Below are 142,127 nucleotides of genomic sequence, written 5' to 3'. Positions count from 1 at the left end.
AAAAGCATGAGTCGACTCCCGCTACAGCCGAGTCGACTCCTGATCGCGCGAGTCGACTCCAACCCACCAACGGACACATTGTCAGGCTGCGCAGAGTGTGCAGAACGGGCAGTAAAAGGTCTCTAACGGCTAGATTCCATGGGGGTTGGTTTAAATAGCCACAGAGGACTGTAGCAAGGCAGAGAACAACCATTCCACTCCAAGTAATCAAGCATTCAATCTCTGCAACCTGTTCTTCAACGAAAAAGAGGGAAGAGCTGCATTAACTGCATCCACCTACATCTTTCCAGCAATTAAAGAAGCCTCCTCCTGCATTCAAGTCGACTACACATTCAAGAGGAGACCCGGAGTTCAAGAAGCCATTCCTTCACTCCAACTCAAAGCGTTTGAGGGCTTCTAAACTCTTTCCAGATTATATTGTTTTTCATCTGCTTTTGAGAAGCTTAGTTTTCTGTTTGTCTATTTTATTTACAACTTGTATTTGCTTGGTTCAATCGGAGGATTGAATCAAGGGTATTGAGGTTAGTTGGTGAGCCGAGTGTAAAACCAACGTGTGTAAGGGTTCGATTGTGATCCCGGGAAAACAATCGGGGTGGTTCTAGTCGGTGAGCCTGGAAAAACCGACCGAGTTCGTTGTGAGCTCGTAAAACAACAAGTTAGGTTGTGAGCTTGGAAAACAACTGGCTGTAATCCAAGGGGTTATACTGAATTCCCAAGTGAGACTTGGGGAGTGGACGTAGGAGCAAGGGTTAGCTCCGAACCACTATAAAACTTGGTGTTTGTGTTTGATTGTCTCTCTTCTTCTTCCTCTCATATCACTCACAGCACATAGCATTTAATTAAACAACTTGCAATAGTTTTAATTAGTCATCCACAATGTTTTAAATATCTAAATTATTTTAAAACCCAATTCACCCCCCCCCCCCCTCTTGGGTTGTCTATCTGGGCAACATAACCTAATGTCTTAAAAAATAGTGATAATTTTGATTTGGGTTTTTTGTATGGATACCCTTCTAAATATTGGATTTTACGTGAATACCCTTCCAAAATTGATATTTGCATGTATACCCTTGTAAAATACTTGTTTTGCTATTCTATCTGTTTTTATTCTTATTTTTGCATATATACCCATGCTATCTAACGCCGTTAAAAATTAACGATTTTAAATTAAAATGACTAAAATACCCTTAATGGGTAGACGTGCAAATAGAAATTCTTATAAGGGTATACAAGCAAATAGTAACTTTATAAGGATATTCATACAATTTTCTATATTTAGAAGGGTATTTACGTAAAAAAATCCTAATAGATGGAAAGAATTTAGATACATTAATTAATGTGATAGCCTTTATAATCCTGTATTTATTAGTAAATGTATTTGGTCCTATGACCAAAGGTTTGTTTTTTTATCATGAATATAACAAAAATATACAATAGGATTTGCAAATTGGCTGTATCTAGATTTACCTCCAGCAATTGATCTGATGATGGGATTAATATCATAAGGGGAGTAGGGTTCAAGCATCGAAGGATGGCAACAAGCATAGGTTCACAGGATCCAAAGGAACCTCGGCCCGTCAGGATTCTCTCTCGTTCTATTACACTATTGGTCTGGTGTCTCGGCAGCTGGGTATTCGTGCAAATACCAATTTTCAAAGGGTATTCGTGCAAAATCTGATATTTAGAAGGGTATCTATGCAAAAAACCCTTCTGATTTTACTAAAACTTTTGATGGTTAAATGTTATGGTTTTGATAAATATCTGCGAAGATCCGAGTTCGAACATCTTGACCTTTCCATGTCTTTACCAACTTACTATTCAACCGAGATCTCAGTTCATCTTGGTGCCACCTATCCATTTAGATTGCTAAGATGTCAAAGTTTTAAGAACCTTGTTCTAAATTATTGTTTTTTTCTTCTTTTGCTTGCTAATTATCTGGATTCATCTTGCTTCATTTATTGTAGATGACCCTATAAAAGATTTAGCCTATATGTCTGGACCTTTCTTTTATATACTTCTTGATTGGCATGAAAACAAGATCTTTAAAACATAAAACCTGAATTTTTGTTCCCAATCAAACTCTTTTAGACCTAAAACCTAAAACCCCTTTCTAAACCTGAATTTGCAATCTTGCATCCACAAGTTAGCTGTTTGGACTTCTACGTCAATGGCCAGCTGAGGAGAAATTACCAATTTAAAGTTAAGCTCACTGTTAGCAACTTAGCACTTTTGTCTTGCTTGGTGTTTGGAAATGGTTGCATTAGTTTGATTGGTAGCCTTGATGAGGAAGTCAAAAGATATAACATTTGGTTGTTATAGAATGAATTAAGGTGGTGAAGCTCTCATGTACTGTCATCAGGTAGTTCCTAATATCCAATACGTCAATGGAAAGTATAATAGGACTTGGAATTGCTTCGTTTACAAATTAAATTCAAATGAATACATCTAGTTAGCAGCACTACATTGTCATGATGGATGGTCTCGTAATTATTTTAGTTGGTAATTTTGTACTCGTTTTCTTGTCATCCTTCCTGGATTTGGAAGCGTATAAACTTTTGAGTCAAGGTATATCTTTCATAATGATCGCGCAATTGGCCCACTCTTTTGTCTAGAGGTAGATTGTTTTTTTTGTTGATTCTGTACTTAAGAGGGGAAAAAAAAATAAGGGAGAGTTGAAGACAGAAAATTTTAGACTTGGAATTGCACTCAAGATTTTAAATACTATGGAATAAAGCTGTTTCGATTTTTTTATAAAACGGAATGCACCATCATCTCGTCCTGTTCCGACATTTGGAATAGAGAATGTCCAAAGATGTACCGATTAGGATGTTTGGATAATAGCAGGATGGTCCTGTCCTGATACTTAGGACGATACCCTATTCCAGTGTCCTGCAGAATATTCCGTCGGGACTTGAGTCTTTAATCGCACTAACGATATTTGGTTCCCGGTTCTACTTGGATGTGTCTATGAAGAAAGATAAGCTAAGAAAATGTACTATAATGACACAGTTCATGTTTTGAGGGTTCTATGATCTATCATAGAATGGCATGATGCTAAGTAATAGGGCTGGCCAATGCCCAGAACCTCAAGAACAAGCAACAATAATGAGAAAGAAACAAAATTAAGGGAGAATAAATTTGAAGAGAGTGGACTAAAAATTTTACTAATAAAAAAAAAATAACAAAACTCATGTTCAATATCAAAACATGCCTCACAATACTTTCTCCACGATAACCATGGAAATTATGAACTGTTCCCTAACTCACAAAAAAAGAAGCAAGACACAAATCCTCTTTGGACTCCAACAGGCATTCCATACTCAAGCTACTCACAATGCCTCACCACTCTCATATTCTTAAAGACCAAATACAAAACCACTCGGACTCGGTCACCAATTCTAGTCACCAAACAATTTCAGGAACTATTATTTCTTTTTCAATCTGAAGGCTGTACAGTCATATAGTACACAAATGCTACTCATGGTAAGGAATGCCCTAACTAAACCCACAAGTAATTAGATGCACAGTTTAACATATATCCTAATATAATTAAGATTCACAATTGACATGATAACCAACTCAACTGCAATAAAAATCCCAATAGGACCAGGACAAACCATTGTTTGATGCAACCTTAGTAGATGCCACCTTAGTAGTTTGATGGTTGAGGTGTCTCCTTCATGTCAAAACAATAACCTACCCTCCTTAAACAATGGAATTTTAGGACAGCAGTTGGACCACAAGGTGCTGCCAATGCGAAAACCCTTTAATTTACAATAACTCGATTGTTCCAAACGAGTGCAAGATTGATGATTCTGATATTTGCTAAGATGAGAGAAAGAATTTTTTTTTTTTTTTTGTGTATCATAACATTTATAATGGACTTGTATATATGAAGCCAAACTTCAAAAGTACATCTCTTCTGTGCCAAAACATTTCTTTAGCATAATAATCACCGTTAGTTCCATAAATTAATGAGTACTAGCATAATAAGCATGAATTTCTAAAAATCTCTAATTGACTAAAGAGCTCTTATATTAATAATTTGACAAACAATATTGCTGAATAATATATTTTTATTCGGTCCTTCTTATCAAAAGCACAAGAATTTTGTCAAAACAGAAGCTTGTAGTCAATATTATATGAGCAATATATTATTTTTGTGAGTTTCATTTCTATAAAAGAATATAATGGCTATGTTACTGTTGTTGTACCACTTGTTGCCAATATATAGAAAAGTCCCTTTCCTCTATAATTTTAAGTAAAGGTCCCTCTTTCAAAATGCCCCGCGCCATGGTCAAACACTGGATTACTTACAACTAGAAACGGCTGCATTGCTAAATGAACGGCCCAGATCAAGTGGCAATATCTGGGACAGGACAGTATCTACATGGGGTATTCCCTCCCAAGCACCGCCCCCTAACTCAAGCGAAGCATCTAAAACCTTACAGTGGGCCCCACTCCGCTTTTTTTTTTAAACTCCGCTTCACATGCTCGCCACCGCCGTCCATAAAAGTTTAAGAAGCCGAACCACGTGCTCCCCCCCCCCCCCCCCCCCCCGGGGACATCAAATTTACCCCAAATCTAACCCCAGTAAGACAAAGGCAGTTGGTCCCTTTTGTCCTCCTCTGTTTCCCTTCTCCTCTTGGAGCCCCTCCCTCTATATAGATTCCAAGCTTTGTGTACCAACCTATTCCACCTTCGGGTAAGAAGGCATTATAGTATTTATATGGTGGTGCTGGGAGGTATTCTCTTCTTATATTGCCCCTAAAGGCCTCACCTTTCTCTCTATTCTCCTTCTGTTTCTCTCTGAAGGCCTCTGGGAGATGGGTGGAGCTCTTCTGCGGCTCCTAGGCTTCTGCTTCTGGGCATTTCTATGGCTCTCCAGCTTCGTCGCAGTGGACGCTGTTGGGGCTTCTCCGCCTGCTGGGGCCAGCAAGGGGACCGCCGTCGTCGATGGGACAACTGCCATTGCGGTCACTGACGATGACTTCGTTTGCGCTACGCTGGATTGGTGGCCGCCGGAGAAGTGTGATTACGGGACTTGTAGCTGGGGCCTCGCATCCGTGCTCAATCTGGTAAAAAGTTTGGTTTTTTTGGCTTAGTGCTGTTATATTTTGCAATGTGGAGCTCGTCAAAATCTGAACTTTTATTCATATGGATTTTCTCAGAATTGTTTTTTTTTTTTTTTGGGGGGGGGGGGGGGGGGGGGGGGGGGTTCAGTTTGGTAGCAATGCTCAATTTGGTCAAAAGTTCGGATGTTTGCTCTGTATTGTGTTATAATTTGTAATGTGGAGCTTGTCAAAAACTGAACTTTTTCTTTTTTGGTCGAATTTGGCAATTGTTTGTGTTGTTTCTAGATTTTTTTTTCTTAGCATTGTCTATGTAAAAATTTATATTTTTGTCAGTATTTGGCAATGGTTTTCTATGATTTGGAGCTTAATTAAAATGAAGAATTTATATTTTTGCCTCTATTTGGAGAGTTTTTTTTGTCTATGTGTTGTTTCCAGATTGTTTCCCTTTTTTCATTTCGAGTGAAAACTATTTGTAGTTTTCATTAATATGCTAATTTTATTTGTTTCACTCTTCTTGATATCATAGGTTTGTTGAATGGAAATTGAAAATGAGGATCGAGTACTTCTGATAAAGTTCACTCCATCATCATTTATATTTCCTCATAATGTCTAAATCCTGTGAGGTCCCATTTTACATTTTGAAGATGGTTTCCTTGACATGGTTTCTGATATTAGTAGTAGTATATAGTCTTAAGAAAAAAACGATCTTCTTCTTCTTCTTCCTCTGAAAAGAAATGAAGGGCTATTTGGTTTACTATGCTTCGTTCCCTTCTATAATTCAATTGTTTATTTGGTGTGTTCATTTGTCCATCTCATGTTAGTGTGTGTGATCCAGACTTTTTTTTTTTCAAAACAAATATTACTTTCTGAATGTGAAGGTAAAATGATTGAAAATGGTGATTGACACAGGTGTTTCATTTTTTCCTTCCTGCAGAATCTTTCCAACAAGATTTTATTGAATGCTGTTAAAGGTAAGTGCTTTCCTAGTATTTTATTTTAAAAAATTAATCTATGCCTATGCTTTTAATATCAAATGGCCAATCTAGTTTTTTTTTTTTTCCTCTGAACTAATTTTTGTGACCTTTCAGAATTTTCTCCATTGAAACTCCGCATTGGGGGCTCCTTGCAAGATAAGGTCATATATGGCGTGGATCCTCAACAGCCATGTACTCCTTTTATTAAGAAAAAATCTGAGATGTTTGGTTTTTCTCAAGGCTGCCTACCCATGCATAGATGGGATGAACTCAATGGTTTCTTCAAAAAAGCCGGGTACTTTGATTATTTAAACTTCCTATAAATGCCTCATGGACTAGTTTTTCCCTTGATCCCACTAGAAAAATTCTGTTAGGATAGTATGCTTTCATAATGAATGCTTTCGTGGTAGGCGTATCCTGCATTTCTCATTGCTCTCTTCATAAATTCTGTCTAATCCGATGCATTCTTGCTTCAGAGCTGTAATCATTTTTGGGCTGAATGCCCTTAATGGAAGGGTTCATTTGCCGGGTGGTTCTTTAGGAGGACCCTGGAACTCCACCAACGCTGCATCTTTTATTCACTACACTGTCAATAAGGGTTACACTATCCATGGTTGGGAGCTTGGTAAGAGTCATGTCCCATTTAGATTCCTCACTTCATAAAGATTTTGCTCAATAGAGATAGTACTGAAGTTAGAATAAACAATGACAAAAGATTAACAAACAGCTGATCTAATTCAATGGGATGTTAAAAATCTTTTATATTTAATTTACATCGATTTCTGTTAAGATAAGGATGCGTATGAATTTTTGCTTCTAACTAATATCATCCGGATGCACAACCAAAACCGGTTTCAGCCTGGGGAAGAGATGGTGATCTCCAAGCTATGGATCACTGCCGCGTGTCGTCTCCGAGACGAGGGATGAGAAGGAATCTTTTTTGGTCCCTGTATCCGTTTATGCGATATAAGTATTTCAGTTGGATGCTTGCCCACGCTGGGCCCTTTCTTGACCCCTTAGAAAAAGAAATGGGACCCACCCACAAGTTTTACCTATTTTTGACTATTTTTTATATCCACTAATGCTAGGAATGAGAGCTTAGTACTAAAGTAGGGTGACATTTCGGCTAAGATCCATGGGCTCATCTCATAGGCAAATATATATATATATATATGTATATATATAGACTAATGGAACAGCAGATTGAGTGGCTTCATATGTAATCAACTATTTTAAAAATATTTTGCGGATGAAAGAGATCTATCTAGTGCACTCCAAAATTTATTATTTTTTAATTTTTTTACTGTATAATATATCCATACACCATAATATATATATATATATTATTGTAATAAGTTTAGTAATAGAGGAGGGAGGGACATTTTAGTAATAGGATTAGGCATCCGGCCCCGCATTTAATCGACGCTCACGCGTTTTGAACCTGAGCCACTTCGGTGAAATCTTAGCCCCATTCCAACTGTGCTATCATCTTAGGGCTCGTTTGGTTCGCGGGAAGTATTTTTCCTCCTAGGAATATAATTCCTGGAAATCAGATTCCTAGGAAGAGGATACCTAGGAAAGTACTTTTGGCATGTTTGGTTAACCATGGGAAAGTGACAAATTTCCAAAGTGCTTATGTTTGGTTGACCATGGGAAAGTTATGTAGAATTTCTATTATGCCTTTAATAAAAAATAGGTTTTTAATGCCTCTTTAATGCTTCTTTAATTCTGAAGGGTCTTTTTGGAAAAAAATAAAAAAGGAGTGATTCCCACCTCATGGGAAAGTAACTTTTCCATGTTTCTCATGGGAAAGACTTTCCCATGAAATGTGGGAATCATATTCCCATAGGAATACAACTTTTCTATCTCTCTCCTTTGAAAATATGTTCTTTTTGGAAAAAAATAAAAAAGGAGTGATTTCCACCTCATGGGAAAGTAACTTTCCCATGTTTCTCATGGGAAAGTCTTTCCCATGAAATGTGGGAATCATATTCCCATGGGAATACAACTTTTCTATCTCTCTCCTTTGAAAATAGGTTCTTTTTGGAAAAAAATAAAAAAGGAGTGATTCCCACCTCATGGGAAAGTAACTTTCCCATGTTTCTCATGGGAAAGACTTTCCTATGAAATGTGGGAATCATATTCCCATGGGAATACAACTTTCCTATCTCTCTCCTTTGAAAACTCCAACCAAACAAGAGGCATTTCATTACTTTTCCGTTGACCACACTTTTCCCCCTCCTTTTCCTGCGAACCAAACGAGCCCTTAATCATAAATAATATTTTCTGGCTAGTTTTCTTGGGTGATGTTATGGATTATATCACGTACAGATAGACAGCCATTTCTGATAATATATCACATAACTGGATTATTATTACTTTCTAAAAAGGCATGTGAAGCAATTACAGCACACACGGATCATTATTCATGAGGACAAGTGCATATTTCGAATCTTGAACTCATGGAGTCTGGTAAAGGTTTCCTGCAGGGGGGTTGCAGTCGGCCACGCATTCCGCTCGCGTATTATAACAACGTGACCCGCGTCCATGGGCTGGGCAGCAGTAGCAGGGACGCCCAGAAATGCAAACGTCAATATAGCACGGCTCTGGGCCTTGACCTATCCAAAAGACGTTCAAGGTTAGAAACTATATTAGCCTAGTTTGGCCATAATTTAAAATTGACGATCAAATATTATGATACAAAGATTTAAAACTAGTAAAGAAATACAAGTTGCAAGAACATGATTTAGCTTTTTCTACACCAAAAAAATCATAACTGTGTTTTTAATGAATGAATACTGGTTAAGGTACTATTTTCTTTCAGTGTTGCCAGTCTTCTTCATCTTTTCTCACGAAAAGAGATAGACACTGTTGGGGGAAAACCCAAGTCATGCCATCTCAGAAGCGCCCGACCAAAGAGCGCCGACCAGAGAGGCGCCCGACCAAAGAGCGCCGACCAGAGAGGCGCTCGACTAGAAAGTACCGACCAGAAGCAATCCCGCCACAGGACACTCCGCTAGGCGACCAGCTCGGCTCGGCACCCGTGCCAGGCCCATGCCTTAGCCGAATACCCAATTTCCGTCTAACCCTTTAAAGGATCTGACAACTAAATACATGACTCCACTACAACCTGCCACCATCCCTAAGCCATCAAGGCACGAGATCTCCGCAGGTATTCGGCACGGCCTATCATTAATGCATGAGACCCCCTCAGGCCTCTGATGCACTCAGTCATTAAATGAACACGACTCAAGATGATCTCCGGATCACTGAACCATCAAAGCGTATGGCTCTCCCTGACCGCCGGTTCACTCAGCAATTAATGCACTTACCATCTACGAACCCCAGGCCCACCACGGCCGGCGGTTCAACCACCCCAATGGGTCCGATCAACCGCGACAACTCCCTGACTCCGGTCTGATCCAGCCTTATTCTCCACTACGCCATTAATGAGCAAAATCGTGCCTAATTATCACAAAAGAGGACAAATCTCCCTGTCACCTCCCAGGTAACATAATATCTTCCTATAAAAGGGAACCTGGGGGAAGGAGGGAAGGGACGACACAGAACGGACACAAATATACACAAAAAAGAACAAACATTCCTCCTCCTTTACTCCCTCCACATATTAGCCTCCTCTGACTTAAGCTTCGGAGGGCCGGCGCCGGAAAGCCCGGCCACCGGCTTTTTTGCAGGACTCTCCGGGAGGACGCCACCAGTCGACGCACCGTCATCCACCGTCCCGGCAGCGGAGCTCCTCCCCTCTTGGTTCGCGGCAGCCCCCGGGTCCAATTTCCAGCAACAGACATAGATAGCGGAAGAGAGGGAGGAAGGCAAACGAACAGAGTAACCTAATACTTACATTGATTCTGAGCAAAGAGTCCTGCAAGGACGAAGAAAACCAAAGCCAAACGCATGGTCTTCATGGCGAACGTACCCAAGGGAATTGAAGAAGATAATCACAAGGCTACCTTTACACTATCAAACGGGAGGTAACACCGAGGCTTTTAAAAGCCATCAAACGGTGTAAATGAGGAAACTAAATATCTTATGGAAATTATTTTGGCTGGGAGTTTTCTTTAAAAATGTTGCTATATATCGATGCCGAATGGAATTGGAAGACAATTATAAGGCTGCTTTTTTTGGCCAATCAAACAAGGACTTTTAAACCATATGGAAACTAAATATCTTCTCTTTAGTTATGGTGACAAAATCTTTCATGGTGGGAATCAGTATATATATATATATTCTTTAAAAAGGTTGTGACAGATACATATAATGAATCGAATTAAACAAGGCAATCAATCACAAGGCTGTCATTTCCCATAAAACAAGAGACAGGCCGTCCAAGGTGTAGGTAAGGAAACTCAATATCCTCTCTCTAATTGAGCATATCCTCAAAAACTTGGTGAGAAAACCTTTCATAATCAATCTCAGTAAATATATATATAATATGTGCGCACTGAATTAAATTAAAAAATATGATAACTTTTTTTCAATCAAATAAAGGATCGGAGCAAGAACCTAAGTCTATGTGTCTAAATAAGATTGCTTCACTATCGTTCCAGCATCTTGATCAGCATATTTTAAGAACATTTTCTATCTTAAGTATTTATTTTTAATATATAAAAAATAAGGTAGATAAAAGTTCATTTTTCTTAAAAAAATTATATTAGAAATCAGTAAATATATTTTTTTAATAAAAAGTTGCTACAGATATATATAATGAATCAAATTAAAGAAGACAATTAATTACAAGGCTGTCATTTCCAAACAGGAGACAAGTCGTCCAACGTGTAAATAAGGAAACTAAATATCTTCTCTTTCATTAAGCAGATCTTTACAGATTCGGCGAGAAAAACTTTAATGGTTTCAGCAAAAAAAGAAGAACTTTAATGGTGAGAATCAATACATGACTTTTATATTTGTATATATACCGAATTGAATTAAAAAAATATAGACACAAGCCTTTTTTTTATCTAAAAATAATTTAGATCCATGCGTCTAGATAGAATCGCCCCACTACCATCCCAGCATCCCGATCGGCATCTCTTGAAATATTTTCTATCCTAAGTACCTTTCTAAATATTGGAATAGGGTGGAATAAAGGTACATTTCTTTTTATGAAAAAACCATGACAATCTTTACAAGTGCGATATATTGCTATACTTTAAATTGAGCATCCGCCCTCGTTTAGATCTTATTGGCTAGTCCGTGCGATTTTTGGAAAATAGACACCATGAGGAACGTAGCATATGAGAACAATGGCCTCTAACAAAATTTGTTGTCGACACTCAGTACGCTTCGCCATTTCATACCATACCATATATCAATATTGTAATAGATGGTACCGATATAGGGTCTGATACGAAGATGGTAAACCTTGGTCTCCGACATAGCCTGCCATTTTTGATGGGTTAGCTGGGCAAGATGGAGCCCATGAGCATACGGGCTTTGTAGGATATTAACATGGAGAACCACAAAGCCTCTTGCTTCTAGCGCTATCCCTTTGGAAAACTTTGTTTGAAGCATGGGGCATTGTAACTCTTGGTTTGTATCGGTATTAGGTTCACAACAATATGATGTTTTATGTTTTTGAAATTTCAACCCTTAATAACCGCAGCTGGTTTAAACTGATATATTATTGATGGAGATTTTCTAATCTATTTTTTTTCAATTTTAAACACATATTTTAATTATTATATTCTAACCTAATGTCTTAAAAAATAGTGATAATTTTGATTTGGGTTTTTTGTATGGATACCCTTCTAAATATTGGATTTTACGTGAATACCCTTCCAAAATTGATATTTGCATGTATACCCTTGTAAAATACTTGTTTTGCTATTCTATCTGTTTTTATTCTTATTTTTGCATATATACCCATGCTATCTAACGCCGTTAAAAAATTAACGATTTTAAATTAAAATGACTAAAATACCCTTAATGGGTAGACGTGCAAATAGAAATTCTTATAAGGGTATACAAGCAAATAGTAACTTTATAAGGATATTCATACAATTTTCTATATTTAGAAGGGTATTTACGTAAAAAAATCCTAGTAGATGGAAAGAATTTAGATACATTAATTAATGTGATAGCCTTTATAATCCTGTATTTATTAGTAAATGTATTTGGTCCTATGACCAAAGGTTTGTTTTTTTATCATGAATATAACAAAAATATACAATAGGATTTGCAAATTGGCTGTATCTAGATTTACCTCCAGCAATTGATCTGATGATGGGATTAATATCATAAGGGGAGTAGGGTTCAAGCATCGAAGGATGGCAACAAGCATAGGTTCACAGGATCCAAAGGAACCTCGGCCCGTCAGGATTCTCTCTCGTTCTATTACACTATTGGTCTGGTGTCTCGGCAGCTGGGTATTCGTGCAAATACCAATTTTCAAAGGGTATTCGTGCAAAATCTGATATTTAGAAGGGTATCTATGCAAAAAACCCTTCTGATTTTACTAAAACTTTTGATGGTTAAATGTTATGGTTTTGATAAATATCTGCGAAGATCCGAGTTCGAACATCTTGACCTTTCCATGTCTTTACCAACTTACTATTCAACCGAGATCTCAGTTGATCTTGGTGCCACCTATCCATTTAGATTGCTAAGATGTCAAAGTTTTAAGAACCTTGTTCTAAATTATTGTTTTTTTCTTCTTTTGCTTGCTAATTATCTGGATTCATCTTGCTTCATTTATTGTAGATGACCCTATAAAAGATTTAGCCTATATGTCTGGACCTTTCTTTTATATACTTCTTGATTGGCATGAAAACAAGATCTTTAAAACATAAAACCTGAATTTTTGTTCTCAATCAAACTCTTTTAGACCTAAAACCTAAAACCTCTTTCTAAACCTGAATTTGCAATCTTGCATCCACAAGTTAGCTGTTTGGACTTCTACGTCAATGGCCAGCTGAGGAGAAATTACCAATTTAAAGTTAAGCTCACTGTTAGCAACTTAGCACTTTTGTCTTGCTTGGTGTTTGGAAATGGTTGCATTAGTTTGATTAGTAGCCTTGATGAGGAAGTCAAAAGATATAACATTTGGTTGTTATAGAATGAATTAAGGTGGTGAAGCTCTCATGTACTGTCATCAGGTAGTTCCTAATATCCAATACGTCAATGGATAGTATAATAGGACTTGGAATTGCTTCGTTTACAAATTAAATTCAAATGAATACATCTAGTTAGCAGCACTGCATTGTCATGATGGATGGTCTTGTAATTATTTTAGTTGGTAATTTTGTACTCGTTTTCTTGTCATCCTTCCTGGATTTGGAAGCGTATAAACTTTTGAGTCAAGGTATATCTTTCATAATGATCGCGCAATTGGCCCACTCTTTTGTCTAGAGGTAGATTGTTTTTTTTTGTTGATTCTGTACTTAAGAGGGGAAAAAAAAATAAGGGAGAGTTGAAGACAGAAAATTTTAGACTTGGAATTGCACTCAAGATTTTAAATACTATGGAATAAAGCTGTTTCGATTTTTTTATAAAACGGAATGCACCATCATCTCGTCCTGTTCCGACATTTGGAATAGAGAATGTCCAAAGATGTACCGATTAGGATGTTTGGATAATAGCAGGATGGTCCTGTCCTGATACTTAGGACGATACCCTATTCCAGTGTCCTGCAGAATATTCCGTCGGGACTTGAGTCTTTAATCGCACTAACGATATTTGGCTCCCGGTTCTACTTGGATGTGTCTATGAAGAAAGATAAGCTAAGAAAATGTACTATAATGACACAGTTCATGTTTTGAGGGTTCTATGATCTATCATAGAATGGCATGATGCTAAGTAATAGGGCTGGCCAATGCCCAGAACCTCAAGAACAAGCAACAATAATGAGAAAGAAACAAAATTAAGGGAGAATAAATTTGAAGAGAGTGGACTAAAAATTTTACTAATAAAAAAAAAATAACAAAACTCATGTTCAATATCAAAACATGCCTCACAATACTTTCTCCACGATAACCATGGAAATTATGAACTGTTCCCTAACTCACAAAAAAAGAAGCAAGACACAAATCCTCTTTGGACTCCAACAGGCATTCCATACTCAAGCTACTCACAATGCCTCACCACTCTCATATTCTTAAAGACCAAATACAAAACCACTCGGACTCGGTCACCAATTCTAGTCACCAAACAATTTCAGGAACTATTATTTCTTTTTCAATCTGAAGGCTGTACAGTCATATAGTACACAAATGCTACTCATGGTAAGGAATGCCCTAACTAAACCCACAAGTAATTAGATGCACAGTTTAACATATATCCTAATATAATTAAGATTCACAATTGACATGATAACCAACTCAACTGCAATAAAAATCCCAATAGGACCAGGACAAACCATTGTTTGATGCAACCTTAGTAGATGCCACCTTAGTAGTTTGATGGTTGAGGTGTCTCCTTCATGTCAAAACAATAACCTACCCTCCTTCCACAACAAGCCCACAAAAGAGATGAAACCATTCAACTTGCATTATTGGAAGGTCATTAATTGAGTGTACCCTAGACTCCACTTAAACAATGGAATTTTAGGACAGCAGTTGGACCACAAGGTGCTGACAATGCGAAAACCCTTTAATTTACAATAACTCGATTGTTCCAAACGAGTGCAAGATTGATGATTCTGATATTTGATAAGATGAGAGAAAGATTTTTTTTTTTTTTGTGTATCATAACATTTATAATGGACTTGTATATATGAAGCCAAACTTCAAAAGTACATCTCTTCTGTGCCAAAACATTTCTTTAGCATAATAATCACCGTTAGTTCCATAAATTAATGAGTACTAGCGTAATAAGCATGGATTTCTAAAAATCTCTAATTGACTAAAGAGCTCTTATATTAATAATTTGACAAACAATATTGCTGAATAATATATTTTTATTCGGTCCTTCTTATCAAAAGCACAAGAATTTTGTCAAAACAGAAGCTTGTAGTCAATATTATATGAGCAATATATTATTTTTCTGAGTTTCATTTCTATAAAAGAATATAATGGCTATGTTACTGTTGTTGTACCACTTGTTGCCAATATATAGAAAAGTCCCTTTACTCTATAATTTTAAGTAAAGGTCCCTCTTTCAAAATGCCCCGCACCATGGTCAAACACTGGATTACTTACAACTAGAAACGGCTGCATTGCTAAATGAACGGCCCAGATCAAGTGGCAATATCTGGGACAGGACAGTATCTACATGGGGTATTCCCTCCCAAGCACCGCCCCCTAACTCAAGCGAAGCATCTAAAACCTTACAGTGGGCCCCACTCCGCTTTTTTTTTTAAACTCCGCTTCACATGCTCGCCACCGCCGTCCATAAAAGTTTAAGAAGCCGAACCACGTGCTCCCCCCCCCCCCCGCGGGGACATCAAATTTACCCCAAATCTAACCCCAGTAAGACAAAGGCAGTTGGTCCCTTTTGTCTTTATAGGCTCGTTCCAGCCGCACTAAACTGTCCCGGAGGAATACCTGCACTCAACTGGATAGGATAACCGCATCAGCTGACCGCTCTCCGTTCAGAAAATTGTCGGTGACGGTGAAAACAGTGCGCATGGGAAGCGGAGTCCGGTCCCCGTTCATCTTTCATGGAGCCAACTTTTGATAAGGCCGTTAATTCACAATAACGGAGCCCCTCCAAAATTTTTACGATGCTTATGGCATTTTTTGGTTTTCATTTCTCATCAAGTTTACTTATTTTTAGGTGATTTAGAGATTTAAATCTAGAAACATAATTTTATTTATAAAATAAATAAAGGAACAAGAGGTCTCCAAAGTTGTTGCATAACAGCTGTTATCTCAAACGTTGCGTGGTGGAGTCCGATCACCTCCCATGCTTCTTGGACTAAAAGACACCCCTTCCTCCTCTGTTTCCCTTCTCCTCTTGGAGCCCCTCCCTCTATATAGATTCCAAGCTTTGTGTACCAACCTATTCCACCCTCGGGTAAGAAGGCATTATAGTATTTATATGGTGGTGCTGGGAGGTATTCTCTTCTTATATTGCCCCTAAAGGCCTCACCTTTCTCTCTATTCTCCTTCTGTTTCTCTCTGAAGGCCTCTGGGAGATGGGTGGAGCTCTTCTGCGGCTCCTGGGCTTCTGCTTCTGGGCATTTCTATGGCTCTCCAGCTTCGTCGCAGTGGACGCTGTTGGGGCTTCTCCGCCTGCTGGGGCCAGCAAGGGGACCGCCGTCGTCGATGGGACAACTGCCATTGCGGTCACTGACGATGACTTCGTTTGCGCTACGCTGGATTGGTGGCCGCCGGAGAAGTGTGATTACGGGACTTGTAGCTGGGGCCTCGCATCCGTGCTCAATCTGGTAAAAAGTTTGGTTTTTTTGGCTTAGTGCTGATATATTTTGCAATGTGGAGCTCGTCAAAATCTGAACTTTTATTCATATGGATTTTCTCAGAATTGTTTTTTTTTTTTTGTGTGTGTGTGTGGGGGGGGGGGGGGGGGGGGGGGGGGGTTCAGTTTGGTAGCAATGCTCAATTTGGTCAAAAGTTCGGATGTTTGCTCTGTATTGTGTTATAATTTGTAATGTGGAGCTTGTCAAAAACTGAACTTTTTCTTTTTTGGTCGAATTTGGCAATTGTTTGTGTTGTTTCTAGATTTTTTTTTCTTAGCATTGTCTATGTAAAAATTTATATTTTTGTCAGTATTTGGCAATGGTTTTCTATGATTTGGAGCTTAATTAAAATGAAGAATTTATATTTTTGCCTCTATTTGGAGAGTTTTTTTTGTCTATGTGTTGTTTCCAGATTGTTTCCCTTTTTTCATTTCGAGTGAAAACTATTTGTAGTTTTCATTAATATGCTAATTTTATTTGTTTCACTCTTCTTGATATCATAGGTTTGTTGAATGGAAATTGAAAATGAGGATCCAGTACTTCTGATAAAGTTCACTCCATCATCATTTATATTTCCTCATAATGTCTAAATCCTGTGAGGTCCCATTTTACATTTTGAAGATGGTTTCCTTGACATGGTTTCTGATATTAGTAGTAGTATATAGTCTTAAGAAAAAAACGATCTTCTTCTTCTTCTTCCTCTATAATTCCCTTCTATAATTCAATTGTTTATTTGGTGTGTTCATTTGTCCATCTCATGTTAGTGTGTGTGATCCAGACTTTTTTTTTTTCAAAACAAATATTACTTTCTGAATGTGAAGGTAAAATGATTGAAAATGGTGATTGACACAGGTGTTTCATTTTTTCCTTCCTGTAGAATCTTTCCAACAAGATTTTATTGAATGCTGTTAAAGGTAAGTGCTTTCCTAGTATTTTATTTTAAAAAATTAATCTATGCCTATGCTTTTAATATCAAATGGCCAATCTAGTTTTTTTTTTCCTCTGAACTAATTTTTGTGACTGTTGCTGGAAATTGGACCCGGGGGCCGCCGCGAAGCCGGGGAAGGAGGGGCTCCGCCGCAGGGACGGTGGGCGACCGCGCGCCGGCTGCTGACGTCCTTCGGAAGGGGTGGAGCTCCGCCTCAGAAGCGGTGGTCGACGGTGCGCCGGCGGGGTGGTGTCCTCCTGGGGGGCGCAGGTCCTGCAAGAAAACCGGTGGCCGGGCTCCCCGGCGCCGGCCCTCCGATGCTTAAGTCAGAGGGGGCAGATATGTGGAGAGAGCGGGGGAGAGAGTATGTGGAGAAGACAGTGTCAATATGGGGATAAGGTGAAGGAGATTGATGTCATCAATGGTGTTTGTGCTGTTTACTTCTATCTTCTCTCCTCTTTTTCGGTCCCTCTTTCGGGGTTTTCCGGTCCTTCCGTCCCCCTTCTCTTTCCCCCCAGGTTCCCTTTTATAGTGGAATTTTGTGTTACCTGGGAGGTGACGGGAAATTTGTCCCTTTCCGTCATAATTGGGCACGATTTGGCCCATTAATGGCGTAGTGGAGAACGGGACCGAATCAGACCGGAACCAGGAAGTTGTCACGGTCGATCGGACCCGTTGGAGTGGTTGAACCGTCAGCCGTAGTGGGCCTGGGGTTCGTGGATGGTAAGTGCATTTATTACTGAATAAACCGGCGGTCAGGAAGAGCCATATGCTCTGATGGTTCAGTGATCCGGAGATCGTCTTGAGCCGTGTTCATTAAATGACTGAGTGCATCGGAGACTTGAGGAGGTCTCGTGCATTAATGACATGTCGTGCCAAATACCCACGAAGATCTTATGCCTTGATGGCTTGGAGATGGGGCAGGTTGAACATTTGGTTGAGGCGTGGGCTCGGCAGGGGTGCCGAGCCGAGCTGGTCGCCCAATAGGGCGCCCTGTGGCGGGGTCGGCGCCCTTTGGGCGAGCACCTTCTAGCCGAGCGCCTCTATTTGGCGCTGTCTCTGGTCGGCGCTTTCTAGTTCGAGCGCTTCTCTGGTCGGCGTCCTCTGGTCGGCTCTTCTAGCCGAGCAGCTTTACTTGGTTATTTTGGTTGGGCGCCTCTTCTTGGCGCTCTCTCTGGTCGGCGCTCCTTAATCGAGCGCCTTCTGGTCGGTGCCCTTTGGCCGAGCGCCTTTTCGGTCGGCGCTCTTTAGTCGAGCGCCTCCGTGGCGGTATGACTTGGGGTTTTTTCCCCAACACTACCCCCCGACTTCCGAGTTCCAGTTGGCTACCAGCTGGAGCGCGGGAAGTAGCTTTGGTTGGGTCATTTCGGTTTCCAAAAATTTTAATTTACTGCGCATTTTGAATTATCGGAAGCTTCGAGGTGCCTTTAATAGGCGGCGTCTCTTGTTTTCCGAAAAGTCTCATTATTGGGACACTTTTTGCGAAGCGTCCTCGCGTCGTGGGCTCATGATGGGGCCGCACGATCTTCGATTGCGGACGCCTTTCCGCACGATCCGATGGGGCGCTTCGGCGTTCGAAGCGCTGGCCCTAATTAAATGCGTCGTTCTGTCTTTTAGACCGACACGCGTCGCCATCCAAACAGGATACAGCGTCTCTCGCTGATCCGGGCCGTTGGGGAGGTCTATTTAAACTCTCCCCCGGCCTTCTGTCCTCTTTCTATTACTTCCTGCTTCCAGCTTTTCTTTCTTCTAGTCTTCCTCAGACCGAAGTTCCTTTTCTCCGGCATCTTCCCCAGGTTGTCCTTTTTTTCTTTTTTAATCCCTTTCTTCCTCTACAATGGGTTCTCTCCCCAGTGAAGTCGTATCCACCATGAGCACCCTGGAGGTCGAAATGACCGAAGAGTGGTTTTTCCCTCTTCAGGGGTTCCGTTTGGAACCCGCCAGGCGAAGGGATCGGGTAATCGATCCTCCGGTAGGCCGGATTGGAGTGCACCTGGAGTCACTCTGGGTCGACCTCCGATTTCCTCTTCACAGCTTCGTGAATGAGCTGCTAACCGTATGCCGGTTGGTTCCGGCGCAGCTCACTCCGAATGCCTGGAGGACAGTGATGGGCTTCCTGTCACTGTGTTTACTGCAGGGGATTCCGACCTCTGTTAACGTTTTCCGACGACTTTTTATTTTTAAGTCGAATCCGGGAGACGGAGAGTGGCTTTACATCGCCCTTCAGGCGGGTCGGCCACTCTTTCATGGTGCCCCCTCGTCCATTCATGGCTGGAAGGAGAAGTTCTTCTTCCTTGGCTCTGAACGGTCCTGGGGGTTTGACCCCAGGTGGGGGCCAGCCCAGCTTAAGTCCATCAACAGGCCTCCCCAGCTTTCTCCGCGTGAGCAGGAGACCCTCGATACCATCCGCAGCCTTGGGGACGGGATTTTGCTGAACGGCCTTATTAGTGAGGACGCTCTGGTGAACGTGGGCCTGAGCTCGGCACGTCCTCAGGGTAAGGATAGTTAAACAGCTTTTTATTTCCTTGTTGTTCTATTGTTCTAATTTTGTTCATCTTTGCAGACATCGCAAAGATGGTGACGAAAAGCGAAGTCCTCTACGCCCGCTTCCAGAAGAGGGCAGCCGAGCTCTCGGGCGAGCCTACCGAGCCGAGGAAGAAGCAAAAGGTCTCGGCGACCTCGACTCCCTCGGCGGCAGCAGTGGCCGAGGCGGGTCCTTCCCGCCCCGCGCATCCCGAGGCGGGCCCTTCTCGCCCCGCTTACTCCGGGGCGGGTCCTTCTCAGCCCGCGCGCCCCGAAGCTGGTCAGAGGGAGGGCGCGGATTCCGGGGGCTCGGGCTCCAGGGCAGCCTCGGTGGTGCCCCCATGCCCGGCGCCCGTGCAAAGTCCTGGTCGGCGGGACGCTTCAGTCGCCGACCAGGGGAGGAGTTCCGCGGGTCCCGGGCTTGCACGCCCCGCCATAGTTGTGCGGCGGTCAGATCGGCCGCTCGTCCGACCCCAGCCCCCTAGCTCCGAGCCGGAGAGCAGTCAGGGAGCCTCGGGGTCGGTTCTACCTAGGCCAGCCGATGCTGGCCTTCCGGGTCCATCAAGCTCGGAGGAATGGGTGCCCTTTGCGCCCACCTGGTCGGTGTTCGAGGGCGATTCAGCCCTCGAGAGCCCTCGAGTAGCGCGCGAAGTATTTCGGCTCGCGCTGCTCCCGGCCGACCGGGCCATGATGCAGTCCATGAGCTATAATGCTTTCATGGACTTCACCCGCTGCAACGCCGTCCGGATAAGTAAAATTTTCCTCCTGTGTAATTTGTATAGATTTTTTTTCCTAGTGGCGCCTTATGTTTTTTTTTCGCCTCTTTTACAGCATTTGCACGAGACGGAAATGCTGACGCACCTAGTCCAAGAATATCGGGAGAAGGCCCGGAGGTGCCAGCGCGGGTTTGACGAGGCCCAGGCGAGGTACTTAGCCACCGAGGCGAAGTACCAAGCCGCCGAGGCCGAGCGTCAGGTGCTCCAGAAAAAAGTTGGAGCATCCGAGGAGGGAGTCCGAGCTCTTACCGCAGAGCTCGAGGAAGAGAAGGGCGCGCACGCGTTGGCGAGGTCCGAGCTGCGCGCCGCAGAAAGTCGCCTGGCGAAGGCCGAGCAGGCGCTGGCCTCCCGCGGGCAGGAGGTGGAGAGTGCCCGCGCTCGCCACTTAGAGCTCGAGCGGGGGCTAAGGAACCTCAAGCGGAAGGCCACCTATCATGAGGCCCGGGAGCTCGAGGCTCGAGAGCAGGCCCAGAACGCGGCGAGGCTCTTCCGCGAGTCGGAGGAGTTTCGCGACCTCCTAGAAGAGGAGGGCGTGAATGGGCTGATCCAAGGCTTCCGGGATTTCCGCAACCAACTGCGGCGGCTCCTCCCGAATTTTGACGTGAACCTGCTCCAATCGGGAGCAGGGGTCGAGAGGCCGGCTGCGGAGGCAGAAACTCCGGGGACCGAGGCGGCCGTAGCCGTCCCCAAAGTGACCGAGGTCGCCTCCGAGGCTACTCCTATCGCTGCCGAGGCCACCGAAGAGGTCCCGGCTGCTGAGCCAACCACTCCTGGCACTGCCGAAGCCGAAGTGGTCGAGCTCGAATCTTAGTGTAATTTTTGCTTTATTTGGTTTAAGTCGGGATGGCCCCCCATACTTGTAAGGGCCAAACCCGAATTTTTGTACTTTGCCTACGGGCCTTTTGAAATGAATATACTTTTTTGGAAACTTGTCTATTGTAGTCCAAGTTTCTCTGCTCGGGTCCGTTTTAGGTTCCGAGGATATGGGCTCTAGGGCCTCAGCTTTTACCCGCCACAGGGTTTTAGGTTTGGCTTGCCGAGCTCCGCTGCTCGGTCCTTCGACCACCGGCATAACGCTTATGCTAAGAGGAATTTGGGCTCGGAGAGTCTTTCCGAGCTTAGTCCAGGATTCGACCGAGCCCTAAGGCGGTCTCTAGGACTTAAAATTTTAGCGAAGTTAGTGAACTTTGGGTCCGAGCCTCGAGTTATCGGGGCGGACCGAATTTTTTCCCAACAATTGGGTTGAATACTTGTCAGCTCGTGACAAGGATTCACCATAGTATAATAGTTTGGTGTCGTGAGCATTCTTTCGCCGAGGCGATTGAAAATGCTCTTCTGCTCGGAGTCCATTCTTTGAGGACGTCAGCAGAGATCCGAGGACAATAGATAACGTAAAAACATTAATGTAGAAGCACAAATGGGTACCTTGTACCGTGTGCGTCCATGCGCCGAGGCGACTGAAGACGCTCCTCTGCTCGGAGTCCGTTCCTCGAGGACGTCGGCAGAGAGAAATCCAAGAATGAAATAATGTAAAGACATTAAGTAAATGGGTACCTGGTACCAAGTGCGTCCCTGCGCCGAGGCGACTGAAGACGCTCCTCTGCTCGGAGTCCGTTCCTCGAGGACGTCGGCAGAGAGAAATCCAAGAATGAAATAATGTAAAGACATTAAGTAAATGGGTACCTGGTACCAAGTGCGTCCCTGCGCCGAGGCGACTGAAGACGCTCCTCTGCTCGGAGTCCGTTCCTCGAGGACGTCGGCAGAGAGAAATCCAAGAATGAAATAATGTAAAGACATTAAGTAAATGGGTACCTGGTACCAAGTGCGTCCCTGCGCCGAGGCGACTGAAGACGCTCCTCTGCTCGGAGTCCGTTCCTCGAGGACGTCGGCAGAGAGAAATCCAAGAATGAAATAATGTAAAGACATTAAGTAAATGGGTACCTGGTACCAAGTGCGTCCCTGCGCCGAGGCGACTGAAGACGCTCCTCTGCTCGGAGTCCGTTCATCGAGGACGTCGGCAGAGAGAAATCCAAGAATGAAATAATGTAAAGACATTAAGTAAATGGGTACCTGGTACCAAGTGCGTCCCTGCGCCGAGGCGACTGAAGACGCTCCTCTGCTCGGAGTCCGTTCCTCGAGGACGTTGGCAGAGAGAAATCCAAGAATGAAATAATGTAAAGACATTAAGTAAATGGGTACCTGGTACCAAGTGTGTCCCTGCGCCGAGGCGACTGAAGACGCTCCTCTGCTCGGAGTCCCTTCCTCTAGCGCCAACTGTTGCTGGAAATTGGACCCGAGGGCCGCCGCGAAGCCGGAGAAGGAGGGGCTCCGCCGCAGGGACGGTGGGCGACCGCGCGCCGACTGCTGACGTCCTCCGGAAGGGGTGGAGCTCCGCCTCAGAAGCGGTGGTCGACGGTGCGCCGGCGAGGTGGTGTCCTCCTGGGGGGCGCAGGTCCTGCAAGAAAATCGGTGGCCGGGCTCCCCGGCGCCGGCCCTCCGATGCTTAAGTCAGAGGGGGCAGATATGTGGAGAGAGCGGGGGAGAGAGTATGTGGAGAAGACAGTGTCAATATGTGGATAAGGTGAAGGAGATTGATGTCATCAATGGTGTCTGTGCTGTTTACTTCTATCTTCTCTCCACTTTTTCGGTCCCTCTTTCGGGGTTTTCCGGTCCTTCCGTCCCCCTTCTCTTTCCCCCCAGGTTCCCTTTTATAGTGGGATTTTGTGTTACCTGGGAGGTGACGGGGAATTTGTCCCTTTCCGTCATAATTGGGCACGATTTGGCCCATTAATGGCGTAGTGGAGAACGGGACCGAATCAGACCGGAACCAGGAAGTTGTCACGGTCGATCGGACCCGTTGGAGTGGTTGAACCGTCAGCCGTAGTGGGCCTGGGGTTCGTGGATGGTAAGTGCATTTATTACTGAATGAACCGGCGGTCAGGAAGAGCCATACGCTCTGATGGTTCAGTGATCCGGAGATCGTCTTGAGCCGTGTTCATTAAATGACTGAGTGCATCGGACACTTGAGGAGGTCTCATGCATTAATGACATGTCGTGCCGAATACCCGCGAAGATCTTATGCCTTGATGGCTTGGAGATGGCGGCAGGTTGAACATTTGGTTGAGGCGTCGGCTCGGCAGGGGTGCCGAGCCGAGCTGGTCGCCCAATAGGGCGCCCTGTGGCGGGGTCGGCGCCCTTTGGGCGAGCACCTTCTAGCCGAGCGCCTCTATTTGGCGCTGTCTCTGGTCGGCGCTTTCTAGTTCGAGCGTTTCTCTGGTCGGCGTCCTCTGGTCGGCTCTTCTAGCCGAGCAGCTTTACTTGGTTATTTTGGTTGGGCGCCTCTTCTTGGCGCTCTCTCTGGTCGGCGCTCCTAAGTCGAGCGCCTTCTGGTCGGTGCCCTTTGGCCGAGCGCCTTTCCGGTCGGCGCTCTTTAGTCGAGCGCCTCCGTGGCGGTATGACTTGGGGTTTTTCCCCCAACAGTGACCTTTCAGAATTTTCTCCATTGAAACTCCGCATTGGGGGCTCCTTGCAAGATAAGGTCATATATGGCGTGGATCCTCAACAGCCATGTACTCCTTTTGTTAAGAAAAAATCTGAGATGTTTGGTTTTTCTCAAGGCTGCCTACCCATGCATAGATGGGATGAACTCAATGGTTTCTTCAAAAAAGCCGGGTACTTTGATTATTTAAACTTCCTATAAATGCCTCATGGACTAGTTTTTCCCTTGATCCCACTAGAAAAATTCTGTTAGGATAGTATGCTTTCATAATGAATGCTTTCGTGGTAGGCGTATCCTGCATTTCTCATTGCTCTCTTCATAAATTTTGTCTAATCCGATGCATTCTTGCTTCAGAGCTGTAATCATTTTTGGGCTGAATGCCCTTAATGGAAGGGTTCATTTGCCGGGTGGTTCTTTAGGAGGACCCTGGAACTCCACCAATGCTGCATCTTTTATTCACTACACTGTCAATAAGGGTTACACTATCCATGGTTGGGAGCTTGGTAAGAGTCATGTCCCATTTAGATTCCTCACTTCATAAAGATTTTGCTCAATAGAGATAGTACTGAAGTTAGAATAAACAATGACAAAAGATTAACAAACAGCTGATCTAATTCAATGGGATGTTAAAAATCTTTTATATTTAATTTACATCGATTTCTGTTAAGATAAGGATGCGTATGAATTTTTGCTTCTAACTAATATCATCCGGATGCACAACCAAAACCGGTTTCAGCCTGGGGAAGAGATGGTGATCTCCAAGCTATGGATCACTGCCGCGTGTCGTCTCCGAGACGAGGGATGAGAAGGAATCTTTTTTAGTCCCTGTATCCGTTTATGCGATATAAGTATTTCAGTTGGATGCTTGCCCACGCTGGGCCCTTTCTTGACCCCTTAGAAAAAGAAATGGGACCCACCCACAAGTTTTACCTATTTTTGACTATTTTTTATATCCAGTAATGCTAGGAATGAGAGCTTAGTACTAAAGTAGGGTGACATTTCGGCTAAGATCCATGGGCTCATCTCATAGGCAAATATATATATATATATATATATAGACTAATGGAACAGCAGATTGAGTGGCTTCATATGTGATCAACTATTTTAAAAATATTTTGCAGATGAAAGAGATCTATCTAGTGCACTCCAAAATTTATTATTTTTTAATTTTTTTACTGTATAATATATCCATACACCATAATATATATATATATTATTGTAATAAGTTTAGTAATAGAGGAGGGAGGGACATTTTAGTAATAGGATTAGGCATCCGGCCCCGCATTTAATCGACGCTCACGCGTTTTGAACCTGAGCCACTTCGGTGAAATCTTAGCCCCATTCCAACTGTGCTATCATCTTAGGGCTCGTTTGGTTCGCGGGAAGTATTTTCCCTCCTAGGAATATAATTCCTGGAAATCAGATTCCTAGGAAGAGGATACCTAGGAAAGTACTTTTGGCATGTTTGGTTAATTATGGGAAAGTGACAAATTTCCAAAGTGCTTATGTTTGGTTGACCATCCACTTTCTTAGGAAAGTTATGTATAATTCCTATTATGCCCTTAATAAAAAATAGGTTTTTAATGCCTCTTTAATGCTTCTTTAATTCTGAAGGGTCTTTTTGGAAAAAAATAAAAAAGGAGTGATTCTCACCTCATGGGAAAGTAACTTTCCCATGTTTCTCATGGGAAAGACTTTCCCATGAAATGTGGGAATCATATTCCCATGGGAATACAACTTTTCTATCTCTCTCCTTTGAAAATAGGTTCTTTTTGGAAAAAAATAAAAAAGGAGTGATTCCCACCTCATGGGAAAGTAACTTTCCCATGTTTCTCATGGGAAAGACTTTCCTATGAAATGTGGGAATCATATTCCCATGGAAATACAATTTTCCTATCTCTCTCCTTTGAAAACTCCAACCAAACAAGAGGCATTTCATTACTTTTCCGTTGACCACACTTTCCCCCCTCCTTTTCCTGCGAACCGAACGAGCCCTTAATCATAAATAATATTTTCTGGCTAGTTTTGTTGGGTGATGTTATGGATTATATCACGTACAGATAGACAGCCATTTCTGATAATATATGACATAACTGGATTATTATTACTTTCTAAAAAGGCATGTGAAGCAATTACAGCACACATGGATCATTATTCATGAGGACAAGTGCATATTTCGAATCTTGAACTCATGGAGTCTGGTAAAGGTTTCCTGCAGGGGGGTTGCAGTCGGCCACGCATTCCGCTCGCGTATTATAACAACGTGACCCGCGTCCATGGGCTGGGCAGCAGTAGCAGGGACGCCCAGAAATGCAAACGTCAATATAGCACGGCTCTGGGCCTTGACCTATCCAAAAGACGTTCAAGGTTAGAAACTATATTAGCCTAGTTTGGCCATAATTTAAAATTGACGATCAAATATTATGATACAAAGATTTAAAACTAGTAAAGAAATACAAGTTGCAAGAATAGGATTTAGCTTTTTCTACACCAAAAAAATCATAACTGTGTTTTTAATGAATGAATACTGGTTAAGGTACTATTTTCTTTCAGTGTTGCCAGTCTTCTTCATCTTTTCTCACGAAAAGAGATAGACACTGTTGGGGGAAAACCCAAGTCATGCCATCTCAGAAGCGCCCGACCAGAGAGGCGCCCGACCAAAGAGCGCCGACCAGAGAGGCGCCCGACCAAAGAGCGCCGACCAGAAGCAATCCCGCCACAGGACACTCCGCTAGGCGACCAGCTCGGCTCGGCACCCGTGCCAGGCCCATGCCTTAGCCGAATACCCAATTTCCGTCTAACCCTTTAAAGGATCTGACAACTAAATACATGACTCCACTACAACCTGCCACCATCCCTAAGCCATCAAGGCACGAGATCTCCGCAGGTATTCGGCACGGCCTATCATCAATGCATGAGACCCCCTCAGGCCTCTGATGCACTCAGTCATTAAATGAACACGGCTCAAGATTATCTCCGGATCACTGAACCATCAAAGCGTATGGCTCTTCCTGACCGCCGGTTCACTCAGCAATTAATGCACTTACCATCCACGAACCCCAGGCCCACCACGGCCGGCGGTTCAACCACCCCAATGGGTCCGATCAACCGCGACAACTCCCTGACTCCGGTCTGATCCAGCCTTATTCTCCACTACGCCATTAATGAGCAAAATCGTGCCTAATTATCACAAAAGAGGACAAATCCCCCTGTCACCTCCCAGGTAACATAATATCTTCTTATAAAAGGGAACCTGGAGGAAGGAGGGAAGGGACGACACAGAACGGACACAAATATACACAAAAAAGAACAAACATTCCTCCTCCTTTACTCCCTCCACATATTAGCCTCCTCTGACTTAAGCTTCGGAGGGCCGGCGCCGGAAAGCCCGGCCACCGGCTTTTTTGTAGGACTCTCCGGGAGGACGCCACCAGTCGACGCACCGTCATCCACCGTCCCGGCAGCGGAGCTCCTCCCCTCTTGGTTCGCGGCAGCCCTCGGGTCCAATTTCCAGCAACAGACATAGATAGCGGAAGAGAGGGAGGAAGGCAAACGAACAGAGTAACCTAATACTTACATTGATTCTGAGCAAAGAGTCCTGCAAGGACGAAGAAAACCAAAGCCAAACGCATGGTCTTCATGGCGAACGTACCCAAGGGAATTGAAGAAGATAATCACAAGGCTACCTTTACACTATCAAACGGGAGGTAACACCGAGGCTTTTAAAAGCCATTATGGAAATTATTTTGGGTGGGAGTTACTAAATATATTTTCTTTAAAAAGGTTGCTATATATCGATGCCGAATGGAATTGGAAGACAATTATAAGGCTGCTTTTTTTGGCCAATCAAACAAGGACTTTTAAACCATATGGAAACTAAATATCTTCTCTTTAGTTATGGTGACAAAATCTTTCATGGTGGGAATCAGTATATATATATATATTCTTTAAAAAGGTTGTGACAGATACATATAATGAATCGAATTAAACAAGGCAATCAATCACAAGGCTGTCATTTCCCATAAAACAAGAGACAGGCCGTCCAAGGTGTAGGTAAGGTGTAGGTCCAAGGTGGAGATAAGGATGCGTATGAATTTTTGCTTCTAACTAATATCATCCGGATGCACAACCAAAATCGGTTTCAGCCTAGGGAAGAGATGGTGATCTCCAAGCTATGGATCACTACCGCGTGTCGTCTCCGAGACGAGGGATGAGAAGGAATCTTTTTTGGTCTCTGTATCCGTTTATGCGATATAAGTATTTCAGTTGGATGCTTGCCCACGCTGGGCCCTTTCTTGACCCCTTAGAAAAAGAAATTGGACCCACCCAAAATAAGTTTCCTTACCTACACCTTGGACGGCCTGTCTCTTGTTTTATGGGAAATGACAGCCTTGTGATTGATTGCCTTGTTTAATTCGATTCATTATATGTATCTGTCACAACCTTTTTAAAGAATATATATATATATATATATACTGATTCCCACCATGAAAGATTTTGTCACCATAACTAAAGAGAAGATATTTAGTTTCCATATGGTTTAAAAGTCCTTGTTTGATTGGCCAAAAAAAGCAGCCTTATAATTGTCTTCCAATTCCATTCGGCATCGATATATAGCAACCTTTTTAAAGAAAATATATTTAGTAACTCCCACCCAAAATAATTTCCATAATGGCTTTTAAAAGCCTCGGTGTTACCTCCCGTTTGATAGTGTAAAGGTAGCCTTGTGATTATCTTCTTCAATTCCCTTGGGTACGTTCGCCATGAAGACCATGCGTTTGGTTTTGGTTTTCTTCATCCTTGCAGGACTCTTTGCTCAGAATCAATGTAAGTATTAGGTTACTCTGTTCGTTTGCCTTCCTCCCTCTCTTCCGCTATCTATGTCTGTTGCTGGAAATTGGACCCGGGGGCTGCCGCGAACCAAGAGGGGAGGAGCTCCGCTGCCGGGACGGTGGATGACGGTGCGTCGACTGGTGGCGTCCTCCCGGAGAGTCCTACAAAAAAACCGGTGGCCGGGCTTTCCGGCGCCGGCCCTCCGAAGCTTAAGTCAGAGGAGGCTAATATGTGGAGGGAGTAAAGGAGGAGGAATGTTTGTTCTTTTTTGTGTATATTTGTGTCCGTTCTGTGTCGTCCCTTCCCTCCTTCCCCCAGGTTCCCTTTTATAGGAAGATATTATGTTACCTGGGAGGTGACAGGGGGATTTGTCCTCTTTTGTGATAATTAGGCACGATTTTGCTCATTAATGGCGTAGTGGAGAATAAGGCTGGATCAGACCGGAGTCAGGGAGTTGTCGCGGTTGATCGGACCCATTGGGGTGGTTGAACCGCCGACCGTGGTGGGCCTGGGGTTCGTAGATGGTAAGTGCATTAATTGCTGAGTGAACCGGCGGTCAGGGAGAGCCATACGCTTTGATGGTTCAGTGATCCGGAGATAATCTTGAGCCGTGTTCATTTAATTACTGAGTGCATCAGAGGCCTGAGGGGGTCTCATGCATTGATGATAGGCCGTGCCGAATACCTGCGGAGATCTCGTGCCTTGATGGCTTAGGGATGGTGGCAGGTTGTAGTGGAGTCATGTATTTAGTTGTCAGATCCTTTAAAGGGTTAGACGGAAATTGGGTATTCGGCTAAGGCATGGGCCTGGCACGGGTGCCGAGCCGAGCTGGTCGCCTAGCGGAGTGTCCTGTGGCGGGATTGCTTCTGGTCGGCGCTCTTTGGTCGGGCGCCTCTCTTGTCGGCGCTCTTTGGTCGGGCGCCTCTCTAGTCTGCTCTCTTTGGTCGGGCGCTTCTGAGACGGCATGACTTGGGTTTTTCCCCAACAGTGTCTATCTCTTTTCGTGAGAAAAGATGAAGAAGACTGGCAACACTGAAAGAAAATAGTACCTTAACCAGTATTCATTCATTAAAAACACAGTTATGATTTTTTTGGTGTAGAAAAAGCTAAATCCTGTTCTTGCAACTTGTATTTCTTTACTAGTTTTAAATCTTTGTATCATAATATTTGATCGTCAATTTTAAATTATGGCCAAACTAGGCTAATATAGTTTCTAACCTTGAACGTCTTTTGGATAGGTCAAGGCCCAGAGCCGTGCTATATTGACGTTTGCATTTCTGGACGTCCCTGCTACTGCTGCCCAGCCCATGGACGCGGGTCACGTTGTTATAATACGCGAGCGGAATGCGTGGCCGACTGCAACCCCCCTGCAGGAAACCTTTACCAGACTCCATGAGTTCAAGATTCGAAATATGCACTTGTCCTCATGAATAATGATCCATGTGTGCTGTAATTGCTTCACATGCCTTTTTAGAAAGTAATAATAATCGAGTTATGTGATATATTATCAGAAATGGCTGTCTATCTGTACGTGATATAATCCATAACATCACCCAACAAAACTAGCCAGAAAATATTATTTATGATTAAGGGCTCGTTCGGTTCGCAGGAAAAGGAGGGGGGAAAGTGTGGTCAACGAAAAAGTAATGAAATGCCTCTTGTTTGGTTGGAGTTTTCAAAGGAGAGAGATAGAAAAATTGTATTCCCATGGGAATATGATTCCCACATTTCATAGGAAAGTCTTTCCCATGAGAAACATGGGAAAGTTACTTTCCCATGAGGTGAGAATCACTCCTTTTTTATTTTTTTCCAAAAAGAACCTATTTTCAAAGGAGAGAGATAGAAAAGTTGTATTCCCATGGGAATATGATTCCCACATTTCATGGAAAAGTCTTTCCCATGAGAAACATGGAAAAGTTACTTTTCCATGAGGTGGGAATCACTCCTTTTTTATTTTTTTCCAAAAAGACCCTTCAGAATTAAAGAAGCATTAAAGAGGCATTAAAAACCTATTTTTTATTAAGGGCATAATAGGAATTATACATAACTTTCCTAAGAAAGTGGATGGTCAACCAAACATAAGCACTTTGGAAATTTGTCACTTTCCCATGGTTAACCAAACATGCCAAAAGTACTTTCCTAGGTATCCTCTTCCTAGGAATCTGATTTTCAGAAATTATATTCCTAGGAGGAAAAATACTTTTCGCGAACCAAACGAGCCCTAAGATGATAGCACAGTTGGAATGGGGCTAAGATTTCACCGAAGTGGCTCAGGTTCAAAACGCGTGAGCGTCGATTAAATGCGGGGCCGGATGCCTAATCCTATTACTAAAATGTCCCTCCCTCCTCTATTACTAAACTTATTACAATAATATATATATATATATATATATATATATATATATATATATATATTATGGTGTATGGATATATTATACAGTAAAAAAATTAAAAAATAATAAATTTTGGAGTGCACTAGATAGATCTCTTTCATCCGCAAAATATTTTTAAAATAGTTGATCACATATGAAGCCACTCAATCTGCTGTTCCATTAGTCTATATATATATATATATATATATATATATATATATTTGCCTATGAGATGAGCCCATGGATCTTAGCCGAAATGTCACCCTACTTTAGTACTAAGCTCTCATTCCTAGCATTAGTGGTGGATATAAAAAATAGTCAAAAATAGGTAAAACTTGTGGGTGGGTCCCATTTCTTTTTCTAAGGGGTCAAGAAAGGGCCCAGCGTGGGCAAGCATCCAACTGAAATACTTATATCGCATAAACGGATACAGGGACCAAAAAAGATTCCTTCTCATCCCTCGTCTCGGAGACGACACGCGGCAGTGATCCATAGCTTGGAGATCACCATCTCTTCCCCAGGCTGAAACCGGTTTTGGTTGTGCATCCGGATGATATTAGTTAGAAGCAAAAATTCATACGCATCCTTATCTTAACAGAAATCGATGTAAATTAAATATAAAAGATTTTTAACATCCCATTGAATTAGATCAGCTGTTTGTTAATCTTTTGTCATTGTTTATTCTAACTTCAGTACTATCTCTATTGAGCAAAATCTTTATGAAGTGAGGAATCTAAATGGGACATGACTCTTACCAAGCTCCCAACCATGGATAGTGTAACCCTTATTGACAGTGTAGTGAATAAAAGATGCAGCGTTGGTGGAGTTCCAGGGTCCTCCTAAAGAACCACCCGGCAAATGAACCCTTCCATTAAGGGCATTCAGCCCAAAAATGATTACAGCTCTGAAGCAAGAATGCATCGGATTAGACAGAATTTATGAAGAGAGCAATGAGAAATGCAGGATACGCCTACCACGAAAGCATTCATTATGAAAGCATACTATCCTAACAGAATTTTTCTAGTGGGATCAAGGGAAAAACTAGTCCATGAGGCATTTATAGGAAGTTTAAATAATCAAAGTACCCGGCTTTTTTGAAGAAACCATTGAGTTCATCCCATCTATGCATGGGTAGGCAGCCTTGAGAAAAACCAAACATCTCAGATTTTTTCTTAACAAAAGGAGTACATGGCTGTTGAGGATCCACGCCATATATGACCTTATCTTGCAAGGAGCCCCCAATGCGGAGTTTCAATGGAGAAAATTCTGAAAGGTCACTGTTGGGGGAAAAACCCCAAGTCATACCGCCACGGAGGCGCTCGACTAAAGAGCGCCGACCGGAAAGGCACTCGGCCAAAGGGCACCGACCTGAAGGCACTCGACTAAGGAGCGCCGACCAGAGAGAGCGCCAAGAAGAGGCGCCCAACCAAAATAACCAAGTAAAGCTGCTCGGCTAGAAGAGCCGACCAGAGGACGCCGACCAGAGAAGCGCTCGAACTAGAAAGCGCCGACCAGAGACAGCGCCAAATAGAGGCGCTCGGCTAGAAGGTGCTCGCCCAAAGGGCGCCGACCCCGCCACAGGGCGCCCTATTGGGCGACCAGCTCGGCTCGGCACCCCTGCCGAGCCGACGCCTCAACCAAATGTTCAACCTGCCGCCATCTCCAAGCCATCAAGGCATAAGATCTTCGCGGGTATTCGGCACGACATGTCATTAATGCACGAGACCTCCTCAAGTCTCCGATGCACTCAGTCATTTAATGAACACGGCTCAAGACGATCTCCGGATCACTGAACCATCAGAGCGTATGGCTCTTCCTGACCGCCGGTTCATTCAGTAATAAATGCACTTACCATCCACGAACCCCAGACCCACTACGGCTGACGGTTCAACCACTCCAACGGGTCCGATCGACCGTGACAACTCCCTGGTTCCGGTCTGATTCGGTCCCGTTCTCCACTACGCCATTAATGGGCCAAATCGTGCCCAATTATGACGGAAATGGACAAATTTTCCGTCACCTCCCAGGTAACACAAAATCCCACTATAAAAGGGAACCTGGGGGGAAAGAGAAGGGGGACGGAGGACCGAAAAACCCCGAAAGAGGGACCGAAAAAGAGGAGAGAAGATAGAAGTAAACAGCACAGACACCATTGATGACATCAATCTCCTTCACCTTATCCACATATTGATATTGTCTTCTCCACATACTCTCTCCCCCGCTCTCTCCACATATCTGCCCCCTCTGACTTAAGCATCGGAGGGCCGGCGCCGGAGAGCTCGGCCACCGGTTTTCTTGCAGGACCTGCGCCCCCCTGGAGGACACCACCCCGCCGGCGCACCGTCGACCACCGCTTCTGAGGCGGAGCTCCACCCCTTTCGGAGGACGTCAGCAGCCGGCGCGCGGTCGCCCACCGTCCCTGCGGCGGAGCCCCTCCTTCCCCGGCTTCGCGGCGGCCCCCGGGTCCAATTTCCAGCAACAGTTGGCGCTAGAGGAAGGGACTCCGAGCAGAGGAGCGTCTTCAGTCGCCTCGGCGCAGGGACGCACTTGGTACCAGGTACCCATTTACTTAATGTCTTTACATTATTTCATTCTTGGATTTCTCTCTGCCGACGTCCTCGAGGAACGGACTCCGAGCAGAGGAGCGTCTTCAGTCGCCTCGGCGCAGAGACGCACTTGGTACCAGGTACCCATTTACTTAATGTCTTTACATTATTTCATTCTTGAATTTCTCTCTGCCAACGTCCTCGAGGAACGGACTTCGAGCAGAGGAGCGTCTTCAGTCGCCTCGGCGCAGGGACGCACTTGGTACCAGGTACCCATTTACTTAATGTCTTTACATTATTTCATTCTTGGATTTCTCTCTGCCAACGTCCTCAAGGAACGGACTCCGAGCAGAGGAGCGTCTTCAGTCGCCTCGGCGCAGGGACGCACTTGGTACCAGGTACCCATTTACTTAATGTCTTTACATTATTTCATTCTTGGATTTCTCTCTGCCAACGTCCTCGAGGAACGGACTCCGAGCAGAGGAGCGTCTTCAGTCGCCTCGGCGCAGGGACGCACTTGGTACCAGGTACCCATTTACTTAATGTCTTTACATTATTTCATTCTTGGATTTCTCTCTGCCGACGTCCTCGAGGAACGGACTCCGAGCAGAGGAGCGTCTTCAGTCGCCTCGGCGCATGGACGCACACGGTACAAGGTACCCATTTGTGCTTCTACATTAATGTTTTTACGTTATCTATTGTCCTCGATCTCTGCTGACGTCCTCAAAGAATGGACTCCGAGCAGAAGAGCATTTTCAATCGCCTCGGCGAAAGAATGCTCACGACACCAAACTATTATACTATGGTGAATCCTTGTCACGAACTGACAAGTATTCAACCCAATTGTTGGGAAAAAATTCGGTCCGCCCCGATAACTCGAGGCTCGGACCCAAAGTTCACTAACTTCGCTAAAATTTTAAGTCCTAGAGACCGCCTTAGGGCTCGGTCGAATCCTGGACTAAGCTCGGAAAGACTCTCCGAGCCCAAATTCCTCTTAGCATAAGCGTTATGCCGGTGGTCGAAGGACCGAGCAGCGGAGCTCGGCAAGCCAAACCTAAAACCCTGTGGCGGGTAAAAGCTGAGGCCCTAGAGCCCATATCCTCGGAACCTAAAACGGACCCGAGCAGAGAAACTTGGACTACAATAGACAAGTTTCCAAAAAAGTATATTCATTTCAAAAGGCCCGTAGGCAAAGTACAAAAATTCGGGTTTGGCCCTTACAAGTATGGGGGGCCATCCCGACTTAAACCAAATAAAGCAAAAATTACACTAAGATTCGAGCTCGACCACTTCAGCTTCGGCAGTGCCAGGAGTGGTTGGCTCAGCAGCCGGGACCTCTTCGGTGGCCTCGGCAGCGATAGGAGTAGCCTCGGAGGCGACCTCGGTCACTTCGGGGACGGCTACGGCCGCCTCGGTCCCCGGAGTTTCTGCCTCCGCAGCCGGCCTCTCGACCCCTGCTCCCGGTTGGAGCAGGTTCACGTCAAAATCCGGGAGGAGCCGCCGCAGTTGGTTGCGGAAATCCCGGAAGCCTTGGATCAGCCCATTCACGCCCTCCTCTTCTAGGAGGTCGCGAAACTCCTCCGACTCGCGGAAGAGCCTCACCGCATTCTGGGCCTGCTCTAGAGCCTCGAGCTCCCGGGCCTCATGATAGGTGGCCTTCCGCTCGAGGTCCCTTAGCCCCCGCTCGAGCTCTAAGTGGCGAGCGCGGGCACTCTCCACCTCCTGCCCGCGGGAGGCCAGCGCCTGCTCGGCCTTCGCCAGGCGACTTTCTGCGGCGCGCTGCTCGGACCTCGCCAATGCGTGCGCCCCCTTCTCTTCCTCGAGCTCTGCGGTAAGAGCTCGGACTCCCTCCTCGGATGCTCCAACTTTTTCCTGGAGCACCTGACGCTCGGCCTCGGCGGCTTGGTACTTCGCCTCGGCGGCTAAGTACCTCGCCTGGGCCTCGTCAAACCCGCGCTGGCACCTCCGGGCCTTCTCCCGGTATTCTTGGACTAGGTGCATCAGCATTTCCGTCTCGTGCAAATGCTGTAAAAGAGACGAAAAGAAAAACATAAGGCGCCACTAGGAAAAAAATCTATACAAATTACACAGGAGGAAAATTTTACTTACCCGGACGGCGTTGCAGCGGGTGAAGTCCATGAAAGCATTATAGCTCATGGACTGCATCATGGCCCGGTCGGCCGGGAGCAGCGCGAGCCGAAATACTTCGCGCGCTACTCGAGGGCTCTCGAGGGCTGAATCGCCCTCGAACACCGACCAGGTGGGCGCAAAGGGCACCCGTTCCTCCGAGCATGATGGACCCGGAAGGCCAGCATCGGCTGGCCTAGGTAGAACCGACCCCGAGGCTCCCTGACTGCTCCCCGGCTCGGAGCTAGGGGGCTGGGGTCGGACGAGCGGCCGATCTAACCGCCGCACAACTATGGCGGGGCATGCAAGCACGGGACCCGCGGAACTCCTCCCTTGGTCGGCGACTGAAGCGTCCCGCCGACCAGGACTTTGCACGGGCGCCGGGCATGGGGCACCACCGAGGCTGCCCTGGAGCCCGAGCCCCCGGAATCCGCGCCCTCCCTCTGACCAGCTTCGGGGCGCGCGGGCTGAGAAGGACCCGCCCCGGAGTAAGCAGGGCGAGAAGGGCCCGCCTCGGGATGCGCGGGGCGGGAAGGACCCGTCTCGGCCACTGCTGCCGCCGAGGGAGTCGAGGTCGCCGAGACCTTTTGCTTCTTCCTCGGCTCGGTAGGCTCGCCCGAGAGCTCGGCTGCCCTCTTCTGGAAGCGGGCATAGAGGACTTCGCTTTTCGTCACCATCTTTGCGATGTCTGCAAAGATGAACAAAATTAGAACATTAGAACAACAAGGAAATAAAAAGCTGTTTAACTATCCTTACCCTGAGGATGTGCCGAGCTCAGGCCCACGTTCACCAGAGCGTCCTCGCTAATGAGGCCGTTCAGCAAAATCCCGTTCCCAAGGCTGCGGATGGTATCGAGGGTCTCTTGCTCACGCGGAGAAAGCTGGCGAGGCCTGTTGATGGACTTAAGCTGGGCTGGCCCCCACCTGGAGGCCTCTGGGAGATGGGTGGAGCTCTTCTGCGGCTCCTGGGCTTCTGCTTCTGGGCATTTCTATGGCTCTCCAGCTTCGTCGCAGTGGACGCTGTTGGGGCTTCTCCGCCTGCTGGGGCCAGCAAGGGGACCGCCGTCGTCGATGGGACAACTGCCATTGCGGTCACTGACGATGACTTCGTTTGCGCTACGCTGGATTGGTGGCCGCCGGAGAAGTGTGATTACGGGACTTGTAGCTGGGGCCTCGCATCCGTGCTCAATCTGGTAAAAAGTTTGTTTTTTTGGCTTAGTGCTGATATATTTTGGCAATGTGGAGCTCGTCAAAATCTGAACTTTTATTCATATGGATTTTCTCAGAATTTGTTTTTTTTTTTTGTGTGGGGGGTGGGGGTGGGGGCGGGGGGGTTCAGTTTGGTAGCAATGCTCAATTTGGTCAAAAGTTCGATGTTTGCTCTGTATTGTGTTATAAATTTTGTAATGTGGAGCTTGTCAAAACTGAACTTTTTCTTTTTTGGTCGATTTGGCCAATTGTTTGTGTTGTTTCTAGATTTTTTTTCTTAGCATTGTCTATGTAAAAATTTATATTTTTGTCAGTATTTGGCAATGGTTTTCTATGATTTGGAGCTTAATTAAAATGAAGAATTTATATTTTTGCCTCTATTCTGGAGAGTTTTTTTTTGTCTATGTGTTGTTTCCAGATTGTTTCCCCTTTTTTCATTTCGAGTGAAAACTATTTGTAGTTTTCATTAATATGCTAATTTTATTTGTTTCACTCTTCTTGATATCATAGGTTTGTTGAATGGAAATTGAAAATGAGGATCGAGTACTTCTGATAAAGTTCACTCCATCATCATTTATATTTCCTCATAATGTCTAATCCTGTGAGGTCCATTTTACATTTTGAAGATGGTTTCCTTGACATGGTTTCTGATATTAAGTAGTAGTATATAGTCTTAAGAAAAAAACGATCTTCTCTTCTTCTTCCTCTGAAAAGAAATGAAGGGCTATTTGGTTTACTATGCTTCGTTCCCTTCTATATTCAATTGTTTATTTGTGTGTTCATTTGTCCATCTCATGTTAGTGTGTGTGATCCAGACTTTTTTTTTTTCAAAACAAATATTACTTTCTGAATGTGAAGGTAAAATGATTGAAAATGGTGATTGACACAGGTGTTTCATTTTTTCCTTCTCTCAGAATCTTTCCAACAAGATTTTATTGAATGCTGTTAAAGGTAAGTGCTTTCCTAGTATTTTATTTTAAAAAATTAATCTATGCCTATGCTTTTAATATCAAATGGCCAATCTAGTTTTTTTTTTCTCTGAACTAATTTTGTGACTGTTGCTGGAATTGGACCGGGGCCGCCGCGAAGCCGGGGAAGGAGGGGCTCCGCCGCAAGGGACGGTGGGCGACCGCGCGCCGGCTGCTGACGTCCTCCGGAAGGGGGTGGAGCTCCGCCTCAGAAGCGGTGGTCGACGGCTGCGCCGGCGGGGTGGTGTCCTCCTGGGGGCGCAGGTCCTGCAAGAAACCGGTGGCCGGGCTCCCCCGGCGCCGGCCTCCGATGCTTAAGTCAGAGGGGGCAGATATGTGGAGAGAGCGGGGGAGAGAGTATGTGGAGAAGACAGTGTCAATATGTAGATAAGGTGAAGGAGATTGATGTCATCAATGGTGTTGTGCTGTTTACTTCTATCTTCTCTCCTCTTTTTCGGTCCCTCTTTCGGGGTTTTCCGGTCCTTCCGTCCCCCTTCTCTTTCTCCCCAGGGTTCCTTTTTATAGTGGGATTTTGTGTTACATGGGAGGTGACGGGAATTTGTCCCTTTTCCGTCATAATTGGGCACGATTTGGCCCATTAATGGCTAGTGGAGAACGGGACCGAATCAGACCGGAACCAGGGAGTTGTCACGGTCGATCGGACCCGTTGGAGTGGTGAACCGTCAGCCGTAGTGGGCCTGGGGTTCGTGGATGTAAGTGCATTTATTACTGAATGAACCGGCGGTCAGGAAGAGCCATACGCTCTGATGGTTCAGCGATCCGGAGATCGTTTGAGCCGTGTTCATTAAATGACTGAGTGCATCGGAGACTTGAGGAGGTTCGTGCATTAATGACATGTCGTGCCGAATACCGCGAAGATCTTATGCCTTGATGACTTGGAGATGGCAGCAGGTTGAACATTTGGTTGAGGCGTCGGTCGGCAGGGGTGCCGAGCCGAGCTGGTCGCCCAATAGGGCGCCCTGTGGGGGGTCGGCGCCCTTTGGGGCGAGCACCTTCTAGCCGAGCGCCTCTATTTGGCGCTGTCTCTGGTCGCGCTTTCTAGTTCGAGCGCTTCTCTGGTCGGCGTCCTCTGGTCGGCTCTTCTAGCCGAGCAGCTTTTAACTTGGTTATTTTGGTTGGCGCGCCTCTTCTTGGCGCTCTCTCTGGTCGGCGCTCCTTATCGAGCGCCTTCTGGTCGGTGCCCTTTGGCCGAGCGACTTTCGGTCGGCGCTCTTTAGTCGAGCGCCTCCGTGGCGGTACTGACTTAGGGTTTTTTCCCCAACACTACCCCCCGACTAGTTCCGAGTTCCAGTTGGCTACCAGCCTGGAGCGCGGGAAAGTAGCTTTGGTTGGGTCATTTCGGTTTCCAAAAATTTTAATTTACGTGCGCATTTTGAATTATCGGAAGCTTCGAGGTGCCTTTAATAGGCGGCGTCTCTTGTTTCCGAAAAGTCTCATTATTGGGACACTTTTTGCGAAGCGTCCTCGCGTCGTGGGCTCATGATGGGGCCGCACGATCTTCGATTGCGGACGCCTTTCCGCCCGATCCGATGGGGCGCTTCGGCGTTCGAAGCGCTGGCCCTAATTAAATGCGTCGTTCTGTCTTTTAGAACCGACACGCGTCGCCATCCAAACAGGATACAGCGTCTCTCGCTGATCCGGGCCGTTGGGGAGGGTCTATTTTAAACTCTCCCCCGGCCTTCTGTCCTCTTTCTATTGCTTCCTGCTTTCCAGCTTTTCTTTCTTCTAGTCTTCCTCAGACCGAAGTTCCTTTTCTCCGGCATCTTCCCCAGGTTGTCCTTTTTTCTTTTTTGATCCCTTTCTTCCTCTACAATGGGTTCTCTCCCCAGTGAAAGTCGTATCCACCATGAGCACCCTGGAGTCGAATGACCGAAGAGTGGTTTTTCCCTCTTCAGGGGTTCCGTTTGGAACCCGCCAGGCGAAGGGATCGGGTAACTCGATCCTCCGGTAGGCCGATTGGAGTGCACCTGGAGTCACTCTGGGCCGGCCTCCGATTTCCTCTTCACAGCTTTCGTGAATGAGCTGCTAACCGTAATGCCGGTTTGGTTCCGGCGCAGCTCATCCGAATGCCTGGAGGACAGTGATGGGCTTCCTGTCACTGTGTTTACTGCAGGGGATTCCGACCTCTGTTAACGTTTTCCGACGACTTTTTTATTTTTAAGTCGAATCCGGGAGACGGAGAGTGGCTTTACATCGCCCTTCAGGCGGGTCGGCCACTCTTTCATGGTGCCCCCTCGTCCATTCATGGCTGGAAGAGAAGTTCTTCTTCCTTGGCTCTGAACGGTCCTGGGGTTTGACCCCAGGTGGGGGCCAGCCCAGCTTAAGTCCATCACAGGCCTCCCCAGCTTTCTCCGCGTGAGCAGGAGACCCTCGATACCATCCGCAGCCTTGGGGACGGGAATTTTGCTGAACGGCCTTATTAGTGAGGACGCTCTGGTGAACGTGGGCCTGAGCTCGGCACGTCCTCAGGGTAAGGATAGTTAAACAGCTTTTTATTTCTGTTGTTCTAATGTTCTAATTTTGTTCATATCTTTTGCAAGACATCGGCAAGATGGACAGAAAGCGAAGTCCTCTACGCCCGCTTTCAGAAGAGGGCAGCCGAGCTCGTCGGGCGAGCCTACCGAGCCGAGGAAGAAGCAAAGGTCTCGGCGACCTCGACTCCCTCGCGGCAGCAGTGGCCGAGGCGGGTCTTCCGCCCCCGCGCATCCCCGAGGCGGGCCCTTCTCGCCCCGCTTACTCCGGGGCGGGTCCTTCTCAGCCCGCGCGCCCCGAAAGCTGGTCCAGAGGGAGGGCGCGGATTTCCGGGGGGCTCGGGCCTCCAGGGCAGCCTCGGTGGTGCCCCCATGCCCGGCGCCCGTGCAAAGTCCTGGTCGGCGGGGAACGCTTCAGTCGCCGACCAGGGGAGGAGTTCCGCGGGTCCCGGGCTTGCACGCCCCGCCATAGTTGTGCGGCGGTCCAGATCGGCCGCTCGTGCGACCCCAGCCCCCTATGCTCCCGAGCGGAGAGCAGTCAGGGAGCCTCGGGGTCCGTTCTACCTAGGCCAGCCGATGCTGGCCTTCCGGGTCCATCAAGCTCGGAGGAATGGGTGCCCTTTGCGCCCACCTGGTCGGTGTTCGAGGGCGATTCAGCCCCTCGAGAGCCCTCGAGTAGCGCCGCGAAGTATTTCGGCTCGCGCCTGCTCTCGGCCGACCGGGCCATGATGCAGTCCATGAGCTATAATGCTTTCATGGACTTCACCCGCTGCACACGCCGTCCGGATAAGTAAAATTTTCCTCCTGTGTAATTTGTATAGATTTTTTTCCTAGTGGCGCCTTATGTTTTTTTTTTCGTCTCTTTACCAGCATTTGCACGAGACGGAAATGCTGACGCACCTAGTCCAAGAATATCGGAGAAGGCCCGGAGGTGCCAGCGCGGGTTTGACGAGGCCCAGGCGAGGTACTTAGCCACCGAGGCGAAGTACCAAGCCGCCGAGGCCGAGCGTCAGGTGCTCCAGAAAAAAGTTGGAGCATCCGAGGAGGGAGTCCGAGCTCTTACCGCAGAGCTCGAGGAAGAGAAGGCGCGCACGCTGGTTGGCGAGGTCCGAGCTGCGCGCCGCAGAAAGTCGCCTGGCGAAGGCCGAGCAGGCGCTGGCCTCCCGCGGGCAGGAGGTGGAGAGTGCCCGCGCTCGCCACTTAGAGCTCGAGCGGGGGCTAAGGACCTCAAGCGGAAGGCCACCTATCATGAAGGCCCCGGGAGCTCGAGGCTCCGAGAGCAGGCCCAGAACGCGGCGAGGCTCTTCCGCGAAGTCGGAGGAGTTTCGCGACCTCCTAGAAGAGGAGGGCGTGAATGGGCTGATCCAAGGCTTCCGGGATTTCCGAACCAACTGCGGCGGCTCCTCCCGAATTTTGACGTGGAAACCTGCTCCAATCGGGAGCAGGGGTCGAGAGGCCGGCTGCGGAGGCAGAAAACTCCGGGGACCGAGGCGCCGTAGCCGTCCCCAAAGTGACGAGGTCGCCTCCGAGGCTACTCCTATCGCTGCCGAGGCCACCGAAGAGGTCCCGGGCTGCTGAGCCAACCACTCCTGGCACTGCCGAAGCCGAAGTGGTCGAGCTCGAATCTTAGTGTAATTTTTTGCTTTATTTGGTTTAAGTCGGGATGGCCCCCATACTTGTAAGGGCCAAACCCGAATTTTTGTACTTTGCCTACGGGCCTTTTGAAATGAATATACTTTTTGAAACTTGTCTATTGTAGTCCAAGTTTCTCTGCTCGGGTCCGTTTTAGGTTCCGAGATATGGGCTCTAGGGCCTCAGCTTTTACCCGCCACAGGGTTTTAGGTTTGGCTTGCCGAGCTCCGCTGCTCGGTCCTTCGACCACCGGCATAACGCTTATGCTAAGAGGAATTTGGGCTCGGAGAGTCTTTCCGAGCTTAGTCCAGGATTCGACCGACCCTAAGGCGGTCTCTAGGACTTAAAATTAGCGAAGTTAGTGAACTTTGGGTCCGAGCCTCGAGTTATCGGGGCGGACCGAATTTTTTCCCAACAATTGGGTTGAATACTTGTCAGCTCGTGACAAGGATTCACCATAGTATAATAGTTTGGTGTCGTGAGCATTCTTTCGCCGAGGCGATTGAAAATGGCTCTTCTGCTCGGAGTCCCATTCTTTGAGGACGTCAGCAGAGATCCGAGGACAATAGATAACGTAAAAACATTAATGTAGAAGCACAAATGGGTACCTTGTACCGTGTGCGTCCATGCGCCGAGGCGACTGAAGACGCTCCTCTGCTCGGAGTCCGTTCCTCGAGGACGTCGGCAGAGAGAATCCAAGAATGAAATAATGTAAAGACATTAAGTAAATGGGTACCTTGGTACCAAGTGCGTCCCTGCGCCGAGGCGACTGAAGACGCTCCTCTGCTCGGAGTCCGTTCCTCGAGGACGTCGGCAGAGAGAAATCCAAGAATGAAATAATGTAAAGACATTAAGTAAATGGGTACCTGGTACCAAGTGCGTCCCTGCGCCGAGGCGACTGAAGACGCTCCTCTGCTCGGAGTCCGTTCCTCGAGGACGTCGGCAGAGAGAAAATTCCAAGAATGAAATAATGTAAAGACATTAAGTAAATGGGTACCTGGTACCAAGTGCGTCCCTGCGCCGAGGCGACTGAAGACGCTCCTTCTGCTCGGAGTCCGTTCCTCGAGGACGTCGGCAGAGAGAAATCCAAGAAATGAAATAATGTAAAGACATTAAGTAAATGGGTACCTGTACCAAGTGCGTCCCTGCGCCGAGGCGACTGAAGACGCTCCTCTGCTCGGGAGTCCGTTCCTCGAGGACGTCGGCAGAGAGAAATCCAAGAATGAATAATGTAAAGACATTAAGTAAATGGGTACCTGGTACCAAGTGCGTCCCTTGCGCCGAGGCGACTGAAGACGCTCCTCTGCTCGGAGTCCGTTCCTCGAGGACGTCGGCAGAGAGAAATCCAAGAATGAAATAATGTAAAGACATTAAGTAAATGGGTACCTGGTACCAAGTGCGTCCCTGCGCCGAGGCGACTGAAGACGCTCCTCTGCTCGGAGTCCCTTCCTCTAGCGCCAACTGTTGCTGGAAATTGGACCCGAGGGCCGCCGCGAAGCCGGGAAGGAGGGGCTCCGCCGCAGGGACGGTGGGCGACCGCGCGCCGACTGCTGACGTCCTCCGGAAGGGGTGGAGCTCCGCCTCAGAAGCGGTGGTCGACGGTGCGCCGGCGAGGTGGTGTCCTCCTGGGGGCGCAGGTCCTGCAAGAAAATCGGTGGCCGGGCTCCCCGGCGCCGGCCCTCCGATGCTTAAGTCAGAGGGGGCAGATATGTGGAGAGAGCGGGGGAGAGAGTATGTGGAGAAGACAGTGTCAATATGTGGATAAGGTGAAAGAGATTGATGTCATCAATGGTGTCTGTGCTGTTTACTTCTATCTTCTCTCCACTTTTTCGTCCCTCTTTCGGGTTTTCCGGTCCTTCCGTCCCCCTTCTCTTTTCCCCCCAGGTTCCCTTTTATAGTGGGATTTTGTGTTACCTGGGAGGTGACGGGGAATTTGTCCCTTTCCGTCATAATTGGGCACGATTTGGCCCATTAATGGCGTAGTGGGAGAACGGGACCGAATCAGACCGGAACCAGGGAGTTGTCACGGTCGATCGGACCCGTTGGAGTGGTTTGAACCGTCAGCCGTAGTGGGCCTGAGGTTCGTGGATGGTAAGTGCATTTATTACTGAATGAACCGGCGGTCAGGAAGAGCCATACGCTCTGATGGTTCAGTGATCCGGAGATCGTCTTGAGCCGTGTTCATTAAATGACTGAGTGCATCGGAGACTTGAGGAGGTCTCATGCATTAATGACATGTCGTGCCGAATACCCGCGAAGATCTTATGCCTTGATGGCTTGGAGATGGCGGCAGGTTGAACATTGGTTGAGGCGTCGGCTCGGCAGGGGTGCCGAGCCGAGCTGGTCGCCCAATAGGGCGCCCTGTGGCGGGGTCGGCGCCCTTTGGGCGAGCACCTTCTAGCCGAGCGCCTCTATTTGGCGCTGTCTTTGGTCGGCGCTTTCTAGTTCGAGCGTTTCTCTGGTCGGCGTCCTCTGGTCGGCTCTTCTAGCGAGCAGCTTTACTTGGTTATTTTGGTTGGGCGCCTCTTCTTGGCGCTCTCTCTGGTCGGCGCTCCTAAGTCGAGCGCCTTCTGGTCGGTGCCCTTTGGCCGAGCGCCTTTCCGGTCGGCGCTCTTTAGTCGAGCGCCTCCGTGGCGGTATGACTTGGGGTTTTTCCCCCAACAGTGACCTTTCAGAATTTTCTCCATTGAAACTCCGCATTGGGGGCTCCTTGCAAGATAAGTCATATATGGCGTGGATCCTCAACAGCCATGTACTCCTTTTGTTAAGAAAAAATCTGAGATGTTTGGTTTTTCTCAAGGCTGCCTACCCATGCATAGATGGGATGAACTCAATGGTTTCTTCAAAAAAGCCGGGTACTTTGATTATTTAAACTTCCTATAAATGCCTCATGGACTAGTTTTTCCCTTGATCCCACTAGAAAAATTCTGTTAGGATAGTATGCTTTCATAATGAATGCTTTCGTGGTAGGCGTATCCTGCATTTCTCATTGCTCTCTTCATAAATTTTGTCTAATCCGATGCATTCTTGCTTCAGAGCTGTAATCATTTTTGGGCTGAATGCCCTTAATGGAAGGGTTCATTTGCCGGGTGGTTCTTTAGGAGGACCCTGGAACTCCACCAACGCTGCATCTTTTATTCACTACACTGTCAATAAGGGTTACACTATCCATGGTTGGGAGCTTGGTAAGAGTCATGTCCCATTTAGATTCCTCACTTCATAAAGATTTTGCTCAATAGAGATAGTACTGAAGTTAGAATAAACAATGACAAAAGATTAACAAACAGCTGATCTAATTCAATGGGATGTTAAAAATCTTTTATATTTAATTTACATCGATTTCTGTTAAGATAAGGATGCGTATGAATTTTTGCTTCTAACTAATATCATCCGGATGCACAACCAAAACCGGTTTCAGCCTGGGGAAGAGATGGTGATCTCCAAGCTATGGATCACTGCCGCGTGTCGTCTCCGAGACGAGGGATGAGAAGGAATCTTTTTTAGTCCCTGTATCCGTTTATGCGATATAAGTATTTCAGTTGGATGCTTGCCCACGCTGGGCCCTTTCTTGACCCCTTAGAAAAAGAAATGGGACCCACCCACAAGTTTTACCTATTTTTGACTATTTTTTATATCCAGTAATGCTAGGAATGAGAGCTTAGTACTAAAGTAGGGTGACATTTCGGCTAAGATCCATGGGCTCATCTCATAGGCAAATATATATATATATATATATATAGACTAATGGAACAGCAGATTGAGTGGCTTCATATGTGATCAACTATTTTAAAAATATTTTGCAGATGAAAGAGATCTATCTAGTGCACTCCAAAATTTATTATTTTTTAATTTTTTTACTGTATAATAATCCATACACCATAATATATATATATATTAGTGTAATAAGTTTAGTAATAGAGGAGGGAGGGACATTTTAGTAATAGGATTAGGCATCCGGCCCCGCATTTAATCGACGCTCACGCGTTTTGAACCTGAGCCACTTCGGTGAAATCTTAGCCCCATTCCAACTGTGCTATCATCTTAGGGCTCGTTTGGTTCGCGGGAAGTATTTTCCCTCCTAGGAATATAATTCCTGGAAATCAGATTCCTAGGAAGAGGATACCTAGGAAAGTACTTTTGGCATGTTTGGTTAACCATGGGAAAGTGACAAATTTCCAAAGTGCTTATGTTTGGTTGACCATCCACTTTCTTAGGAAAGTTATGTATAATTCCTATTATGCCCTTAATAAAAAATAGGTTTTTAATGCCTCTTTAATGCTTCTTTAATTCTGAAGGGTCTTTTTGGAAAAAAATAAAAAAGGAGTGATTCTCACCTCATGGGAAAGTAACTTTCCCATGTTTCTCATGGGAAAGACTTTTCCATGAAATGTGGGAATCATATTCCCATGGGAATACAACTTTTCTATCTCTCTCCTTTGAAAATAGGTTCTTTTTGGAAAAAAAATAAAAAAGGAGTGATTCCCACCTCATGGGAAAGTAACTTTCCCATGTTTCTCATGGGAAAGACTTTCCTATGAAATGTGGGAATCATATTCCCATGGGAATACAATTTTTCTATCTCTCTCCTTTGAAAACTCCAACCAAACAAGAGGCATTTCATTACTTTTCCGTTGACCACACTTTCCCCCCTCCTTTTCCTGCGAACCGAACGAGCCCTTAATCATAAATAATATTTTCTGGCTAGTTTTGTTGGGTGATGTTATGGATTATATCACGTACAGATAGACAGCCATTTCTGATAATATATGACATAACTGGATTATTATTACTTTCTAAAAAGGCATGTGAAGCAATTACAGCACACATGGATCATTATTCATGAGGACAAGTGCATATTTCGAATCTTGAACTCATGGAGTCTGGTAAAGGTTTCCTGCAGGGGGTTGCAGTCGGCCACGCATTCCGCTCGCGTATTATAACAATGTGACCCGCGTCCATGGGCTGGGCAGCAGTAGCAGGGACGCCCAGAAATGCAAACGTCAATATAGCACGGCTCTGGGCCTTGACCTATCCAAAAGACGTTCAAGGTTAGAAACTATATTAGCCTAGTTTGGCCATAATTTAAAATTGACGATCAAATATTATGATACAAAGATTTAAAACTAGTAAAGAAATACAAGTTGCAAGAATAGGATTTAGCTTTTTCTACACCAAAAAAATCATAACTGTGTTTTTAATGAATGAATACTGGTTAAGGTACTATTTTCTTTCAGTGTTGCCAGTCTTCTTCATCTTTTCTCACGAAAAGAGATAGACACTGTTGGGGGAAAACCCAAGTCATGCCATCTCAGAAGCGCCCGACCAGAGAGGCGCCCGACCAAAGAGCGCCGACCAGAGAGGCGCCCGACCAAAGAGCGCCGACCAGAAGCAATCCCGCCACAGGACACTCCGCTAGGCGACCAGCTCGGCTTGGCACCCGTGCCAGGCCCATGCCTTAGCCGAATACCCAATTTCCGTCTAACCCTTTAAAGGATCTGACAACTAAATACATGACTCCACTACAACCTGCCACCATCCCTAAGCCATCAAGGCACGAGATCTCCGCAGGTATTCGGCACGGCCTATCATCAATGCATGAGACCCCCTCAGGCCTCTGATGCACTCAGTCATTAAATGAACACGGCTCAAGATTATCTCCGGATCACTGAACCATCAAAGCGTATGGCTCTTCCTGACCGCCGGTTCACTCAGCAATTAATGCACTTACCATCCACGAACCCCAGGCCCACCACGGCCGGCGGTTCAACCACCCCAATGGGTCCGATCAACCGCGACAACTCCCTGACTCCGGTCTGATCCAGCCTTATTCTCCACTACGCCATTAATGAGCAAAATCGTGCCTAATTATCACAAAAGAGGACAAATCCCCCTGTCACCTCCCAGGTAACATAATATCTTCTTATAAAAGGGAACCTGGAGGAAGGAGGGAAGGGACGACACAGAACGGACACAAATATACACAAAAAAGAACAAACATTCCTCCTCCTTTACTCCCTCCACATATTAGCCTCCTCTGACTTAAGCTTCGGAGGGCCGGCGCCGGAAAGCCCGGCCACCGGCTTTTTTGTAGGACTCTCCGGGAGGACGCCACCAGTCGACGCACCGTCATCCACCGTCCCGGCAGCGGAGCTCCTCCCCTCTTGGTTCGCGGCAGCCCCCGGGTCCAATTTCCAGCAACAGACATAGATAGCGGAAGAGAGGGAGGAAGGCAAACGAACAGAGTAACCTAATACTTACATTGATTCTGAGCAAAGAGTCCTGCAAGGACGAAGAAAACCAAAGCCAAACGCATGGTCTTCATGGCGAACGTACCCAAGGGAATTGAAGAAGATAATCACAAGGCTACCTTTACACTATCAAACGGGAGGTAACACCGAGGCTTTTAAAAGCCATTATGGAAATTATTTTGGGTGGGAGTTACTAAATATATTTTCTTTAAAAAGGTTGCTATATATCGATGCCGAATGGAATTGGAAGACAATTATAAGGCTGCTTTTTTTGGCCAATCAAACAAGGACTTTTAAACCATATGGAAACTAAATATCTTCTCTTTAGTTATGGTGACAAAATCTTTCATGGTGGGAATCAGTATATATATATATATATTCTTTAAAAAGGTTGTGACAGATACATATAATGAATCGAATTAAACAAGGCAATCAATCACAAGGCTGTCATTTCCCATAAAACAAGAGACAGGCCGTCCAAGGTGTAGGTAAGGTGTAGGTCCAAGGTGGAGATAAGGATGCGTATGAATTTTTGCTTCTAACTAATATCATCCGGATGCACAACCAAAATCGGTTTCAGCCTAGGGAAGAGATGGTGATCTCCAAGCTATGGATCACTACCGCGTGTCATCTCCGAGACGAGGGATGAGAAGGAATCTTTTTTGGTCCCGGTATCCGTTTATGCGATATAAGTATTTCAGTTGGATGCTTGCCCACGCTGGGCCCTTTCTTGACCCCTTAGAAAAAGAAATTGGACCCACCCAAAATAAGTTTCCTTACCTACACCTTGGACGGCCTGTCTCTTGTTTTATGGGAAATGACAGCCTTGTGATTGATTGCCTTGTTTAATTCGATTCATTATATGTATCTGTCACAACCTTTTTAAAGAATATATATATATATATATATATATATATATATATATACTGATTCCCACCATGAAAGATTTTGTCACCATAACTAAAGAGAAGATATTTAGTTTCCATATGGTTTAAAAGTCCTTGTTTGATTGGCCAAAAAAAGCAGCCTTATAATTGTCTTCCAATTCCATTCGGCATCGATATATAGCAACCTTTTTAAAGAAAATATATTTAGTAACTCCCACCCAAAATAATTTCCATAATGGCTTTTAAAAGCCTCGGTGTTACCTCCCGTTTGATAGTGTAAAGGTAGCCTTGTGATTATCTTCTTCAATTCCCTTGGGTACGTTCGCCATGAAGACCATGCGTTTGGTTTTGGTTTTCTTCATCCTTGCAGGACTCTTTGCTCAGAATCAATGTAAGTATTAGGTTACTCTGTTCGTTTGCCTTCCTCCCTCTCTTCCGCTATCTATGTCTGTTGCTGGAAATTGGACCCGGGGGCTGCCGCGAACCAAGAGGGGAGGAGCTCCGCTGCCGGGACGGTGGATGACGGTGCGTCGACTGGTGGTGTCCTCCCGGAGAGTCCTACAAAAAAACCGGTGGCCGGGCTTTCCGGCGCCGGCCCTCCGAAGCTTAAGTCAGAGGAGGCTAATATGTGGAGGGAGTAAAGGAGGAGGAATGTTTGTTCTTTTTTGTGTATATTTGTGTCCGTTCTGTGTCGTCCCTTCCCTCCTTCCCCCAGGTTCCCTTTTATAGGAAGATATTATGTTACCTGGGAGGTGACAGGGGGATTTGTCCTCTTTTGTGATAATTAGGCACGATTTTGCTCATTAATGGCGTAGTGGAGAATAAGGCTGGATCAGACCGGAGTCAGGGAGTTGTCGCGGTTGATCGGACCCATTGGGGTGGTTGAACCGCCGACCGTGGTGGGCCTGGGGTTCGTAGATGGTAAGTGCATTAATTGCTGAGTGAACCGGCGGTCAGGGAGAGCCATACGCTTTGATGGTTCAGTGATCCGGAGATAATCTTGAGCCGTGTTCATTTAATTACTGAGTGCATCAGAGGCCTGAGGGGGTCTCATGCATTGATGATAGGCCGTGCCGAATACCTGCGGAGATCTCGTGCCTTGATGGCTTAGGGATGGTGGCAGGTTGTAGTGGAGTCATGTATTTAGTTGTCAGATCCTTTAAAGGGTTAGACGGAAATTGGGTATTCGGCTAAGGCATGGGCCTGGCACGGGTGCCGAGCCGAGCTGGTCGCCTAGCGGAGTGTCCTGTGGCGGGATTGCTTCTGGTCGGCGCTCTTTGGTCGGGCGCCTCTCTTGTCGGCGCTCTTTGGTCGGGCGCCTCTCTAGTCTGCTCTCTTTGGTCGGGCGCTTCTGAGACGGCATGACTTGGGTTTTTCCCCAACAGTGTCTATCTCTTTTCGTGAGAAAAGATGAAGAAGACTGGCAACACTGAAAGAAAATAGTACCTTAACCAGTATTCATTCATTAAAAACACAGTTATGATTTTTTTGGTGTAGAAAAAGCTAAATCCTGTTCTTGCAACTTGTATTTCTTTACTAGTTTTAAATCTTTGTATCATAATATTTGATCGTCAATTTTAAATTATGGCCAAACTAGGCTAATATAGTTTCTAACCTTGAACGTCTTTTGGATAGGTCAAGGCCCAGAGCCGTGCTATATTGACGTTTGCATTTCTGGACGTCCCTGCTACTGCTGCCCAGCCCATGGACGCGGGTCACGTTGTTATAATACGCGAGCGGAATGCGTGGCCGACTGCAACCCCCCTGCAGGAAACCTTTACCAGACTCCATGAGTTCAAGATTCGAAATATGCACTTGTCCTCATGAATAATGATCCATGTGTGCTGTAATTGCTTCACATGCCTTTTTAGAAAGTAATAATAATCCAGTTATGTCATATATTATCAGAAATGGCTGTCTATCTGTACGTGATATAATCCATAACATCACCCAACAAAACTAGCCAGAAAATATTATTTATGATTAAGGGCTCGTTCGGTTCGCAGGAAAAGGAGGGGGGAAAGTGTGGTCAACGGAAAAGTAATGAAATGCCTCTTGTTTGGTTGGAGTTTTCAAAGGAGAGAGATAGAAAAATTGTATTCCCATGGGAATATGATTCCCACATTTCATAGGAAAGTCTTTCCCATGAGAAACATGGGAAAGTTACTTTCCCATGAGGTGAGAATCACTCCTTTTTTATTTTTTTCCAAAAAGAACCTATTTTCAAAGGAGAGAGATAGAAAAGTTGTATTCCCATGGGAATATGATTCCCACATTTCATGGAAAAGTCTTTCCCATGAGAAACATGGAAAAGTTACTTTTCCATGAGGTGGGAATCACTCCTTTTTTATTTTTTTCCAAAAAGACCCTTCAGAATTAAAGAAGCATTAAAGAGGCATTAAAAACCTATTTTTTATTAAGGGCATAATAGGAATTATACATAACTTTTCTAAGAAAGTGGATGGTCAACCAAACATAAGCACTTTGGAAATTTGTCACTTTCCCATGGTTAACCAAACATGCCAAAAGTACTTTCCTAGGTATCCTCTTCCTAGGAATCTGATTTTCAGAAATTATATTCCTAGGAGGAAAAATACTTTTCGCGAACCAAACGAGCCCTAAGATGATAGCACAGTTGGAATGGGGCTAAGATTTCACCGAAGTGGCTCAGGTTCAAAACGCGTGAGCGTCGATTAAATGCGGGGCCGGATGCCTAATCCTATTACTAAAATGTCCCTCCCTCCTCTATTACTAAACTTATTACAATAATATATATATATATATATATATATATTATGGTGTATGGATATATTATACAGTAAAAAAATTAAAAAATAATAAATTTTGGAGTGCACTAGATAGATCTCTTTCATCCGCAAAATATTTTTAAAATAGTTGATCACATATGAAGCCACTCAATCTGCTGTTCCATTAGTCTATATATATATATATATATATATATATATATATTAATATATATATATATATATATATATTTGCCTATGAGATGAGCCCATGGATCTTAGCCGAAATGTCACCCTACTTTAGTACTAAGCTCTCATTCCTAGCATTAGTGGTGGATATAAAAAATAGTCAAAAATAGGTAAAACTTGTGGGTGGGTCCCATTTCTTTTTCTAAGGGGTCAAGAAAGGGCCCAGCGTGGGCAAGCATCCAACTGAAATACTTATATCGCATAAACGGATACAGGGACCAAAAAAGATTCCTTCTCATCCCTCGTCTCGGAGACGACACGCGGCAGTGATCCATAGCTTGGAGATCACCATCTCTTCCCCAGGCTGAAACCGGTTTTGGTTGTGCATCCGGATGATATTAGTTAGAAGCAAAAATTCATACGCATCCTTATCTTAACAGAAATCGATGTAAATTAAATATAAAAGATTTTTAACATCCCATTGAATTAGATCAGCTGTTTGTTAATCTTTTGTCATTGTTTATTCTAACTTCAGTACTATCTCTATTGAGCAAAATCTTTATGAAGTGAGGAATCTAAATGGGACATGACTCTTACCAAGCTCCCAACCATGGATAGTGTAACCCTTATTGACAGTGTAGTGAATAAAAGATGCAGCGTTGGTGGAGTTCCAGGGTCCTCCTAAAGAACCACCCGGCAAATGAACCCTTCCATTAAGGGCATTCAGCCCAAAAATGATTACAGCTCTGAAGCAAGAATGCATCGGATTAGACAGAATTTATGAAGAGAGCAATGAGAAATGCAGGATACGCCTACCACGAAAGCATTCATTATGAAAGCATACTATCCTAACAGAATTTTTCTAGTGGGATCAAGGGAAAAACTAGTCCATGAGGCATTTATAGGAAGTTTAAATAATCAAAGTACCCGGCTTTTTTGAAGAAACCATTGAGTTCATCCCATCTATGCATGGGTAGGCAGCCTTGAGAAAAACCAAACATCTCAGATTTTTTCTTAACAAAAGGAGTACATGGCTGTTGAGGATCCACGCCATATATGACCTTATCTTGCAAGGAGCCCCCAATGCGGAGTTTCAATGGAGAAAATTCTGAAAGGTCACTGTTGGGGGAAAAACCCCAAGTCATACCGCCACGGAGGCGCTCGACTAAAGAGCGCCGACCGGAAAGGCACTCGGCCAAAGGGCACCGACCTGAAGGCACTCGACTAAGGAGCGCCGACCAGAGAGAGCGCCAAGAAGAGGCGCCCAACCAAAATAACCAAGTAAAGCTGCTCGGCTAGAAGAGCCGACCAGAGGACGCCGACCAGAGAAGCGCTCGAACTAGAAAGCGCCGACCAGAGACAGCGCCAAATAGAGGCGCTCGGCTAGAAGGTGCTCGCCCAAAGGGCGCCGACCCCGCCACAGGGCGCCCTATTGGGCGACCAGCTCGGCTCGGCACCCCTGCCGAGCCGACGCCTCAACCAAATGTTCAACCTGCCGCCATCTCCAAGCCATCAAGGCATAAGATCTTCGCGGGTATTCGGCACGACATGTCATTAATGCACGAGACCTCCTCAAGTCTCCGATGCACTCAGTCATTTAATGAACACGGCTCAAGACGATCTCCGGATCACTGAACCATCAGAGCGTATGGCTCTTCCTGACCGCCGGTTCATTCAGTAATAAATGCACTTACCATCCACGAACCCCAGACCCACTACGGCTGACGGTTCAACCACTCCAACGGGTCCGATCGACCGTGACAACTCCCTGGTTCCGGTCTGATTCGGTCCCGTTCTCCACTACGCCATTAATGGGCCAAATCGTGCCCAATTATGACGGAAAGGGACAAATTTTCCGTCACCTCCCAGGTAACACAAAATCCCACTATAAAAGGGAACCTGGGGGGAAAGAGAAGGGGGACGGAGGACCGAAAAACCCCGAAAGAGGGACCGAAAAAGAGGAGAGAAGATAGAAGTAAACAGCACAGACACCATTGATGACATCAATCTCCTTCACCTTATCCACATATTGATATTGTCTTCTCCACATACTCTCTCCCCCGCTCTCTCCACATATCTGCCCCCTCTGACTTAAGCATCGGAGGGCCGGCGCCGGAGAGCTCGGCCACCGGTTTTCTTGCAGGACCTGCGCCCCCCTGGAGGACACCACCCCGCCGGCGCACCGTCGACCACCGCTTCTGAGGCGGAGCTCCACCCCTTTCGGAGGACGTCAGCAGCCGGCGCGCGGTCGCCCACCGTCCCTGCGGCGGAGCCCCTCCTTCCCCGGCTTCGCGGCGGCCCCCGGGTCCAATTTCCAGCAACAGTTGGCGCTAGAGGAAGGGACTCCGAGCAGAGGAGCGTCTTCAGTCGCCTCGGCGCAGGGACGCACTTGGTACCAGGTACCCATTTACTTAATGTCTTTACATTATTTCATTCTTGGATTTCTCTCTGCCGACGTCCTTGAGGAACGGACTCCGAGCAGAGGAGCGTCTTCAGTCGCCTCGGCGCAGAGACGCACTTGGTACCAGGTACCCATTTACTTAATGTCTTTACATTATTTCATTCTTGAATTTCTCTCTGCCAACGTCCTCGAGGAACGGACTTCGAGCAGAGGAGCGTCTTCAGTCGCCTCGGCGCAGGGACGCACTTGGTACCAGGTACCCATTTACTTAATGTCTTTACATTATTTCATTCTTGGATTTCTCTCTGCCAACGTCCTCAAGGAACGGACTCCGAGCAGAGGAGCGTCTTCAGTCGCCTCGGCGCAGGGACGCACTTGGTACCAGGTACCCATTTACTTAATGTCTTTACATTATTTCATTCTTGGATTTCTCTCTGCCAACGTCCTCGAGGAACGGACTCCGAGCAGAGGAGCGTCTTCAGTCGCCTCGGCGCAGGGACGCACTTGGTACCAGGTACCCATTTACTTAATGTCTTTACATTATTTCATTCTTGGATTTCTCTCTGCCGACGTCCTCGAGGAACGGACTCCGAGCAGAGGAGCGTCTTCAGTCGCCTCGGCGCATGGACGCACACGGTACAAGGTACCCATTTGTGCTTCTACATTAATGTTTTTACGTTATCTATTGTCCTCGGATCTCTGCTGACGTCCTCAAAGAATGGACTCCGAGCAGAAGAGCATTTTCAATCGCCTCGGCGAAAGAATGCTCACGACACCAAACTATTATACTATGGTGAATCCTTGTCACGAACTGACAAGTATTCAACCCAATTGTTGGGAAAAAATTCGGTCCGCCCCGATAACTCGAGGCTCGGACCCAAAGTTCACTAACTTCGCTAAAATTTTAAGTCCTAGAGACCGCCTTAGGGCTCGGTCGAATCCTGGACTAAGCTCGGAAAGACTCTCCGAGCCCAAATTCCTCTTAGCATAAGCGTTATGCCGGTGGTCGAAGGACCGAGCAGCGGAGCTCGGCAAGCCAAACCTAAAACCCTGTGGCGGGTAAAAGCTGAGGCCCTAGAGCCCATATCCTCGGAACCTAAAACGGACCCGAGCAGAGAAACTTGGACTACAATAGACAAGTTTCCAAAAAAGTATATTCATTTCAAAAGGCCCGTAGGCAAAGTACAAAAATTCGGGTTTGGCCCTTACAAGTATGGGGGGCCATCCCGACTTAAACCAAATAAAGCAAAAATTACACTAAGATTCGAGCTCGACCACTTCAGCTTCGGCAGTGCCAGGAGTGGTTGGCTCAGCAGCCGGGACCTCTTCGGTGGCCTCGGCAGCGATAGGAGTAGCCTCGGAGGCGACCTCGGTCACTTCGGGGACGGCTACGGCCGCCTCGGTCCCCGGAGTTTCTGCCTCCGCAGCCGGCCTCTCGACCCCTGCTCCCGGTTGGAGCAGGTTCACGTCAAAATCCGGGAGGAGCCGCCGCAGTTGGTTGCGGAAATCCCGGAAGCCTTGGATCAGCCCATTCACGCCCTCCTCTTCTAGGAGGTCGCGAAACTCCTCCGACTCGCGGAAGAGCCTCACCGCATTCTGGGCCTGCTCTAGAGCCTCGAGCTCCCGGGCCTCATGATAGGTGGCCTTCCGCTCGAGGTCCCTTAGCCCCCGCTCGAGCTCTAAGTGGCGAGCGCGGGCACTCTCCACCTCCTGCCCGCGGGAGGCCAGCGCCTGCTCGGCCTTCGCCAGGCGACTTTCTGCGGCGCGCTGCTCGGACCTCGCCAATGCGTGCGCCCCCTTCTCTTCCTCGAGCTCTGCGGTAAGAGCTCGGACTCCCTCCTCGGATGCTCCAACTTTTTCCTGGAGCACCTGACGCTCGGCCTCGGCGGCTTGGTACTTCGCCTCGGCGGCTAAGTACCTCGCCTGGGCCTCGTCAAACCCGCGCTGGCACCTCCGGGCCTTCTCCCGGTATTCTTGGACTAGGTGCATCAGCATTTCCGTCTCGTGCAAATGCTGTAAAAGAGACGAAAAGAAAAACATAAGGCGCCACTAGGAAAAAAAATCTATACAAATTACACAGGAGGAAAATTTTACTTACCCGGACGGCGTTGCAGCGGGTGAAGTCCATGAAAGCATTATAGCTCATGGACTGCATCATGGCCCGGTCGGCCGGGAGCAGCGCGAGCCGAAATACTTCGCGCGCTACTCGAGGGCTCTCGAGGGCTGAATCGCCCTCGAACACCGACCAGGTGGGCGCAAAGGGCACCCGTTCCTCCGAGCATGATGGACCCGGAAGGCCAGCATCGGCTGGCCTAGGTAGAACCGACCCCGAGGCTCCCTGACTGCTCCCCGGCTCGGAGCTAGGGGGCTGGGGTCGGACGAGCGGCCGATCTAACCGCCGCACAACTATGGCGGGGCATGCAAGCACGGGACCCGCGGAACTCCTCCCTTGGTCGGCGACTGAAGCGTCCCGCCGACCAGGACTTTGCACGGGCGCCGGGCATGGGGGCACCACCGAGGCTGCCCTGGAGCCCGAGCCCCCGGAATCCGCGCCCTCCCTCTGACCAGCTTCGGGGCGCGCGGGCTGAGAAGGACCCGCCCCGGAGTAAGCAGGGCGAGAAGGGCCCGCCTCGGGATGCGCGGGGCGGGAAGGACCCGTCTCGGCCACTGCTGCCGCCGAGGGAGTCGAGGTCGCCGAGACCTTTTGCTTCTTCCTCGGCTCGGTAGGCTCGCCCGAGAGCTCGGCTGCCCTCTTCTGGAAGCGGGCATAGAGGACTTCGCTTTTCGTCACCATCTTTGCGATGTCTGCAAAGATGAACAAAATTAGAACATTAGAACAACAAGGAAATAAAAAGCTGTTTAACTATCCTTACCCTGAGGATGTGCCGAGCTCAGGCCCACGTTCACCAGAGCGTCCTCGCTAATGAGGCCGTTCAGCAAAATCCCGTTCCCAAGGCTGCGGATGGTATCGAGGGTCTCTTGCTCACGCGGAGAAAGCTGGCGAGGCCTGTTGATGGACTTAAGCTGGGCTGGCCCCCACCTGGAGGCCTCTGGGAGATGGGTGGAGCTCTTCTGCGGCTCCTGGGCTTCTGCTTCTGGGCATTTCTATGGCTCTCCAGCTTCGTCGCAGTGGACGCTGTTGGGGCTTCTCCGCCTGCTGGGGCCAGCAAGGGGACCGCCGTCGTCGATGGGACAACTGCCATTGCGGTCACTGACGATGACTTCGTTTGCGCTACGCTGGATTGGTGGCCGCCGGAGAAGTGTGATTACGGGACTTGTAGCTGGGGCCTCGCATCCGTGCTCAATCTGGTAAAAAGTTTGTTTTTTTGGCTTAGTGCTGATATATTTTGCAATGTGGAGCTCGTCAAAATCTGAACTTTTATTCATATGGATTTTCTCAGAATTGTTTTTTTTTTTTGTGTGGGGGGTGGGGGTGGGGGCGGGGGGGTTCAGTTTGGTAGCAATGCTCAATTTGGTCAAAAGTTCGGATGTTTGCTCTGTATTGTGTTATAATTTGTAATGTGGAGCTTGTCAAAAACTGAACTTTTTCTTTTTTGGTCGAATTTGGCAATTGTTTGTGTTGTTTCTAGATTTTTTTTTCTTAGCATTGTCTATGTAAAAATTTATATTTTTGTCAGTATTTGGCAATGGTTTTCTATGATTTGGAGCTTAATTAAAATGAAGAATTTATATTTTTGCCTCTATTTGGAGAGTTTTTTTTGTCTATGTGTTGTTTCCAGATTGTTTCCCTTTTTTCATTTCGAGTGAAAACTATTTGTAGTTTTCATTAATATGCTAATTTTATTTGTTTCACTCTTCTTGATATCATAGGTTTGTTGAATGGAAATTGAAAATGAGGATCGAGTACTTCTGATAAAGTTCACTCCATCATCATTTATATTTCCTCATAATGTCTAAATCCTGTGAGGTCCCATTTTACATTTTGAAGATGGTTTCCTTGACATGGTTTCTGATATTAGTAGTAGTATATAGTCTTAAGAAAAAAACGATCTTCTTCTTCTTCTTCCTCTGAAAAGAAATGAAGGGCTATTTGGTTTACTATGCTTCGTTCCCTTCTATAATTCAATTGTTTATTTGGTGTGTTCATTTGTCCATCTCATGTTAGTGTGTGTGATCCAGACTTTTTTTTTTTTCAAAACAAATATTACTTTCTGAATGTGAAGGTAAAATGATTGAAAATGGTGATTGACACAGGTGTTTCATTTTTTCCTTCCTCTAGAATCTTTCCAACAAGATTTTATTGAATGCTGTTAAAGGTAAGTGCTTTCCTAGTATTTTATTTTAAAAAATTAATCTATGCCTATGCTTTTAATATCAAATGGCCAATCTAGTTTTTTTTTTTCCTCTGAACTAATTTTTGTGACTGTTGCTGGAAATTGGACCCGGGGGCCGCCGCGAAGCCGGGGAAGGAGGGGCTCCGCCGCAGGGACGGTGGGCGACCGCGCGCCGGCTGCTGACGTCCTCCGGAAGGGGTGGAGCTCCGCCTCAGAAGCGGTGGTCGACGGTGCGCCGGCGGGGTGGTGTCCTCCTGGGGGCGCAGGTCCTGCAAGAAAACCGGTGGCCGGGCTCCCCGGCGCCGGCCCTCCGATGCTTAAGTCAGAGGGGGCAGATATGTGGAGAGAGCGGGGGAGAGAGTATGTGGAGAAGACAGTGTCAATATGTAGATAAGGTGAAGGAGATTGATGTCATCAATGGTGTCTGTGCTGTTTACTTCTATCTTCTCTCCTCTTTTTCGGTCCCTCTTTCGGGGTTTTCCGGTCCTTCCGTCCCCCTTTCTTTCTCCCCAGGTTCCTTTTTATAGTGGGATTTTGTGTTACATGGGAGGTGACGGGGAATTTGTCCCTTTCCGTCATAATTGGGCACGATTTGGCCCATTAATGGCTAGTGGAGAACGGGACCGAATCAGACCGGAACCAGGGAGTTGTCACGGTCGATCGGACCCGTTGGAGTGGTTGAACCGTCAGCCGTAGTGGGCCTGGGGTTCGTGGATGGTAAGTGCATTTATTACTGAATGAACCGGCGGTCAGGAAGAGCCATACGCTCTGATGGTTCAGCGATCCGGAGATCGTCTTGAGCCGTGTTCATTAAATGACTGAGTGCATCGGAGACTTGAGGAGGTCTCGTGCATTAATGACATGTCGTGCCGAATACCCGCGAAGATCTTATGCCTTGATGACTTGGAGATGGCAGCAGGTTGAACATTTGGTTGAGGCGTCGGCTCGGCAGGGGTGCCGAGCCGAGCTGGTCGCCCAATAGGGCGCCCTGTGGCGGGGTCGGCGCCCTTTGGGCGAGCACCTTCTAGCCGAGCGCCTCTATTTGGCGCTGTCTCTGGTCGGCGCTTTCTAGTTCGAGCGCTTCTCTGGTCGGCGTCCTCTGGTCGGCTCTTCTAGCCGAGCAGCTTTACTTGGTTATTTTGGTTGGGCGCCTCTTCTTGGCGCTCTCTCTGGTCGGCGCTCCTTAGTCGAGCGCCTTCTGGTCGGTGCCCTTTGGCCGAGCGACTTTCCGGTCGGCGCTCTTTAGTCGAGCGCCTCCGTGGCGGTATGACTTAGGGTTTTTCCCCCAACACTACCCCCCGACTTCCGAGTTCCAGTTGGCTACCAGCTGGAGCGCGGGAAGTAGCTTTGGTTGGGTCATTTCGGTTTCCAAAAATTTTAATTTACTGCGCATTTTGAATTATCGGAAGCTTCGAGGTGCCTTTAATAGGCGGCGTCTCTTGTTTCCCGAAAAGTCTCATTATTGGGACACTTTTTGCGAAGCGTCCTCGCGTCGTGGGCTCATGATGGGGCCGCACGATCTTCGATTGCGGACGCCTTTCCGCCCGATCCGATGGGGCGCTTCGGCGTTCGAAGCGCTGGCCCTAATTAAATGCGTCGTTCTGTCTTTTAGACCGACACGCGTCGCCATCCAAACAGGATACAGCGTCTCTCGCTGATCCGGGCCGTTGGGGAGGTCTATTTAAACTCTCCCCCGGCCTTCTGTCCTCTTTCTATTGCTTCCTGTTTCCAGCTTTTCTTTCTTCTAGTCTTCCTCAGACCGAAGTTCCTTTTCTCCGGCATATTCCTCAGGTTGTCCTTTTTTTCTTTTTTGATCCCTTTCTTCCTCTACAATGGGTTCTCTCCCCAGTGAAGTCGTATCCACCATGAGCACCCTGGAGGTCGAAATGACCGAAGAGTGGTTTTTCCCTCTTCAGGGGTTCCGTTTGGAACCCGCCAGGCGAAGGGATCGGGTAATCGATCCTCCGGTAGGCCAGATTGGAGTGCACCTGGAGTCACTCTGGGCCGGCCTCCGATTTCCTCTTCACAGCTTCATGAATGAGCTGCTAACCGTATGCCGGTTGGTTCCGGCGCAGCTCACTCCGAATGCCTGGAGGACAGTGATGGGCTTCCTGTCACTGTGTTTACTGCAGGGGATTCCGACCTCTGTTAACGTTTTCCGACGACTTTTTATTTTTAAGTCGAATCCGGGAGACGGGGAGTGGCTTTACATCGCCCTTCGGGCGGGTCGGCCACTCTTTCATGGTGCCCCCTCGTCCATTCATGGCTGGAAGGAGAAGTTCTTCTTCCTTGGCTCTGAACGGTCCTGGGGGTTTGACCCCAGGTGGGGGCCAGCCCAGCTTAAGTCCATCAACAGGCCTCCTCAGCTTTCTCCGCGTGAGCAGGAGACCCTCGATACCATCCGCAGCCTTGGGGACGGGATTTTGCTGAACGGCCTCATTAGCGAGGACGCTCTGGTGAACGTGGGCCTGAGCTCGGCACATCCTCATGGTAAGGATAGTTAAACAGCTTTTTATTTTCTTGTTGTTCTAATTTTGTTCTCTACGAAGCGAAGTCCTCTACGCCCGCTTCCAGAAGAGGGCAGCCGAGCTCTCGGGCGAGCCTACCGAGCCGAGGAAGAAGCAAAAGGTCTCGGCGACCTCGACTCCCTCGGCGGCAGCAGTGGCCGAGGCGGGTCCTTCCCGCCCCGCGCATCCCGAGGTGGGCCCTTCTCGCCCCGCTTACTCCGGGGCGGGTCCTTCTCAGCCCGCGCGCCCCGAAGCTGGTCAGAGGGAGGGCGCGGATTTCGGGGGCTCGGGCTCCAGGGCAGCCTCGGTGGTGCCCCCATGCCCGGCGCCCGTGCAAAGTCCTGGTCGGCGGGACGCTTCAGTCGCCGACCAGGGGAGGAGTTCCGCGGGTCCCGTGCTTGCACGCCCCGCCATAGTTGTGCGGCGGTCAGATCGGCCGCTCGTCCGACCCCAGCCCCCTAGCTCCGAGCCGGGGAGCAGTCAGGGAGCCTCGGGGTCGGTTCTACCTAGGCCAGCCGATGCTGGCCTTCCGGGTCCATCAAGCTCGGAGGAACGGGTGCCCTTTGCGCCCACCTGGTCGGTGTTCGAGGGCGATTCAGTCCTCGAGAGCCCTCGAGTAGCGCGCGAAGTATTTCGGCTCGCGCAGCTCCCGGCCGACCGGGCCATGATGCAGTCCATGAGCTATAATGCTTTCATGGACTTCACCCGCTGCAACGCCGTCCGGGTAAGTAAAATTTTCCTCCTGTGTAATTTGTATAGATTTTTTTTCTAGTGGCGCCTTATGTTTTTCTTTTCGTCTCTTTTACAGCATTTGCACGAGACGGAAATGCTGACGCACCTAGTCCAAGAATACCGGGAGAAGGCCCGGAGGTGCCAGCGCGGGTTTGACGAGGCCCAGGCGAGGTACTTAGCCACCGAGGCGAAGTACCAAGCCGCCGAGGCCGAGCGTCAGGTGCTCCAGGAAAAAGTTGGAGCATCCGAGGAGGGAGTCCGAGCTCTTACCGCAGAGCTCGAGGAAGAGAAGGGCGCGCACGCGTTGGCGAGGTCCGAGCTGCGCGCCGCAGAAAGTCGCCTGGCGAAGGCCGAGCAGGCGCTGGCCTCCCGCGGGCAGGAGGTGGAGAGTGCCCGCGCTCGCCACTTAGAGCTCGAGCGGGGGCTAAGGGACCTCGAGCGGAAGGCCACCTATCATGAGACCCGGGAGCTCGAGGCTCGAGAGCAGGCCCAGAACGCGGTGAGGCTCTTCCGCGAGTCGGAGGAGTTTCGCGACCTCCTAGAAGAGGAGGGCGTGAATGGGCTGATCCAAGGCTTCTGGGATTTCCGCAACCAACTGCGGCGGCTCCTCCCGGATTTTGACGTGAACCTGCTCCAACCGGGAGCAGGGGTTGAGAGGCCGGCTGCGGAGGCAGAAACTCCGGGGACCGAGGCGGCCGTAGTCGTCCCCGAAGTGACCGAGGTCGCCTCCGAGGCTACTCCTATCGCTGCCGAGGCCACCGAAGAGGTCCCGGCTGCTGAGCCAACCACTCCTGGCACTGCCGAAGCCGAAGTGGTCGAGCTCGAATCTTAGTGTAATTTTTGCTTTATTTGGTTTAAGTCGGGATGGCCCCCCATACTTGTAAGGGCCAAACCCGAATTTTTGTACTTTGCCTACGGGCCTTTTGAAATGAATATACTTTTTTGGAAACTTGTCTATTGTAGTCCAAGTTTCTCTGCTCGGGTCCGTTTTAGGTTCCGAGGATATGGGCTCTAGGGCCTCAGCTTTTACCCGCCACAGGGTTTTAGGTTTGGCTTGCCGAGCTCCGCTGCTCGGTCCTTCGACCACCGGCATAACGCTTATGCTAAGAGGAATTTGGGCTCGGAGAGTCTTTCCGAGCTTAGTCCAGGATTCGACCGAGCCCTAAGGCGGTCTCTAGGACTTAAAATTTTAGCGAAGTTAGTGAACTTTGGGTCCGAGCCTCGAGTTATCGGGGCGGACCGAATTTTTTTCCAACAATTGGGTTGAATACTTGTCAGCTCGTGACAAGGATTCACCATAGTATAATAGTTTGGTGTCGTGAGCATTCTTTCGCCGAGGCGATTGAAAATGCTCTTCTGCTCGGAGTCCATTCTTTGAGGACGTCAGCAGAGATCCGAGGACAATAGATAACGTAAAAACATTAATGTAGAAGCACAAATGGGTACCTTGTACCGTGTGCATCCATGCGCCGAGGCGACTGAAGACGCTCCTCTGCTCGGAGTCCGTTCCTCGAGGACGTCGGCAGAGAGAAATCCAAGAATGAAATAATGTAAAGACATTAAGTAAATGGGTACCTGGTACCAAGTGCGTCCCTGCGCCGAGGCGATGATCGGTTCTTTCAATTTTGAAAATAAACCACGCAATAGCACGTATCCCGTAGGATAGTGATTACGGGTGTCGGTCCACAGGGATTGGAGACAAGTTATTTTTCTTTTAAAAATAAATCAAAAAGAAGGATTTGCTAACTTGATTTAACTAAATTAATCTATGAGTACGAATTGAAATTTTATCAAAGTAAATAGATCTAGGGTTTGGAATCCACCACATAGCATTGCATCAAGGATTGTGTTCTTAGTTTTTATCTTTTGGAGAGGCATGCAATTTTGGCTACAAGCCTTTTAAAATAAAAGCATAAAGAGTATTAGGAAGATCCATCTTCGGTGTAGCATGAAGTGTCTACCTAAGTATGCTAATCTAGGATGCAGCACACTTCATCTTCCTAGGCATGGATCATCTTAGACTACTTTAGCAAACATGATTAGTAACTAGCATGCTCAAAATTTAAATATCATGAAGAAATATTTCATTGGAAATAAGAATTTAAACAGACTCCAAAATAATAAAAAAAATAAGAACTACAATTGCCCTGGTACATTGCTAGGGCTTCATCCAGCCCTAGACTAGATGTTTAGCCGAGCATGGCTTCCGGACGACCTCCCATCTTCAAATGAAATTGAGCACCTCCCATTCTTCCCAGAATAACACAAACTCTTCTCTTTCCTCCCCTCTCTCTTCCTTTTTTATTTTTTTCTCTCGGCTTTCTTCTCCTTCTTCTTCACCGAAACAGGGGAGACCTCTGTTTCTTTCTTCTCCACCAAGCTCCCCCAAGCTCCCTCTCCACCGAACGCCTCAGCCCCCTCCTTTTATAGCTGTCCGGAGTGCTCGTTCGGGAAGGGAGAAGAGATCACGGCCGGCTGATTCCGGGGCGTGATGCTGGAGGGAAAATCGCGGATGGATGGGGCGAAAGGCGTCAATCCATAGGAGAATGGCCGGATCTCGTGCTCCTTGATGGCTAGAAACGGAAGGGGATGGCTCCGGATGAGGGGTGCCGCGGGATCGCTGGGAGGCTGATGCGGAATGCCTGGATCACGGAGAAGGGGAAGGAGCTAGAGACAGACGCCGATCCGGAAGGAGCTGGGACGAGGGCGTGGATCTCGGATTTTGCTCGCTAAGAACGGCAGCTGTGAGGAGGCGGGGATGCAGGCGGATGCCTGATGCGGAAGACGCCCGGCTGGCTGGAGACGTTGCTGGCTTTGCTGGTTGATACGCACGGTGATCGCGGAGGAGTTGGTCTTCTACTCGCTCGGAATGGTCGCTGGCTGCAGTGCGGGATCGTCGGGATCACGGAAGAGGGGCTGGGAGGTTCGGTGATTGCGGAGGATTTGGAGACAAGCGTTGCTGGCACGGGATCTGGCACGCGGTGGGGACGCTGAGGATGCGGACGGCTTGGCACGGTGGCTGTTGATGGCTGGGATTCCGGGATTGATGGCGTGAACGGAAGAAGATGAGATGGGTTTCCTTCTTCGGGTGCTTGATTGGAAGCGGGAGCTTGGATGCTGACGGCTGGGTGGAGTTCTTTGAACGCGGAAGCGGGGGAGGATGCGGAGGATCATGCGGCTTGTTCTGAAACAGGGGAAGAGAAGAAATAAAATAAAATAAAATAATGTGGAAGATGAATACGGGAATGAGTAGGATGTTTGAATTTTATTATTATTTATATTTCTTCTTCTTTTTTTTTTTAGAAAAGTGGTTGGGGTCCACTCGGGTAAGTTGGAAGGGCTTTGTTCTGAATCTAAAATAAAGAAAGTTTGGACACGTGGAGAAAATGGGAGAGGCCTTTGTTTTGCTAAGTTGGGAAGCTTGGTGCACACGGGAAATATGACGTGGACAAAGGAATGGGTAGCTTCATGCACATGTGGGAGAAAGTAGTCCACACATGGAACAGATTGAGACTAGTTCGTGAATGGGATGACTCGACCTGCACACACATTAGACTAAATTAATATAGAAAATTAAACCAAACTTGAATTACCTCTAATAATTTATTCAAATGAAATGAGAGGGGAAACACATTTTCTTTTGTTAATATTTAAAATATGTGCATAACAATAGTAATAAGTGCTATGTAAAATAGATAAATTTGTACATTATTTAGCACTTATCAGGCGACTGAAGACGCTCCTCTGCTCGGAGTCCGTTCCTCGAGGACGTCGGCAGAGAGAAATCCAAGAATGAAATAATGTAAAGACATTAAGTAAATGGGTACCTGGTACCAAGTGCGTCCCTGCGCCGAGGCGACTGAAGACGCTCCTCTGCTCGGAGTCCGTTCCTCGAGGACGTTGGCAGAGAGAAATCCAAGAATGAAATAATGTAAAGACATTAAGTAAATGGGTACCTGGTACCAAGTGCGTCCCTGCGCCGAGGCGACTGAAGACGCTCCTCTGCTCGGAGTCCGTTCCTCGAGGACGTTGGCAGAGAGAAATCCAAGAATGAAATAATGTAAAGACATTAAGTAAATGGGTACCTGGTACCAAGTGCGTCCCTGCGCCGAGGCGACTGAAGACGCTCCTCTGCTCGGAGTCCGTTCCTCGAGGACGTCGGCAGAGAGAAATCCAAGAATGAAATAATGTAAAGACATTAAGTAAATGGGTACCTGGTACCAAGTGCGTCCCTGCGCCGAGGCGACTGAAGACGCTCCTCTGCTCGGAGTCCCTTCCTCTAGCGCCAACTGTTGCTGGAAATTGGACCCGGGGGCCGCCGCGAAGCCGGGGAAGGAGGGGCTCCGCCGCAGGGACGGTGGGCGACCGCGCGCCGGCTGCTGACGTCCTCCAGAAGGGGTGGAGCTCCGCCTCAGAAGCGGTGGTCGACGGTGCGCCGGCGGGGTGGTATCCTCCTGGGGGGCGCAGGTCCTGCAAGAAAATCGGTGGCCGGGCTCCCCGGCGCCGGCCCTCCGATGCTTAAGTCAGAGGGGGCAGATATGTGGAGAGAGCGGGGGAGAGAGTATGTGGAGAAGACAGTGTCAATATGTGGATAAGGTGAAGGAGATTGATGTCATCAATGGTGTCTGTGCTGTTTACTTCTATCTTCTCTCCTCTTTTTCGGTCCCTCTTTCGGGGTTTTCCGGTCCTTCCGTCTCCCTTCTCTTTCCCCCCAGGTTCCCTTTTATAGTGGGATTTTGTGTTACTGGGAGGTGACGGGGAATTTGTCCCTTTCCGTCATAATTGGGCACGATTTGGCCCATTAATGGCGTAGTGGAGAACGGGACCGAATCAGATCGGAACCAGAGAGTTGTCACGGTCGATCGGACCCGTTGGAGTGGTTGAACCGTCAGCTGTAGTGGGCCTGGGGTTCGTGGATGGTAAGTGCATTTATTACTGAATGAACCGGCGGTCAGGAAGAGCCATACGCTCTGATGGTTCAGTGATCCGGAGATCGTCTTGAGCCGTGTTCATTAAATGACTGAGTGCATCGGAGACTTGAGGAGGTCTCGTGCATTAATGACATGTCGTGCCGAATACCCGCGAAGATCTTATGCCTTGATGGCTTGGAGATGGCGGCAGGTTGAACATTTGGTTGAGGCGTGGGCTCGGCAGGGGTGCCGAGCCGAGCTGGTCGCCAAATAGGGCGCCCTGTGGCGGGGTCGGCGCCCTTTGGGCGAGCACCTTCTAGCCGAGCGCCTCTATTTGGCGCTGTCTCTGGTCGGCGCTTTCTAGTTCGAGCGCTTCTCTGGTCGGCGTCCTCTGGTCGGCTCTTCTAGCCGAGCAGCTTTACTTGGTTATTTTGGTTGGGCGCCTCTTCTTGGCGCTCTATCTGGTCGGCGCTCCTTAGTCGAGCGCCTTCTGGTCGGTGCCTTTTGGCCGAGCGCCTTTTCTGTAATGTCCGGGCCCAGAACCTACTAGGCCCAATGAGAAATGGGCCCAGTTAAGGGTTGGGCCCAAAATTTCACTGTGGGCGGTGCTGTTATCATGTTAAAAAAAAAAAAAAAACGAAGGGATAAGACCGACAGGGAGGGGTGACCCTCACCCCTGCTGGCAGCCGATGCCGGCGCGCCGGAGACAGGGGGCGGCGGCCAGTCCCGGAGCAGGAGGGAATGGAGAGGGAAGGGACCTCTGTTGCCCAAGGTGATAATCCAAGAGGGGGGGTGAATTGGTTTCTTTTAAACTTTTGGTGCTTTTAAAACTTTCGTAATTAAGTGAGGTGGACGCTTTCTTAGGTTATTTGTGTGAGTTAACTAATGCAAGAATAAAAGATAAAGCAAGAGAGAATGAAAGCATAAGCACGATCCAAACACAACAATGTATAGTGGTTCGGTGCTCTCCTTAGCACCTACGTCCACTCCCCAAGCGTACCCTTGGAATTTCACTATAATCTTGCGGATTACAGTTGGATTGTTTTCCGGGCTCACAATCCAAAAACCTTGTTGGTTTTACGGGCTCACCAACGAACCTTTACAACTATGGTTTTTCCGGGTTCACCAAAAACCTTGTTGGTTTTGCGGGCTCACCAACGAACCTATACAACTTTGGTTTTCCGGGTTTACCAAAAATCTTTGTTGGTTTTGCGGGCTTACCAACGAACCTTTACAAAATGTTTAAGCAAATGAAAAGAAAAGATTTAAACTCCTAAATGAGCATATAAAGCAATATGAACAATAAAGAAGAGTTAGAAAGAAATTATCGCTTTGAAGTCGCTTTGCTCTTCTTTGTCAAGGAAGCTTCACTCTTCAATAGGGGAAGGAGCTCTTGATGTCTCTTTGAATGTGCTCAATCCCTTTCTTTGATTCTTGGATGAAGCTCTTGATGAAGGAGATTAGGGCTCTTGTGTCTTTCTTGTGTATGCTATGATTTCCCACTCAAAAGTTGTTTATTCTGATGAATAGTGCCCCTTTAAATAGTTTTCAACCTTCCTTGGACAAGCCCCATTCGTCAGATTTGAAAAACTAGCCGTTACATGCCTTGGGAAGGACAAAAAGTACATCTGCAGAACTAGCCGTTACTGTTCAGCCCGTGTTTAGGTCGGCTCAACCTGTCCTTGGGTCGACCCAACTTTACCTTGGGTCGACTCAACCATTTCTTGGGTCGACCCTCTCAGTGACCACAGAAACCTCAATTTCAGCCTTCCTTCCCATGGGTCGACCCAACCATTCTTTGGGTCGACTCAAAGTTCACTTGGGTCGACTCAAATTCTTCTTGGGTCGACCCTCTCAGTAATTCCAGAGAACCGTTTTCTGTCTGTCTTTCTGTCTTGCCCTTTGGGTCGACCCTCTCAGAGTTTGGGTCGACTCAAGTTTGGGTCGACTCAACCACTGTGTGGGTCGACCCTCTCAGTGAATCCAGAGAGCATTTTTCCTTTGCGTTTTGAGGTTCTTTGGAGGTTGGGTCGACTCATGCTTACCTTGGGTCGACCCAACTCACTGTTCATTTGTGCTGTTTTTGCAGGAGTGTGCCAGATGATTCCTTGATGTGCCGGGGTCGACCCAATCAACCTATGGGTCGACTCAATTCACACTTTGCTGCATCCTCAAGGTTAGATTCATCCAAATGAACAAGACCATATATATATTTTCAATTAAGCAAATGTACTGAGAGTAATGAACTTATAAATGAAGTATCAATTTAACTTATAGCATGCTCTAGATAATTGCTTGTTAATCATCAAAATAACACTATCATCCTCAATCTCCCCCTTTTTGATGATTACAAAATAAAGAGTATAAGCCTATTGATACTTGTCTTTAAAATCAGTTTATAAAAGGGATTGAATTTCTGAATTTCAGCTTTTTATATATATAAGTGAAATCTCCCCCTATATTATTCAAAATTTGCCAATTTGACTTTTTGAATGGCTCCCCCTTTCATTTATAATTCATTAGCAATGAAACTTCAAAAATTTGAGATAAAATATGAGTTTCAGCTTATGTATCGGGGTGAGAGAGGAGCGTGCCAAATTCTGAATTTATATGTGCCAAATTCTGAATTATGATAGAAATTTTTGATTTGATGGTTTTCATTGTTACAAATTGCTCCCCCTTAGATATATAAGCTTTCTTATATGATTTTCAATTTGTTTGCCCATTTATTTCTCTTTTCTTTTCATAACTTCTTTACTCACTCTTTCTCACAAAATTAATATTCTTTGTTTAAACACTATCTTTGCTTCTCCCAAAATCAATACTCTTTCTTAACTTCTCAAATGAAATACTCTTTCTTTTCTTAAAGTGAATACTCTATCTTTTCTTCTCCCCCTTTATATACTCTTTTCTTCTCCCCCTTTATATACTCTTTCCTTCTCTTCTCCTTTATATACTCTTTCCTTCTCTTCTCCCCCTTTTTGTTATCATCAAAAACATATATATGGGAAGAGATGCAATAAAGAACAAACTTCAGACTTCATTGATCAAGATAGGAACATTTTCATACATTAATGTCCAAAGTAAAGATAAGTACAATGTTCCTCAATCAAGATTTAAAGATACAAGAGAAGAGCAAAATACATATGGGAAAAAGCAAGATACATATGAGAACTAGATATCTAGCCTAGGCTCTAAACAAGATCGTGAGACTCTCCCGGATCGCTTGGCTACGGCTCTCTTGGGTCCCATTTCTCCAAGATCTTGAAGTAATCTACTGTTTGGAGATGATTGGAGAAGATTTGAGAGTGGGGAATAGGATTTTCGGAAGAGGACAAAGGATAAACAGTGCCCTAGAAGCTCACGGGTCCCCCCTTTAACAGTGGGGTCCCGACGTTGGGTCGACTCAAGAAATTTCTTGGGTCGACTCAACGTTGGGTCGACCCTATTCTGGGTTGGGTTGACCCAAGTGCAGAATTTTTCTTTTCTCTTCCTTTTTGCTTCTAAAAATTTTCCTTGCTTCCAATCCTTATAAATTCTTTCTGGGACAATGATACATGAGTAAGGAATCTATTGATAACAAGTTTGACTCATGTTTCATGGATTTTTAGAAATTGGAGAAATGTATCATGAGACTACTTGCTCCCTTTTATATTTCTTCAATAAAAAGGATCACATATGCCTAATTCCCTCCTTAGCGTGCAAAATCTATCTTCACTCAAGGGTTTTGTGAATATGTCGTCTAATTGTTTTTCAGTGCATATATGCTCAATACATATGTTTCCATTTTATCTTATTTCTATGTGTTTGGCTTTAAGAATGAGATATTTAGGATGTAAGCCAGAAGTGATCTCTAAATGTAGATTCCAGAGATAGTTTTGAAATCAAGTGTAGATGGAATCCTTTTCAAGTTATTTCACGGAGTATCAAGAATAATATTCAAGAAAAGGCACGGATGAGAATCCAACATTTTTTTTTTAATATATTAAGTATATAGCAAAATGAGAGCAATCTAATTAATTTTCAAAGTATAGTATAAGATCAAATAAAGATCAAACCTTATATACTTGAAAAACATAAGATTATGTTGAATCCTTAATTCTTAATGACTTTAAAGTTCTTTCATGATATAAAAGTATTGGGGCATAGATACCAAAACATGAACTTATGCAGTGTAGGATACATAAAATTCAAGGCTTTGAAAGTTCTTTTAGAGCTCTCTTAAGGACTTTCTTTTACTCCTTTAAAGATCATAACATCAAAATCAATTAAAATGAATTGGCTCAGGATTGAAACACTAAGGTGCAAGCCAATAAGAACTCATAAGTAGATTCCAAGATAAATTTTCGATACTAAGACAGACGGAATCCTTGTCAATTAATTTTCAGAAATAAATGATTTACCGATGAATATAGATGGAAATCCAACTTTCAAAAGATATTCAATGAAGCACAAAGTTTAATACCACTTTACATTTAGTATTCTTTGTCTCATCTTTAGATGCGAATTTATACGATTAAGTTCTATATGATCTCTTCCTCTGAAATTTTCTTTCTCCCTCTTAATTAATCATTCCATTTAAGAGTTTAGAGTTTGAGGATAATTTTCAATAAAGAGATTGAGTATTTAAAGCTCCCCCTCAAAAGATGCATTTTCTTTCAAATATTTTTTTTTTTTTGTTCTTCTATAATATCAAGAACGTAGAATGATCCAGAATTTTTCAAAATTTATAGCAATCACTCTTTTTAATCTTTCAAGAATAAATTATATTTTTCTCTGTTTTTTTTTTTTGAATATGTATGGAAATATTAATCAGAAAATAATTCTTTTGAAGCTCAAATTTCTTTCAAAAGTAATTACATTTTCTTTCCTATAAGAATTATTGAAGTGAGTTGAAATATTTTAAGCTTTAGGATCATTAACTCTCTTCTTAAGAATATTTTTTTTTTAATGATAGAAGTATTTAATTATGCAGGAGTGTATATTCAAAATATTAATTTCTTAGTCATAGTTTTTCAGCAATGTATATATGAAGCACCATAAATCTTTTTAATATCAAAATAATATCATATGTTTAGAACCATTTATTTGCAATCAAGATCATTGAAAAACACATCATTTAGACCAATTTCAGTACACTTATAAGATAAAAAATGATATGTTTCAAATGCGTATCGGAGCAAACAACCAAGGTATCCAAAGTAATTCTATTTTTTTTTTTAAACCGTAGTTTTCATCTAGAAATCATATTGAGTCATTCCCCAAAATGATGCAATCATTGAAGCATATAATGAAAGTTACAAAAATACGACAGTAGAAATATTTTAAATTTAAATTTAAGCCTTCATTACAAAATCAGATTCTGAATTTCATAAAAATTTTCAAAGAAGCTTTCAAGATTATAATTTGAGATATGCATCTTCTACATTGTAGCTCATCTTAAATTATTAAGATTGAAAACACATATTTCAAGAACATTCGAGCACATCCAAAATCTTTGTAATTCATATTGAATTTTGGTACAAATTGGAGGATATTATGTACTAATGTTAGGCAAGATAAAAGATATGTCAGAATCAATCCATTTTGCCTAATTTGCAAATTCAAATTATTTTATTTTTTTTATTTTTTTTTTTAAATATATTCATTAAAACAAAATGATGTTGTTGTTGGTAATAACATGTTTCAATCAAATTTTATAGGCATGAAGCATTACAAGTTATATTTAGGAAAGATCTTTGCTATTTGAATATTGAAAACACATAATTCAAAATATGCAAAACATAACAAGCATGTCATGGATCAAAATCAATTCTTTTCAAATAAAATTTTCTTTATTTAAATGCAATTTAGCACTGATTTTATCCTTAAGGTGTGTTTTTAAGTGATTGAAACTTCATTTGATTTTTCCCAACCTTCTTATATATTTTCATTTATTTATCATTCATTCCCCAAATTTTTAATTTCTTTCTTTAACCATTCAATGAACATTTTGATTATCTTCATTTATTTTTTTTTTTGGATTTACTTTTCTATGCTCTACACTCTATTTGCTCCCTATCCGGTGGAGTTGGAAGGGGCACGAGGTACTACCACTAGCCTCCCTCTTGTGCCGTCCCTAATATGCCCTACACCGAATAGTTGGGTCAAATAGTGTCGGGTACTACCACTAGCCTCCCCATTGACACCATCCCTATGATGAGCAATATAGAAATGTTAAAATGTTCATTTCAAGCTCTCTCTGTTTGAGTGTAATTAATTACGGATTTTATCTCTTTCACTAGTCTCACAAATGTGCCGAATGTATTATGCTTGTTTTGCTTTTCCTTAAGATTGAAGTATTTGCCTTTACTTAGATTTTACTTCTCTTGAATAATATCCATTTTCTTTTCTTTATCTCTCTCTCTTTTTGTTATTCTCAAGTAATTTACATGAAAGAGCAGAATAAAGAAATAATCTTATATGCTGCATATAAATGTATATCATGCAAACAGCATTTTCATTATGCCCAATTATTCATAGCTTATCACAAGTTATTTTGAATTAGAGATTTGAGGCATAAACTTGTGTATTTCATGGTTGTGCATTATACAGGCAAAAGTGAACTTCAATTTAATCATACCATGAAACAATTATCATTAGCATGAGAATGAAGCATGATTTCAAGATGATCAGCTATTAAAGGTTTAATCATGCTATCATATACTTTCAAACTATTGATTTTGCTCAACTAACTTACAAGAGAAGAGTTTAGATTACCAGTGCATTTAGCATTCTTCAAGCCAAATACCTTTTAGATTCTTTACACCCTTGGCTGAAGAAAATCTCTCCTTCTTTTTTTTTTGTTTGCAAGGGAATGGTTATTGTATCTTTCACCGAGGTGTCCTTCAAGTTGAAATTTCTTGCTCATAAATCCTGTATCATTAATAAAATCTCTATCTTTCTTGAAGGAAAGTCATTAGTTTCTTCAAGATACAAAACATTCATACAATATATTTCTTAGCTAGATGACTCAACATAAGATATGACAATAATTGAATATTAAGTCACTTTACTCAAGAGATTGTCTAAATATAAGCAAGCACAAGTCACTTGAACTAAAGAGATAACTTCATTAAGTAAAATGGTTCAAGGACAAGCATGTGAGGCAATAGAAGGATTCATCAAGGTCAAATCATTTTTTTTTTTTTTGAATTAATTTAGCTTAGATTCTATTTGCTTAAGATAATTATCAATAAGATATACAAGTTGAGTTTTAATCAAATTATCTTAAACAATTGTTTCTATCAAAATTCAGATTGTTACATAGAATCAAAGTGATAAACTATATTCTCAATAAAAAATCTAGTTTTAATGAGAATAGTATAAATTGGTCTTTCTGGTATCTTTTCATTGAATATTCTATATGCATTGCTTAAAGAGTAATATCCAAAGAAATACTTGTTTTATCAGATTTGGCATATATTTCATTCTTGAGAACATAATATGTATAACTGAAAAACATGAAGGTATGCAACATTTGATTTTCTGTTTTTCATGAGTTCACATGGGGTTTTCTTTAAAAATAGATTTAATAAAAACCTTATAATATGACAAGCTGTGATGATAGTATTAATCAACTGCTATCACAAAGCATTGTCCTTACACAACGAAGGTTCTATTTTTTTTTTTTTATATATTTTTATAACCCCTATATGCAATAGTGTTCTTGGTGCAAGCACAATTGTATTCAATACCATTTTATCAACAAATTGGTTTTCAAAGCTGTGCCATGAATAAAGCCAACATTGGCTTTGAGAAATCATCCATAATTACAAAATTAGAGAGCTTATCTCCTAGGTTCACAATCCTAGAGATCCAAATAAGTTCTTATGGAGAATTTTCAAAGGCTAAAAGGTGGAAACAATGTTTTCAAACTTAGAAATGATTCTAGTTTATTTTTCTAGATAGCAAACTTTGACCTTGCAAAAATTAATCTAAGTGAACCAATGACAAGGTCTTTTGAGATTAAGTCCATGCTAGTATGAGTTGATTTTATATGCCAAAACTAGACTCTTTAATCTTGGTATTCTTAAAAAAAATATACCAAGTAGACATTCTTATGTTTATGATCAATAAAAGATAATGCCATGGATAAGAACTCTCAATCAAGCATATAGAGAATTCAAAGAGTTATTCTAAGAGTATTGATTAAGCAAATTATCCATGAATAACTGAAGCATAATATAGGAAGATGAAGTGATTTGGATATATTTTCTTTTCATACCAAAAGTATCACTTATATCACAGAAATGATTAATACTAGCTATAATTTCAATATGAGAGGATGCAAGGATTACTAATTTCATTATTTCTTCCATTTAGTCACTCTTCTTAATTATATTTTAAGTCTCATTCTTTAATATATGTCTAGAGCACCCAATGTCTAAATTAACATCTTTTGTTGGAGCCTTGAGTGCTAGACACACCTGCAGAAAATATTCAGATTTTCAACTTAGGGACCCAAGCTCTTTTGGGTCCTTGCAGGTTAGCTATAATTGTTCCTTTTGGAACCCATATTCTCTTAATTACCATTTTGTCTATTAGTTTGCAGGTTTTAGGAGTACAAGTAATATACTTCTGCATACTCTTGCTAAATTTAAACAACATAGATTTAGCAAAAATAGATAATGAATTTTCAGTTTTCTGTTTTTGTTTATTAGTTTCACCAGATTTGTGAAAAATCGTTTTAGGATGAATAGTGGAGGATTTAAGAAATATATTCTCGAAAGATTTTTGAATGTACCAAGGTTGATATCCCAATACAGCTCTTGAATTTTCTATCATTAAATTCAGTTTTTCAGAGCTGAGAGTGAATCTTTCAACAGTAGGTTTCAAATTATCAACTTCTTTAGTTAATTTTTCATTATCTTCTGAAAGCAATTCATTGTTTTTCTTAAGTTTATCATGGCTTTCAGTGAGAAGTTGATTCCTCTAATTTAGTTCTTTATTTTCTTTAATTAAGATTTTAATTTTATTATTTAGTTTTAGTTTTTCATCTATTAGAATTTGATTTTCATTTTTCAAGTTCTTGTTCCTACAAATAAGTTTCTTATGTTCTAAATACAAATCAGAAAAAGCATCATGAAGTTCATCGAATGTAAAATCAGATTGAGCTTCAGTATGTACTTGATTTTTGAATGAGAAATCACTTTGTGTTCGAGTACATACCTCATCTTCATGTGCTCCAAAGCATAGATTTTCAGTTTCAGTTTGATGCTCTTCTTCTTCGGAACTAGTTTCTAATTCACTAGAAACGTTAGTGCATTCATATTTAACTTCAAGCATATTCCATATTTCCTTAGCAGTTATGCAAAAAGATATACTGTTAAGTTCACTATCATCCAATGCACAGTATAGAATATTCATGGCTTTTGCATTTTGCTGAGCCCTTTCTTTATCATGATTAGTGTTTGTGTGTAGCCCATTGACTATGATACTCCATAAATCGTAGTCATGTGCTTGAATGAAAATGCGCATGCGTGCTTTCCAATATGTGTAGTTTATACCATCAAATAGAGGAGGTCTATCAATTAATTGTCCCTCTCCTATAGAACATCCCACTTGGGTTGTCATGATCTTTAACTCTTGATTGTGAGATCAATGGGTACTATTAGAGCACCTTGCTCTGATACCACTTGTTGCCCAAGGTGACAATCCAAGAGGGGGGGTGAATTGGTTTCTTTTAAACTTTTGGTGCTTTTAAAACTTTCGTAATTAAGTGAGGTGGACGCTTTCTTAGGTTATTTGTGTGAGTTAACTAATGCAAGAATAAAAGATAAAGCAAGAGAGAATGAAAGCATAAGTACGATCCAAACACAACAATGTATAGTGGTTCGGTGCTCTCCTTAGCACCTACGTCCACTCCCCAAGCGTACCCTTGGGATTTCACTATAATCTCGCGGATTACAGTTGGATTGTTTTCCGGGCTCACAATCCAAAAACCTTGTTGGTTTTACGGGCTCACCAACGAACCTTTACAACTATGGTTTTCCGGGTTCACCAAAAACCTTGTTGGTTTTGCGGGCTCACCAACGAACCTATACAACTTTGGTTTTCCGGGTTTACCAAAAATCTTTGTTGGTTTTGCGGGCTTACCAACGAACCTTTACAAAATGTTTAAGCAAATGAAAAGAAAAGATTTAAACTCCTAAATGAGCATATAAAGCAATATGAACAATAAAGAAGAGTTAGAAAGAAATTATCGCTTTGAAGTCGCTTTGCTCTTCTTTGTCAAGGAAGCTTCACTCTTCAATGGGGGAAGGAGCTCTTGATGTCTCTTTGAATGTGCTCAATCCCTTTCTTTGATTCTTGGATGAAGCTCTTGATGAAGGAGATTAGGGCTCTTGTGTCTTTCTTGTGTATGCTATGATTTCCTACTCAAAAGTTGTTTATTCTGATGAATAGTGCCCCTTTAAATAGTTTTCAACCTTCCTTGGACAAGCCCCATTCGTCAGATTTGAAAAACTAGCCGTTACATGCCTTGGGAAGGACAAAAAGTACATCTGCAGAACTAGCCGTTACTGTTCAGCCCGTGTTTGGGTCGGCTCAACCTGTCCTTGGGTCGACCCAACTTTGCCTTGGGTCGACTCAACCATTTCTTGGGTCGACCCTCTCAGTGACCACAGAAACCTCAATTTCAGCCTTCCTTCCCATGGGTCGACCCAACCATTCTTTGGGTCGACTCAAAGTTCACTTGGGTCGACTCAAATTCTTCTTGGGTCGACCCTCTCAGTAATTCCAGAGAACCGTTTTCTGTCTGTCTTTCTGTCTTGCCCTTTGGGTCGACCCTCTCAGAGTTTGGGTCGACTCAAGCTTGGGTCGACTCAACCACTGTGTGGGTCGACCCTCTCAGTGAATCCAGAGAGCATTTTTCCTTTGCATTTTGAGGTTCTTTGGAGGTTGGGTCGACTCATGCTTACCTTGGGTCGACCCAACTCACTGTTCATTTGTGCTGTTTTTGCAGGAGTATGCCAGATGATTCCTTGATGTGCCGGGGTCGACCCAATCAACCTATGGGTCGACTCAATTCACACTTTGCTGCATCCTCAAGGTTAGATTCATCCAAATGAACAAGACCATATATATATTTTCAATTAAGCAAATGTACTGAGAGTAATGAACTTATAAATGAAGTATCAATTTAACTTATAGCATGCTCTAGATAATTGCTTGTTAATCATCAAAATAACACCATCATCCTCAACCTCTCAGAGGGGGTCTCATCCTCTAAACACTGATTTAAGCCTCTGCCGGCAACCCTAAGTCACAGACCCCAAGAACACGGAACGGGAGAGAGAGCCGAAGCCCTGGAGCCGAAGGCGAAGGAACCCTGAAGCTCCAAGAGGAAGGGCAAAAAGCCAGGTAAGCCCCCCTGCCTTCTCTCCCCCTGTTTTGTGCAAGACAACAAAGAAACAAAGAAAGAAGGGAGGAAGGGGATTGTTGGCACTGCGGGATGCCCGCGACCGCTCCCTTGGTCTGCCAGCAGCCGACGCCCGCGCCGACGGGATCAACCGCAGGCGCGGCCGTGGGCTCAGCCGCAGGCGCGGCTGTGGACGCCGCGAGCTCGGCCGTGGCACCGCCGACGGTGGCTCGGCCCTCCCAAACCCCCCTTCTTCCTTCACAGGGGAAGAATGGAGAGAGGAAGAGAGAGGGTTTGGGAGTGAGAGAGAGAGAGAGAATATGGGGTTGCAGTCGGCCGGAGCCCCATTCCCTTCTTGTTCTTCAGTGGGATAGGGAGTCTCGGTGAAGAAAAGAAGGGAGGAAAGGACCAAAGAAAAGAAAGAAAGAGAGAGGAGGAAGAGGCCGTAGATCCGGCCGGAGGAGAAGAAGAAGACCGGAGGACCGGCCGAAATGGCTAAGGCTCCCGATCGGAACCAAGGAGAGAGAGAAAAAGGAGAGGAGGAGGGGACTTGCCCGTGTACGGCAGTGAGCGTCGCCGGTGCGGGCTCAGCCGGGGAAGCCGAGAGCTCGGCCACGGGCTCGGCCGGGGATGCCGCGGGGCTTGGCCGCGGACGCCGCCGGTCGTGGCCCGTCCCCCTCCGCTCGCCATCCTCCCCTCCGCTCGCCATCCTCCCCTCCGCTCGCCGTCCTGCCTTCGTCGGAGAAGAGAGGAGGAGATCGGGATGAAAGAAGAAGGGAGGAGAGGAAGCTTCGGGAAGGAGAAGAAAAGAAAAAGGAGAAGAGAAGAAAAGGAAAGAAAAAGGAAAAGAAAAAGAAAAAGAAAAAGAAAGAAAAAGAGAAACAAAAAAGAAAAGAAAAGAAAAAGAAAAGAAAAGAAAGAAAATGGGAAGAGAAAAGAAAAGAGTGGGTTAACGGCCGGAATCGGGTTCGGATCCGAAACACGTTAAGCCCAATAATAAGAAATTGGTTTAGCCAATTGAACCTGAACCCGAGCCCAATCAGATTGGGCTAAGTCTGGATGAGCCCAAACTGCAAATTGGGTCAAATCCGAACCAAATTAGGCCCAAATTGATTTGGGTCCGAACCCAGTTGAGTGGAGTTAATCCCAACAGGCCCAATTAATAATAAATTAGGCCCAGTAAATTGACAGAGGACCCAATTGGCTAGAAAAGGTTGGACCCAATTATAAACGAGGCCCAATCCTCCAATTAAAAACCCAATAAACCCATGTGGGCCCAATCTGGTGTTAAATCGAACTCCAAAGGCTTCAAATTGGACTTGGGCTAAATCCTTGGATGGGATCCAAGCAAGTAAATTCATAGTGTGATGAACTAAGAAATTTTATAATAAATAAATGGGGAATAATGTAATCCCTATGATGTTGTTTTAGGTGATTGAGGATTAGTCACTTGGACTTGAGCAATTTGGAAAGTGAATTGAAGTAAGTAATCTATCTTAATCTTATCGTAGATCCTGTATTATGTTTTATAAGATGAACCAGTGTTTTTCATACAATTTGAATTGTATATATGATTTGTGAATTGTGTATGTAAGTAGCCTGCCCTAATCTTTATGGATCATACATGAAATTTAACATGTTATGCATGTACTGTAGGCTAAGAATGATATGTGTATCCGACATGCTCTAGTTACACAAGATATGATGATATATGTTTTATATTCCGTTATGCCTACAAAATACTGGGATTACGTTACATGCTAAGATATGAGTTATGAAATATGAACATGAGTGGTACATGTCAGTCACACAATTCATAGTTGTGCACATATTATGTTTTCATAGCTCTTGTGATACATGCAAAATGAATGGAGTTCCATGTTATGATTTTTCTTAGCATGAGTGTAAAGAATGATAATGATTTGCCCTAGCTGCATATTGCTTGTAAGGGGGTACCTAAGAACTACTAATGCTACGGGCCGAATGCAACTGAGCCGGCCTTGCCAGTGGCCGATAATGACTGAGCCAGCCCCGCCAGTGGCCGACTAATAACTGAGCAGGCCCCGCCAGTGACCATTAATGAATTCGCCGTAGCATCTATGAGGTACTACTTATACTGAGCATTATTTATGAACTCTTAAGAGCTACTGACCCAATGTAACTGAGCCGGCCTTGCCAGTGGCCGAGAATGATTGAGCCAGCCCCGCCAGTGGCCGCCTAATAACTGAGCCGGTCCCGCCAGTGGCCAAGAATGACTTCGCAGTAGCATTTAAGAACATGACCATGGTATGCCGGGGGCACGGTTTCATGTGCATGTTTTATGAAAATTTTGTGATTTACAATACTGCTTTGTTTAAATTGCATACTTTATGAAAATGATATTTGAAGCATGATCATGAGGCTCGTTTCAGAGATTGGGTATATGAGGCGGGTGCTTCCAAATCCTGCAGATTTGTTTTTGGGGAGAAGCAAAATCGGTGAGGGGTGAAGGACGCTTGCGTGAAGCCCCGGAACCGGCCAACATCTGGCAGGGGAGCCCCGTGTTTCCCCCTCATGTGGGCCCGATAGTCACGTGCCCTGCGCAGGCAGGCCGTGACATTTATGAACGTGCCTGACCAAAGCATACATTGTTTTTCAACGGGTTTTTGAATATATCGTTATGAAATGTTGTATTTTGCTATAACCGATATCTCCTTTAAATTGCATACATATTATGCCATGAAGATGATTAGATAAATATGCATAAACATGGTTACCGTTATGTTCGATCCGGTAAGATTATGTATGATTACTTACTGAGCCGTGTAGCTCATATCCGTTCATTTACTTTTTCTTTCAGATCCTCACCACTGATAGCTGCCAGAGACACGTTAATTTGGTATCAGGGCTTCTGGGGTAAAGCAAGCATACTTTTGTGTACATAAACTATGTAGAAGCTCTGTATTTGGGTACTGACCAGCATGTTGTACTAAGAATGTTTTCATATGAAAAGATTCGGTTGGTTTGACTACCCTATTACCCAAGTATGAGGCTGCGTGCTATTGTGGGCGGTAGTCGGCAATAGCACGGCCGTGTCACGGAACCGGATCCGGGGCGTGACATTTCGTGGTATCAGAGCAATAGGTTAATCATGAGTAAAAATTTCAAATTTTAATAAGGGAATGGGTAGTTAAGTTTCATTCGGTAAGATTCTGCATGCTTGGAAAGAAAAAAAAAAAAGATTTTATTAGTCGTATCATCAGTCAATCACGAAAATGGCTTGACATGAATCTTTTGATAAGTGACAATGAGCAACAAAAAGGAAAGAAGTTAAGACTAATACAAAATCATTCTAGGGGCATGATTATGACAGGTATGGTATCAGAATTCAAGATTTACGACTACTAAAAATTTTGGTGTTTTCAGACAGAATGGTAGCGAGCCATGCCAAAATAAGAATAAGCTTGTTTGGAGATTTCTCGATGGAGTAATTTGTATTTTGGATTATGATTAAAGTATATTTTGACTGATATTAAGTGGAGTACTAGCTATGGAATATTAAAGTACATGGTGATTATTTGTGTATCAGTATATAGGTGATTTTGGAAGTTTAACTTGATACCGGGTACTGTGGATAATACTTCTAGTTTGAAGTTAATTATTTTGATGGCAAGATAGGGTTCATTCATAAGTTGTTTAAGGCTTGGACAAGGAAAGCTTTTATATTCTTCGAGGTTAAAATATGTATGACAATTATGCATAAAACTATTGTATAGAAAGAAAATATATCTGAGAATGACATTTAAGAGTTTCTCCTTTGTTTACTTGGAATGTGACATATTAGATCTTTTCAAATTACAATGCAAGATTGGTATTTTGATTGGAAGTCATTTAGTAAATTCTGGGATAATTTCCAATCTTGAAGAATATTTTTGGCTCATGTTATATGAATGAAGTTGCTAAAAATGTAAAAATTTATTTAAAGCATCGTTACTTATTTAAGGGGATCTTATGTTGGGATACCCTTTCTTTACTCGTTCATGAAAAGGTAAAAGGAAGTTCTAGCTAAGTAACATACGATCTAGATGGAGGAGAGATTTGAAGTGCAAATACACATGAAGGATTAAATAGTTCTGTTGGTAGACAAATAGTATGGCGATCAAAAGTTATTAATGAATTCAAAAAAAAAAAAAAAAATTGATGTTTTGAATCAGAGTGCGCAGCGAGAACATAGTGGGCTGAATTAGTTCTCTAAGTTGGTCTGTAGTATTATTCCATTGATTCGGAAGGTTGTAATAATAAAAGATTTGATCTATTTTCTTCTGTAGTAGGATTTTCCTTGATAAATGAAAAGAAAATGATCGGATTTTTTTTGGGATATCGCTGTGCTACCTTTGATTCTCCAGTTTTATGTCATGCTAAGAAATTCTTAGCATCTTGAGACTAGAATTAACGGATCATCAATTTTGATCTCAGATCTAGAATATGCTGATATAAACCTCCGTCCTCCTAAACTTGAAGCTTGAGTTTCTTTAATTAATATCAACCCTCCATCTGATTGAAAGAAATTGAGGTTGTCAGTAGACTACAAGGAATTTCTATCCAGAGTGGATTAGAGTTGTTTATGATCTAATCTTGTGATAGATCGGTTAATCAAGAGAAGTTGATATTTTGACAAAGAAACTTGATCTTCTTATTCAGAATTAAGATGTTGATTCTATGAATAATCTGGAGAGAGAGCTGTATAATTTTCACTAGTGAGTTTTTCTATTATTGGCAACTCCCGGGAGAATATTGGCATCTTAAATTTAGTATTAACGGATGGATGGTGCCTTGGTTGGGCTTAGACCTGAAATGTTCCCTACTCCTAGCTATGACATCTTCGATTTACCTATCAAAAAGGGGTTTGAAGTTTTGCTAGGATAAAAGTTGATCATAAAATTATAGGCAGGGTTAAGAGAAGAAAGAAGATTATAGATTATGAAAAGTATTTGATGCTAATGCTCTCACCTATTGCTGTTAAGCCGATTACGATCTTTATGTGGACTTAATCGAAAGCAATTAATTTCTCGGGCCAAGGATTATAGCATTTAAAATCTAAGGTGGGAAGATTAGTCTTCTTTTGGAAGAGATCAAAAGAACTCCTATATCATAAATAGAAGGGATCAAGTTTTGAGATGCCATGATTTTGCCAAAATCTTATCAGCAAGCATTTTAAGAGAGAGACTAACTGAGATCTCGAGAGGGACTGTGTGAGGGTCGGAGTGGGATTTCTGGGTTGATTGAAGATGGGGGATGGGGGATCCGAGGCCTTTTTCCTCGTGATCCCGTTGTCTTCTCTTCCCCTCGTTGGTTGGCCGCCGACCGACCACCATCTCCGGTGGTGCCACAGTTGAGGGCCGTCACAGGCCGGCTGTCGTGCCGGACCCGGGAGTTGGGTTCGGGGCGTGACAGAACTTTTTCTTTTTTGGTCGAATTTGGCAATTGTTTGTGTTGTTTCTAGATTTTTTTTTTCTTAGCATTGTCTATGTAAAAATTTATATTTTTGTCAGTATTTGGCAATGGTTTTCTATGATTTGGAGCTTAATTAAAATGAAGAATTTATATTTTTGCCTCTATTTGGAGAGTTTTTTTTGTCTATGTGTTGTTTCCAGATTGTTTCCCTTTTTTCATTTCGAGTGAAAACTATTTGTAGTTTTCATTAATATGCTAATTTTATTTGTTTCACTCTTCTTGATATCATAGGTTTGTTGAATGGAAATTGAAAATGAGGATCGAGTACTTCTGATAAAGTTCACTCCATCATCATTTATATTTCCTCATAATGTCTAAATCCTGTGAGGTCCCATTTTACATTTTGAAGATGGTTTCCTTGACATGGTTTCTGATATTAGTAGTAGTATATAGTCTTAAGAAAAAAACGATCTTCTTCTTCTTCTTCTTCCTCTGAAAAGAAATGAAGGGCTATTTGGTTTACTATGCTTCGTTCCCTTCTATAATTCAATTGTTTATTTGGTGTGTTCATTTGTCCATCTCATGTTAGTGTGTGTGATCCAGACTTTTTTTTTTTCAAAACAAATATTACTTTCTGAATGTGAAGGTAAAATGATTGAAAATGGTGATTGACACAGGTGTTTCATTTTTTCCTTCCTGCAGAATCTTTCCAACAAGATTTTATTGAATGCTGTTAAAGGTAAGTGCTTTCCTAGTATTTTATTTTAAAAAATTAATCTATGCCTATGCTTTTAATATCAAATGGCCAATCTAGTTTTTTTTTTTCCTCTGAACTAATTTTTGTGACCTTTCAGAATTTTCTCCATTGAAACTCCGCATTGGGGGCTCCTTGCAAGATAAGGTCATATATGGCGTGGATCCTCAACAGCCATGTACTCCTTTTGTTAAGAAAAAATCTGAGATGTTTGGTTTTTCTCAAGGCTGCCTACCCATGCATAGATGGGATGAACTCAATGGTTTCTTCAAAAAAGCCGGGTACTTTGATTATTTAAACTTCCTATAAATGCCTCATGGACTAGTTTTTCCCTTGATCCCACTAGAAAAATTCTGTTAGGATAGTATGCGTTCATAATGAATGCTTTCGTGGTAGGCGTATCCTGCATTTCTCATTGCTCTCTTCATAAATTCTGTCTAATCCGATGCATTCTCGCTTCAGAGCTGTAATCATTTTTGGGCTGAATGCCCTTAATGGAAGGGTTCATTTGCCGGGTGGTTCTTTAGGAGGACCCTGGAACTCCACCAACGCTGCATCTTTTATTCACTACACTGTCAATAAGGGTTACACTATCCATGGTTGGGAGCTTGGTAAGAGTCATGTCCCATTTAGATTCCTCACTTCATAAAGATTTTGCTCAATAGAGATAGTACTGAAGTTAGAATAAACAATGACAAAAGATTAACAAACAGCTAATCTAATTCAATGGGATGTTAAAAATCTTTTATATTTAATTTACATCGATTTCTGTTAAGATAAGGATGCGTATGAATTTTTGCTTCTAACTAATATCATCCGGATGCACAACCAAAACCGGTTTCAGCCTGGGGAAGAGATGGTGATCTCCAAGCTATGGATCACTGCCGCGTGTTGTCTCCGAGACGAGGGATGAGAAGGAATCTTTTTTGGTCCCTGTATCCGTTTATGCGATATAAGTATTTCAGTTGGATGCTTGCCCACGCTGGGCCCTTTCTTGACCCCTTAGAAAAAGAAATGGGACCCACCCACAAGTTTTACCTATTTTTGACTATTTTTTATATCCACTAATGCTAGGAATGAGAGCTTAGTACTAAAGTAGGGTGACATTTCGGCTAAGATCCATGGGCTCATCTCATGGGCAAATATATATATATATATATATATATATATATATATAGACTAATGGAATAGCAGATTGAGTGGCTTCATATGTGATCAACTATTTTAAAAATATTTTGCGGATGAAAGAGATCTATCTAGTGCACTCCAAAATTTATTATTTTTTAATTTTTTTACTGTATAATATATCCATACACCATAATATATATATATTATTGTAATAAGTTTAGTAATAGAGGAGGGAGGGACATTTTAGTAATAGGATTAGGCATCCGGCCCCGCATTTAATCGACGCTCACGCGTTTTGAACCTGAGCCACTTCGGTGAAATCTTAGCCCCATTCCAACTGTGCTATCATCTTAGGGCTCGTTTGGTTCGCGGGAAGTATTTTCCCTCCTAGGAATATAATTCCTGGAAATCAGATTCGTAGGAAGAGGATACCTAGGAAAGTACTTTTGGCATGTTTGGTTAACCATGGAAAAGTGACAAATTTCCAAAGTGCTTATGTTTGGTTGACCATGGGAAAGTTATGTATAATTCCTATTATGCCCTTAATAAAAAATAGATTTTTAATGCCTCTTTAATGCTTCTTTAATTCTGAAGGGTCTTTTTGGAAAAAAATAAAAAAGGAGTGATTCCCACCTCATGGGAAAGTAACTTTCCCATGTTTCTCATGGGAAAGACTTTCCCATGAAATGTGGGAATCATATTCCCATGGGAATACAACTTTTCTATCTCTCTCCTTTGAAAATAGGTTCTTTTTGGAAAAAAATAAAAAAGGAGTGATTCCCACCTCATGGGAAAGTAACTTTCCCATGTTTCTCATGGGAAAGACTTTTCTATGAAATGTGGGAATCATATTCCCATGGGAATACAACTTTTCTATCTCTCTCATTTGAAAACTCCAACCAAACAAGAGGCATTTCATTACTTTTCCGTTGACCACACTTTCCCCCCTCCTTTTCTTGCGAACCGAACGAGCCCTTAATCATAAATAATATTTTCTGGCTAGTTTTGTTGGGTGATGTTATGGATTATATCACGTACAGATAGACAGCCATTTCTGATAATATATCACATAACTGGATTATTATTACTTTCTAAAAAGGCATGTGAAGCAATTACAGCACACATGGATCATTATTCATGAGGACAAGTGCATATTTCGAATCTTGAACTCATGGAGTCTGGTAAAGGTTTCCTGCAGGGGGGTTGCAGTCGGCCACGCATTCCGCTCGCGTATTATAACAACGTGACCCGCGTCCATGGGCTGGGCAGCAGTAGCAGGGACGCCCAGAAATGCAAACGTCAATATAGCACGGCTCTAGGCCTTGACCTATCCAAAAGACGTTCAAGGTTAGAAACTATATTAGCCTAGTTTGGCCATAATTTAAAATTGACGATCAAATATTATGATACAAAGATTTAAAACTAGTAAAGAAATACAAGTTGCAAGAACAGGATTTAGCTTTTTCTACACCAAAAAAATCATAACTGTGTTTTTAATGAATGAATACTGGTTAAGGTACTATTTTCTTTCAGTGTTGCCAGTCTTCTTCATCTTTTCTCACGAAAAGAGATAGACACTGTTGGGGGAAAACCCAAGTCATGCCATCTCAGAAGCGCCCGACCAAAGAGCGCCGACCAGAGAGGCGCCCGACCAAAGAGCGCCGACCAGAGAGGCGCTCGACTAGAAAGTACCGACCAGAAGCAATCCCGCCACAGGACACTCTGCTAGGCGACCAGCTCGGCTCGGCACCCGTGCCAGGCCCATGCTTTAGCCGAATACCCAATTTCCGTCTAACCCTTTAAAGGATCTGACAACTAAATACATGACTCCACTACAACCTGCCACCATCCCTAAGCCATCAAGGCACGAGATCTCCGCAGGTATTCGGCACGGCCTATCATTAATGCATGAGACCCCCTCAAGCCTCTGATGCACTCAGTCATTAAATGAACACGGCTCAAGATGATCTCCGGATCACTGAACCATCAAAGCGTATGGCTCTCCCTGACCGCCGGTTCACTCAGCAATTAATGCACTTACCATCTACGAACCCCAGGCCCACCACGGCCGGCGGTTCAACCACCCCAATGGGTCCGATCAACCGCGACAACTCCCTGACTCCGGTCTGATCCAGCCTTATTCTCCACTACGCCATTAATGAGCAAAATCGTGCCTAATTATCACAAAAGAGGACAAATCCCCCTGTCACCTCCCAGGTAATATAATATCTTCCTATAAAAGGGAACCTGGGGGAAGGAGGGAAGGGACGACACAGAATGGACACAAATATACACAAAAAAGAACAAACATTCCTCCTCCTTTACTCCCTCCACATATTAGCCTCCTCTGACTTAAGCTTCGGAGGGCCGGCGCCGGAAAGCCCGGCCACCGGCTTTTTTGCAGGACTCTCCGTGAGGACGCCACCAGTCGACGCACCGTCATCCACCGTCCCGGCAGCGGAGCTCCTACCCTCTTGGTTCGCGGTAGCCCCCGGGTCCAATTTCCAGCAACAGACATAGATAGCGGAAGAGAGGGAGGAAGGCAAACGAACAGAGTAACCTAATACTTACATTGATTCTGAGCAAAGAGTCCTGCAAGGACGAAGAAAACCAAAGCCAAACGCATGGTCTTCATGGCGAACGTACCCAAGGGAATTGAAGAAGATAATCACAAGGCTACCTTTACACTATCAAACGGGAGGTAACACCGAGGCTTTTAAAAGCCATCAAACGGTGTAAATGAGGAAACTAAATATCTTATGGAAATTATTTTGGGTGGGAGTTACTAAATATATTTTCTTTAAAAAGGTTGCTATATATCGATGCCGAATGGAATTGGAAGACAATTATAAGGCTGCTTTTTTTGGCCAATCAAACAAGGACTTTTAAACCATATGGAAACTAAATATCTTCTCTTTAGTTATGGTGACAAAATCTTTCATGGTGGGAATCAGTATATATATATATTCTTTAAAAAGGTTGTGACAGATACATATAGTGAATCGAATTAAACAAGGCAATCAATCACAAGGCTGTCATTTCCCATAAAACAAGAGACAGGCCGTCCAAGGTGTAGGTAAGGAAACTCAATATCTTCTCTTTAATTGAGCAGATCCTCAAAAACTTGGTGAGAAAACCTTTCATAATCAATCTCAGTAAATAATATATATATATAATATGTGCGCACTGAATTAAATTAAAAAATATAATAACTTTTTTCAATCAAATAAAGGACCAAAGCAAGAACCTAAGTCTATGTGTCTAAATAAGATTGCTTCACCATCGTTCCAGCATCTTGATCAGCATGTCTTATGAACATTTTCTATCTTAAGTATTTATTTTTAATATATAAAAAATAAGGTAGATAAAAGTTCATTTTTTAAAAAAAAATTGTATTAGAAATCAGTAAATATATTTTTTTAATAAAAAGTTGCTACAGATATATATAATGAATCAAATTAAAGAAGACAATTAATTACAGGGCTGTCATTTCCAAATAGGAGACAAGTCGTAAATAAGGAAACTAAATATCTTCTCTTTCATCGAGCATATCTTCACAGATTTGGCGAGAAAAACTATAATGGTTTCAGCAAAAAAAGAAGAACTTTAATGGTGAGAATCAATACATGACTTTTATATATCTATATATACCGAATTGAATTAAAAAAATATAGACACAAGCCTTTTTTTTATCTAAAAATAATTTAGATCCATGCGTCTAGATAGAATCGCCCCACTACCATCCCAGCATCCCGATCGGCATCTCTTGAAATATTTTCTATCCTAAGTACCTTTCTAAATATTGGAATAGGGTGGAATAAAGGTACATTTCTTTTTATGAAAAAACCATGACAATCTTTACAAGTGCGATATATTGCTATACTTTAAATTGAGCATCCGCCCTCGTTTAGATCTTATTGGCTAGTCCGTGCGATTTTTGGAAAATAGACACCATGAGGAACGTAGCATATGAGAACAATGGCCTCTAACAAAGTTTGTTGTATCGACACTCAGTACGCTTCGCCGTCTCGTACACCACATATCAATATTATAATAGGATGGTACCGGTATAGGATCTGGTACGAAGATGGTGAACCTTGGTCTCTGACGTAGCCTGCCATTTTTGATGGGTTAGCTGGGCAAGATGGAGCCCATGAGCATACGAGCTTTGTAGGATATTAACATGGAGAACCGCAAAGCCTCTTGCTTCTAGTGCTATCCCCTTGGAAAACTTTGTTTGAAGCATGGGGCATTGCAGCTCTTGGTTTGTATCGGTATTGGGTTCACAACAATATGATGTTTTATGTTTTTGAAATTTCAACCCTTAATAACCGCAGCTAGTTTAAACCGATATATTATTGATGGAGATTTTCTAATCTATTTTTTTTCAATTTTAAACATATATTTTAATTATTATATTCTAACCTAATGTCTTAAAAAATAGTGATAATTCTGATTTTACTAAAATTTTTGATGGTTAAATGTTATAGTTTTGATAAATATCCGCGGAGATCTGAGTTCGAACATCTTGACCTTTCCATATCTTTACCAACTTACTATTCAACCGAGATCTCAGTTCATCTTGGTGCCACCTATCCATTTAGATTGCTAAGATGTCAAAGTTTTAAAAACCTTGTTCTAAATTACTGTTTTTTTCTTCTTTTGCTTGCTAATTATCTGGATTCATCTTGCTTCATTTATTGTAGATGACCATATAAAAGATTTAGCCTATATGTCTGGACCTTTCTTTTATATACTTCTTGATTGGCATGAAAACAAGATCTTTAAAACATAAAACCTGAATTTTTGTTCCCAATCAAACTCTTTTAGACCTAAAACCTAAAACCCCTTTCTAAACCTGAATTTGCAATCTTGCATCCACAAGTTAGCTGTTTGGACTTCTACGTCAATGGCCAGCTGAGGAGAAATTACCAATTTAAAGTTAAGCTCACTGTTAGCAACTTAGCACTTTTGTCTTGCTTGGTGTTTGGAAATGGTTGCATTAGTTTGATTGGTAGCCTTGATGAGGAAGTCAAAAGATATAACATTTGGTTGTTATAGAATGAATTAAGGTGGTGAAGCTCTCATGTACTGTCATCAGGTAGTTCCTAATATCCAATACGTCAATGGATAGTATAATAGGACTTGGAATTGCTTCGTTTACAAATTAAATTCAAATGAATACATCTAGTTAGCAGCACTGCATTGTCATGATGGATGGTCTCGTAATTATTTTAGTTGGTAATTTTGTACTCGTTTTCTTGTCATCCTTCCTAGATTTGGAAGCGTATAAACTTTTGAGTCAAGGTATATCTTTCATTATGATCGCGCAATTGGCCCACTCTTTTGTCTAGAGGTAGATTGTTTTTTTTGTTGATTCTGTACTTAAGAGGGGAAAAAAAAATAAGGGAGAGTTAAAGACAGAAAATTTTAGACTTGGAATTGCACTCAAGATTTTAAATACTATGGAATAAAGCTGTTTCGATTTTTTTATAAAATGGAATGCACCATCATCTCGTCCTGTTCCGACATTTGGAATAGAGAATGTCCAAAGATGTACCGATTAGGATGTTTGGATAATAGCAGGATGGTCCTGTCCTGATACTTAGGACGATACCCTATTCCAGTGTCCTGCAGAATATTCCGTCGGGACTTGAGTCTTTAATCGCACTAACGATATTTGGTTCCCGGTTCTACTTGGATGTGTCTATGAAGAAAGATAAGCTAAGAAAATGTACTATAATGACACAGTTCATGTTTTGAGGGTTCTATGATCTATCATAGAATGGCATGATGCTAAGTAATAGGGCTGGCCAATGCCCAGAACCTCAAGAACAAGCAACAATAATGAGAAAGAAACAAAATTAAGGGAGAATAAATTTGAAGAGAGTGGACTAAAAATTTTACTAATAAAAAAAAATAACAAAACTCATGTTCAATATCAAAACATGCCTCACAATACTTTCTCCACGATAACCATGGAAATTATGAACTGTTCCCTAACTCACAAAAAAAGAAGCAAGACACAAATCCTCTTTGGACTCCAACAGGCATTCCATACTCAAGCTACTCACAATGCCTCACCACTCTCATATTCTTAAAGACCAAATACAAAACCACTCGGACTCGGTCACCAATTCTAGTCACCAAACAATTTCAGGAACTATTATTTCTTTTTCAATCTGAAGGCTGTACAGTCATATAGTACACAAATGCTACTCATGGTAAGGAATGCCCTAACTAAACCCACAAGTAATTAGATGCACAGTTTAACATATATCCTAATATAATTAAGATTCACAATTGACATGATAACCAACTCAACTGCAATAAAAATCCCAATAGGACCAGGACAAACCATTGTTTGATGCAACCTTAGTAGTTTGATGGTTGAGGTGTCTCCTTCATGTCAAAACAATAACCTACCCTCCTTCCACAACAAGCCACAAAAGAGATGAAACCATTCAACTTGCATTATTGGAAGGTCATTAATTGAGTGTACCTTAGACTCCACTTAAACAATGGAATTTTAGGACAGCAGTTGGACCACAAGGTGCTGCCAATGCGAAAACCCTTTAATTTACAATAACTCGATTGTTCCAAACGAGTGCAAGATTGATGATTCTGATATTTGCTAAGATGAGAGAAAGAATTTTTTTTTTTTTTGTGTATCATAACATTTATAATGGACTTGTATATATGAAGCCAAACTTCAAAAGTACATCTCTTCTGTGCCAAAACATTTCTTTAGCATAATAATCACCGTTAGTTCCATAAATTAATGAGTACTAGCATAATAAGCATGAATTTCTAAAAATCTCTAATTGACTAAAGAGCTCTTATATTAATAATTTGACAAACAATATTGCTGAATAATATATTTTTATTCGGTCCTTCTTATCAAAAGCACAAGAATTTTGTCAAAACAGAAGCTTGTAGTCAATATTATATGAGCAATATATTATTTTTGTGAGTTTCATTTCTATAAAAGAATATAATGGCTATGTTACTGTTGTTGTACCACTTGTTGCCAATATATAGAAAAGTCCCTTTCCTCTATAATTTTAAGTAAAGGTCCCTCTTTCAAAATGCCCCGCGCCATGGTCAAACACTGGATTACTTACAACTAGAAACGGCTGCATTGCTAAATGAACGGCCCAGATCAAGTGGCAATATCTGGGACAGGACAGTATCTACATGGGGTATTCCCTCCCAAGCACCGCCCCCTAACTCAAGCAAAGCATCTAAAACCTTACAGTGGGCCCCACTCCGCTTTTTTTTTTAAACTCCGCTTCACATGCTCGCCACCGCCGTCCATAAAAGTTTAAGAAGCCGAACCACGTCCCCCCCCCCCCCCCCCCCCCCCCCCGCGGGGACATCAATTTTACCCCAAATCTAACCCCAGTAAGACAAAGGCAGTTGGTCCCTTTTGTCCTCCTCTGTTTCCCTTCTCCTCTTGGAGCCCCTCCCTCTATATAGATTCCAAGCTTTGTGTACCAACCTATTCCACCCTCGGGTAAGAAGGCATTATAGTATTTATATGGTGGTGCTGGGAGGTATTCTCTTCTTATATTGCCCCTAAAGGCCTCACCTTTCTCTCTATTCTCCTTCTGTTTCTCTCTGAAGGCCTCTGGGAGATGGGTGGAGCTCTTCTGCGGCTCCTGGGCTTCTGCTTCTGGGCATTTCTATGGCTCTCCAGCTTCGTCGCAGTGGACGCTGTTGGGGCTTCTCCGCCTGCTGGGGCCAGCAAGGGGACCGCCGTCGTCGATGGGACAACTGCCATTGCGGTCACTGACGATGACTTCGTTTGCGCTACGCTGGATTGGTGGCCGCCGGAGAAGTGTGATTACGGGACTTGTAGCTGGGGCCTCGCATCCGTGCTCAATCTGGTAAAAAGTTTGGTTTTTTTGGCTTAGTGCTGTTATATTTTGCAATGTGGAGCTCGTCAAAATCTGAACTTTTATTCATATGGATTTTCTCAGAATTGTTTTTTTTTTTTTGTGGGGGGGGGGGGGGGGGGGGGGGTTCAGTTTGGTAGCAATGCTCAATTTGGTCAAAAGTTCGGATGTTTGCTCTGTATTGTGTTATAATTTGTAATGTGGAGCTTGTCAAAAACTGAACTTTTTCTTTTTGGTCGAATTTGGCAATTGTTTGTGTTGTTTCTAGATTTTTTTTTCTTAGCATTGTCTATGTAAAAATTTATATTTTTGTCAGTATTTGGCAATGGTTTTCTATGATTTGGAGCTTAATTAAAATGAAGAATTTATATTTTTGCCTCTATTTGGAGAGTTTTTTTTTGTCTCTGTGTTGTTTCCAGATTGTTTCCCTTTTTTCATTTCGAGTGAAAACTATTTGTAGTTTTCATTAATATGCTAATTTTATTTGTTTCACTCTTCTTGATATCATAGGTTTGTTGAATGGAAATTGAAAATGAGGATCGAGTACTTCTGATAAAGTTCACTCCATCATCATTTATATTTCCTCATAATGTCTAAATCCTGTGAGGTCCCATTTTACATTTTGAAGATGGTTTCCTTGACATGGTTTCTGATATTAGTAGTAGTATATAGTCTTAAGAAAAAAACGATCTTCTTCTTCTTCTTCCTCTGAAAAGAAATGAAGGGCTATTTGGTTTACTATGCTTCGTTCCCTTCTATAATTCAATTGTTTATTTGGTGTGTTCATTTGTCCATCTCATGTTAGTGTGTGTGATCCAGACTTCTTTTTTTTCAAAACAAATATTACTTTCTGAATGTGAAGGTAAAATGATTGAAAATGGTGATTGACACAGGTGTTTCATTTTTTCCTTCCTGCAGAATCTTTCCAACAAGATTTTATTGAATGCTGTTAAAGGTAAGTGCTTTCCTAGTATTTTATTTAAAAAAATTAATCTATGCCTATGCTTTTAATATCAAATGGCCAATCTAGTTTTTTTTTTTCCTCTGAACTAATTTTTGTGACCTTTCAGAATTTTCTCCATTGAAACTCCGCATTGGGGGCTCCTTGCAAGATAAGGTCATATATGGCGTGGATCCTCAACAGCCATGCACTCCTTTTGTTAAGAAAAAATCTGAGATGTTTGGTTTTTCTCAAGGCTGCCTACCCATGCATAGATGGGATGAACTCAATGGTTTCTTCAAAAAAGCCGGGTACTTTGATTATTTAAACTTCCTATAAATGCCTCATGGACTAGTTTTTCCCTTGATCCCACTAGAAAAATTCTGTTAGGATAGTATGCTTTCATAATGAATGCTTTCGTGGTAGGCGTACCCTGCATTTCTCATTGCTCTCTTCATAAATTCTGTCTAATCCGATGCATTCTCGCTTCAGAGCTGTAATCATTTTTGGGCTGAATGCCCTTAATGGAAGGGTTCATTTGCCAGGTGGTTCTTTAGGAGGACCCTGGAACTCCACCAACGCTGCATCTTTTATTCACTACACTGTCAATAAGGGTTACACTATCCATGGTTGGGAGCTTGGTAAGAGTCATGTCCCATTTAGATTTTTCACTTCATAAAGATTTTGCTCAATAGAGATAGTACTGAAGTTAGAATAAACAATGACAAAAGATTAACAAACAGCTGATCTAATTCAATGGGATGTTAAAAATCTTTTGGCATATAGTTTGCTTCAGATGTGTGTGAAATACAGTGGCATGCACGCTATTCGAACTAAAGGACCTGTTTACTTGTCAGGAAATGAATTAAGTGGAAGTGGAGTTGGAGCTAGAATTGGGGCAGATCAATATGCTGCAGATGTGATCTCCCTTAAAAAAATTATTGATGACATATACCAAGGTTTCCCTCATAAGCCACTGGTACTAGCACCAGGGGGTTTCTTCGATGCTAGCTGGTTCAATGAACTCATCAAAAAAACAAAACCCCACTCATTGGATGCGATCACCCACCACATATATAATCTGGGAGCAGGTATTGCTGCTTGAACTCAGTAATTTTCAGCTGTTCTATTGAAGATTTCTGTCAAGGACTTACCTTTGATAACCTGTATTCCGTGCTCAGGTGTCGATAAGCACTTGGTTGATAAAATTCTTAATCCCTCGTATCTTGATGGTGAAGCGAGCACATTCAGAAATCTCCAAGGAATTCTCCGAAGTGCAGGCACTTCAACCACTGCTTGGGTTGGTGAAGCTGGAGGAGCTTACAATAGCGGCCACCATCTTGTCACAGATTCATTTGTGTTCAGCTTCTGGTAAGCCAGCTCTTACTGGTCTAGGATCTTTTTGGGGGGTAAGAACTCTAGTGGAAGGATTTAATTTTGATAACAACTTGATAGGTACTTGGATCAGCTTGGCATGTCATCGACATACAACACTAAAAGTTATTGCAGACAATCCTTGGTTGGTGGAAACTATGGCCTACTCAACACAGCGACGTTCCATCCGAATCCTGATTACTACAGGTTACCCTTTTTTTCTTTCCACACTTGCAGCCTTTTCATCAATTTTTTTTCCTTCTAAATCCACAGTCATGTTTTGTCTTTCTTTTCTTAGGTTTTATTGGTTTATACCAAGTTTGATAGGATGCAGTTAATGAAAAAAACAATCCTAAACCCAAACTTTTCGAAGAGTGTTGGTTCTTCATCAATAAGAATCAGTATTCAGACTTCGGTACTTATGTGCAAAGCAATCCCATCTCAGAGTCAATGCCATTAACATAACTCCTCTCTTAGTGCAGTGCTCTTTTGTGGCATCGACTGATGGGAAGCAAAGTCCTATCAACAAACTTCACAGGAACAAAGAGTATACGGGCATATGCACATTGTGCAAGAGAATCCGTAAGTCATTGAATCTCTCTCTCTCTCTTCTTTCTTCTCTACATTGAGTCCTTTGTCATGAGTTCTTCTCTTACTTATTTTTCAGCTAGGGATTACACTGCTACTGATCAATCTCAGTGGCAAAACTACTTCTCAAGTTTTTGTTACCACTGCATCTGCCTTTACTATAGCATTGAAGCATCACATTCCTAGGACAAGGTTCAACCATATAACTCGACTTGGGAGAACGCTTGCATTTATGAGGGAAGAATACCATTTAACAGCCAAGGATGGGAACTTACACAGCCAAGCCATGCTGCTGAATGGCAACATCTTGTCTGTAGATTCAGAAGGGAATTTCCCTACACTCAAACCCATGGAAGTTGATGCGTCACTACCAATAACACTTGCCCCATTTTCTATTGTTTTTGTCCACATTCCCCACTTTCATGCTCCTGCTTGTGGGTAGCTTCTTGTTGCATCATGTACTGAGAGGCTGGACTGCTAAGTGGTCCATTCTTGATCCGGCTTTAAGGCTATGAGGTTTGTAATTCATTGCTAAAAATCTTTGATCAAATAATAAATGAAAAGGAAAAAAAAAAGGAGAAGGGAAATGATTTGCATATGAGGGGCAAGAAAAATCTGAATTTCTAAACCCCTCTAATTGCTGTCGAAGCATCCTAATTTAAGAGCACAGTCTGTTAGGACTGAGGAAAAGCAAAGCAGAAAGATACCATGCTACATCATGTGAGTCATTCATTACAGTATGCTAGTATCTGTGACATGGATGGGCTGGTAGGAGTTAATGTTTCTTTAAGGTTGGGGGTGGCTGAGTGGGCTCTTGGCCAATGTAGTCATTAAGAGGGATGGGCTAACCCTACCTATATACCTCATGGTTTTATGTTGCAAGATTTTTAATCTTATTCATGCCCATTACTTTTTATGAACTCAAAAATCATCAATAAAAGCAAAACTAGCAGCAAACCCATTGGGGCATCAAACTCGAGGAGAATGATTTGTATGGAGTCTAAGTTTGATTTCAATCAAGATCTGCATCATGATCATTGCTCAAAAAAAGGTGTGCATCATGATCCTCATTTGTTATAAGTTGGGTTTCAGTATTGAGGCTGGTTGATGCTGGTTTCTAACTTAGTTCAAAATTTCATACAAACTTGGTATCTAACTCAACTTTGTCATGATACCAGTCTCTATCCGATATATGGTGTTAATATAAGGTGTTAATGTATTTAACTGTGACATTTAACACACGCCAAAAGAGAAAAAATTAACAGTCAAGTGGACTGGAACCCAGGCACGACAAAGAAACCCCTTCTCGTTTTCTGTCTTATAATATAAAGTCCCGCTCTTTTGAAAACCCTGCGTCTCTAACCACGTCACACCTCCGTAACCACGCCGCCTCCCCGTCTCCCGCTCGCCGTCGCTGGCCCTCCCCCGACCCCTCTCCGCCGTAAGGGTTAGGGTTTTGGCGAAATGGTCCTCTCCGCCCTCCTCCCCCCTCCTCTCCGCCCTCGCAACCCATCCCAACCCCCGATCTCGGCTGCCTCCGTCCACCCCCGCACCGCCCCTCTCCGCCGCCCTGGTTGCGGCGGCACCACCGGCCTCGCCCTCCGCTGCCGGTTGGTAATCCGGGCCCTGGACGCCGCCCAGCCGTTCGACTACGAGTCTCGGGCCTCCGAACTGCTCGACCGCCGCTCCAAGCTCAAGATCGGCATCATCGGCTTCGGCAACTTCGGCCAGTTCCTCGCCCGCACCTTCGCCCACCAGGGCCACGCCCTCCTCGCCCATTCGCGCTCCGACTACTCCGACGTCGCTCGCTCCCTCGGCGTCTCCTTTTTCCGCGACCCCCACGACCTGTGCGAGGAGCACCCCGACGTGGTCCTCCTCTGCACCTCGATCCTCTCCACCGATGCCGTTCTCCGCTCCCTCCCCATCCAGCGCCTCCGCCGCAACACTCTCTTCGTCGACGTTCTCTCCGTCAAGGAGTTCCCCAAGAACCTCTTCCTCCAGCTTCTCCCACCGGACTTCGACATTCTCTGCACCCACCCCATGTTCGGGCCCGAGAGCGGCAAGAACGGCTGGGCCGGCCTGTCCTTCGTCTACGAGAAGGTCCGTATCGGCGATTCCGGCGGCCGCGCAGAGCGCTGCCGGCGATTCCTTGAGATCTTCGAGCGCGAGGGCTGCCGGATGGTGGAGATGTCCTGTACGGATCATGACGAGAATGCTGCTGAAATACAGTTCCTGACTCACACCGTGGGGAGGATTCTTGCCAAGTTGGATCTCAAGTCGACCCCGATTAACACCAAGGGGTACGAGACCCTGCTCGATCTGGTGGAGAACACATGCAGTGATAGTTTCGAGCTGTACAATGGGTTGTTCATGTACAACAAGAATTCCACCGAGCTGCTTGAGAGAATGGATGTCGCATTCGATTCGTTGAAGAAGGAGCTGTTCGGGCGTTTGCATGATATACTGAGGAAGCAGCTGTTCGAGTTCGATAGAAAGGGCTAATGATTGGAGCACAGGTATCTGTTCTTCTTCAAGTTCTTCGTTTTCTTTGTTCTTCCTGTTGAATTTATATGTTTAGGAAGCTAGTCATGTTGCAGCTTTTCATGCCAAAAAAAACGACATGAAGAATCAATTCATGATTTCTCAAAGATATTGTATTGAAATGCATCTACGATACCAACTCTCAATCTAACAACCCTATAATGGTCGAGCAACTACAATGAAAGTAGTAGAATAGCTTGGAGTTCTGTGCTGGTCTTGTTCTTTGTTCGCAAATGCTGTATCTTGTGTCTGTCCTGAGTCATTTTTGGTGAGTTATAACTTGGTCATTGCGGGAAAATGGTGGTAGAGATTTGGTAAGGTTAAGGAGAACGAGAAGCTTTGAAAATATTGCTCCACAGGATAATGAGGGCATGTTTGATGGGTGAGAGTTTAGAGGGCTGAGGAAGGGGAAATTCATGACTGACATGCTGTTGCTTGAAAAGAGATTGACCTTGAAGCAAATCTTGCATGTCAACAATTATTGTATAAGAAATTTTTAGGTGCAGGGTGGGGTAATAGGACTGCAGAGGATGTCAATACCTTTGTTGTGTGGAGGAAGTATGGGAGTGGGAATAACAGTCCGTTTTGATTCTTTGCTCAAGGATGTGGTCAAAATTTGTTTCTTCAAATATTAGTGCCAGGTGAACCACAATTTATGCATTGCGGGTCTCAATTTGGGAATGATTTTATTTTAGTGCACTACAAAAGAAAGGGGTGTTTAGGTACCAAGAAGCTCCTATATTTGTATGGTATTTTATAGTGAGTGGAATATAGCATTAAAATCCTTCCATTTTGCTGAGATAAGAAGGTGAGAAAGGGAGAAATTAGAAGGGTCAGATGCCATAGAGTTTTTTGGTTATCAGAAAACACATTTTCAATCAAGCAAAAAAAAAAAAAGGAAGAAAGGAAAAAGAAAAGTAAAAAACCTTTTCAGCATATTGCATGTAACATAGTATGGATTTTATATGAAGATTGGCATAGTATAGAATGCATGATATGTACTGTGCCAATACCTTATGGACATGCGGTGTTGGCACAATACAGGTTGTGTGCCACTGCTTGGCTGTGCCAGTGTGCTGACATGCTTGGCACAACACAACAGAGTACATACTATGTCAGTGCCAGGCCTATGCACTACTAGCCTGCAATACTTTAATCCTTGATCATGTGTATGAATGAAGTTGAAGAATCCAACTTCATCCCTTTGTACATACATATATATGACTGATTTTTTCATGAATTTGAAATTATTTATGAGTTTCTTTAGCCAATCAAAATTAATTGCAAATTTGTGGCCAACTCAGGCTCTTAGTCCCCTTTCCTTTCCCCTTTTGTCATTTCAGCCCCACCATTCCACCTAGGTGGATGTGTTACCCATGTTAACTGAAGGGGAAGAACATGAAGAAGTAAAATAGAAAAGAACATGAAGAAGTAAAATAGAAAAGAACATGAAGAAATAAAATAGAAAAGAACATGATATACAATATCTATGAATAAACATTTTGATGCGGACGCATATTCTCATCTATCATTCAGTCCTTATGTTGTTGTTATTATTGTTTCCTGAATTTTTAGCTTGGAGAATATCTGCAGCATTGTTTCCTTATGCTGAACCATGACATGTTTTTCCTACTTTTAACCTGAGTGAATGTAGTCTTGTGACTCTGCTTGTAACAGTGATTGACTTTTCATCCATTCACTGCTCACTGGTGTATGTTTCGGCTGGTTTCCCATTTTTACTTTCTGTCTTTTGTCTTTTCTTATAGGTTGCTGTCTGACTCCTACAGTGCTTTCTATTTCATGTTTTAGGTACTATTATCAACCATATTTACCAAGCACTTGGCTTACCTCTGCATCGCAAGTTTGCTGTCCATCATATTCAACATTCCTATAGCGCCTAAGAGATCACATTTTGATCCATCTTTTAGGGTTTTGTTACAAATTTGATGTCAGCTATAGAGCAAAGTCCTTGAATCATCGGCAAAAATCTCTGCAAGAGTGCAGCAATCAGTAGGCAAGAAAATTCCTAGATACTGCAATACGTTCAATTATATTCTATTGTCAAAGATCAGTGCTTTTGAAGGCTGAGGTGCTCATTGGCCATAGAGGAGCCGTATGAAGCTGAAGTTTCATGTACGGTTTTGTAATAGCGATGGGAACAGTGATGTTATTATCGACTATGATTATCTAATAGTTCAAGTACAGTTGATATAGTTGAAGCACAGTCAAAATATGGTTTTTGGGGGTGGAATCTGTGGCGTCAACCTATAGGGTTTATTGTTTTTCTAATTTCTTCTCTAGCCGAATGTGAGAGATTGCCATTTGATTTACCGGAAGCAGAGGAGGAATTAGTAGCAGGTTATCAAACCGAATATTCAGGTATCAAATTTGGTAACTTGAAATGCCATTTGTATGAGTGGTTGTTTGTTCGACTTCCATTCAGCTTGGGGCCATGTCCTTTATATTTGAAAGCATCTGCACGGGCTGATGATGAACTGTTATTCTATCTTCTGCTTATTTGAACTGAAACTAAAGTAAATGTCAGTAGGGAAAAAGAGAGGCAAGGCACAAGAGTATATGCCGAAGATTAGAGAAGAGAAAGGGTATACTCTGGAGCCTCGAGCTCTTTGATGGTGGTCTATTCCTCAGATCAATGGTAGGATGGGAATGTGGGAAAGTAAGAAAATCCTTTAGCAAATCAGTTAGACCATACTTCTTTTAAAGAGGTAATGGACTATCACTGAGAATGTGGTGACAACTAATGAATCATTTTTGGAGTGGATCATAGCTGAGGAGAACATTATGTTCATTCGAGTTGGGAGAGGCTTGATTTGGTGTACCATATGCCAATGCTTGAGCTACTTGGCACGCTAGAATTGAAAGGCCCAACCATCATAGAGGCATCAAACAACACAAGAAACGATGATGCCTTTCTGGAATGTTTTAGCATTAGGAGGGTGGAACAAAGAGGTCCCTCCCAATGTAGCTGCACTGCGTGATGGAAAAGTTGCTGCAAGACCAATATCAACACTTCGCACCAAGGCATCGGCTTCAAACTAAAAACTCTATACTTCATAATAACATTAACAAACCCATTCGGTTTAGACAGGCTCTCCTCGCCAGATTTTTCAACAGAAAAGGAAGGGCTTACTCAGCTTCAGATCCACCACATCAAACTTTGCGCGACTGACCCTTTTTTTTTTTTTGAGGCGAAACTTTGGTCAACTGATTGAAAAGGACTCCACACCAACTTTCCAACCATCATATGGAGCATTTAAACAACTTTTTGTTCCTCTCCTAAGAAAAATTATCATTGTCATAACCATCACTAACATGATCATCGTCGTCGTCTACTATTCAGCACAGGAAAATTTGGCTGCCCGGAGCGGCGGAGCCCATGCATGGACACTGGGAGCTTCATTGCATCAACTACAGCTTGAAACTTAAAACACCAGACACAGGCCTTGGTATAACAGGTAAAAGAGAAGAGAACGAAGCAAAAAGGATAGAAGGTTGAGGTAAATATGGTGGTGAAGAAGGGATGCTGCTATCTTCTCAGAAGATCCTGAAGAGGATGCCTCCATGTGCAGCGAAGAACGGTGCAAATACAAGAGATTCGACGGCCATTAACTTGATAAGGATGTTGAGTGATGGTCCAGATGTGTCCTTTAGTGGGTCTCCGATGGTGTCACCGATCACAGCAGCCTTGTGGGCATCTGATCCTTTGGGACCAAGGGTCCTAGCATGCTCTGAAGCCCCAGCCTGACCCCCAAAAGGAAGAACACACAACAACAACAACAAAGAACAGAAAAAATCATTACTAACTTCTAAATAGCATGATCAGCTAAAGTGGTGACAAATTCCAAGTTCAATTTCATGGAAGACATCTGAAGCCCGCAAGAATTCGAAAAAAGATTCAAGGGTAGCTTTTACCTCAATATACTTCTTAGCATTATCCCATGCACCACCAGTGTTTGATGCAGATATTGCAACCTGTAAACAGAGGGAAGGCCCATGATTTCTTGCACTCAATGCTCTAAAAAGTTCAAAATAATGATTTTCCACAGACCTGAACGCCAGATACAAGGGCGCCTGCAAGAACCCCTGATAGAGTTTCCACACCAAAGAAGGTTCCAACAATGAGAGGTGTGAGCATGACTAGAGCACCAGGTGGAATCATCTCCCTGATGGAGGCATCTGTCGAGATTTTGACACAAGTGGCATAGTCAGGTTTGGCGGTTCCCTCCATAAGACCGGGTATGGTGTTAAACTGTCGGCGAACTTCCTCCACCATCTTCAGAGCTGCACTGCCTACACTCTTCATGGTCATGGCTGAGAACCAGTAAGGAAGCATTGCACCAACAATTAGCCCGATGAACACTTTAGGTGTCAGAACATCCACAGTTGATAATGCCGCCCGACTCACAAAGGCGCCGAAGAGTGCAAGGGACACCAAGGCAGCTGAACCAATGGCAAAACCCTGAAAAAGAAGCAGGTGGATTTAAGTGGAATATAAGTTTATGAGCCGGTGCAAATAAAACAAATGGAATGCCTGGGTAAGATTCATCGTCCTACACAGAATTCCAACAGACCAAACAAGGAGACAACAAAACCTTGGAGGTTTGACAATTACCCATACACTACATAAAACTTACATTGATAGACACATGCACGGATGCTAAGTCCTACAAGTAAATAAATAGGGCAAGCACAATGCTATTGTCTGCAATATTACTGCCATCTAATTAGGCAACCCAATTTTTTAAAGAATAAAAATGTGGGTGCCTTCTCCGAAAGAAATGCGGATGCAATTTCCTTCCTTCCAAAACAGATACTTTTGTCTGAAAAAAGCTGACATAAAGTTTCCCTCAAAATTGGCATCTTTCTCTGTTAGAGGTGTTGCAAAAATGTCTGCAATCAAGTAAATAGCTCCCGGAATGAATAGATCAGATCGAATTGGAAGACAGAAAGATTGTATAAGTTGCATGTTTTGCCACCACCTAGTGGAAAAACATTAGGTGAAAGCATCATGTTGAAGTGGAAAGCACCATATTCTAGTGTATAATGAAGGCAAGGTTAAATCATCATAGCTTCATGCTCAGGCCTCCTAAATTTGCTATTACCTCAAATACCTCTAATATTGAATGCCTAAAATCATATGCCTGTAAGCGAATAGGAAGCAGGAAATGATTTGTATACCTTTCCGATAGCAGCAGTGGTATTGCCTGCAGCATCAAGTGCATCAGTTCTCTCACGTATTCTGTGGCTCATTCCAGCCATCTCGGCAATGCCTCCAGCATTGTCACTGATGGGGCCATAGGCATCAATGGCCAGCCCAGTAGCAATTGTGCTCAACATGCCTAGAGCAGCAACTGCAATACCATACATGGCAGCAAGGCTAAAACTAACAAAAATGCTGACAGCAATAGCGAAAATTGGAATGATCACAGACTTGTATCCCAATGCAAGCCCGAAAATGACGTTAGTGGCAGCTCCAGTTCTGCAGGAATCAGCTACATCTTGCACGGGGCTACAAAAAAAAAGAAGCTTTGTCAAACTATCAGTGAGCCATTTGATACAAAATTAATTCATCGCAACTAACAAAAGAAAGAAATTTCACCTGTATGCGTTGCTTGTGTAGTATTCAGTGACAAACCCAATAATCAGGCCAGCCCATAGACCAACTCCAACACAGAAGAACAGCTGCCTGCAAATAATATTTCAAACTATCATTTTTTTTTGGTACATAATATTTCAAACTATTATTAATAAGCATGAAAACATAACACTTTCAACATAAATATTACTTACCAGTTTGTCACTTGCTTCTGGGTGCCAAAATTGAAGATTGTGAAGCTAGAAGGAAGTGCAATCCAACTGATAATTGCAATACCAACAGTCATAAGAAAAGTTGAGATTATGAGCTGCTTCTTCAGTGCAGGCTCGATTTCCTTCACTGCCTTTATTTCAAAGAAGTCAGTTGCAAACAGAGTAGTGATCAAACAAACAATGATACCCATAGAGCTGATAAGCAACGGATAGCACATTGCAGTCAAATCATGGTTGATTCCAAAGGATGAGATTGAAGCAACAACAAGGGCAGCACAGGAAGATTCAGCATATGAGCCAAAAAGATCGGATCCCATCCCGGCAATATCCCCGACATTATCTCCAACATTGTCAGCAATCACCTGTCAGATATCTCTAGAAGTTAAAGAATCTTAAGCAGCGTGGGATATCTAAGATCTTAAAAAAATAATGTATGTAAGAAATTCTAGTATCTGCAGCTTGGTCGACAGTGGATGAGGCACTGGTATTCTGTAAAAACAGGTAGATGAGTGCAGAGTTCATAAAAACAAGAATATAGTTCGTACTTTGTATGCTTCCAGAAAATTATCATAAATAGTGGGAAAAATAAGAAGAAAGAAGCCCCAAAAGCCTATTATTAAACAACGATATAGAAACTTACAGCTGGATTCCTTGGGTCATCTTCAGGGATATTCCTCTCAACCTTACCAACAAGATCAGCGCCAACATCAGCAGCTTTTGTATAGATACCTCCTCCAACTCGCCCAAAAAGAGCCATGGAAGAGCCACCAAGACCATAACCAGTAATAGCCTCAAAAAGGCCTTCCCAGTCATCACCATAATACAGCTTGAATAGGTTGATTGCAATGTAGAGAACCAAAAGCCCATTTGCAGCAAGCAAAAAGCCCATCACTGCACCTGAGCGGAATGCAGTAATGAAAGCTTTTCCAACACCCCACCTTGCTTCCAAAGTTGTTCTGGCGTTTGCATATGTCGCAATTTTCATTCCAAGAAAACCAGATACCAGAGAGGTGATTGCACCGAGCAAGAAGGACACAGTGCTAAAGACAGCATTTGCAAGCGCAGGCTTGCAATACTTGTCCTTGCTATAGGTGCAGGGCTGGCTCTTAGTGCTAAAGCCCTCCACAGAGCCAAGGAATAGGAATACCAGGATTGCAAAAGCAACCATGAAAATTCCAACATACTGATACTCGGTGAAAAGGAATGAAGTTGCGCCTGTTTATATAAACCCAACCATTATAATATCAAAAATTTTTATTCAAAATAAGCACTAAGTTTTTGCTGCTGATTACCAATAACAACTAGTGATAACAGAGCATCTAACACAAGAAATGGAAGATAAGCATACCATACTAACGAAATTCCATGCCAACTCCATTGATTAATCAGTTTACATACTGTGACGGGAAAACCTAAAAGCTAAAAAATCCATATAGATCTATCACCATAAAATCTTGCTTTGAAAAATATTAAGAAAAATCCACAACAATTTGTCACTCTTATAGCAATGCAAACACTGTTTTATCAGAGAACAGATTCTTAGATCAACTTTAACTTTTTAATATACTTATTCGGCAAGGAGCCTCTACAAAACTCTCGCGATGATCAATTTTATTAATTTGGAGATATTGATGGAGTGGAATCCGGAACTCTCGCAATTGTAACATATATCCTGCAGATAAGACAAGCATCTGATACCCCGACAAAGAGCATCATAGGTCATGTAATTAACAACCTTTCTATCAAAAGTAGACAAATTAAATAAATAAAATAAAAGAAACAAGAAGCAAAAAAATACATAACAAACAAAAATAAGTAGAAAGGAGACCAGAATAATAGGAGAACTTGTAGCCTCCTATTTTTTCATATTACCAAAACATAAATAGAAAAGGGGAAAAAAAGAAAAAGTCGAACTCATTGAAACACTACCTTAGTCATCCAACTAGTAATAAAAACAGGAAGCAATTCCAGAATCCGACGTTTTCTTATCAGAGAAATCAGCTGGAAACAAATAAAATAGAATACAAGTATCGAGTGTGAATGAAGGAACGAATCCTCCAGTACCCGACAAAAAAGTTTGCGTTTCCACCAAAAAAAAAGAGGAAAATATTGTTCTAAAAATCCCGCGTGAAAGAAGAGATTAGGATTGTAGATAATATACTCTGAACAGTATACAGAAATGAGTGAAAATGTAAGCATAATAGCCATAGATCTCTAAATATCGCTCATAAAAAAAAAAGAACAACTTGAACTCATTGACACACGACTTGAGTCAATAAAAGGTATACTTCGCCCAATTCCTATTAAATTTCTTTTCCGACAAATCAACTAGAAACATATAAAATACAAGAAATAAACAGGGCCAAATGACCGACCGGTCCGAATATTTTTTTTAAAAAAACCCGATCTTTTTCAAGGGAAAAAAGAAACGTTTTTGAAAGAAAAACCATCAAACCACGAAACCACGAAATACGGAAGCACCCAAATCGAGAGAACAAGAAGAGACCGACTGGGAGATTACGAAAACCTTGGGATCTGAACCGCCGAGCCGTTACCTTCGTAGATGGCGCTCTGGATCTCAGCGCACTTCACCACGACGTTGTGATCAGTGAGCCCCTCCTCTTCCTCGATGAGGTAGTCGGAGCAGCCGTTCTTGTTCTTGCTCCCCGCCAGCGGCCCCTGCCTCTCCGGCGACAGCTTCACCCTCGACACCAGCAGCCACTGCATCAAAGCGAACCCAATCCCGACGACGGCTGCCACGGGGATCACGATCTCCGTCAGGAGATCCGTCAGTATCGCCGCTCCCATTGCTCGATCTGCCCGGAAAAAAACGAAAACTCAACCTCCACCAAACGGCGTTCGACGGTGGCGGCGGAGAACCAAAGTCCTATACCGTGAAATGAGTCGAAAAGAGATCGAAAAGGCGAGGGTTTCGGGGGCTTCTGGCTCTCGCTCTCTATGCACTACGAAGAACACCTTCAACACCTCGACCCCGAGCTCCTTATATAGAAGGCATTGCCGATTAGTTATTAATTAAAAATGACATAAATAATTATAATTACGTTAATAACTTTAGTCTTCATGGAGCTCCTTAATTAAATCCGGATCCTCCGTGGCTATCGATGTGCGGCCCCCTCTGTTGCCATCTGATGATTGGCTAATAAGGTGGGGTCCATGAAATAATACACGGTGGGCCCCATTATCTGGCCCAACGCTCGCCGGAGTACACACAGTGGATCCGCACTCGCTCCCACCCTTTTGAGAGAGTGTCCGGGATAAGTATCGCGTTATACTAACGCGAATCAGGCTCCGTGACTTTCGAAGTACGCGTGTCGTGATATAACGGGATTAAGTGTCAGAGCACAGGATAGTGCAGTTATTCTGGAGAATAATTTGATAGGTTCTTACGAGGAGGGTGATCTTGACCGTTGGATGTGGAGTGAGGGATAACAGTAATTAATTGATTGTTAATTATGAAATAAATGGGCGGTTCCGAGAGTACAGCGGGAAAAGTGTACTCATGAATAGACGATGGAGCAGCTAGACGGTCCGGATGGAGCAGCTAATAAGATGATATGAAATGGACGGTGGGGATGGGGTTTGATAGAGAATAAGGGTTAACGGAGCGGGCCTGAGGGGACCAATCATCGTATGATGCCCAGCGGATAACGCCTCGGTGTCGAGTTCTATTTCCTTTTTTTTTTGTTGTTGTTATTTTTCCCTTCCCCTTACAATATTCCAAAACTGGCTGTGACAACCTAGACACGTAATGACTAATGATGAAATCACCATCATCTTTTGTGTGTGTGTGTGTGTGTGTGTGTTCCACTTGCTAGGATAGCATAGTGGCATCCTTCAAAATTTTCAAATCTTAATAAAATTTTATCTATTAAATTTAAAATTTATGTTTCAAAATGATGGCTAGTCTGCATTACTCGACATTTTGATATCTTGATTCTTTTAAATATTGACTAAAATCATGGAGCATCTTGATGCTTCACATTATTTTTTTTTAACTTTCCATCATCTATGAAATGAGCTAAGATCCTTACATCTCTCTCATATTAGTAACCGGCCAAGATGGCTGAAATCATAAGCTTTGAAATCTCGCCATTCTTTCAATCTAATATTGTTACATGGTTTGCATACGACAGCATAATTTTATAAAGTTTGTTGAACAATGTTGGACGCATATATCTCTACATTAATTACAATGCCCACGGCATACAATACATTGCATAAACTGTATGAATCATCCAACATAGATGGGAGCCCCAAATATCCCTAACCAACTCATGTGATATTTCTGTAACGCTGGTAATCATAGTCACCTGCATAAGGACTCTAGCCGCTATCATTCTCGGCTGAAGGTTAACTCCCTTGAAGACTCGGATATTCTTGTTCATCCAACACTGATAGGTCAGATAGGTAGCACATGTTCCCCTCTCCTCAAACCAAGATCTCCGTGTTGGCTCGAAGCATAGCACCATATTTATCTGGCTGACGGGCAGCCCATGGGTTTTAATATTGTTTCTAAGAAAAGGAGCCAAAAAGCTTATAGGAATAAATTAGATTATACTTTTGTGCACTAAGAGTTTTAATATTTTAGGAATTATTTTTTAGTTATTTGGCTTATTATGGCGAGGGTGTCGTGGGGAGATGGATGGCCAGCTGGAGATTTGGCACGGGGCAGTGGTTTGTTTGTTTGCACTTTTTGTCGCGGTCTTTTTCTTTGTGATCCTATGTGGAGGTTAAGATTGTCGTAGGTTGGGTAGAGTGGGCCCCAAAATGCAACATCTCTTTCCTTTTATTTCGTTGATGAGGCGCAATCCCGCGAACTGAGCTGTCATGATGTCATGGCAATCGTATGACGTGTCAGCGAGAAGAAACCGTGGCCGCAAATATTTTTCGCAGCTGGCACGCAGCCGCGCAACGCGCGTTTCTGGCCACCGTTCATAATCATAGCCGTTGGTGAAATACAAAATGGGAATACAATAAAAAAAATAATATTTTGAATAAAATATAATTTTTTAAAAATTAAAAATTATATTATATTTATATTTAATAATAAAAAAAATTATACTTTTTATTATATGAAATTTATTTTTATTTATAGTTTTAATAGAACGTTAACCAAATTGTTAATCTTAAATGAGAACGATATGCTACATTAGACAAATTTTAAAAATAACCAAAATAACTTTAGATGGCGTAACAAGTATTCGGAAATATGTGTATCCTCCGTGGAATTTCGACTTTTCATATGAAGTAAATAGTTTTACTAATGCCATTAATTTAATTGGATATAAGCGTAGATTTTACAAACTATTAGTTATAAATATAATAAATATAAATTTCAATAAAATTTATATAATTTATTTTAATATTTTTAATATATGTTATGGTATGAAATTTAAAGATTGTTGGGCATAAATTTCTATCAATGGAAGAAATACCATTAATATAAATCCTGCATAATTGATTTTTTTTTCTATCTCCAACTATTTTTGAAACTATAATGTTGGCTAACTAGAAACTTCCATCATGAATGAATATTGATGATATTAATATCGGTCCTAAGTGATGCACGGGATATATTTTTTTTCCAACTATTTGGAAATGCAATATAAAAATCTCAGTAGCCAAATTTTGTTGCACACTAACAATAAATTTTAATAAAAGCGGAGTGGAAACTTTCATCATTAATTTTATTATTAATACCAGAATCTATGGATAAACAAAGAACTCCTGCACAACCTAAGTATAACAAATTATAATAAATAAAATATTTTAATAGTCAATTTTTATTGCACATTCAGTAGTGAACTTTAAAGGGCACTTTTAAATAATGTCATTAATATTTGTTACCTTCATCATAGTGACTGTCATAAGTAACCTCATTGTTTGCTTCTTTTTTCTTTTTCTTTTTTTTTCTCTTTTCATGTATATTGCACATAACTCTTTCATTTCCGTGATCAAAACATTCAAGCTCATCTCAATATTTTCTCTAGAGAAAATATGCAACATTATTCTTTGATATGTGGGCTGTTCATTGGCATATACAAATACATCTCTGTGCTAACATACGAAAAGTTCCAAAATTGGGAAGGAAGAACGGAGGTGGAGTCAAAAGGCTGCACTAGACTGGTGGGGACGTAAGAAGCAATGCAATGAGATATGCTGTCGGCTTCCCCATACATGATACACATGAGATGCTTCAAAGGAGTAGATCCCATCAGCCACATGTCCAAAGGTAAAAATTGAGTGCCTCCTGCATCACCATGTCTGGCGACCAGCTTATCACTGTTTTAGAATCCTACTCTAAAATGATGTATGATGCCCTCAAGCTCTTGATACCATAAGTCATCCCCTCCTATGATCCATGCAATTCTGCCATCAACACTATAACACTGACAAGCTGCATACTTTCGATAGCTAAGGACGACAATTTATGATCCGACTCATCAATCTGACCTACGAACGATCTGCTTTAAGTAGATTTAGATTTGACATAAATGAATTTGAATTGTAAATGGGTCAAACCGTCTAAATTTGTTTATCAAATGAGTTGTAGGGTGCCTATCACCGAGTTTAATTAGCCTTTTTTTATGTTTGGATTTTCAGCAAGTCTATGATGGGATAGTCATCTTATTGGACCAAAATGATAGCTAACGCAAATTAGATTAAACTAAGATATTCTAACTATATTTTAATATTTTTGCAAGACTTTTTGGTGTCGATAGGGATCTTCCTGAGGCCAAATTGATTGCTGATGAAAATTAGTTTAAATTTTCAACATTCCAAGCATATTTTGGTATGTTTGTGATGCAAGGTTGGTATGGAGGTTGCAGAAGATAAGATCCCCTTGCATGCGAATGAATGCTTCATGAAGAAGATCCTTTGGATAGCTATATTATTATCATCATATTTAGTTCCCATCAAGGACCATGTGTAGGTAAGAGGCCCTACCTTTCTTTGTTAAAGGGAAAACAAAGAGAAAAGTTTTTTCCTCCCCTCCCTTTAGGTGCATGGAAAGACTAGCCTTGTCCACCCAATTTAAGATGGTGGGAGAATCCCTTCCCCCACACCCCCCATCTCCCACTCCAACCTTCAATGCAAGACAAAGCTAGTTGTTTGTAAATGCAAGTAATGTTGTAATATATAATTAGATTATTTTTGCCGGTGATGAACAAAGCTGTGGTTCTTGGTTACCGATCATTGTTGCTGGTGTCGGCGGACGGCCGGTCTTCTTGATGATGATCTTTCCTAATTAGCAATACCCAACTTGGCCAACTTATTGATCCTGTTCTTATTAATATGTCCTAGCCGGCAATGCCATAGGTAGGTATCAGAGACATTATCTATCTTGGATCGCTTACTTGATGTGTACATTACACTAAAAGGATGTGATATTGTGTAAATGCTATTTATTAATTGTCCATCAACCATAATAACACCATTCACAATGAGGCAATAATAATGGAAGAACATAGGAGGGACACCTTTTTTTTTTTAAAAAAAAAAGAGTCCAGCTCATGTGAGATCCTGTGCTCCAAAATAATGTTCCATTACTATCTTATCATTTCAGGGATAAAGGTATTCATACAAATTGGCCTAAGATTTTAAATAACATATTATCTCAGTATAAGGACAGACAAATGAAATCATTATTGACCGTAATAATGGTTATAATAGATATTATTTAATTCAAAAATACTTTTTGAAATTTTTAATTTTAAAAATGATCACTGAACAAAATTATAACAAAAATAATGGGTAATGATAAAAATAACAACATCGTGTTTTTGTTTTATTGCATAAAATAATATATTTTTAAGTGAACAATTACTTAATTTTGAAGAAAAGTTTTAAAAATTTGTATATAAATATTTTATTACAAAGTACAAATAAACTGCTATCAAAAAATATAACAACCGTTTTTTTTGTTATAACTGTCCATTATAATAAAGGATAATGAAAAAATAATAGCTGTTATATTTTCTATATTATTTATCTCAATAATATCAAGGAGGTGGCCGAAATTATTATAATAGCCATTATAATGGTCATAGCACTGTTACATAAAATGCTGGATTGATCAGAAGCACCTTGGTTTGTCTAATTTTCATATGAAATTAGGGTTTGATGAAACTTTTCAATCTTGGCTTGAGAATTTTAAAGACAAAGCTTGAAGAACTTTGGCTGGTGCAGAACCTTTTCCCATGAACTTGTTTAAATTATGTGCAGGCTTTTGAGTAAGTTGGAGGGAATCACATCAAGTGGGCCATTAGATTTCATCAATACTATGAAATTGTAAAAGATGGCCAGCCTTGATTTATTCTTGTTTAAATCTGCAATATATGCATGAAAACCCTCTGCTAATCATAATTACATAATGAAAAGTAAATAACAAAAAGATCGAAGCTTGAACTGGACAAACTGAAATCAGTTTGAAACTTTTTTTGAACTGCCTTGAATATACAAATGACTGGTTTCTAGTAGCAGGCAGATTTAAAAGTTAGAACACAGGATCTAAACTAGCAGTCATGCCAAGCACAATTCCAGTCCTCCTTTTACCTTGGACATTTTCAAGAACTCTAGGTCTAATAATATTTATATGACACACTGAAAGGCTAAATCTTTTAATCCTTCTATGTCAAACTAATGCAAGGTAGGTATGGTTGCAAAACAAGGAGTAAAAGTTAGAGGAGGAGGCATCTGGATCCATTCTTTTACTCTTAAATCTGGAAATTTTATTCAAAAATTTCATAGGAGGATAGAGACCGGGAAGGATTACGGTATTTGACTCGAATCCATGACCTTAACCTGAGGTTGACCACCGAGCATTAGCTCGGTCATCTTTTTAAGCACGGGCTATTAGAAGGGAGGGCCTTGCGGTTGGCCTGCCCCATACATTTGGAGAAATTATTAGGTGAATCAGAACTATGGTGATGGATCTAGAATAAAATTGTTCTAAATAAATTTATTTTATTCTATAATAAAATTATTAGATAAATTTATTTCACTCCAAATTCATGGTAGATTTTTAGTTTTTATTAAAGTTTCTCGCACTAGTTTTTTTTTTATTACTTTGTGACATCAGCTAGTCACATAGCTCTTGGACGAGCATAGTCAACGGTGTCGAGAGAAAGGAGATGATGAAGAGGAAGGATAGCTATATAACTGTTTTAAAAAAACTTTTTTTAAATGCTGAGGAGTAAAGGAAGCAACCTAATCTGCGGGCCTATTCATATTCCGGTATGCATGAATGGTCTGAAAGAAGCTATAATCTTTCACCAACCTTCAGACAACCGATGTTCATCCCCACACCTATGCGTAGGTGATGCCCTTCCTCTCATTTGTTTCATCATCGCTTCTATATCTTGTGCTGACGCCACTAAAATCTATGAACGCAATAGAGAAGTCCACGTCTAACTGCTGGTCAACTCCTACCAGTCTCTGTGCATCAAAATATCTCATCCACCTTTTAAGCACGAGTTATAGGGAGGGAGGGTCTTGCGGTTGGTTCAGTTTATGCACCCCAAGTAATTGCCAAGCAAATGCTTAACCACTCGTAAGAAATCAGATATCCTTTCTTTTGAGTTAATCTGAAGATAAAAGCCCTTGTCCTGAAAAGAAAATTGGGCATGTAACTGTTAAGGGAAGGAACTATAGGATATCTTAAATTCTTCCAAGGAAAGTATAAAAAGGATAGCTTGCTATTTGAATATAAATTTTAAGTCCTTGGCAGATAAGGCTAAAACTCCAGCAGCTACTCAAAACGTTGCCATTGGAAGTACTCTAGGCTTTTGGGTTTGTGGATGGTCATTTAAAAAAAACAAATATAGAGGTATTTAGTTGCCAAATATGGTTTGAACAGCATATAAGATTCATATGGCAGGGATGAAAGAAGGAAGTTTTTTCCTAATATATCTTTTTCTTTCCGTAATATCAACTATTGATCATGTCTTGGGTGAAGAAGTGGTTGAACAATCTAGCCAATTGACATCGTGAAAGAAGATGAATTATTTTTTTTGCACAAAAGATACAATTCTAATTCTGTATCGCAATTGTGAGGATCCATGCGAGCATGTGTTTAGTTTCGCATCGATTATTTGCTCGGTAGATTTTGGATACTTATATATGATCAAAAAATCCAAATAATACCTTCTGGCTAGTCATTTTAGGTGAGATCCTAGGTTGTTACAAATGTTATTAAAGCGAACCCGGCCCATAACCTGTTGAACTAGGAAATACTGTAACACAAATCTATTGGAGCTAACCACGGGCCGATCGTAGTGCTTGTGATTAGATTTATATAGATTTGAACTCTTAGTCTGACGTCAGTTTGACGAGAATGTCAGAGCTTAAACGAAGAGAGTATGTGAGGATCCGTGCGGGCTTGTGTTTAGTCATACATCGATTATTCGCTTGGTAGATTTTGGATACATATACAGAATTGAGAAATCTAAATAATACCTTCTGACTAGTCATTTTGGATAATATTCTAGGTTGTTACAACAATGCTTTCAACTTATCAATCAAAAAGTTTGGCACTCTAGTTGTTAGTGATGCAACTCTCTTTCTTAGATTGGTCCCTCCCGAAAGAACCAAACTAGAGTTTTTTTTTGGATTATATCAGCTGTCTTACGCATTCAATAGATACACCCACTCGCATGAGCCACCAACAAATCTCTAAAAGAATCTAGTAATACATATGAGTGTTTCTATAACCTCAAATTCATTATGATCAGCAACAAAAAAAAGTCATCTAGTCAATTTCTTTGTTTGCCTCTCTAAATATATGTTCGGTGCCATAAGATGAAATACTCAATTTTAATCTCCAAATATCCATCAATAATAAACGAATAGGCCTCGGAGGAAGTCCTCTACCATAATCTCGAATAAGCTTTAAGTCTATACGTCCCACTCCTAGCACACGCTCCTCCGAGCTGTTTGCCATAATCACAGCTCCTCCACTTGAGACCTGGTAAGAAGAAAACTAGGAGCGATCCGAACAAATATGAATATCAGCTCCAGTATCAATCCACCAATCAAGTGCTTGTAAAGTTATGTTAACTTCAGGAGTGAAGGAAATAGACCTGAAAGCTGTCACAGAGGAGCCAACGCCGAAAGTCATCATGTTGACTTGAGCACTGGTTGTGTGTGGACCCCTTCTTTTTGGATTGAAGAGGTGCAATCTTCTTATAGAAGCACTAGAGAGACAAATGGTTGGTCCGATAATACACATAACAAAAACGAACACCACTATCTTCTTTCTTCTTCTTCTACTCCTAGGATTGGATAGGTTTTCCATTTTGGTGGTTAGGGTTTCTAGGATGGTAGGGTTTCTTTTTCTAATGCTTATTTTTGAAGGGTAGGTTCTGATTTTTTCTAGGTGGGGCCTCTACATTATAAGCATCATTCTTGTGTCCAGTAGAGGTTTTTCCTAGGTGAGGCCTTGAACCTCTTTACTCCAGCATCATCAAGACCATATTTGCTATCTAGGGTGTCTTAGAGTTCTTTGGCACTCTTGGCTCTTTGAGTCCACCATCTTAAAGTTATTGAAGTCGGAGGCCTTGAACCTCTTTACTCCAGCATCATCAAGACTATATTTGCTATCTAGGGTGTCTTAGAGTTCTTTGGCACTCTTGGCTGTGTAATAAATATCATATAGCCTTTCAGAGAGGGCACCTAAGATTCTATGGATGCAATAATAGTCTATCTCATCAGGTGTCCTAGAGGGTGTGTTGGTGGAGGCAGAAGGTTCAATGTGGAAGAAGGATGAACTCCGGTTTGGATTTTGGCGAGTAGCATATCGTGAAGTAGTTGGGTTGGATCCGTTATCAACTTCAGTGGTGCTGTCACCTACGGCTGAGATCAACCCTAATGTGGCGAGCCAGAACCGCATTGGGTTCTGCCACCTCCTAAAGTTATGGCCATCAAAATTTTCAGGTTTGGCACTAAGGTAGGCACTAGTGTTTGAGGCCATAAGTTCAAGGTTATAGAGAAGGAACAGAAACCTAAATGAAGGCAAAAAGTCTATGTCAAAAGATTGCACTAAAATTTGTATTGTATTTTGAATATCTAGTTGATATATCTAAAAAGTAATAGCCAGATCAGCTCCAGATCGGTGATGGAGCACTAGGCTCATTTAAGTACCAGCCTTTTTTAGGCATGTATGCCTTTTTGACAAATTTTTCTTTGACACTATTAGTTAGTAGATATAATCACGAGAAATCAAATAAATTCAATTTTACAAAAGCCTAAGTGCAAATTTAAATTTGTTATTTTGGACTAATCAATTTTCAAATTTTTTGTTTGAATTTTTCGAATTAATAATAATTAATTTTTAATTTAGTACTAGCTAGACAATTATTGTAGTTGAAATCTAATATGTCAATTCAATGAATTATATATTAGAATTGATTTATTGCCTTGTTAGAATAATTGATTACTAATTTTGCACCAGCAAAGCAATTATTGTAATTGAGATCTAAAATATCAATACAATGAATTATAAGACTTATTATTTTATTAGAATAATTGATTACTAATTTTGTACTAGCAAATCAATTATTGTAATTGAGATCTAAATTGTCAATTCAATAAATTAAATATTGGAATGATTTATTACCTTATTAGAATAATTGATTGAGATCTAATAAGTCAATTCAATGAAAAAAATTATGTATTAACCAATTTTTGAATTTTTCGTTTGAATGGGATCTGGAAATTACTCCTTGAGGAGTCCAAATAGAGGTATGATAAACTTCTTGGAGGTTAAACAAATTATTACCTTTTTAGAATGATTTATCGAATTATATATTACTAACAAAAAAAATAAATAAAACACTTCTTTGGATTGTTAGCAATATATCACCTAAATAAGCAAATAAATCTATAATCACAATTAATAGATTTTCTTAAAAGAAATAATATATATTTTTTTCGGCATCAAAATAAATCTATTTTATCGCAAAAGAAATCTATTCTAGCACAAAATAAATCTATTCATTTAATATATTTAAATCATAAAGTTGCAAATTCTACATATCTACTCATATTAAATTTAAAACAAGAGTAAGAGAAAATAGCCTAGTTGAAGGCAGGTCGAAGCACGTAGATACTGTCCCAAAGAAGTATTTGCCCCCACGTACAGATCTTTCGGCAATCCTCCTTGGAGATACGACGATCCTATAACTTCTTCTTCAGTACGTCTCGGAAGAAGTCAAAACGAATCCGATCGGATTTGCAAATCCAGCGAAGAACGAAAAAAAAATAAAATAAAATATAAGAGAGCAAAAATAAAAATCAGAAGTGGCCAAGATGAGGAAGAAATTTTCTCCAGAATTTTTCAATATTTTTCTCTATTTTTTCGTGTCCCGAATAGGATGAAATTGAGGAGTATATATAGGGGTATTAGGCAAGGGCATTATGCAGCCACAGCAATACGTCCCAGCGGACATTTCGTTGAATTCAAACGCGCATGTAGCCAAGTCTTGGGCCGCGTGCGCATGTAATTTTTTTCAACAGACGTTTGCCTGATGAGGACATGAGGGCTTAAATGAAGAGAGTATGTGAGGACCCGTTCGGCTGTGTGTTTAGTCCCACATTGGTTATTCGTTGGGTAGATTTTAGGTACATATACAGAATTAAGAACCCCAAATAACATTTTGGATGATATTCTAGGTTGTTACAACAATACTTTCAACTTATAAATCAAAAAGTTGGGCACTCTAGTTGTAAGTGATGTAACCCTTTCTTTCTTAGATTGGTCCCTCTCGAAAGAACCAAATTAGACTTAGTTTTTTTTTTTTGGATTATATCAGCTGTCTTACATAGATACACCCACTCGCATGAGCCACCAACAAATCTCTAAAAGAACCTATAATACATATGAGTGTTTCTATAACTCAAATTCATTATGATCAGTAACAAAAGAAGTCATCTAGTTAATTGCTTTGTTTGCCTTTCTAAATATATGTTCGGCGCCATAAGTTGAAATACTCAATTTTAATCTCCAAATATTTATCAATAATGGATGAATAGGCCTAGGAGGAAGTCCCCTACCATAATCTGGGATATAACTAGAGCCGTTATTGGAATGCGCTCTGTTTCCATGCCGACATCGCCATCTCATTTTAACACACTAAAGTCTAAATGGGCATCACCTTGGTTTAAAGGCAAAACTGAGATCCACCGTTTTGACTGGTTGTTATTATACAATGAGCCATCTACTAAACCTCAACTAATTTAGGATTGAAACTTAGTTGAATTAAACTGATATGAGTCAAGTATTTATTAATTAAATTTTTTTTATTTTTAATCCTTGCTTTTAATAATTATTTTGGTCCTGCGTGGACGTTCGAATTATTTATGGATTACGAGTAAACAAAATTTAATCTTTAAAAGTGCCAGGCAGCCCCAGGATGGTATAAAATTCTTTTAAAAAAAAAGAGAGAACACTGGATTCCCCATAAGAGGTGATTTCTAGTGTTTTTTTTTTCTAATTTGATAAAATTTTTCTAATTGGGAAAAAAATTTTCTTGTTTAGGGATAGCTTATCGGATTGATCAAACAGACTCTTAATGTTCTATATATTTTTGACTTGTAGGTAAATGTATACATTATGTGGAGGATTGTCCACAATTACGAGTCTAATTATGTAAAGCGACATCATTCTTCTTTTGGGTACAAAAGGGAAGTCATCTTTGCTGTGGAAGGTACTAGCTCGCTATTAAAGTCTCTTGGTGGAGAAGTTAATGGTGGAAATCGAAAGAATGTGTTCATTAAACTTAAGTAAAGAATTTCCTGTACCGTTTCCTGCAAGGAGTTGCTGAGAACTTTGTGCAGGACATCCTGCCCTAAAATTCTGCTGACAAAATGTGTTTCCATGAGCCTAACAATGCATCCACCTTAAACTTTTCCTGGTGGAAGACATGTTTCATTTATTTGACCCTAATTCTTAAGTCCTATAGGATTAAGCTAATTGAGGTCACAGAATAACTTAACCTATAAGGTTAATTAGATGACAAATGCTATCTAAAAATATTTTAAAAATAAAAAAATTATATTCTACACGGCGTGCACTATATAGCATGCGTTTGCACCAATCATCTCATCTTCTTTGTGTGGGCTTCATTCGGGACGGAAACCTAAAAATATTTTAAATAAAAGCTATTCCTCGTCCTACTGGATCAAACGACACGTAGCCCAGGTACAACCTAACAAAACCGATGCTGAGGAACAGCAGAACGGATAGCTCCCGAGCGCCATCGCAGGCGAATCGCTTGGCGAGTAGATTTCATCAGGAGATGCGAATCAGACGGTTAACACTAAAAGTTAAAAACCGAGGCAAATTTCCGAAACTAATCCCGAATCTAACGACAGAGCACCGCTATTTAATTAAACTAAACACCTAATTAGCCCAGTAATGCCTTGGCCTCAGGCTTCGCCAGCTTGGCTTCCCTCTCTCCCAACCGTTGAGAAATAAAACGCTGTTCTTCTCCCCTCGCCTTCGCCTCTCCCTCCCTCCCTCTCTCTCTCTCGCTCTCTCACCCAATTCCTGAGAGATCGGCGCCCCCACTAGAATCCTCCTGCTCCGGCGACGGCGGCGGAACGATGGTGACGTCGGTGGCGTCGCCGAGGAGGTCGATAAGGGAGGCCGTGTTCCAGAGCGTGCTGGCCTACCACCAGCAGCAGGAGCAGCAGCAGGGGAGGCACAAGAGGAGCTTGACGTGGGGCGGACAGGCCAGCGCCGGCGGGCTTAACGATGACGACGAGCCCGGGTTCTGGGAGGAGGAGGAGGGGACCATGGAGCTCGTCCAGTTGGGGGCGGAGCGGACCAAGAACGTGCTGATTCTTATGAGCGATACAGGGGGTGGGCATCGCGCCTCCGCCGAGGCCATACGCGACGCCTTCCGCATCGAGTTCGGGGATGAATACAGGGTAGGAGATTCTTCGAACCCTTCTTCGACTATTCCCCTGTTTCTAGGTCTTTCTGCGTGGTCAATGGATTTCGAGTTTTTTTTTCCTATTACTTTTATAGAATTCTTGTTTCTTTTGGAGTCCTGAGGGTGCTAAAATTTTGTTCTTTTTCTTATGGGATTTCGATTCCACATCCAAAGATGAAATCTTGGAGTCCTGCGAGCGTTAAGTATTATGCCTTTTCTTCTTATTTCTCGAATTCACATGCGGAAGTGTTGTCTTTCTCTGATTTGGTGGATGGTTTACGAGGTTTCTTGTATATTTTGCTGGAAATCTGTTGGTTGGAGTCCTTGGATTGCTGAATTATTCTCTTTTTATTTTTGTAAAAAAAATTTAAGTGTTCTGTTATCCTAATTTCTGATTTTCTTGGGGGGATTAATGATTAGATCTTTGCTTTTCCTTTTATCCCCTCCTCTAACTCTTTGCTTGCTTGATTGATATTTCGCTTGGGCATTTATGTGATTATATTGTTCTTTTTCTCTTTCCGCTGGAATCTCTTTCTGTTTCAATAGATTTCTTGTTTTCTTGTGTCAAATTTGATTTCAGGTTCATAGTGCTTTTACTAGTGCTACACGTACAGCTGGTTTTGTTTCAAACTCGATCTTTAGAAAGAAAACTTAATCCTTATTTGAGAAAATTGTTTTTGTTTCTCTCCTAATTGATCTACCAGCTGTAATTTGTCAATTGCATGATTACTTGGGGCATGGTTTCGTTTAGTTTGTACGATCTTACTTAGATTTCACTTTCGTATGAAAAATTGCAGGTATTTGTGAAGGATTTGTTCAAAGAACATGCTGGTTGGCCACTGACCAATATGGAGCGGTCATACAAGTTCATGGTGAAGCATGTCCAGCTATGGAAGGTGGCCTTCCACAGTACCTCTCCTCGTTGGGTCCATTGCTTATATCTTGCTTCACTTGCTGCCTTCTATGCCAAGTATGGTTCTTTCACCTTTGTTCTCTTGTTTTCTTTTTACTCAAAATTCTTATGAAGAACACGGACAACAGCATTCTCTCCAAACGATTCTCAGTGTTTTAGGAGTGAATTATTTATGGTTACTCAATGGGAATATGAGATCTTGTTTTCGTTCTAAACCATGTGACTCACTCTTTAATCTAATTAATATTATTTAGGTTTCTTCTTCATGCTATTGCTGTCTCCGTGCATTGCAGGATGGCAAATGTTGACACCCTGGCTTGATCTTCCTTTCTATTTGCTGATAGTCATTGTACTTGTTCTCCATTTTTTGTTGAAAATTTTGTATTGTGCTGCAAAATATTTGAGGTCATTGTATTGCTAGCCATGGCGTTACGACAAACAGGACCCTTGAATTTGATTTGATGTGAATGCGGCAAGGGGTTTTCTCTTTCTTTCTTTCCTTTTTTTTTATTGCATGTGTCTGAGTAATTGGTGAAATAATGCGAAAAAGAGTGGTCCTGCAAACCATCTCGAGAAAACGAAGTAAGAAGAAAACAAAGAGGTGGAGGAAACTAAGAGATACATGCAACCCAAAACCTCTGTCCACAGCAGCAACCCTGACTTAAAAAGGGCTCATTGTTGTCCACAGCATTTTCATTTATTCACCACGCTTTATATTTTTGGAGAAATTTTCACAAGTTCAGCAGAGGAAATATCATTGTAGGTCTGACTTGCTAATATTTGTGGCTGAAGGAAGGTGGAGGCTGGTTTGAAGAAGTACAAGCCAGACATCATCATCAGTGTCCATCCCCTCATGCAGCACATTCCTCTGTGGGTGCTCAAGTGGCAGGGCCTTCAGAACCGAGTAGTTTTTGTTACCGTCATCACCGACCTTAACACTTGCCACCCCACATGGTTTGTTCAACTACTATGTGGAATTCTGGGTGCCATTACCATTTATGCATTAGTCATGTAGCATTTCAGAGCAAATGCTCTCCGTTGCAAACTTCAATTAATAGAAGAAACCAATTTTCTTCAGGTTCCACACTGGTGTCAACAGATGCTACTGCCCTTCAGAGGAAGTTTCCAAGAAGGCATTGCTGGATGGCCTAGAGCCTTCTCAAATTCGAGTGTTTGGTTTGCCAATCCGGCCATCCTTCTGTCGTGCAGTTCTAGTCAAGGTTTGCTATCCACAATCAAATTGGTAGTTCTGCTCTCGGAGTTCTCTGTGATCTGAGTTCTGTGTTAAACAGGAAGACTTGAGAAAGGAGCTTGAGATGGATCCTGAATTGCCTGCAGCGTTGCTGATGGGAGGAGGTGAGGGAATGGGTCCAGTCAAGAAGACTGCGAAGGCTCTTGGAGAATCTCTATTTGACAAGGAGCATGACAAACCAATTGGGCAGCTAGTTGTTATTTGTGGCCGTAACCAAACTTTGAGCTCCGCGCTACAGGCTTATCCATGGAAAATCCCTGTGAAGGTATTTAAATGCTTACAGACTGTAAAGCAGACATATATTGTGTGCTTTCAGAGCTCTGGTTAGAAGCATAACCATTCAGAGTTGATTTGTGGTTGCAGATAAGAGGATTTGAGACCCAGATGGAGAAATGGATGGGAGCTTGTGATTGCATTATAACAAAGGTATGCTGTTCTCATTATGATCTGAATCAACCTTCCTGCTATTCTTGCAGTGCTGATTCTTTGAGCATCTCTTTTGCTTTGTTAGGCGGGACCAGGTACTATTGCTGAAGCTCTGATTAGGGGACTTCCTATTATCCTCAATGACTTCATCCCTGGACAGGTTTGTGCTGAAATAAATACACACGAACTCTATACCATATTAAGCAATTAATAAGCATGGTCTTATCTGTAGGACCATTTTGCTATCATGGATTCATCAATGCCTAAGTTTTCTAGTCAAGATAAACTAAATATAGTCTTAAGCACTCTAAAACTTTAACCTACTGAATCCCTAATTAACCTCTATTCTCGCACTAAATAGGCAGTCGTGTAAGTGCAGCGAGACATTTCTTAAAATTTCACCCATGAAAGAACATGCTGTGTTTGTATATTTTTGTCACCTGTAATATCTATATGAAAATAATTTACATGTGATGTGCTACCCACACTTTCTGAGAGCTACGAGGGGCCATCTTAAAATTTCGGCTAGTAGATGATAGTATGTGTAAGGTGCATGCCATGTGTAGGACCAAATGAATACAGGATTCTTCATGTTGGTCATTTGGCTTCATTACATGCTGCACTGCCACTTTGAAACCATCCTCAGGCAGTCCTTTTGGTCAGAGGTTTTCTATGATGAGGATGACCTTAATCTTGTTTGGTGCTGCAGGAAGTTGGCAATGTACCCTATGTCGTTGACAATGGAGCTGGAGTGTTCTCCAAAAGCTCAAAGCAAACAGCCAGTCTAGTTGCTGGTTGGTTTGGCCCTGAATCAGAAGAGTTAAAGAGGATGTCACAGAATGCATTGAAACTGGCACAGCCTGATGCTGTTTTCGACATCGTCAAGGACATCAATGAGCTGGCTCAACAGCTCGGGCCCCTCTCTCGCATCTCTTATTCCCTGACTTCATCATTCTACCAACCAATGTAAGAGCCAATCCGTCAACAACTCCAACCTATGCTTTGGGAGTTCGAATATGCGCGATATGTGCAGCTAGAGCTGACATTTTTTGGTCTCGGCAATGGCCTCGTTTCCCCATTGAGAATCCTGTAAAAAAAGCAGCCAGGCGAGCGGGCTGGCGTTTTGGTTCGAGAAAGGACTTTGGGGGAGTAATACTTCTGTTGGTTTGTGTATCATTTGCATTTTTAAGACACTGTTGAGACTGTCAAAATTTTCTCAAAGATGTTCTTGTTGTGTGTGAACTATTGGTTGATTATTTAAGTTTCATTTTATGATATGTCTGCAAAATTTTTGTCCAGAGAACAGAGTTATCATTTGCCTAAAAGCTATGGTAATTAATTATAATGCAGGTACTGGGCAAAGATAGTTGAAGCTTGAAGATAAGTACTACAATGTGAAAGGAAAAATATAAAAGCATGGTGGATAAGATCACTTGCAGAATAAAATAGGCTAGTGTTGCAATCAATGGATATGCCTGTGCTGAAAGGTATTTGAGACGTATTGACTGCTTATGATCGAATCTTTTGCAAATAGGATTACATGATGTAGCAGGCAAATTAAGACCAACAAACTAAGCAAGCCTACTCTTCCAAGGCATCAACGTATGGTACCATCACTGACTTTTGACAGAAGGGGAAGATAATGGAAAGCTTCCTAATCTTGCTCAATTATTGTACTGGTCATATAGATAACAGTGTAGAGGTAATCTCACTATTGCTCATGCCCATGCTCTATGCGTCCGTTTTTAAGAAATTAAGTGTACATGAACTGGAACATTACCTGATCGGTCACACACCTCTCTCTCTCTCTCTCTCTCTCTCTCTCTCTTTTTCTATAGCTCATACACTTTTAATATAGATATATCCAAAAAAAGTTAAAAAAACACACATTTTCTCCTCAGAGGAGGTTCTCAGTTCAGAGTCTTGTGCGGTGCATCGCCTAAAGACCAAGCTTTATAAAGTGCAAGCTTGAGTTGAGATCATACTGTCATTTAAGATTTGCTAACAGTCTCAATATCTTTATTAACAGGAGAAGCACACACCAGCTTAAGTGGGAGGTATGCCTACAATATTTTCTGAATTTTTGAAAAAAATATTGAATGACTATCAACTACGAGCCTCTACGAGGGACTCGTCATATTATTCTTCATAAACAAACTAATACAGGACCATCTAATTGTTCACTATTTATTTACAAATTTTATGATTTGCTCATGGATGATTCATAGAATATTCCACGACGAATTTTATGAATTACGAATCAATATGTTCATTTTTGGGTATTTTCTACCGTTCTTGTTTTCTCAATGTTGATATTTCGAATTAGTGTTTCGACAATATTGCATTATTTATTTTGTAAATAATTTTTATATCTTTTCCATTTTAATCCTTTTCAAAGTTTCGATAATTTTTTTTGGGTTGTTTTGCTTAGCACTGGATATTTACCTCCAGCGGAGTTGTGCTCACAAATGCCTTGGTGGCGACTCCGGTGGAATCACTTTCCAATCTCTTCGTTACCCACGTACCGTCACTTCAAGTCCCGAACGCATGCACGGTAACGATAAAGACGTTAACACCGGCCGGAAGACAGGCCCACCGTTTCCTCCTCCTTTCCCCGTAATTTCCAACAAGTTCCCCCGCTTCCCTCAGACCCAACGCAACCCAAATCTCTTTCTCTCTCACTCCTCCTACAGCAAAACCACTACCAGCCCTTTCACCTCCTCACACATACCCCTGTTCCGAAACCCCCAAAATAAGACCCCGTACGTGTGGCTCTCTGACCCGCCCCATACCATCGTTTCCTGTGCCAACCCTTGCACCTGATCCCGTCCTCCCACTCCAGGTGCCGACCCCCTTCCCTAATCTTTCCGTCTATTCTTCAAAAGCCTTTTCCGTCTCCTCTCTCAGTCGATGAATCCGGCGCAGCCATCGCCCTCGTAAGACCAAGCCTGCTCCCCCTTCTCCTCTCTTTTTTGGATCCAACCCCACCAAAAAAAAAAACTTTAATGTGACCAGAAAAAAAAGAACGAGAAACTCGGCTATCTTCCTCCTCCTTTCCGTCTCGTCTTCCTCCCCCTAGAGGGGGAGAGGGAGAGAGAGGTCCAAGAAAAAGGTGCAATTTTATTAGTAATATATAATTATGAGAAAAAATAATTAATAATTAACAAGCTAATAAATAAAAAGATAATAAATGAAGCTATAATAGGGTCTTATTCGATCGCTCAATCGGAACCGAAACCGAGACGAGACGCGCGACACCGAGACCCGGCCGGATCCGATCGATGAGGCTTATCGCCGCCAACGCCGACCGCTACAAACGATCGACGGGCCGCCGCCAGATCCTCCGCCGCTGCCCATGTCCGCCTCCTCCTCATCCTCCGTTGTCGCCGGCCGCCGCGACCTCCGCCTCCCGCCGCCGTGCCCCCACCTCGCCGATTACCGATCCAGCGCCCATGGCCTCGCGAAGCGCTTCCGCTCCCTCCGGCGCTGCCTCTGCGTCCGCCCCCTCGGCCGCCCCGAGATCCGTCGCGACCCCCACGAGATCCCGCGCTGCGGCCCCTGCTCCTCCTCATCCGCCGGCGGCGGCGGCGGAAAGGGGCCGAGGCTGTATGCCTGCCTCGCCTGCGCCTCCGTCTGCTGCCCCGCCCACGCGCCGGCCCACGCCGAGGAGTACCGGCCGGGGCACGAGATCGCCGTCGACGTCGACCGGGCGGAGCTGTTCTGCTGCGCGTGCCGCGACCAGGTCTACGATGCCGAGTTCGATAAGGCCGTGGTCCTCGCCCAGGCCACCGCCGCCGCTAACGCCTCTGCCTCCGCCTCCTGCCCGCGGCTGGAGAGCCTGAGGAAGCGGCGGAGGGTGGACTACCGGCCGTGGACGGCGGATCCGGGGGATTGGGCGGCGATGCGGCGGGGATCGAGCCCGCTGCTCTTCCCGGACTCCGATCCCTCCTCCATAGGCGCCGCCAACACATCCTCTTCGTCTCCTTCTTCCCTGCCGTGGGGGCTGAGGGGACTGAACAATCTCGGGAACACGTGCTTCATGAACTCGGTTCTCCAAGCGCTGCTCCACACGCCGCCTTTCCGGAACTACTTCTTGAGCGATCGACACAACCGGTTCGTTTGCCAGCAGAAGGGCGGAAAGAAGAAGGGCGCCAATGCTGGCAGAAGGGGAGGGGATTGCCGGAAGCCGTCGGGTGGGTCGTCGGTGTGCTTGGCTTGCGATCTTGATACACTCTGCTCCGCCGTCTTTTCCGGCGATCGGACACCCTACAGCCCCGCCAAGTTTCTCTATAGGTTTGTGCTGCTGCTCCCTCTCTCTATGCCTCTCTCGTTGTAATTCTTGTATTCATGTAGCTATTTTTAGACGATTTTGTTTATTAGTCTAATCTTATTGGTACCCCAAGGTAGCAGCAACTTCTTGTTGTTTACAAGTTTCCATTTTTTTTTAATCTGCGTTTAGGGAAAGCTTTTTTTTTTTTAATCCTTGGAATTGGATGGCTTGTAAGAGAAGGTGAACCGAGCGTTGAAAAGGAGTTTTTTTCGTCTTGTTTTGGAATAGCTGTGATATCATCTCTTGTTTTCCTCTCATGGAACAGTTTACTTGAAAGGGAGAGGTCTCTGCTGTAAGTCAAACGGATTATGATTCTAGAATTTGTTACGGGCAATTTTAGATGCTGAGACCTTGATCAAATAAATGACCTGATGATCTCAGTCGTTTGTATATTATATTCATTTTTTTCTTCACCTTTATTTTTCCTTGGCATAAATTGGTCCTACGCTGATGAAAAAAATGCTCTTTTCTAGGAAGCAATTTTGATTTTTTTTTTTTGAAGTATTGGGACATCACTGCTGGATGTTCATGCTTTAAACAGCAAATAAGATTGTAACATTATGAATATGGTGATGGGCTTGGACCTGAGTTACTTAAGATTTTTTGCATATATAGACGATGCAGGTACAGGCATTTTAAACCTCTTAGCAAACATGCAATCTGTGGTGGGTTCAATTCTTGAAAATGGTATGGTGTAGATGCTATTGGAATTACAATTTTCTTTCTGTGCACGCATCGATTTTGCATCTCCTTGGTCAATGGTATAAACATCTACCAACAATGCTTAGCACTGAGAGATACTTCTTCCAACAAGATCTTTGTTAGATTCATTAAGAGATAAACTGAGATGGCCTGAACTTTTACCTGCTTCCTTGTTTTTATTGACATAGACTGAATTTATTTTTAGTTGTCCGTGTCAAGGTAATTGTATGTAAAATATATTGTATTTCGTATTTTTTATTACTGAATTTATTTTTAGTTGGCTGTGTCAAGGTGCTTCTATGTAAAATATATTGTATTTCATATGTTTTTATTTTCATAATTGGTTGCCTGGACATATTTTAAATATGTTTTAGATCATCTGATGCTTGTGCTTCAGATCCCAAAACTCAGCTGTATACCACAATGTCACCCTATCCTGCTCTCATGGCACAGTAGCCAACCTTGTTATCATGCAGACTTGTATTGGTTGATTCTGTTGAATCATGGAAAGCGTTGTCCTATCTGTATTTGGTGTCGCAAGAAGTTGCATACAGCTTAAGGTTTCTTCTTGTTATTAGGGGCAGGCCTTCTGTCAGCAATAATTAAAATTTCAGTTAAGCAACGCAATCATGGTCTCAAGGTTCAATAAGCTTCGAGCAACCGTTGTTTTTTCTCCTAAAGTTTCTCATATATTGATTGAGACATTGTATTTCATTCCCTAGCTTGTTATGTTTTTCAATTAAAGAAACTATGCCACAAATTTTCTGGCATTGTAAATCAGTTTCTTTGAATCATAGATATAATTCCTTTAGAAGTTCTGGTAGATGTGATTTTGCTGATTAGTGAGCTTGTGCTTTGCAGTTGGTGGCATCATGCATCAAACCTAGCAAGCTATGAACAACAGGATGCACATGAATTTTTCATCTCTATGCTTGATGGCATCCATGAAAACTTGGAGCAAGACCAACACAAACCTCAAAGCCAAGGTGGTTTGTTTCTGATGTATTGGTTCCATTTTCTTTAAGCATTTTGGCACCTTTGCACTGTTTAAAATTTTGAAATGCCGAGTGACTCATTTACTGCAATTTGCCAATTTGATGTTCATGTACTGATCCTGATTAAACTGCGATGTTCATTTATTGATCTGCATCAAACCATTGATGTTCACCATTTATTTGCTGCATGATTGCTTTCACATCAAATTTGCAGCTCATGACTCCATACATGTAGTTTCAGCTCTTTGCACTGCATTACTTCACTACCTTAGGCTTTATTATTGGAAGGTCATAAATAGAAGGTGGTGCAGCATTTTTGTGGTTGATTGAAATTTATATGCTGGTATAGGTGATCTGAGCACCATCTATGTATGCTAAAATTGTCACCACTGTTATTAATCAAAATGAGCGTAAAATTTCTAATTTAAATGAATCATGTGATTAGGTAAACTTGGTTGGAAAATTATCGCATTATGGTCAAACTTGTTGCACACCATCCAGCAAACTTTTTTTCACTGTTCTGGTGGATGAGTATTTCCTTGAGAGCAGTTCTTTGCAATTGCTTTTAAAGTGGGTAGTTAAGATAAAATGTTGATCCACTAGAGATAGTACATTTTTTGTACCAAAAAAAAAGAGATAGTACATTTTGGGTATTTTTGTCAGGTATGCTATTAAAACCAGACATGTTGTTAAGATAAAATGTTGATCTGCTAGAGATAGTACATTTTGAGTGTTTTTGTCAAGTATGCTATTAAAACCATACAACCATAGATGTTGTTTTCTCTTCTTCTTCTTCTTCTTCTTCTTTTTGAGGGGGGTGGGGGGTGGGGGTTCAGCATATTCCCTTTTTGAGATTCCATATGGTCAAAATTTTCTGATGAACTTATTATTTTTCTAACAGGCTATGGAGACTGTTGCATTGCTCACAAGGTGTTCTCTGGTGTCTTGAGATCTGATGTGATTTGTACCATTTGCGGCTTCACATCTACCACATATGACCCATGTTTAGACTTCTCTTTAGACTTGGATTCTAGCCGCAATTCTGTGAATGTGCCCACTGCAAAATCACATGGATGCAATGGAGAGAATGATTTAATATTATCCAGCCAAACTTGTGGAGTATCTACACTCATGGGATGTTTGGAGCGCTTCACAAGGCCTGAAAGATTAGATTCTGATCAAAAATTCTTTTGTCAACACTGCAAAGTGAGGCAAGAATCCCTGAAACAGATGTCCATAAGGAAGCTTCCATTAGTTACTTGTTTTCATATAAAAAGGTTCGAGCATTCATCAATCAAGAAGATGTCAAGAAAGGTTGACTGCTATTTGCATTTTCCATTTTCCCTTGATATGACACCTTATCTATCATCCTCTGTCCTAAGGAGCAGATTTGGCAACCGTATATTTGCTCTTGATGGTGATATTTCGGATGCGGCCACTGAGCTAGCTTCGGAGTTTGAATTATTTGCAGTGATTACACACAATGGTAGACTAGAGGCTGGCCATTACATAACCTATCTGCGGCCAAGTAATCAATGGTATAGATGTGATGATGCATGGATCACTCATGTCAGTGAAAATATTGTGAGGGCGTCGCAGGCATACATGCTGTTCTACGTACGGAAAACTCTTTACTATAAGGCAAGGGAAAATGCTAGTGCCTCATGACTTATTTCGTGGGATGGTGGTCAATAAGAAGCTCTAGCGGAAACTGGAGTGGATCGAAATTCTCAAACCTCTGCATCCTGGATCACCTGTTATTCTGATTTAAAGACAATTTTGGGCAATTTTGTGAAGTGAAACCAACATACGTGTTATTGGTTGGATCTGATGGGCTCTTTCTAACCAATAGAGTTATTGATCGTTGATAAAGCAAAAGAGAATGTGGGGCTAAAAGGGAACCTAAATTTTTGACGTGTTCCTTTCAACAATTGAAAAGCTTCTCTCTGAAGGTACAGTTTTACATAGCAATCAGTTTCGACTTCAGTTTGAACTCTTTTCAATTGTCTCTGCGTGTGTGTGTGTGTGTGTGTGTGTGTGTGTGTGTGTGTGTGTGTGTGTGTTTGGGCATGCATGCAGGTTTCTCTGATATTCTCATATTGCTTCCTGTGAACCATCATAGGCACAATATTTGGTTTAGTTTGTTTGATGGTGTGTTAATTTCTCAACTGCTTGCCCATGTTGGACACTCTGAATAGGTATTGCATTTTCATTTACTTGCGAATTCCTTGTAGGGGAAAACTAGAATCTGGTATTAACCTCCCTTTAAAAATCTCTTAATAAAAGTTATTTTTTCTTATCATAAAAAAGAAGATTGAAGTAATATTTACCATTTTGGTTCAGCATATGCTACTTTGATCCATGAAACTGGCACCTTACAGATGAACATATTTCTATATTGCTCTTTTGCTGGAAGTTCTGCGGTTTATGCCATTGAGATAAAAAGCTTCTTATTGTCTAATATTTGGTCCCTCCCCTCTTCATGTAGTCCGTTTTCAAGCCTAGGTATCCTGGTGTGTTGCTTCCTTGTTGCATTCTTTCTAATTGATGGTCTAACTGCGTACCTCCTGTAGTTACATTTATAACAGAAAGATCTCACAGAAGTGGGTATTCCAGTCATTGGATTGAAGATGAGAAAAGTAACAAGAACAATACTTGGCAGTCGTATGGGCATGCTTGTAGGGGCAGGCTTTTTGCGCCAAACTCATTCACAGGAATAATGCAACAAGATAGCAAATTCTTTAACAAATAATTATTGTTGTATGATCTCTATGTATAACAACAGTTGATTTCCCTATAGTTTCCAGCAATTCTACATCATTAACTACAAAGTCCAAATTTTGCAGTTCTTTTAGTTATAATGCTGATCAAAATGCAGGGATTTCTGCTCCTTGTATCTAGTTCTGGTAACAAAATGATGAACGCTTCATGTTTTGATCAAACATTATAATAGCATTAAAGTGCCTTGCGATGGAGTGAGTCTCTCTCTCTCTCTCTCTCTGAGTTTGTCATTGCAACATTTGGAGTAGAACAAGTAAGAAGTTTACTGGTATTGTGGATAAACCATTGCAGTGGGACTCCCAATAAAGTGGATCATAATACCCTAGTAAGTATGAATGTAAACATGGTGGATTCCCATGTAAATCTTATTGACAAAGAATCCACAAGTAGAACGTATATGCGTCCCACAAGCTTTTTCGCAAACTTCTAAAATGCTAATGAAATATATTTTTTTCTTTCTTGAAAGTTGGTCCAGTTATGAGGAGGGGGAAGTGGGCGGAACATTGTTAAGGGATGATGATATCGGTGGTGAAGAGACGACACATGGTTAAGTGTAAGGGTGCAGCCATGCGGCAGTTTTGCAAGTATGGTAGACTTGTTGAAGAGTGGATCCAGGTGTTTGTGGCCAACTAAGTTGCTTCTGTAGAGTATCATCAAGTGGATCTGAACAAGCTTTGCATGCAAGGGGAACTTGTGGAGGGGTTCAGTTCTCTGAGGCCAAAGAAAATAGCAATATTAAGGGAGGAGCAAGTGGATGCTGGGAGGTGAGACAATACTTTTGGAGGATTTGGTGCCACATGAGGGTCTAGGGAGAAATAGAGAAGGGTGCACCATGAATGGAATACAGCATATTTTTGCAGCGAAACCAGTGATGGTGCAAAAAAAAGTGAAGGCATTGCATGGTTGCGAATGATCCATGACAAATAAAAAGAGTGTGACAGCAATTTCCATACTCATGAAGCCTTAAATTTGTGATGAAGATAAACCTCAACATAAGATTTCGTTGTCTGTATAAGAAAACAGAGTTATTTGATGCCTGCCTTGCCTCACAACATGAGGCGGGGCCCCAAGTTGCCTTAAGAGTTATATGGAAAGTTATGTAAAGTGAGGCCTACATATCACATAGTGAGGCTCATATTAGATGATTCCTCTCGCCTTGTTTTATGCCATCTGTTATTAGCCTTTGATTATTTTGTTATTGGAGGGATTATCTTGTATTGCATGACAATGCATGTAGATTTGTGACGAAATGAAATTAGTTTCTTCGCTTCGCTCCTCTTACCGTGAATGGATTGGATTGGATGCGGAGGATGGATCCATATTTTGGTATAAAAAAATAATAATAAAATGAATAAAAATAATTATTGATCCCGCCGATTTGCCTCCTAATTTGGAAGGATTCAAGGAACAATAGATAAAGCACATAAGAGATGGATTTCTATGTTCATAAAACTATTTTTTATGAATGCGGCTAACAAAATTAAAAAAATATAAGGTTACATAAAGGCCCTAGCACAGACCTACTGTCCACCTAGACGAAACTATCGGAGTGGTGGGCCGCACAGAAAGCTACCCAATCAACGGTCCCCCTATATACGTGTGAGGCCTGGGGTGAGTCGCACTACTATAAAGATTCAGGGAAAGACATTATCTAAGATATTAATAACTATTGAGGAGGTTGGACTCTGCTGGCTCTTAACAAATCTCTGACTTTGCCCAATGTAAAATTTTCTTGTTCTATGTATTGCTTGATGTATATCTGTATCATTTGAACATGTCATGTAACCATCCCGTCTTTCTCTACAAAGAACAAAAATACACTTATATTTTTTATTATATTATAGATATAGATTCAACTGAATCAATAATAATTTATCATTTTTTGGTAGATTCAACTTATACTTTTTATTATATTATATTTTTTTGGTAGGTTGCCTGAATACATATTTTGGCTGGCGACGTTTGCTTTCCTCCAATTTGAGGGGGAGATCACCAGTCTCCATCTTTGCCAACTTATTATGATACAAGGAGGGTGATGTTAGGATAGTGACAACAATGAATACAAAAGGGCAGGAAGGAGCCCCGCAGCTGTCGCTATTGGGAGAATAATATGCAATCATTCCATCATACTCTTTGGAACCTCTTGATGGTATAACCCAAGTTGCAGTTCTTAGAGAATTCTCTCAACCATAGTCCATGGGAAACTCCCTATCCAAAAACATGGAGCTTAGCTAGCTTGCGTTAATATCCTGCAACACAGCTTATGGGCTTTTGAAAGGGATCCAATTGGACCCGACCCACTAAAAACTTGCTGAGATTTGTTTTTCCTCCCTATGACATTTGCATCAGCCTGCTCTAAACTACTTCTGGGTATTTGTGAATATAGGCCTACTCAGCTTATAATCTTATGATTTTGCTAACTGTACTGGCTCAACATACGAATCTCATAGAATTTTCAGACCAACTATCCAAACAGCTTCTAAGTGATCTATTCTCATATTAGTTTAAATACGGTGGACATGACCTCAACTAACAATCGATAAAATGTAATGCCAATTCAATGATATAAAATTTTTTAAAACCTAATCACTAGGCCTAAAAGTCGGAGCAAAGATCCAATGCCAACGGCTGACATTAAAAACACTTATTTCATTAATTTTAGATTGACTTATCTGTGAAGGTTTATATTTAGTCTGAATTTTATATTTTGTTGAAAGCCTTGGTACTTGTCATCCAACTTGAGATTATTTAGATGGTATGTTGGGATTTGTCTGTGGAAATGTTACGTGGGTTGCAATGAGCGAATCAGGTAATACAAAAGATCTGAATTACTTCGAGCTGTTCAAAGCAAGCCACATGGTGGATGCATGGATTCTTCTTGTGCTATTATCGCAGTGGTCAAGCTGAGGATCCGAAAGCATGATGTCTTGCATTCTTACGAGAGTTTGCATCAAGCTGACTTGTTTAGACATTAGAAGGATTAATATATATAGACATGCACTCACATGAGACAGTCACCCATGGATGCATGCATGTACTGCAACTTTATGACACCCATATTATATGATCCTCTAATTTACAAGATGATCCTCCCAGTTCAGTATCATGGAAGGGAATGTCGTGGCACAAATCTTTGGCTTTTTATGACCCTGTTCCTTTTGTCGACCCTAAGCCACAAGCCTTGAAGGAAATTAATACGGAGTACTTCTCGGGCCTAGTTGACATGATGCTGTCCTCCACAAATGGCCTGTGACCTTACGTGAATGGTCTCGTCCCTGCCCTTCCTCATGATTTCCGAGGAGCCACCATGGGCCATGATGAACAGGGGCGTCCCCATGATTGCCCTTTTGACGAGTTATGGATGAGTGGGTGAAGGCCACTATCTCTCCTGATGTACGTTGGCTGTGGCGTTTGGACGCGGAGCGAGCTGAAGGAGTGAAGCGTACTACTTGAATGGAGGGGAGTAGTGATGTGAAAACTAACCACGTTGTAGTGCGTGAGGCACTACAAGGCAAGCCCCACCGCTATCCTTCATCCAATTTATAGAAATGACATGCATGGCAATGGTTCGAAGGATTGTCCTCAAATATTTCCAAATGCAATAGGAAGAAAATAAAAGCTAGTCGAAAGATATTATTTAAGCTCCTCGATTCTGTATAAATATTAAAATTTATTTCATTTAAGTCTTGACATTTTCGTTAAGCTAAGAGTTCAAATCTATTCATATCAAATCACAAACACCACAGTCGGTCTGTGGTCAGTTCCAATAAATCTGTCAGCAGTGTCTCCTAGTCTGCTTTGATACCATTTGTCATAACTCATGACTTCATCCAAAAAAAGCTAGTCAGAAAGTATTATTTGGATTTTTTAATTCTATATAAGTACTTAAAATCTATCCAGCTAATAATCGATATTGTTATGTACTAAAAAAAAAAATCGATATGGGACTAAATACATGTTCGCACGGATCCTCAAAACCTAATCATCTTGTGTGGGTAGGTGTTGTTTTTGAGTTCAAAGCCATTGTAAGAGGACTAAAATTTATCTCCAGTCGCGGTAAAAGCAAGCTCTGAATGAAATCAAGTTTCGGATGATATACCAAGTCAGTTATCTCGTCGATGCAGCATCATTTTGCTTCCTCAAAACAATAGTTGTTTAGCTTCTGGCTACGAGAAAAAAAAAATCTTAAAAATCTCGTGTGGAACAAAAGGGTAAAAGCTCGTTTGATTCCCTCGCCTCATCTCAAGTATTACATTTTACGATTTGAGATCCAGATTCATCAAAAAAAAAAAAAAAAAAACAATTTGAGATCCAGACAGCTTATGAGGCTCTACACCATAAGCTTCTTAAGAGCATCCATATCATTTCTAATGCTATAAAGCGCCGGTACGTTACCTGTTACCTGTGCAACATGGCAAGAGGCGATTGGTGTGATTCATGCGGGATCGAGCCTTTTTTTTTTTTTTTCCGGTACAAAGGATGAAGCCTTTCATGGAGGGCCATATATGAGCATTGTGTCGAACAGTTTTAAGGTTGTGGCGACACAGCATTTTTATTTGTCGTTTGGGACGGAACAGCTGTCCTACGTTCGAGACCGGAGGCCGCGTTTGGGCGGTGGGACTGGCCAGAATTTCTCCACAATCCCAACCCATCAACCAATAGGAACGCGGCACGTCATCCAACAGCATCTTTGGCTGCTGGGTGGATACAGATCTCCGCACCCAGCGAAACGACGCTACGTGACACCTAGCCCCCACGTGGAACGACAAAGACATTCTAAGACTGATCGGCTGCGCAAATGAAACATAGAACACTAATTCTAGCAACAAGAGTCCACCACGTAAACTCAGCCAACCATTCTTTCACGCAGGCTCCTACCGAAATGTCTCGTAGAAATATTCGGAGTTGTTTCAGACGCAGCTGATCCACTCCAATGCGTCTACAACCCAGCAAGGCTCTGGCCCGCGTCTCCTTCCCCTCACGCAAACCAGCCGACGGAAGAGAGAGAAAGAAAGAGAGAGAGGCAGAGAAGACAGAGAGAAAGAGAGAAGAGAGAGAGAGGAGGGAGCCACAGACTCCTGTATCTCCTCGTTTCGCGTCCCATTGGAGGCGTCCTTGAGCCGTTCTGCCACCCCCACTCTCCATTAATGACCATCCCTCCGTCCCTCCTCCCTCTCTCTCTCTCCATTACCATTTACTATGGTTTTAATGCCCATACGACAGGGAGCACAAACCAGGAAGAGAAAAGATAGAAGATAGAGAAAGCAGTAAAGAAAGAAGAGGGCGAGAAAAACAAATGAAGAAGAGAGAGAAAGAGGCAAAGAGCGCACAGCAACAGTAGTACTTGCTCTATATTTAAGTATAAAGCAGCCCCACTATCATCTCTTGCCTTTGCCCCTCGCTCTTTTTCACTCCACTTTCTTGTTGATGGCTTCTCCCACCGCCGTCAACGCCAAAGAGATGGAGACGGCCAACTCCTCCTCTCCTCCTCCTCCTCCTCCGCCGCCGCCGCCGCCATCTATTACTACAAATAATACGATGTACGTGAAGGCAGAGCCGTGGACGTTCCGGGCGGTGGTCCAGAAGCTCACCGGCGTCGCCGAGGACTCCCCTCACAAGCTCCCCGTCAGTGGGCCCCCTCGCAGAAGCCGGGCCCCACCTTTTCCCCCGCCGGCGAGCTTGCTAAAGCGGCAGAAGCTCCAGGAGAGGCGGCGGGCCCCCGCCAAGCTGGAGATCAAGCTGGGCCCCTCCTCGGTTCGCTATAGTAGACCTTATCACCACCTTTGGAGTGGTAAAGCCGAGGCTGCCGGCTTCTCGTCGCCCGTTTCTACTGCGGATCCCTTCTTCTTTAACATCTCTTCTCCGAGTCCAACGACTCCTTCTCCTTCTTCGTTAGAGGAGGAGGGCCGGGGGGAGGAGAGAGCGATAGCAGAGAAGGGCTTCTACCTCCATCCTTCGCCGAGGAGCGGCGGAGAGCCGCCTAAGCTTTTGCCTTTGTTCCCCTTCCATTCCCCCCGGGAGTCCTCTCCTCCTTAGATCGATCTTTCTTTCGCTCGGTCGCTGTCGATTTTTTCTTTTATAAAATTAGTAGGAAAATGCAATTATATCATTATTGTATAACTTTTTTTATGAAAGATTGTTGTAATTATTACTTATTAGCATTTTAGTACCACCGATTGAACATCGGGGTTACGAGGTCTTTTGGCATTATTTTGTTCTTGTTCCCCTTCCCCGTTTTGCAGTACGCTCGAGTACTGTCTTCACCATTTACGTTACGTGGCACAACTCGCAATGCAAGTACAAATGGGAGCAATGGGAGGGTACCATGCACGCCCCAGCCAAGTGAATTTTTGAGTTACTGAACTATTTTTTTTTGTGTGTGTGTGTTGCTGAGAAAGGGTGGAGGCATTTTGTTCGTGTGTTTTTTGGTCGTTTTGGATAATTTTAGCTGTTTATGTAAAAAAAAAATTTATTTTAGAGTATGCCCAAAATTGTACTTTTAATTTTTTTTATGTTTGAAATAAAATTATAAAAATTGCGATAGCTAATATGTTTGTCGCTATTTTTATTTCTTATTATTTTAGAATTATTTTATTACTTCAATAGAAAATATTTATTTTTAATATTTTTAAAATAAAATTTTATGTTTTCATCAATTTTTTATCAACAATAATAACCTACTCTTATATTATTGTCTACGCTACATTTTTAATATATTATCATAATCATCATTTTTTTCATTGTTGCCCGTATCTCATTATTGTTGCCGTACTGTCGTCGCTTCTCTCACACTATCGTCATTGTTATTTTGATTTCATCACCAATATTTTTGCCACTATTATTTTTGTTACCATTGCCGGCCTCCACCACTAACATTACCGGCATCTCCATTATTATTATTGTTATTATTATTATTATTATTATTTTCATCATAAGTATTATATTAATATTTTTAAAAATAAGTAATATATCAAATATTTTTATTTTTAAAAATTGAATGCATGAAATTTCTATTTATATTTTTAAAATAGAAAATTGGGAAAGTGACGCCGGCACCTTAATTGTTGAAGTGGATACTCGAAATTATCTAATTATGGCCGTACAGGATTTTGGAATTTGGGTCTCAGGCCTACTTGGTTAAATAATAAAAATAACGGCAATGAATGGTAATAATGGCTAAATAAATAAAGGCTCATTAATAGCTCCCGGGTAACAACTAGGCGCACATTTTTAGACGGAGAACAAAGTGTGAGAAAAAGTATTCCCGCGGATCAGAATAGTCGCCGCATCATGTTCGGGCCGTGCGGGTTGACTTCAAACATGTTCCCCTACACAAAAAATTTCATAAGTAATGCTGAAAAGAAAAGAAAAAAGCTAACAGGAGGCGAGGGAGTTGGTTGGGCTGGGGAAGGCAATGGTGTGATTTGGAATCCGTGGGATTCAGCTATTCTTGGCATAAAGCACCGTTTCCTTCATGGCATGTGGTATGCTAGGATGTGTCATTTTCATTCATTTCCATATTTAGTAGGTTACAGTCATGCGTCATAGTCTCATGTTGATCAATAAAATAGATGCGGCATGAGTTTATTAATTAGAGACTCTGATCCTAACAACTTAAGTTTTTAGGCTGTGAGTCAATAATAAATAATATCAAAGCTAAATTTATTGCACAAACTTTTATTACTTAGGTAGATCCTTCGCTAAAAATTACTAAAATGGTGGAGAAATCAGTAGAGGTGAGTAAGACTGGACCTGGCCTTTCTCTTAAGGAAGAGCCAGTGTGACGCAAGCATGGTGAGGTTAGGTGGAAAAAATTGCTATAGTCCCATATTGAGTAATAGAAAAGATACCAGTAGATTTATTAGGTTTTAAGCTTTTAGGCTACAACTATATGACACTTAGAGTACTTACTTTTTAAATATACCTAGGATGATCAAAATACAAGTAGTGCTAAACATGCAAACTTTGAGCATAATTGTTTACTTGGTATTTAACTTATATGTTTGCTCTTAAATTTTTCATATTTCTTAGAAAATTTATCTTTGAGACCTGCCATTATGGGATGGTCCTACAAGCTTGAAAGGAAATTAATGGTGCTTACGTGGGACCTGGACCTTATCCTGGTCAAACCCGGTATCAAACCTGACCTCTACCTGAATCAATCCATACCGTCCCTATGAGATCCTACAGGACTCTAGACTCAACCAAATTTTTAGATGGGTAAAGCTTGGGTTAGAATATAGACTCGAACCCCTCCGACAGCAAGTTTCATGGTCTATGTTTCAAGGTACGCGGACCAAAAGCAGTCCCCACGATGAAATCCTGCCTCCAGTCCTTCCCCGCCTACTCCGGTCGCCGGCCCCCCGTCCGCCTCCGTCGTCTCTAACGAGAGCACCTCCTGACTGCATCTCCTTCAAAGAGCTTTCCGCTGTCGATTAAAGCGCCTTCTTCGACCTCTCCCTTGACCATATTTCCCTGAAAGAGCTCGCCGCCGCCGGGAAGGGTTTCCCGGCCGACGTACGCCTTCATTGGCGACGGCAGCTTCGGGTTTATCTACAAGGCCCGCTTCTCCTCCGGCACCACCATCGCCGTCGAGCACTTCTTCAGCTTCCACGTGCTCCGCCCAGATGGAGACCCTCGGCCGCCTGCGCAACCCCCACCTGGCCTGCATCCTCGGCACTTCTTTCGCCTCCTCATCTACGAGCTCCCCCAGCGCGGATCCCTCGACCACTTACGAGTTCCACTCGGTATCCTTCCTCCAGCGAGGTCGCCGTCAGCCTCGCCTTCCTCCACGAGGAGTGCCGGCCGTCGACGATGCGGTGGGTACACGCGCCGGAGCAGGAGGGGATGATAATGATAAAATCCCCCCCCCCCCCCCCCCCCCCCCCCCCAAAAAAAAAAAAAAACGTAACGGTTTGGAAACCGGTCAAGTAAATTTCCCTGGGTCCCCATTAACAATCAACGGCCAGGATTAATCTTTATTTTTAATAAAAAATATATGCATATGGAAGCACCGTAGCAGGGCTTATTGATAAAAAATAGCCCTGCCTTTGAAATTATTGGGAAGATCACTTATCTTAAATTAAAGAAACCTAAACGTTTTCCTGCCATACAGGGCCATGTGTCATCTGGATGTAAGCAAGAAAAAAAAACATTAGTTTCTGAATTGCAACCGCATGCATTCAATAAGCCAAATGGAACACCTGTCATTGCATATGCTTCGATCAGAAATGCAGCACAGCTCACTTATAATGCATGACAACCCAAAGCCCCTTTAGATTTATCAACACAAATTTGAGCAACAGAAAGGTAGGATGGCCCTAAAACAAATGAGGAGTTATTAGGGCAATCAGAAAGAAAAAAAAAAAAAAAAATGTAGAAATATTTTTCCAATAAGCTACTATATTTTTATTTTATTAAAGTATTATAAATAAATAATCTACTAGAAAAATAATCTGCAGCGATTTCGTCCTAAGGTACAACAATTCATCCCAGTATAATCCTCCTCAGAGAAGTGCGATGGAGATTTGACCCAATCAACTCCTTTAAATGTGTAGAAAAGATAAAAAAATAAAAAGATAAAAAATAATAAGGTGAAAGATAGAAATAATTCTCAATAGAAAAAACTTTCGAGAGATAGAGTAA

The 142,127-nt window shown here is 42.9% G+C and overlaps 7 protein-coding genes and 3 long non-coding RNA genes across 19 annotated transcripts; 6 read left to right on the top strand and 4 right to left on the bottom strand.

Moving 5' to 3' along the window:
* The first annotated feature begins 4,826 nt into the window (after window positions 1-4,826).
* On the top strand, window positions 4,827-6,712 carry LOC120104621 (heparanase-like protein 3). Its single transcript, XM_039116065.1, has 4 exons — window positions 4,827-5,078; window positions 6,010-6,046; window positions 6,164-6,344; window positions 6,526-6,712. Exons 1-4 carry the CDS (start codon window positions 4,827-4,829, stop codon window positions 6,710-6,712), a joined length of 657 nt encoding a protein of 218 aa, XP_038971993.1.
* Window positions 6,713-26,156: 19,444 nt separating this feature from the next.
* On the bottom strand, window positions 26,157-28,315 carry LOC120104592. The gene is made up of 2 exons (XR_005506978.1): window positions 27,728-28,315; window positions 26,157-26,497 (listed from the first exon to the last, which is right to left on the bottom strand). It is a non-coding gene; the product is annotated as an uncharacterized LOC120104592 (long non-coding RNA).
* Window positions 28,316-31,966: 3,651 nt separating this feature from the next.
* Window positions 31,967-32,642, bottom strand: LOC120104589. Its single transcript, XR_005506975.1, has 2 exons — window positions 32,441-32,642; window positions 31,967-32,259 (listed from the first exon to the last, which is right to left on the bottom strand). It is a non-coding gene; the product is annotated as an uncharacterized LOC120104589 (long non-coding RNA).
* A 12,407-nt stretch (window positions 32,643-45,049) lies between these two features.
* On the top strand, window positions 45,050-97,353 carry LOC103710119 (heparanase-like protein 3). Of its 5 annotated transcripts, none has more exons than XM_039115982.1 (15): window positions 45,050-45,183; window positions 45,365-45,513; window positions 57,844-58,106; window positions 84,753-84,814; window positions 84,930-85,110; window positions 85,292-85,440; window positions 93,584-93,846; window positions 94,774-94,810; window positions 94,926-95,106; window positions 95,288-95,436; window positions 95,653-95,886; window positions 95,977-96,166; window positions 96,251-96,376; window positions 96,652-96,751; window positions 96,837-97,353. In XM_039115982.1, exons 2-15 carry the CDS (start codon window positions 45,499-45,501, stop codon window positions 97,197-97,199), a joined length of 2,313 nt encoding a protein of 770 aa, XP_038971910.1. In that variant the 5' UTR covers window positions 45,050-45,183; window positions 45,365-45,498; the 3' UTR covers window positions 97,200-97,353. The 5 variants fall into 5 exon arrangements, with proteins under 5 accessions (XP_038971910.1, XP_038971909.1, XP_038971908.1 ...); XM_039115981.1 differs by having other exon boundaries at window positions 45,056-45,183; window positions 84,778-84,814; XM_039115980.1 differs by lacking the exon at window positions 84,753-84,814 and adding an exon at window positions 59,038-59,074 and having other exon boundaries at window positions 45,056-45,183.
* LOC120104590 lies at window positions 52,850-53,525 on the bottom strand. The gene is made up of 2 exons (XR_005506976.1): window positions 53,324-53,525; window positions 52,850-53,142 (listed from the first exon to the last, which is right to left on the bottom strand). It is a non-coding gene; the product is annotated as an uncharacterized LOC120104590 (long non-coding RNA).
* Window positions 97,354-97,530: 177 nt separating the features above from the next.
* On the top strand, window positions 97,531-101,657 carry LOC103710118 (arogenate dehydrogenase 2, chloroplastic-like). Of its 3 annotated transcripts, none has more exons than XM_008795734.4 (2): window positions 97,531-99,273; window positions 101,227-101,657. In XM_008795734.4, the coding sequence occupies exon 1, from the start codon at window positions 98,222-98,224 to the stop codon at window positions 99,257-99,259; it is 1,038 nt and encodes a 345-aa protein (XP_008793956.2). In that variant the 5' UTR covers window positions 97,531-98,221; the 3' UTR covers window positions 99,260-99,273; window positions 101,227-101,657. The 3 variants fall into 3 exon arrangements, with proteins under 3 accessions (XP_008793956.2, XP_038971914.1, XP_008793955.2); XM_039115986.1 differs by having other exon boundaries at window positions 101,108-101,657; XM_008795733.4 differs by having other exon boundaries at window positions 101,065-101,657.
* A 691-nt stretch (window positions 101,658-102,348) lies between these two features.
* On the bottom strand, window positions 102,349-108,105 carry LOC103710117 (pyrophosphate-energized vacuolar membrane proton pump-like). Its single transcript, XM_008795732.4, has 8 exons — window positions 107,683-108,105; window positions 105,768-106,342; window positions 105,110-105,489; window positions 104,919-105,005; window positions 104,498-104,828; window positions 103,368-103,778; window positions 103,232-103,291; window positions 102,349-103,060 (listed from the first exon to the last, which is right to left on the bottom strand). The coding sequence occupies exons 1-8, from the start codon at window positions 107,933-107,935 to the stop codon at window positions 102,854-102,856; spliced, it is 2,304 nt and encodes a 767-aa protein (XP_008793954.2). The 5' UTR covers window positions 107,936-108,105; the 3' UTR covers window positions 102,349-102,853.
* A 12,500-nt stretch (window positions 108,106-120,605) lies between these two features.
* On the top strand, window positions 120,606-124,971 carry LOC103710116 (probable monogalactosyldiacylglycerol synthase 3, chloroplastic). The gene is made up of 8 exons (XM_008795731.4): window positions 120,606-121,078; window positions 121,881-122,053; window positions 122,789-122,950; window positions 123,075-123,216; window positions 123,289-123,513; window positions 123,612-123,674; window positions 123,760-123,834; window positions 124,384-124,971. Exons 1-8 carry the CDS (start codon window positions 120,752-120,754, stop codon window positions 124,642-124,644), a joined length of 1,428 nt encoding a protein of 475 aa, XP_008793953.2. The 5' UTR covers window positions 120,606-120,751; the 3' UTR covers window positions 124,645-124,971.
* Window positions 124,972-126,567: 1,596 nt separating this feature from the next.
* On the top strand, window positions 126,568-133,750 carry LOC103710115 (ubiquitin C-terminal hydrolase 22-like). Of its 4 annotated transcripts, none has more exons than XM_039115971.1 (4): window positions 126,568-126,786; window positions 126,880-127,967; window positions 129,568-129,692; window positions 130,603-132,676. In XM_039115971.1, exons 2-4 carry the CDS (start codon window positions 127,030-127,032, stop codon window positions 131,367-131,369), a joined length of 1,830 nt encoding a protein of 609 aa, XP_038971899.1. In that variant the 5' UTR covers window positions 126,568-126,786; window positions 126,880-127,029; the 3' UTR covers window positions 131,370-132,676. The 4 variants fall into 4 exon arrangements, 1 of the variants encoding a protein (XP_038971899.1); XR_005506974.1 differs by lacking the exon at window positions 126,568-126,786 and adding an exon at window positions 132,958-133,750 and having other exon boundaries at window positions 126,800-127,967; window positions 130,603-131,653; XR_001879631.3 differs by lacking the exon at window positions 126,568-126,786 and adding an exon at window positions 132,949-133,750 and having other exon boundaries at window positions 126,800-127,967; window positions 130,603-131,653.
* A 3,677-nt stretch (window positions 133,751-137,427) lies between these two features.
* LOC103710152 (VQ motif-containing protein 11-like) lies at window positions 137,428-138,859 on the top strand. The gene has a single exon (XM_008795772.4). The coding sequence runs from the start codon at window positions 137,910-137,912 to the stop codon at window positions 138,516-138,518; it is 609 nt and encodes a 202-aa protein (XP_008793994.3). The 5' UTR covers window positions 137,428-137,909; the 3' UTR covers window positions 138,519-138,859.
* The last annotated feature ends 3,268 nt before the right edge of the window (window positions 138,860-142,127 follow it).

This window comes from Phoenix dactylifera, unplaced genomic scaffold, assembly GCF_009389715.1.
Source record: "Phoenix dactylifera cultivar Barhee BC4 unplaced genomic scaffold, palm_55x_up_171113_PBpolish2nd_filt_p 000046F, whole genome shotgun sequence".
Taxonomy (NCBI): Eukaryota; Viridiplantae; Streptophyta; class Magnoliopsida; order Arecales; family Arecaceae; genus Phoenix; species Phoenix dactylifera.
This window is presented reverse-complemented; position numbering and strand designations above follow the sequence as displayed.

Excerpts from the sequence above, each read along its gene's own strand:
- LOC120104621 (XM_039116065.1), top strand. The coding sequence starts at position 4,827 with ATGGGTGGAGCTCTTCTGCGGCTCCTAGGCTTCTGCTTCTGGGCATTT. Across the intron at positions 5,079-6,009 it reads TCGCATCCGTGCTCAATCTG|AATCTTTCCAACAAGATTTT; the intron begins GTAAAAAGTTTG and ends TCCTTCCTGCAG. Across the intron at positions 6,345-6,525 it reads GGTTTCTTCAAAAAAGCCGG|AGCTGTAATCATTTTTGGGC; the intron begins GTACTTTGATTA and ends TTCTTGCTTCAG.
- LOC103710119 (XM_039115981.1), top strand. The coding sequence starts at position 45,110 with ATGTTTGGTTTTTCTCAAGGCTGCCTACCCATGCATAGATGGGATGAA. Across the intron at positions 45,184-45,364 it reads GGTTTCTTCAAAAAAGCCGG|AGCTGTAATCATTTTTGGGC; the intron begins GTACTTTGATTA and ends TTCTTGCTTCAG. Across the intron at positions 85,441-93,583 it reads TATCCATGGTTGGGAGCTTG|GCCTCTGGGAGATGGGTGGA; the intron begins GTAAGAGTCATG and ends TTCTCTCTGAAG.
- LOC103710118 (XM_008795734.4), top strand. The coding sequence starts at position 98,222 with ATGGTCCTCTCCGCCCTCCTCCCCCCTCCTCTCCGCCCTCGCAACCCA.
- LOC103710117 (XM_008795732.4), bottom strand. The coding sequence starts at position 107,935 with ATGGGAGCGGCGATACTGACGGATCTCCTGACGGAGATCGTGATCCCC. Across the intron at positions 105,006-105,109 it reads CAGAAGCAAGTGACAAACTG|GCAGCTGTTCTTCTGTGTTG; the intron begins GTAAGTAATATT and ends TATTATTTGCAG. Across the intron at positions 104,829-104,918 it reads TACACAAGCAACGCATACAG|CCCCGTGCAAGATGTAGCTG; the intron begins GTGAAATTTCTT and ends TTTTTTTTGTAG.
- LOC103710116 (XM_008795731.4), top strand. The coding sequence starts at position 120,752 with ATGGTGACGTCGGTGGCGTCGCCGAGGAGGTCGATAAGGGAGGCCGTG. Across the intron at positions 122,951-123,074 it reads AACACTTGCCACCCCACATG|GTTCCACACTGGTGTCAACA; the intron begins GTTTGTTCAACT and ends AATTTTCTTCAG. Across the intron at positions 123,514-123,611 it reads CATGGAAAATCCCTGTGAAG|ATAAGAGGATTTGAGACCCA; the intron begins GTATTTAAATGC and ends TTGTGGTTGCAG.
- LOC103710115 (XM_039115971.1), top strand. The coding sequence starts at position 127,030 with ATGTCCGCCTCCTCCTCATCCTCCGTTGTCGCCGGCCGCCGCGACCTC. Across the intron at positions 127,968-129,567 it reads CCCGCCAAGTTTCTCTATAG|TTGGTGGCATCATGCATCAA; the intron begins GTTTGTGCTGCT and ends TGTGCTTTGCAG. Across the intron at positions 129,693-130,602 it reads ACACAAACCTCAAAGCCAAG|GCTATGGAGACTGTTGCATT; the intron begins GTGGTTTGTTTC and ends TTTTTCTAACAG.
- LOC103710152 (XM_008795772.4), top strand. The coding sequence starts at position 137,910 with ATGGCTTCTCCCACCGCCGTCAACGCCAAAGAGATGGAGACGGCCAAC.